Raw genomic sequence first — 144,179 nt, forward strand, 5'->3', positions numbered from 1 at the left:
ACAGCCACAGCAATGCCAGATCCAAGCCGAGTCTCTGACCTACACCACAGCTCACAGCAACTCCAAATCCTTAACCCACCAAGCAAGGCCAGGGATCGAACTCACAACCTCATGGCTCCTAGTCGGATTCGTTAACCACTGAGCTACAACAGGAACTCTAATATCTCATATTTTTAATTTAGATTCTTCTCACTGAGTGATTGAAGATACTACTACTCCCTTGTTAAAGCTTACTATTCCTTGTCCATACCTTTTGAATAATGTCTTCCTTGTGCTTATAACATTGTAAATATTTTCTTGTTAATTCTTCACAGCATCTTTGGAAATAGGAAGGGAAGAGAGAAGACAAGGGATTAGTCTAAGATTATATTTGCTAGAAAATCTTAACCCAGTTTTTTTCTATTATTTGATATTGCCTCACCAGTAGACTTGAAGAAAATCTAAAAATAAAACAATTTTTTCCATCAACAATTAAATTTTCCTACTGCAAAAACCTAGCAATATGGAAGCACAGTTCTGCAGTGTACTTCTTGTGTGATGATCTGTGGCCAAACACTGTGGAATGCATCCCAAGCACGGAGTAACAATCTCAAAAGAATTTTGAAACCAGGGTTGGCTTGAATGTTGTACAATGACACCCAGGATCTTGGCCTACTTCCCAGATTTTCCCTTTTTGGTTTTCTAGCAAGTTTGGTCATGCCTGGGAATTTGCTGAATATGGTACTTTGATCAGCGACTTCCTGAATGTTACACTGGGATCAATGGCATTTGTCTACCCAAGGGGTTTTGGACCATAATTTTTAGATAAACCACTGTTGTAAATAAGTTCTCTACTGAACAACAGTGTTCTCAGGAAGCCCTGGCACAAGGGTCCAAACAGGAAGGGCAGTATGTGCATTGATTATGGAAGGCAAAGGTCTTGTGAGAGAATGTTCTACTGTGGAGAGCAGTGGCACACTGGCGTTCCAGCTGGAGGATCGTCAAGTTTTAAATGAGTATCTCATGTATTTAAAAAGCTATCTTTAATACCACTCTTGACAAATGATCACTCGCTAAAGGTCAGCCAAGACGTGATAAACAGTTGCTCATCTGCAGTAACCTGGGCACTTCCTACTATCACCCTAGTTCAGTTAACATGGAGAGGAGGGAGTTCCCCTTGTGGCTCAGTGGTTAGTGAACCCAACTAGCATGCATGAGGACGCAGGTTTGATCCCTGGCCTTGCTCAGTGGGTTAAGGATCTGGTGTTGCCCTGAGCTGTGGTGTAGGTCGCAGACATAGCTCGGATCCCTTGTTGCTATGGCTGTGGCATAGGCTGGTGGCTACAGTTCCAATTGGACCCCTAGCCTGGGAACCTCCATGTGCTGAGAGTATGGCCCTAAAAGACAAAACAACTGAAAAAAAAAAAAAGGAGAAAGTGCCTACATTAGTTACTGAATTACTTGGGATACAGGTATGTGTCGACATATATCTGAATATATTTTTGGATTACATTTCCAAAATAAGCACTGTTTTTATCATTTGGTTTTAGTCAGCACTTTTCACCTTCAGTGTCATGTGTAATTAAGGCCTGACTTACGTAAAACATTTTTTAAATGTATAGCAGTAAGACACACATACCTAGGTAATGTCTGAGGCTTTTTGCCACAACGTAAATGAGAACATTCTTTAGCTCCTCCCTCTGCAACAAAAAGACTACTGTGTTCTAAGCCAGAATGTGATGTAGGAATCTGAATAGCGTACAGTGTACTGAATGCTCAGCCTGTTTAGTGACATACCAAAAAGTAGGACAAAGGCTAAAAGCAAAAATGAGGGGCAAATTTTAAGCAATGAAGTTAAAGGCATATGGATGATGAAATGTCTAATTATCAAAACAGAGACCAGGTTGTAAAATCCAGCTAATAAAAGTATAAAGATGAGTTGTGAATGGGATATTTGTTTGATTTAGTGATCTCGCTGGTTTGTGGAGGCTTAAGAGTGTTTCCAAAATTATGAGATGAGACCTCTCTGAACAGAGAATGGTGATGGTGAGATGGTGTCATATGTCACTTTTTATTCCCACTATAATGGCAGCTCCTTACACATAAATATTAACCATTTAGAAAGTAATGAAAGGTGAGGCAAAATGGGCAGCAAAAGTAACTTGTTACAGTAAATCAGGGAAATGGCATTAAAGATTTAGGAAAGCATTTTCAAGTCTAAGAAAAGGGCATGAATTTCATGATTCTTATTAATAGAGAATGTTATTCTAGAATATATATATATTATTCTAGAGAACTGTCTGACAGATTTCAAGGTCTGAATTCTGCAAAAGCCTTCACACCATTAAAATTTTTCCAGGATGATTATAACAGGTTACAATATAGGATATTTTCAGTCTTCCTAAGCCTAGGGAATGTGAATTAAACATTCCCAGGATTATTTTTTTCCTGGCTGATAATACTTAGGTGCTGTATGTACTAAAAGGAATATAGGTAAGGTCATGTTTGTTGGGCAACTGGTCAAGGCATCAGCTGTTCTGCTCCTAACCCTGAAGGAGGCAAAGCAGGATGTGATCACCTTGGTTTATGCTTCTTGTGAAACATGCTCATTTCTATCTTGCTGGCAAGTACAGTGGGTTTTTTGGGGACTTTTTTAGGGCTGCACCTGTGGCATAGGGAGGTTCCCAGACAGGGGTCCAATCAGAGCTATAGCTGCCGGTCTACACCTCAGCCATAGCAACACCAGATCCAAGCTGCATCTGCGACCTACACCACAGCCCACGGCAAGGCCGGATCCTTTTTTTTTTTTTTTTTTTTTGTCTTTTTGCTATTTCTTTGGGCCGCTCCCGCGGCATATGGAGGTTCCCAGGCTAGGGGTCTAATCGGAGCTGTAGCCACTGGCCTATGCCAGAGCCACAGCAACGCAGGATCCGAGCTGTGTCTGCAACCTACACCATAGCTCACGGCAACGCTGGATCGTTAACCCACTGAGCAAGGCCAGGGATTGAACCTGTGTCCTCATGGATACTAGTCAGATTCGTTTCCCCTGAGCCATGATGGGAACTCCAGCACAGTGATTATTTTTACCAGCAGCTGAGAGAACAAGCAGGGGAGTAAGCTAGAATTTTGACTGAGTACAACTCTTGGGCTTTTACCTACAGATAGTGATGTGAAGTCTGGTCCTGACGCCCATGGAGAATGTGTCCCATGTGTTGCACTGGGAGAAGTACCACAGCACAGGCTCAAACATCCCCATGCAGCAGCAGCAGCTCCATCATCATCTTGTAGCTGTGTGACCAGGGTCTGGTTACCTAAATCTATGTCTTGGTTTCCTTGTTGAAAAATAAGGCCTGACAACAGTGTTTACTTCAGGAGGGCACTGTAAACCCTAAACGAGGGAATACACTTAAAGCACCTAGAACAGCGCCAGGAAGAGAGCAAACTGGTAAATGTCAACAATAATTTTAATAAAAGCTACATGATTGAGGATTTAATAAATTTGGTAAGCTAGTAAGCGTCCCTCCCTTACGCATAAATCTTCTTCAGTTGAGAGGGCATAACAATGAGCAGAGAACCTTTGAGATGGGTGGTGGTGGCAAATATTTAAACCACAGATCTAGTTGAGAAAAATTCCAAGGCTTTGATGTGTCAGCCTGGAGTGTTCTCCGGCTTGGGCTTACAATGGGGAGCCAGGGAGACAACCCCAAACACGATGCCCCAGTTGTGCCCACGGGTTAGGTCACTTTTAACTGTCACTTCCTGGGAGCAGTCCTTCCCCTCCCCCGTGCTTCGGTGTCCCTTCCCGACACAGGTCATCTTTGTCACAGCACATGGTCATTGCACCATCAGAGGCTACAATTTGGTGTAAGGACTGACACAGAACTCTGTGCATTTACATACAGGTACACACTGGTAATCCTTACCCTCCAAAAAAGTTGTGGTCCCAAAGTTGACAGTTATTTATATGAAACTCGGAATACATTCCCTTCATTATAAACAAAACACAACAGAACACACATCACTCACAGCATCACTCACAAAAGCAATTGACCAATTACCATTTCCCATAAACCCTATCTTTTTCTCCTCTGCTTGTTTTCAAGTTTCAGTTTCAGAGAGGGCAAATCATAAATTATTATCTGGAATAGAGAGAAAATAGCCTGCAGCTGGAAGGAACTGGGAAACCACAGGGAATTTTCTTTTCCTAATCATGAATGAGTGATTACTAAATTCAAAATAAGAAGTTCAGCAAATGGGGAAAATAGTAGAACACATCCTAGGGTGAGGGGACACCAGGTGCAAAGGTAGAGAGAGGTAGAACATGCATTATCACAGTTAGGGAAGAGCACATGGCAAGAAGGAACTAATTTTTGGTCTCTGTAGGAAACACCACTGAGTTTTGGGGAGTAATGAATATCTGGTTAGACATTTTTGTTCAGCATAGGCAAATATAACAGTCAGTCTGTTGCACAGTACACCCAAGTTGTTTTCAAGTTCACTCTGACTTATACTTCCCATTCCTCTGCCACATCCTAGGAGATATTAATTTTGCTCTTGTTGGTTATAGAAAAAGATAAGATCCCTTCTGTCTGAGCCTCTTGATTCCAAGTAGGGTTTGTCTTCTCCCAAATCAGCAATCCCCATGAATACTGGTCACATAATTTCCCCTAGAATGTATACTTCATGAAGGTAAGGATTTTTATATTTTTAAAGTCATGGTTGTTCCTAGCACACAGTGCCAGTCTAGATATAATTCAAAGAATTTAAGCCCTTACAAGGCATGCTACCTACCTTTAAAAAGCCTGGAAACAAGTGAAAAAGTGACAGGTAATCAAAACCCAAATCAAGGCAAAATGAAACCAGTGTAACTATTGCAGCGTTTTTTAAAATTTTGTGGCTGCTCCCATGGCCCATGGAAGTTCCCGGGCCAGGGACTGAATCTGAGCTGCAGCTGTGGTGTAAGTCACAGCAATGCCAGATCCTTTAACCCACTGCACCAGGCCAGGAATCTAACCTGTACCTCTGCAGTGACCTGAGCAACTGCAGTCGGATTCTTAACCCACTGTGCCACAGTGGGAACTCTGAAGTGTATATTGTTAATGGGGGTGCTATGGACTTAATGTCTCCCCTAAATTCTTATGTTGAGACCTAATCCCCAATGAGATCATGTTGAGAGATGGGGCCTTTGGGAGGTGATTAAGTTGAGGATGGAACCCCCATGAATGGGATTAGTGCCCTTACAAAAGATTACAGAGCCATCCCTTGTCCCTTCCATCACGTGAGGTTGTAGTGAGAAGATGGCAGTCAATGAGGAAGTGGCCTTTCGCCAGACACTGAATCTGCCAGGACCATGGTCATGGATTTCCCAGCCTCCAGAGTTGAGAGAATTTACATTGTTTATAAGCCACCCCATTTATGATATTCTTGCTACAGCAGCCCAAATAGACTATGACTGAGGCTCACGAGCAGTTATTAATTTCAACAAGTGGATTGAGGAAATCTTCAAAGGACATTGTCCTCAAAGAATTTCCACTAGGGATGTGGAGGTTATTTTTGGTTAGATGATTATTAATTTGAACTCTTCTGGATCCAAGAGACAGAAACCCAACTCAAAATAGCTTAAGCAAATAAAAGGAAAGTATAATTGGGAAAGCTGGGGATGGCATTCACTTTGGTTCTCCAGGAACTCTTGGCCCCGCTCATGTGTGTATGCTCCCCTTCCTTCATGTGTGTGTGTTTATGCTTCCTTCTCTCCTGCAGCAGATGGACCTTATCCATGTTGCAGGAAGAAGGGGTGGAGTTTGACTACAGGTGGCTCCAGGCTCACATCACACCATGTGCTACCAGATGGTACCTAAAAGCCACAGAAGGCTATCTGCACCTACAGGCCAGCAATTAGATCATATGGGAGAACTCTTCTCAGTCTAGTTTGGGTCATGTGCCTGTTTTTGGGTTAATCACTGTGGCTCACGAGTGAGAAATATCATCTGGTCTGAGCCATGTACCCATCACCTTGCCATCATACAGACAGTACTGTGATTGAGCTGTTTTGATAATAGGAATTCATGCAAAACAGAAAATAATTGTAACCAAGGGTGGGAAAGGTAGTGAGAAGACTCATAAAGTTAGCCACTTAGAACCAACACAGAATTCATAAGGAGATAAGGAGGAGAAATAGGATGCTGGGTAGACAAAAACAGGTAACCACAGCACTCTGCTGTGAGAGAAATGCTGAGGATGGGTAGTGAAGAGAAGGCAAGAGAGTCAGGTTGGGCTAGGTGGTAGGGAGCCTCTAGTGATAAGGGCTTCCACTGAGGAAATGTTGTGATTAGACCCATGGCACCCTATTACCACCCCCCCACGCCCGCTTTCTCAGAAAATGAAATGGCTAAGCTGTCAGACTATCACGACCAGCACCAAATCTCTTTCCTTCCCTATGTTTGCCTCTTCTTTCTCCAGTTCATAGTGTCCCATATCTCCATTCTATATGTAGTCCCTACATCCTGGCCATTTATTTTCCACTAAAGTCAGTACCACTTGCGTACAAGACTTTTGTCCAGCACTGAAATTCCTGGATTCCTGCTTTTCAGACTGTCTGGCACTGACCAAAGGGTAAGGGCCTGGGAAGTTAAGTGGAAACATAGTAGCAGTTGGCTCCAATTTGCATGGGTTCTTGGAGTTACTTTTCTATCAGTTATCACATATTCAGATTAGCCTGAAAGCTTGAGATTTATGGTAATCTTTGGAACCCTGGATTGAGCAGTTGTGAATGGGCTATAATCTACAAGGTCAGAATGGGCCAATCTTTTCTTATATATGTACTTTATTCTCTCATATTTGAGGGAGCCAGTGTGCCACAGCAGCCACCAATCCTCCTAGTAGGAGGTGCTATGGTGACCATTGCTCATGAATAAATGGGGTCCAATCAGAGCTGTAGCCACCGGCCTACACCACAGCCACAGCAACACCAGATCCAATCCATGTCTGCAACCTACACCACAGCTTACAGCAACACCGGATTCTTAACTCACTGAGCGAGGCCAGGGATTGAACCCACAACCTTGTGGTTCCTAGTTAGATTCATTTCCGCTGTGCCACAATGGGAACTCCAATAGACTTTAATACTTTAACTCTTCATGAACTTTTTGGATAACTATAAATAAAGATTAGGAAGACTATGTTCTCAGGAATGTTTAGAACAGCCTACTCTTTGAAGCTGTTTACTACAAGACACAATTACTTGTGGTTGGTGAACAAGATAATAGATTGATTTAGCTGGAAAAACAGGGTAATCCAGGAGAGAACTACATTTACCTCACGTCCTTGAAATTATTCAATGTGCATGCACCAGTTACAAATAAAAAATAAAAATCGGACAATTCTAAAATGAAAGTGATGTATTTTTTTGCCATCCAAACTGATCTCTGCAGAGATAAAACAGGAATAATGCTTCAGTAAAACTGAACATTATGAGAAAACTAACCTGCCTTGACTACTAAAAATGAGAGGAAACAAAGGAAAGGAAGAAAAAGGCTACCTTCTGAGTTGTTTCTGCAGTCACTGACAGCACTAATACTGTCACAGGAAGGGTGAACATAAGAAGTCACAGAAGCTGAAAGAAAGCAACAATGTAAGGGTCTCAAGAGAGTCCAAGTGTTGGCTGCCTCTGAGCAATGTACCTACGAGCAAAAGCAAAACTCCCACTCTTTCTGGCAGAGTTTGGATTTACAATGACAGCCTTAACCCCCCAAATGGTTATACTTTTCTATCACAGAACTCAAAGGGAATCAAATATTTTCAGGGATCAAGCAGAGACAGGAGTGAGTGTGGGCGCAGTCGAGGGAAGGTATGAATGACGCTCACAGATGTTTGATGTCCTTCAGAAGAAAGCATTAAAGGTGAAGTATTAACATACTTGTTTTTCATCTTACTCCAACAGAAGACCAGATGTAATCTCCCTAAGGAAGAGCTTCCCAACACATCCTGACAACTGTAGGGTGGGAAGGAAGCAAGTTGAACCCTGTTACACACAAATGAAAAACCATAAGGTAATAGACAATAGTAAGCACACTTTCACCCCTATTCAAACACAAGTTCAGGCTAACTATTGCCAAGAGGCTATTTTTAGGGAAAACACGCAAGCACCAGTAAAAACTCTCCTCTTACTCTCCATAAGGTATGGTACTTAAATTTTAAAATCTCTGTTAACCTGTGTTGGAACACTTTTAGAAGGGCCCTACTTGTCAGGAACTGATAAAAGGTCAACATATAAACAGTATGGAAATGATACAAATAAAGTCATTTATAAAACAGAAATAGACTCACAGAAGGAGAAAACAAACTTATGGTTACTAAAGGGGAAAGGGAGGGGGGGTTGGGATAAATTAGGAGTTTGAGATTAATATATACACACTACTATATATAAAACAGATAAACAGAAAGGACCTACTGTATAGCACATGGAACTATACTCTCAGTATCTTGTAATAACCTGTAACAGAAAAGAATCTGAAAAATATATAATGTACATACAACTGAATCACTCTGCTGTACACCTGAACCTAACACAACATTGCGAATCAACTATGCTTCAACTAAAAAAAGTTTAAAAAAGGAACAAAAGGAGTATTAAACATTATTTAGCACTGCAACTTGTTTCCCCATCAAGTTTGTTTGTCCCCAGAATGGAAAACTAATACAGTGTTTCCCAGGATATTTTGTTTTTTTATTTACTTTTTTCATTCTTTTTCCTGGGTGTATTTTGGATCTGAGACAAGAAAGAAAGTCTACCCTGAGCAGGTAGGGCCTAGGTAGAGCCTGGGAACAGGGAGGCCAACTGAGAAACTCGAGCCTAGAGTCATTCTTTAAGAGCTTGCAGCTCAGTAAAGCATCAGGTTATGCTAGAGGGCTGGAGGAGGGGAAGGGGAAGGCACAATGGGGTGCACTACACACACACACACACACACTGGGAGAGAGGGAGTTTCTGTCTTGTTAGGAGCTCCCTCTGTATTATGGGAAGGAAACAGGCAGTGTGCTGTAAGACAAAACTGGGAATTGGGAGACCTAAGTTCTAATTCTGACTCTGCCATTGGGGTGATGTGATCTTACATAGTGGGAGCAGTGACTTGTCAAACAAAGGGATAAACTTTTATAAAATACAGGAATTGAGTGTGAAAGCATTTCTCTAGGTATGTTCATTTGAACAGAGTCTGGTTAATAAGTTTGGAAAAACTCCCTTCCTGCACCCCCAGAGCACCATATAGATTCACATTGCACTTAGTGCATCAAAGGCTATCGAAGTCAAGCTGTAAAGGAATATTCTAAATGGGCATTTCCCAAACTTGTTTCTGAAATGACATCTATTAACATCTGCAAAACATGCTTTGGCAAGGATGACCTCTCATACCTTCCAGCTTTAGAAATCAACTCTCATTAATGACATTTTTCCTTAGAGACTCCCATCAGCTGCCCTCCTCCGCTGCTGTGTATTCAGCCTTTCAATAAGTCCTTGGGCTGAACCTAACATGCCGCCCTTTGACCTTTCTGCTATTTAAATGCTCATAAGCAACTAAAACAGGGTTAGTTGGACTAGATGACTTCTAAAATCTGTACAAACCCTGACATTTTAGAATCCTTTGAAAATGATTGCAAACATCCAAGGAAAACCAAAAACAGGATGTATATAACCCAGGCTGTTATCATGCTGGCACTAATGTTTACTAAATGAGACTCTGAGATGAAATTTTATATCCTGCCATTCTATACACTGATCCAAGCTCAGTACTATAAACATTTCCTTGGCAACTTCCTTTCTCCTCGACTAAAGCAAAAGCAGACAGCATGGGCTGTAGTGGCTTCCTAGACCCATCCTAGAGGTAAACAGTTACGAGTTCGGTGGGGGTGCTTCCTGCTAAATATACTGTAGGTACAGCAAAAGTTTTTCTATGTAGGTCGATTATCATGAACGCTAAGAAACTATATGTATTGGCTATGCCTAACTATAAAAATACTTAATGCACATGTTTCAGATTCAACCAGAGTACCATCCGATTCCTGGCAGAGGCTTGAGGCATGGAGACGACAGCAGGATCTGGATAAGGGACACTTGAGAATAACCTCAGAAGTCAACCTCCCAACACTCAGACCGCCTGGTCAATTTCTAGTTCTTTCTCCAATGATTGACTCCTACATCCTCCTTTTAGCTCTGCCTTGACCCTTCTTTAATTCATGTTTCTTCTTCAGCCTCATTTCCACGCTAACAAAAGATGATTCAAAACCAACTGTAAGACACACACCCAATTCATCTTCTGAATTGTCCAAATACCTTATTCATTATAGTTGAGAAGACAGAAATATTAACCAACCTAATTAATCAGGAAGCAATTCAACTATTTTTCCTCTACTGTAGGCCTTTCAGTGAACTCTCCAGGTTTGGTCTGACTCTACTTTAAGGGGCCCAAGCGCCATCACTGGAATGAGTGGTGGAATTGGCTATGACACTCAGCTGATGGCTTCTTCTCTGTCTACTCTTTGGGGGCAGGCAAAGCCAGGATCTGGTATGTTAAAATACCTTATAGACCAGAATGCTTCAGCCCCAGTGAGGAAACAAAAGGGAGAGGACGAGAATGAGAATGTTTACATGTCACAGTCTGAGGGCTTCTACAGGACATGATCAGTGTGAGAATATCCAAAGGCTACAGATGCTGCTCAGTAGAATTAAAACATAAGATCCCTAAGGCCTGCTTCAATATAGTTATTGGGAAAGAAAGTACATTTTGTAATTATGTTCTAATATACCATAATTACTGATGAAAAAAAAGTTATGAACAAAACATTCTCCTTATTCTAAGTTTAAATAACTCTTAGGAACCTAACTGGATTAAAACTGAACAATCTGACCAGTACTCAGAAGAATCATCATAGCATGTACACAAAATAGAGAATAAAATTTTAATGGTATCAAAAACAGAACTTTTGGCCAATTTAGTACTTGCCGGAATAAACTTGCAAAATGTTACTCAGTAACTGACTTAGCTTCTAAATCAAGCTAGAATTACATACTCTGTATATTACTTGAGTATATACAAGTACATTCCATGGTAACATGCAGAGACATGGAAAGAAGAAGAGTACTGTAAAGTCAAAATTGCCATCTCTGTTGATGGAATAATGAATTGAAGGCAAAACACCTGTCCAATAATACAGAGTATCTCATTTTGAAAAAGTGGTTTCTTTTTTGGTTTTTTTTTTTGTCTTTTTGCCATTTCTTGGGCCGCTCCCGCGGCATATGGAGGTTCCCAGGTTAGGGGTCGAATCGGAGCTGTAGACGCCAGCCTATGCCAGAGCCACAGCAATGCAGGATCCGAGCCGTGTCTGCGACCTACACCACAGCTCACGGCGACACGGGATCGTTAACCCACTGAGCAAGGGCAGGGACGGAACCCGCAACCTCATGGTTCCTAGTCGGATTCGTTAACCACTGCGCCACGACAGGAACTCCTGAAAAAGTGGTTTTGAATGTTTTTCTTTTCAAGAATTCAAATAACTTTCATGTGGTTAAATTTGATTTTTTTCCCCTCAATATGAAAAAAGGGAAGCACATATATCCTAATAGCTATGGGAACTTACTTTTCTTCTTCAATATCAAATTAAAAAGATTTGATTTTGCTCTTCTCAGGTAAAAAGGGCTGTCTAGTGGTTAAGTATGAATCCCTTAAAGCTCTTAGGCATTTGAGTGTCATACCACCCACAACAACATAGGCTCAAAAACCTTTAACGATACAGTCACGAGACATGAGTTTAATTCTCCTGAGAACTAAATAGACCTACAAAATAAACAGGGTATAAGAATGACCTGAGTTTACAGGAATCTCTAAATTCGAAAGACATTGCTTCAGCTTTGCTAAGATCGCATCAAAAGCCTTTTATAGCAAAAGTTTCTTAGTGAGTCACATATTTGGGCATGAAGTCTTGGGATCTTTTCAAGCACTAAAAAGTGTTTTATGTTTTGCAAATCTAATGAAAGGCCAAAAAAGATAGAGGACTGACAGTGCTGAGTAAAACCTACAAGCCAAAGATTCTGCTATCTTATAAAGAAAGGAGGTGAGATGTGTGACTGACCAACTTTGCTCCCAGTTTGACTGTGATTCCTGGAAAGCTAAGATAAGCAAAGACAGCACCTTAAGTGGAACCTAGTGGATGACACTCAGAAGGGAGGGTTGGCTGTGGCAGAGAGGCTACTGATCTCCTTCTTCTAAGTAACTCCTCCTCTGTGTGTGAGAACCGAAGAATGTACATGACTAGGAGGGTAAAGTACTGGCTTCACAGTCTTTTCTTCAAATTATGAATGGCAACTTCTGTTATTATTGTTTGCGAAATAAGAGGTCACACATGAATTATTAGCCAATGAACAGCACATAAAAGAATATGGTCAGTCTTCAAAGTGAATTCTTCCGATTTGCTCTGTAATATAATCCAAGGCACTTTAAATATTTTGTTGCCTTAGTGTATTAACATGTAACATGAAAATAATACTCATTTACTTACCTCAGGGAGCTACTACATAGATTATTGACTCTCAAAGCACTTTGAGCTCCTCAGATGAAAAGCACTGTGGAAAAAATTACAGCTGAGGAAACTTCTCCAATGCCCTGAACTATTGTGCCTATGTCTCAATTATGATTCCTTTACACTTTAAAAATAAACTTTGTTAGTGACACTCCATCCCCTTTTTGTATGTTGTTTGGCACACAGATATTTATTTATACATTTAAATAGTTGTTATACTCCCCACTCCAAAGAACTTTACTAATTTTCCAGTAAAGTTAATTAATGTACCCATGATGGAATACTGTGTTAGGTTTAGAAAACTTTGGCTTTCTCTGAGGTAATGTGACATAATAAAAAGTTCATTTTTTCCAAAATAACTGAACTACCATTACTTGTGTGAAACTATAAGTTTTTAATGAAAAAAATACTGAAAGTATGCCACAGTGTCTATATATTCATCTGAAGAGTACAAAGATGGAGTTCTGAGAAAAAACGGTCTTAACACTATAGAAAATAAATGTGGTTCTTATATTGTTCAAAGGAAATATTTAAAAAATGTAATGTTTCACACAATGACATAAAGCAATTAGTTAGAGGTAATAAATTAGAAATACAGTAGCTCAAATGTTTTTTAGCATTAGTTCTTTGAAACAAGTTAAACTCAAAACATTTTAAATCTGTTATATTCATGTTTCAAAGGAACTGTGGAAATGGAAGCTTTCATAGAAATCTAAAACAATGATACCACGTTGTGATCTTTATACAGAATACCCTGAACCTTAAGCATTTGAGATTTATAACACATTTTGGTTAGTAAATTAGATTCAACCCATTACTATGCCTTTATATTTGGAAGAAGTTAGGTTGTGATTAGAACCCTGCAGTCTACCCAAACCTTCCTCACTTCCAGGTCTTGTTTGATTCTGTAGGGGGTTCTGTCAGACTCATAATTAAAATGATGAAAACTAAATAACTTTTTTCGGACTGAACATACGTTTTGTTTTTAAATAATATAAAGTGCTTTTAAATTAAAATCTTCTTGCCCTAAACAAAACTGAGACATATTTAAACTTGAAACTTTCATATCTTGACATACATATTTTAACAGAAAAAAATCAGTTTGGGGCCACTAATGTCCTTTAGGAGTTCAGATTGGATCTAAATTGGGTTTTGCATTATTGTCATGCTTGTCATGTTTATACATGAAGGTTAAAAGAAAGAGGGCAACATCCAAGGACGACCAATAGGCAGTATGCGACGTGACAGCTGACCAATAGCGACTCTCCACAAGGCCTTCTCTGAGTTCAAAATCAATTCTGTGATCCAATTCCCCTAAAAAGAGAAGTCAAACACATGTATAAGTATTATAATAAGACTGGTTCTATAGACTTGCTAGAATTGAGAATAAAAATTTACCTAATAGAAGTGATTCTCCTAATTATTACTATCACCATTTTAAAGTGACTTTCTACTCTAATATTATAGAAAAAAACACCCAAGAGCCTCAGTAGCTCAGGATTCTATTTGGTGAGTCCTTTCCTTTGTATGCATTCTATATAGAATACTAAAGTGGGAAAAACAAAATCTCACTTGGTGTCATAGAGTGTATTTGGAGTAAAGAAACTGGGCTCAAATCCAGGCTCTCCCATTTAATCTTTGTGCCTAATCTGTAAAATAAAGAGAACAGCCTTCTCGCAGAATTATGGGCCAGGCTTATAAGGCCTGTAGGAGTGCAACAGGACACTCAAAGGCTGCTCCACTGGCGAGGCCCTTTATAGTTAGGATATGTTGGAAGATAACATTGATTACAGTCCTAGACTGTTTTCTTCCTTACTTGGCTGAGCTCCTCAAGGGTGGCCACAAGGCACCCTCATCTGCATCCAGTCAGCAGGGCCTAACCTGCACCTAGGTGTCCAGGAAAGGAGGAACTTTAAACTGGGAGGAGCAATGGCAGTCTTGAGAGGAAGGATTTCATTCCCTAACAGTGTTGGCCTCAAACACTTCAACGAATTCAATCAGGATTTTTCTAAAACAAAATGTCCTTGCAATACCTGTTAGAGAAAAATCACCTTAACAAATCAAGGCTCTAAGAAGATTGTGGTCGGTTCAGCTAATAAATCCTTAAAGATAAAACACTTAGAAAAATGGTAATTTGATCTTCAGGAACTCCTTTAAAACTGTCAATGAGCCATACAGTACTTTGAAGGGTCTGTCTTAAAAACAAAAAGCGAACCACTAAAAGTGGTTCAGACACTCAAAGTCTGTTCTTTAGAGTGCCAGCAGATATGAAAAGTAAAAGCTAGCAAAAATTGAGGATAGAGAAAAAAGTTAGGTTTTGTTTTACACTAGGAATTTGGTAATCACATATAGGAAATCACATCACTTTAGAGACTGATTTCATATAAACATTTAGCTATTACTTATTTTAAGGTTTGTGACAATATCATGCAGTAATTTAAAAATGCATTTACAGTTGTTATTTTTCTACTCAATTGTGCTTTCCTGACAAAGACTGTCCACGGATCTATCTATACATTTTCAGATAAGGTTTACACTTAAAAACAGCATAAATACCTAATTAGGATATAAAACACTTGTAAAATATATTGACATAGGCTTTTTACAAAGTTTTTTTTTAAACTGCTACTTTTCTCATTTCAATTATGATAAGCTAATCCACACTAAGACAGAAATAGTTGAATTCCATGTGTAGAACTGTGGGATAATAGTGTCATGTGCTGTGTGTATTAAATTTGTAAGTACTGGAGTTCCGGTAGTGGCGCAGTGGTTAACGAATCCGACTAGGAACCATGAGGTTGCGGGTTCGGTCCCTGGCCTTGCTCAGTGGGTTAAAGGATCCGGCGTTGCTGTGAGCTGTGGTGTAGGTTGCAGACGCGGCTCGGATCCCGCATTGCTGTGGCTCTGGTGTAGGCCAGCGGCTACAGCTCCGATCAGACCCCTAGCCTGAGAACCTCCAAATGCCACGGGAGCAGCCCTAGAAAAGGCAAAAAGACAAAAAAAAAAAAAAAAAAATTGTAAGTACCTTCTGGCACAAGAGACAAGAAGATGGAAAGAGGAAACTGGAATTCTTAAGCATGATGAAGAGGAGTCAAGGTGAAGTTATTTATAAAGAAAAAAAGAGAAGTAAGAGGAAAAGCGGAAGAGATGGAAAACATACTCATTAATATTGGTGAGGATCACACCAAGGTATAATTTCTATGAACTCACTTCTAAATGACACTGTAAATGTCTTCCTGGTCCAACAGTCTTAGGTTAAATTATTGTTTTAAAGTCAAAGAAAGGGAGATTTTCCCTGTTGTAAATAGTGGTCTTTGCCTCTACTTTGATTTTATGTCCCTGGAATTAATTCTTAATATTCTATTACTGTGCCGCACTGCCTTTTCATATACTATAAATAAACTCAACTGATAAACTTACTGCTCCATTACATTATATGCCCTTGTAATTCTTACCACTTATAGATCTTTAATAAATGTCACTAACTAGATTAGCCCTTCCTATCCCTTTTTATTTATCTGTAGGTTGTCCCTATCAAAATGGGAAGTAGGTGGCCAACTTATACCTGATGAACCTATTTTAGCCTCTCATTTTCCTTAAAAGGCAGGCAGTCTGGCTGCCATTACAGATGACCTCACATTTCTGTTGATTTTGCAGGCAGATGGACAGAGCAGGTAGGCCTGTATCTTCTCCCTTTATACAGATCACAGAATTCCTAAGGAGTGAAGCTGCTATATGGCAGTACCATTCTATATGTGCTGTTAGATGGGTTCTTGGCCAAAGCAGGCCCAAATCTTTATGGAGTTGCCTTTGACCTACTTTCTCGAACCGGTGGCACCAAACAGGTTAGCAGTTTTTTTCCTAGTTTCTTTCACTGAGTTAGGTCAAGGAGAAAGAAGAACATAAAATTGACACTTTATCCTTTCTCTCCTGAGTGCTTACGTGCTGAAATTCCTCTATCTACAAAAACAAACAAACGAAAACCAATGAGATTCCAGAACAGTTGGAGAGAAGTAAAAATGAAAAAAAGACTGTTGACTTTTAACAACTGTCAGCAGTTTGCTTACAGTTTTACAACACAGATTATTTTCTTTTGGGGGAACTCATGCACATGGGCAATTTCATTCCCTATTCCCCGAGGTGAATGTCTGCAACATACACAGTCTGAAGGTAGAGTGTCCTCAGCACTGTGTTTTAAGCAGAGAATTCTTTTGTGCACAGGGCCTATCAATATGGATATGGTGTTAAAAAGTAACATATATAAAGGGAAAGTAAGCTTTTTAGTATAATGTGTACTAACTGGATAGGAAGTACACATTTCTCTATTTAATGGAAGTGTCAACCTTCCTAGAGAGAAATTTTCAAAAACTTAATGAATCTTAAAATTATCTTATTTGTAAATAATAACTATAGTCATAATTGTATGCTTTGGCCCTCCAAGTAGATACCAAGAAAAATACTTAAAAGTACTGGCAAAGGAAACTGGGTTTCCCAAGGACTCGTGAAAGATTCATTTATAATAAGAAAGATTATGCTCAGAGTTCTTATTGATAAATTATGTTTTCTTCTTCTTCTTCTTTTTTTTTTTTTGCTTTTTAGGGCCACACCTGCGACATATGGAAGTTCCCAGGCTAGGGGTCGAACCCGGGCTACTGCCGCTGGCCTACACCATAGCCACAGCCATGCAGGATCTGAGCCACGTCTGTGACCTACACCATAGCTCATGGCAATGCCAGATCCTTAACCCACTGAGCAAGGCCAGAGATCGAACCCCCATCCTCATGGATCCTAGTTGGGTTTGTTAACCGCTGAGCCACGAAGGGAACTCCTATCTTCTTATTTTTGTGGTGCTTCAGAGCGACTATACATTTCAGGTGGTTAGGTGTTTGACCTCCAAGGAATATTTACATTTTCTGATTTATCACAGCTGCAAACATACTGAAGAATATTTTCTAACCATCTTATTGAAAAAAATAAGACTCCATAATGAGTTTTATATTCAGTTCTCATTTCTGCCTCCCAAATTTCCCATCATTAATCTACCCTGAGAGACATTCAGATACCTAATATTTGACAACATATGGACTATCTGGGTAAATACAGGCTCTGGATAAATGCTGAATATAAAGAAATCCCCGGAGATGGCCAATTTGTGGACCCTCCACAATCTGGTTTGAGAAACTTTCCCAATCATATTTAGAACTACTCCCTTTCACTCATTCTTGGTTCTTCTCAAGAAAACTAACTTCTGGTTCTCTCTATACCCTGTGCTTCCCACCTCTGTGTTTTTGCTTACGTTGTTTCTTCTCTTTGAATTGTCTTTTCATCTCTGCTTGTCCAAATTTTACTTCTACAAATCCTTTTGATTTATCCAGGTGAAAGTATTGTCTCATTCCTTAGAAATGATAGCAGCCTTTACCTGTACCTCTGTTATGAGGCTCATCACATTCTGCCATATTATCATCATTATTTTTGTAGTTATCTACTTTCCTTACTAGAATATATGCCCCCTAGAAAATACTTAATTTCCACACCAGAATTTAGGATCTTCATGGGCAGTAATGAAGTCTGTTTCATCTTGGTATCTTTTCTAGTTGACTACCTACTGGGCTTACGGTAAACATTTAATGAACAATTGCTGAATGAATAAAAACAGGAGAAAAAAAGAGAAGCCATATACATATTACCATCTGAATCAGTGTGGTGAAGTTATGATTAGAGGTCTAATTGCTTAGGTAGTTGGGATGGTTTTAAGATAGTGGATGTAAGAATTATTTGAATGCGGGACAAATATACAAGTAGATTATTTTCCTTCCTCCTACTAAATATGCAAAAAGCACAAATCAATGATTTCTTTATGGAAGCGACCATTATAAGTGTCAGGACCTGAGGGAGCACTGATATAAGATCATTTTGGGGGGGGATTTCACTGAGATAGATCAACACAAACTGGTGTTATGGAGCCAAAAAATCAAAGCAGCTTGTTATGTTAAAATACTGTTTTGGAATCTTTACCAAGTAAGAGTTTTTTTTTTTTTTTTTTTTAAATAGAAAAAATAGAAAATTAGCACAATAACATGAAAATCAGCATTTATAAATACTGAAATTATAAAATTAGGACTGGTTAAAAATCCAAGGAAAAAGTTATTTTATATATATATATGTATATTTTTGTTGTTGTTGTTGTTAAAAGACAGAATCCAGGAGTTCCTTTCATGGCTCAGCAGAAATGAATCTGACTAGTATCCATAAGGATGCAGGTTCAATCTCTGGCCTTGCTCAGTAGGTTGAGGATCTGGCGTTGCCGTGAGCTGCGGTGTAGGTCACAGACGTGGCTTGGATCCTGCGTTGCTGTGGCTGTGGTGTAGGCTGGCAGGTATAGCTCCAATTCAACTCCTACCCTGGGAACGTCCATGTGCTGTGGGTGTGGGCCTGAAAAGACAAAAAAAAAAAAAAAAAAAAAAAAAAGACAAAATCCAATATTAAAAAAAGTAGAGAAAGGAGTTGTAGATAAAGGAATGAGAAGTTAATAGTAAAATAGTTTAAAACTGCTGAGATTAATCATTACTGATACATTTTGAATCTCCTGAAAATTAAGAGACTGAGAATATCTCTTGCATCCAATATTATTAATTTTTTCAAAGAAAACATACACCTCTAAAGAACATTAAATATCTGTGTTGAAACCAGGTATCAGCTATGGCATACCAAAAGCCCTAGGGGTAATGTTACTGATATCTGAAATAACTAGGAATGATTAAATTCTTTATGCTATGAAATCCTTCTGTATCTAAGTATATTACATGAAAAGAACAGTGGGCCTTTTTGAAGGCTTTAGGACAGCTGAGAAGAAAGAAAATGTCCTAATGCTTTTCTCCCCTCTCTAAAAGGGTGCTTCTTTGTAGAAGCATAGAGGACTATCAGATACTTTAGCACATTAAGTATCTAATCTATACTTGCTCTTCAGAACCACTAACATTTAAGATCAGAAAATACAGGAAGAGAACACACACAAAAAACGGCTGTCATGGCAACATTCAAGCTGATATCACAGAAGAACTGATCCAATTTTTCAATGAGCAGAAGAAATCTAAATAGATAATTTTGAAGTGTTCTGAATGCTATTCCTGACATATACCATACCGAGGGTATTATCTTTATTCTGCATTACATTTTCCGGAAAAAGAAGTTGTGGGAGATTAAAGAACGATTCCTGAAGTCTGAAATCTGTGAAAAAAAAAACACAAGATGCTGTAAAGTGTTGGCTGATGGTTACAACTGGCCTTCAATGATGCAGTGGCCAAAAGTTAGAACAATACTCCCAAATAAACTGATTAAACCTAGCATGCATAAAGAAGTACAAACTTTGGTTATTGTGAAGAGCTCTTTTATGGAAAATGTAAACATAACTAACTTTGAAATACAATGTTGCAAACTGTTAACACCCAGGTATCCCCCCAATTTATAGTTCATTCAAGTTTTAACCTAGAGGGTAAGACAATGCTAAAAGAAACAGATACTATGTTATAAAAAATGGGGGTGGGGGGAGGGGAGGGAGGAGGTGGCATAAGAAAGCAAACAGTAAAACCACTGGAAATAAGCCTATACTTTTCAAAAGAAACAAAGCATAACTAGGTAAGATGCTTCAACTTGATGTCAATAAGGTGGTTTCAACTGCCAACACTAACTCTTCAAAGAAACCCTGACTGATCATGAATTCAGTCTGTGTCTATTTTACCACCCTCAAAAAGCAAGAGAATCAAAGTTGGTAGCTTCAGAATAAAGGTTTTCAAGAAGAACTGAGGCAGTCAATGTGAGCAGAAAGAAAGGAAGCCAGAATCACCTAATCACAGTGACCAAATTCCACAAAGATTTAAGGAAGAAAGGTTTTATGATCTGCAAGATAGAGCCAAAATAGCAGTTATGATTTAAGAAATTTGTCTAAATCAGGATTACATATTAAAGTATACTATTGAAGCAAGTCCAAGAATTAGGCAAATCTTGGGGATTTGATTTAAAAGGCATAACTTTACTCTAGTAGAAGTTCAATTTTAAAAGTTGAATCTTTAAAATCTGTATCTAAAGATGAATATATATAACTAAGAATCATGTTTAGCTCATAGTTGAGTCTATAGTTGGCGAGGAATTAACTATTAGGACAAAGAATTCATAAGCAAGAATAACAGAAAATGTATTTTGTTAAGATATCAAACTATAATGATACAATACAGCTAAGTATCTCTACTCACTTGTCCTAGAAGAAATAGGTTTCTCCTTTATTATTTTGAAATTTCTGTGTTAAATAGTAAAAAACCCCAAAACAGTTTTCTTCCCTCAGATTTTATAGACCTCTCTCTGTAAGTCTTCATTACCCTTTCTCTGGGGCTCAAATTCTACCCTGCTCTTCTTGTTCGCTAGTTAACTCCAATGTGTTAAGCATCACTGTGGTACATTAACATTCTAAGGAACTGTTTACCTGCCATCTTATAAAATTCTCTGAAGTTACTTTTCCTCAGAAGTTTATAGAGTTTTCTTTTGACATCTGCATGTTACAACAGAATTCTGTATTTTCAAAATCTCATTTCTGATATTAAGTGGAAGTCAGAATTTAAGTCAGTATAGCAACTCTTATAAGGCAGTGTTTACAATTATAAAATTTTCAGTACTCAAAGTCTGAGGTAGATAGGGTTATGTTTCAAAAAATGTTATTGGCCCAAAGAGGAATATCTGACTCAGAAATGTTAGGATAATTCATCCTGGATTGGGTCTGACTGTGGAGAAAGATCTAGCCTCCAGGACTGTCACACCTGAACTACCTTTTTAAGTAAGTTAAATGACAATAATGAATGAATGACAATAAATGCTGGTTGTTTTAAAATTTAGAGTAGCAGATACAGCAAGAAAACAAGGCTCTAAGTATCTGAAATGAAATGTTTAAACATTTTTAGAGAAAGAAAATAAAGTTTTCTTCTTGTTATAGTTTAGGATTTAGCTAGTTTCAGAATTTACATTTTCTTACATAAGTCAATAGAAAACTAGGACTTGTCTTATTAGTTATATTTTACTGGACACTTAAAATATGGTTTAAATTTAGATCCTCAGAAGTAAATATATATAATAAGTGCATCAGTGTCTCATAACTATTCAAGATTTTAGACCATATAAATCCACTGGAAAAGGTTAAACAAAGCTCCATTCTAATGCTAAATCCAGTATAATGACCATTCATCCACTCATATCCTGAGTATCTACTTAGACAAGGTAGCTGGGATAGGACTGGAGGCCACACAGTAAGTAGATCGAATACAATGAAAGCTTTAAAGGTTCTAAAATTAGGTTGGATGAAGAAGACTGTGGAATTAGCACCAGGATGGCTTTGGCATAGCAGTTTAAAAAAAGTATCAAGAATAGATATAGCATATGTTTGAAGCAATTACATGAATTGTTTTTGTTTTTAGGGTTGCACAAGTGGCATGTGGAAGTTCCCAGGCTAGGAGTCTAACTAGAGCTGCAACTGCCGGCCTACACCACAGCCACAGCAACTCGGGATCCAAGCTGCATGTGAGTGAGGCCAGGGATTAAATCTGCATCCTCATATATACTAGCTGGATTCATTTCCACTGTGTTCCACTGTGCCACAGTGGGAACTCCCAAAGCAATTACATGATTTTTTTTAAAAAAAAAAAACTACTTTACAAAAATCAGGAGGTGCTTACCACAAGAAGACCTGTTTTATGCTTGATGGGTAGGTAAGACACAAGGCCCTGGTTATTAATATTCTTAATTCACCAATGCAGAGAGTAAAACTGCATTTACCTGGGGATTATTATTCTTACAAATTTAAGTAGAGGAAAGGCACTTTTTCTTTAAGAGCTAAGGCATGCTTTCTTTAGATTACAGAGTCGATTGCTAGTATTAACATCGTAATCCTCTCTGTTCTCCTCAAGTTTTAAAAAGACAGAGTATAAACTTGGAAAGAACAATATGAACTAACATGCAGAGTCAAGAAAGCCAGAGCTACTATGTGGAAGGGTCTGCACTGCCACGGTGGTCGTAGGAGGTGAGGTGACCGGTTTCTTCTCGTCTTCTACAGCGTCTCTTGTCTCCGATGGCTGTGATGTAGATGAACGTCCAAATCTTGAGAACAACATTCCTCCAAGTCCCTTTCCGATGCTTGCAGCCCCTGCATTTTATGATACAGGGCAATCATTCTGCTGAATTACACCACATACCAAGTTAAAGAGCACCACCCATAATTACAGTCAGTTGGCAGAGGAATCAAGTCCTAGTCATGTTTTTCCAGGGTGGGAACATAAGAAAACTACAATTTATATTGTAGGTTTCTAAATAAAGATGGTGCTGAATAGAATAAGAGTTGTAAAAACTCCAGGAATACAGCTTACAAAGGAAGAGATTCTGTTTTATTTAGGATTGTTATTTGTTTGTTTTGACTGTCTCCATTGGATGCAGAAGTTCCAGGGCCAGGGACTGAACCTGAGCCACAGCAGCAACCCAAGTCACAGCAGTGACAATGCTGGATCCTCAATCTGCAGTGCCATCAGGGTACTCTGCTATTGGTTGTTTTTTTTTTTTTAAGTATTTCATAAGATTAAAAATGTTAATAAAAGAACCATGCCATCACATGGGCATATGTTTACTATTGATATGATTTCTACTAAAGTTTAGTGCGTATGCTGTAAAAAGCTATGAATAAAAAAAAGCTATGAATAAACAATCTGATGAAGTCAAACATCAATGAGTCTAGCAGATAAAGCTTATTTATAGTGCCATCTTGTGGCATTTTATATTAAGGCAACTCATAATCAAAAGCAACGGAAAAGGGCAAATTAAAATGGCACATAATTGAGCTCCACTGCTACACCAAATGTGGCTGGTACTGGAGATAGTTCAAAGAAGAATTAAATATCCTTGCTGCCCTGAGAAAGAACACATTTTGAGAGACACTTAGGACACGGATCAGAGAACTAGTTGTCAGGAGCACCCTTAGTTCTCAAGTACTCCCTCACTTCACAGATAAGGAAGCAGAGCATTAAAAACGATGTGACTTCCCAAGATCTCACAGTAAGTGATGGGGTCAAGATTAAAACGAGGGAAATGACTCCCAGAACGTTTGTGCATCCAGTTATCTCATATCTTTAACTACAGGATCTAATCTAATTAGAGAACTTTAGGACTTTTGCCCTCAAATATGAACAGTGAGACAGTAATTAACTCTAAACATGAGGATTAACTGTTGGATATTTTGTAATATACAGAGTATTTCCAACTACCTAAAATTTAATGCCTATAAAAAAGTGCTTAAATTAATTGATAAGAAATAATTGAAGAGAAATTACCTAATATACTTGCTTTGCCTATATTTGTTATAGATTCCCCATAGTGTCGGCGGGCCAAGACTGGTGAGGTCACAGGGCTTGGTACTGTTGAAATACCTTCATTTTCTGAAACTGAGGTAGGTTCTTTTGCTGGGTGAAGAAAGCTTGGCTTCATACACTCATAAGGTAGAGGATTGGAAGTATTATACCAGTGGATCTGGACAGGTGAAATGTTGCTGTAGTGTTTCAGTATTAACGGTTCTAATCTATAAGCCTTAATTAAAAAAAAAAATCAAAGAAACACAACATTAAGGCACAATGTTTGGATTTTAGTAAACGGTTTATTTTTATTCTACTGCATGCTCAGTAGACCTTAGGAAATATTTATTATCACCATGCTCTAAGCAACTGAACTAACTGGCCACCCCTTTTAGGGAATATTTAAAAACCTGATTTTCCTAACATGTATCCCCATTTTTTTCACTGTTAATAATACATAGTTTGTCTAATTATATATCCTTAATGATGCCACAAAAAATAGTGTTAGCCTTGGCTAATTGTGCCCATTAATTAGTTTTTCAAAGAAACAGATTCATTTTTATCATGTTCTGATATCACCTAATATTTAGATTCATGTTAGTCTCACAAACAAATTAAAGCAGTAAACAGTAAACTGAAGCATAGCAAATAAGACCAATTTTTAATATCTAAGCTCCTAGTAAACTGTATTTTCAAATAGAAATTAACACAGAACACATAATTTAGATGATGACACAAGACCATTTGTCTAAAGTGAAGGAGGCGCACTATAGCAGAAAATGCAATGGACTTGGCTTCAGAATTCCCCAGTTCACATTCACTTATTAACTAGATGACACTTACCAAGTCACAAGGTCTCAGAGCCTCAGTTTTCTAAGCTGTAGTAAGGAGATAATACGTGCAACTACTTCACAAAGACGTTAAGAAGAATAGGTATCTTTGGAAAAGCTGCCTAGCACAGTTCTGACATAAAGTATTAAAAAAAATCACAGAAAAACTAAAAAAATGAATAATAAAAAATAATTTATAATGAGTTTGGAAGTCTCCTATACAACACAGCTGACCCTTGAACAACAAAGGTTGAACTGTGTGGATCCACTTATACATGGATTTTGTACACGATCTTCAGCTGGTTGACCTTGTGGTTGGAGCCATGGATACAGAGGGACTGTAAAATAACGCCAATTTTTGACTGAGTATAGGGTTGGCACCTCAACCCCCAAGTTCTTCATGGGGCAACTGTACAACAAAGTTTAAGATTATACAGAGTACATACTGAAAGCTCAGAGTTTTCCAACAAACACAAGTTCACTTCCAAGTTATAAGAGAGCAAAACGAATGGTTTTTTTCTTTTGTCTTTATAGGGCTGCATGCACAGCCTATGGAAGTTTCCAAGCTAGGAGTCAAATGGGAGATGTAGCTGCCAGCCTATGCCACAGCCATGGCAACGCTGGATCCTAGCCACATCTGCAACCTACACCACAGCTAATGGCAATGCCAGATCCTCAACCCAACTAGCGAGGCTAGGGACTGAACCCACATCCTCATGGATACTAGTTGGGATCATTCCTGCTGAGTCACTTTGGGAGCTCCTAAAAAGAATGTATATAATGAAATGGTCAATGTCTAGTTGGATATTTTGCACATTATGTTTAACTTAATTCTAAAAACCTTATGAGGTAAAATATTGTCATCTGTATCTTATAGATAAAAAATAATTTCAGAAGTGACTTGGCCTAGATTGTGCAATCTGTATTTGAATCTAATACTAGAGTTCATTTCAATGAAATTTATTTATTAAATATAGCAGGTTTTGATGCTTTAATGTATGGGTGCTTTTCTAAAATTCTTGTGTTTAGTCAATGTCATATTTATTTGGCACTAGCTAAAGATCTTTTAAAGGACAATTATATAAGGCTGTTTTTCAGAGAATAAATGCTATTTGAAATACCTTGTCTTATCTTTATGTTTTATCTAGCCTTGTCCCCAAAAGGACTAAGGAAGCATTTTTTCATTTAAAAATGCTTACCTGGCATTAAACTGTTTACCTAGATATGAGATCCTTAGAGTGTTTACATTAAAAAACATATTTACAGTAAAAACGGAAAATGTAAAAATCCAAGATGTTATAATTTCATCAGGCTAAAATAAACTCTTCTACTTTTTCATGTTAACATAATATTTAAGTATTTTCATTTCTAAAAGGATCTAACAAACATAGTTTATTTTGTAGCATGCTTTGAAGAAAAAAGTATCTGAAGCAGGATTTTTAAAATTTATGGTTGCTGCTTTACTGGTATTTCAACTGATTAAAAATCTGAAAGTCCAGAATACTCCTGTCCCTTGGAATAACTGTACAGAGATAATACTTATACATTATGCTTTTATCCTACAAATACACATAACCAGAACATCTTTAGGGTATTTTATTTGCTAAGCCCTAAATTAACTAAAACACAAATATTTAAAAAATATGAGCTTATGCAAATATAAGAGATAAAGGCATACCTCAGAAATATTGCACGTTTGGTTCCATATCAGTGCAATAAAGTGAATTATACAAACTTTTTGGTTTCCTAGTGTATACCAAAGTTATGTTTACACTACACTTTAGTCTATTAAATGTGCCACAACATCACGTCTAAAAAAACAATATATATATACCTCAATTAAAAAATAAGGCTATTGGAAAAATGGCAACAACAGACTTAATGCGGGGTTGCCACAAAACTTCAGTTTGTAAAAAAAAAAAAAATGCAGTATTTGTGATGCACAATAAAGTGAGGTATGTATTTAAACAAATACTTTCTCATAATTTCAGCAGTATCTTTCAAGATTCCTTATAGATCCTCTTAGAAACAATTTAATATTGAGAGACAAATGTCCATATATGCAACTCACCACTGGATCTGTTGGATGAAAAATGTTTAGTAATCGGTTACAAATCTCTCTGGGCAAAATATGGTCTTGACTTCCAGTGTTTCCTGGGCGGATGCCGCGCAGCGCCAAAAAAACTGCCAGTGGGGATCCCATACAGAAGAAATTCTCAACCTAACATGATAAAGTCAACCTTAATTTTGAAAATGGTAAAACGTTTTTGAAAGAATTTGGACATGACATGAAACATAGTTAAATACAAATAATAAAATTCTCTCCAAATAGATACCTTTTTTTTTTGCTTTTTCTAGGACCATACCTGCGGCATATGGAGGATCCCAGGCTAGGGGTCTAATAGGAGCTACAGCTGTTGGCCACAGCCACGCCAGATCCAAGCCACACCTGCAATCTACATCACAGCTCACAGCAATGCTGGACCCTTAACCCACTGAGCGAGGCCAGGGATTGAACCCACGTCCTCATGGTTCCTAATCGGATTCATTTCCCCAGCACCACAAAGGGAACTCCCCAAATAAATAACTTTTAAAATAAGCTTTGTCTCATCTACATTACTTGTTAAGTATATAACACCATTAATTATTCTAAACAATCTACCCAGGAGAACTTCATTGTTTTTAAATCTAATAGAAAACGAATAACAAGAAAAAAGAGAAGGGGGATTTATTAAACTACCATTTGTGTAAAGTAATAATATATACGTGCTCTAAAATATATAAAGACCGATAAAGGAGAGCTTCTACACTCAAGAGTTTATAATCCTATGGAGGAGGCAGAACAAAATAAGTGCATAATAGAGGGAAAGTGTGCTATAGGAATGTAGAAAAAGGAATGATCATCCCAACTTTGAGGGCTTTGCAAAGGAGGAAGCACTTGCCCTGGCCATAAAAGATGCAAAGGATTACCAAAGTTGGGGTTGGGATACACTGAGGCTGGAAAGAAAGACAGTCCATACTGATAGAACCATGTCAGTATTCTTTCTCACAGAGGAAAGAATCTGGCTTAACTGAGATAACAGAAATAATCTGGTATGGTTGAAAACTGGGTGTGGTGAAAATGTAACTTGGAGTGAGAATGTACAGAATTAAACCTGATTGTTTGACTATGACAGACTTACTTTATTTTATAGGTTGCAAAAGAGAATAGAATTTGACCCATGTTTTAGGAGTAAATCTAGTAGTAACTTGTGGATGAATTGGAAAATTAAGAGGCTAGTGACTTGAAGACAAGTTACAAAACTATTGAAAGAGTTTAGGCAAAAGCTAATCTGAACCCAGGAGGACAAACTGCTTCATTTAGAAATGGAAATTTGAGAAATTCCGGTGGAAGTGAATGAATGCAGATGGGGATTCTGAAGGAGCCAGAGACAGTTCATAAAATTTGGGTACAGCTGACTGGGAAGACAGTGGTTGCATTAATTATAATAGGAAACTCTGAGTAAATCATGTTTTTATTCATAATTAGTTTGAGGTATCTGTAACATACTTGACAGGTAACTGAGAATTGAGGACAAGAGATATAGAATGGATATGTTATCACCATCATAGAAGTGATGTGTGAAACTGAAAGAATGAGTAAGATTGCTTAGGAAGTACACATAATAAAAAGGCTTTAGAAGAACTATGAAGAATGTCTGCTTTTGATTAGCAGGTAAAGGACGTAAAACTACAAAAGAGAGGGTGAATGGAAAACCTCTCTCAAAAGTTCTATATCTTTTTTTTTTGGTCTTTTTTTCCTATTTCCTTGGGCTGCTCCCACGGCATATGGAGGTTCCCAGGCTAGGGGTCTAATTGGAGCTGTAGCTGCCAGCCTACGCCAGAGCCACAGCAACGCAGGATCCGAGTCGTGTCTGCAACCTACACCATAGCTCATGGCAACGCCGGATCGTTAACCCACTGTGCAAGGGCAGGGACCGAACCCACAACCTCATGGTTCCTAGTCGGATTCGTTAACCATTGCGCCACGACGGGAACTCCCAAAAAGTTCCGTATCTTGATGCAAGACATCCCAAGTTCATCCCTCCATCTCATCCCCAACACTAAGTCACTCCAACAGATTTTAACATTCCACTTCATCACCTCTCATCTGGATTATACTGTAACAGTGTTTCTGCCTCCGATTTTATATACCTTTTATCTCTTCCTCATACCTCTGGATTATTCTTTTTTTCCAAATGAAGAAAATATATAGCAATGAATGTATATTTTGAAATGGTACCTTTATGTTAAAGAAGGTTAGAAAAAGTTTTTGTTTTTGTTTTTTATTTTTTTTAAATTTATTTATTTTTTTGCTATTTCTTGGGCCGCTCCCGTGGCATATGGAGGTTCCCAGGCTAGGGGTCTAATCGGAGCCATAGCCACGGGCCTACGCCAGAGCCACAGCAACACGGGATCCGAGCCGCGTCTGCAACCTACACCACAGCTCATGGCAACGCCGGATCGTTAACCCACTGAGCAAGGGCAGGGACCGAACCCGCAACCTCATGGTTCCTAGTCGGTTTCGTTAACCACTGCGCCGCCACGGGAACTCCTCGTTTTTGTTTATTTTTAAAGGACTGGGTAACTTTAAGATGTTTGATGGCTGAAGAAATTTAACTTATGTTAAGAAAAATTAATAGTGACAGGATGAAAATACCAATCTCATTAATCTCATTTCCTCTTCTATAAAGTGAGAAAAGAATAAAAGGTAAAGATACTTCTCTGTTGGCACAGTGAGTTAAGGATCTGGCATTGTCACTGCTGTGACTCATGTTCAATTCCTGGCCTAGGAACTTCCACATGCTGTGGGTGTAGCCAAAAGAAAAAGAAAAAAAAAAAAAAAAAAAAAAAGAAATAAAAGAAAAAAGAAAGAGGGCTGCCAGATGTGGTTTGGAAGGTCCCTTGTGGTCCCCCTTAACCCCTGAAGTTAAGGATCCAGTGTTGCTGCAGCTGTAGCCTGGGCTGCAACTGTGGCATGGGTTGAAGCCCTTGACAAGGTACTTCCACATGCTGTGGGTGTGGCCAAAAAATAAGACAAAGATATAAAAACAGTTGAGGTAGAAGAGAGAGCTATATAAATCCTGTTTCCTCTCTCTCTCTCTCTCACACACACACACACACACACTAGCAAAATGCTTTTCAGAATTTGCCACCCTCAACTCTTTTTGGCATATTGTTTAAAGCTGGTTAATTCCTGAGATATGGAAAAGAAGGGCTCCGGAAATGGAATTGTATGAAGTACAAAGTTTGCTGCTGCCTCTTCAGTCTGCAATTCCTCCACAAATAACCTACATGTGTGCTTCATGTCCAGTGATGGATCCTCTTTTAGAGCCTGTTGGTGATCACTTGGTATGTATCTGTTTTCCAGGTCACATGCAGTGTGTGGTTGTGTTGCACCCTGCCATTCCCCCATCCATGGAAAATAAAAAATAAAAAGAAATGGAGTTCCTGTTGTGGCTCAGTGGGTTAGGACCCCAACTAGTATCCATGAGGATGCAGGTTTAATCCCTGGCATTGCTTAGTGGGTTGAGCATCTGGCAGTGCCACAAGTTGTGTACATTGCAGATGCGGCTCAGATCCTGAGTTGCTGTGGTTGTGGTGTTGGTCGGAAGCTGCAGCTCCTATTTGACCCCTAGCCTGGGAAGCTTCATACACTGCAGGTGTGGCCCTAAAAAGAAAAAAATAAAATAAATAAAATAAATAAATAAAAAGAAAGAACTGCCAAAGTATGACAGAAGTGCATTTATGCATTGGTCATGTACTTGCTAAGTGTTTGTTAAACTGTTAAATCCATGGATTAAACAACTTTTCTTTCTCTGTTTGTGACTGGTTTGGAGTTTGATAGACAAACACACAAAGGAATTATTCTGTCTCAGATAAAAGTGATAATTGCTTTAGTGTTATCAATATCCATCAAGGGTGAAAGACAGTGGTAGATATTTAGCTTAAACTGCTTGTCCAGAGATGAATAAACAGGAGATGTTACATGATTTGGCTAATGTTACATAACAAGCTCAGGATCAGAACTAAATTTTCCCACTCTCTAATCCAATGTTTGATTGTTTTTTTCCTTTTTAAAAGTTCAATGGTCACGTGTGATAGATCCAACACTATTATTTTGAAAGTAAACCCATCTGCAAGTTAATAGGCACAGAAAGACTTTTCTTTTTAGAACTCTCAAGTCCTAAATGTTAACCTGTCAATTTATCACATATTCCTTTTAAAATGTCATATTTCTATATTTTTCTCTATAAGTGATTAAATAATTAAAAATTCATATCACTAGACTACATGACTATGCATTAGAAGGATATGCAATTATAGCACATAAATTCTAACAATGTGATACTGAATTTTGAGGTTCTAATATACTTACTGGGTCATACGCAAATCTTTAGTACAAAATCCAGGACATGAAATGAAAAGTTTATTCTTCCTACCAGATCAATTCTATATATTTAACACTGATTATATACAATGATGGTGGTAGAGAGGGAACTCAAATTTCAGGTGGGGATGATTCCAAAGTCCATGCTCTTCGGGCTTTTAAATGTATCATAACTTTACCATGTGGCTTTTAAATGTCTAAGTTAAAAAAAAAACTTCATAAATGATAGAGATAGACTCAATAAGAAAATTCATACTGTTTGAAAAAAAAAATCTGCATCATTCTATCACTTAACCTGTATGTTAAGTTCCCAAGAAGACATAATATAGTACACTAGACATGGGTACACACCTAACTGGAAATGAGTATTAGGAAACTCGTGTCACATTCCATTTACTACCGCAAAGAAACTGTTACTCAGCTACAGGCCGTGTCCTTTCCAATAGTCAGGTCAATGTCTAGGTCTCTCTGCCACTTTTTATTCTTCTAAACCATTGCTTTTGACAGCTCTATTCTGATGCTCAAAACCCATGAAAAGCTTTCCACTGTCTCTATCAAATATAAGTTCTTTTTCTTCTAGCTATTTCTGCTCTTCACAGCCTCCATGCCCTGTGTCCTGCATATTCTAGCCAAACTGGATTGCTCACCTTGCTCCAAGCTATTTGTGTGCACCCTGTCTTGTGCTTTTGTCATACAAATCTTATTGACTGAAATACCAGCTTTCCATTTTTGGCATAGTCACTGATGTAATTTCACTTCTTTTTCTTTTTTTTTTTTTTGCATTTGTAAAAAAAAATTCCTGAATACATTATTTTTTTTCCTATTGTACAGCATGGTGACCCCATTACACATACATATATATATTTTTTTCTCACATTATCATGCTCCATCATAAGTGACTAGACATAGTTCCCACATTTTTCTTATCATATACAACTAGTTGGTTACTAAGGTCTGTTAATTGTAAATACTGAGTATTTCTCAGAACTGTCTCTATTTTTCTTTTTCACAATTCCAGATTTTTGGTGTTTCTTGGATATACTATGAAGTTATATCCCTCCATGCCTTTGTTTAGGGTGTTTCTTTTACACAGAAAAGCATTTCTCCTTTCCTGTGCTTGTAAATATCCAATTTACTGATATTAAGTACAAACGTCATTCATTTGTAAACCTTTACATGTAAAATTAAACCTTCTTCCTGTGCATACATCATTCTGTGTACTACTAACAGCCCTAGTAACACTGTGTTATCTATTCCAAGGGCTAAGAAACTGTCTTGTCTATTCCTTTCTTAGTAGTACCTAGAAACTAGCAGTGTAGCAGTATTCAACACATTGTAAGTGTTCAAAAATATATTCATTTGAAAGAATAACTAGGAATTCATTTGAACCCTAACAACATGCTTCAAATGATGTTTGAAAGAAAAAACTGAGATAAACAATAGAAATCTCATCTGTCTTTCATTACCTTAAATTTTAAGGCAGGTGTTTGTGTCACAGATGATGCCTTCAATCCATGTAGCCGTTCTTCTATTTCTCTCAGCCTAGAAAGGAGTATGAGATTATGAAAACATTCATATTTATAATTTCATAAGCATTAGATGCTAATTTACTACAGCATTAAGAAGAAAATGAAGACCCATTCCTCAATCCCTCAAATAAATCCTCATTGACAGTACTTAAAAGTATCTGCTTTAGTTCAGAAAGTCTATAAAAGTTTACAAAATAACTGGTAAAAGTGCCCCATTCTTCCAATTCATGCCATTAATAGCTTCTTTTTGAGGAACTTTCAGTAAAATATGAGGCACATACAAATATATGTATATATTTTTATCTTTTAAAAAACCCACACTAAATGTTCATACTATATACACTATTCTATGTTTTTCTTTTTTCTACACTAAGAGTAGAAATAATGCATTTTAGTGACCTTTTCACTTCATTGCCTCCTAATGTACTTCAGTCTTTATAACAATTGTATAATTGTCCATCATACAGATAAACTACAGTTTATTTAACCTTTCTCTGCTGAAAACATTTGGGTTATTTAAATTTTATTCCATTACAATGCTATATATCTACTGATATTTAATAAACAATGGAACTAAGTTTAAATAAAAGGTGTAGTTCCTTTTCTAAGCCTGTTTAAAAAATTTTTTTTTTTACTAGATTTCATATCTAAAATTTGGCTCTGAGGCTTGCTAACATAACATTTTCTTTCAAGACTATCAATTACTTAGATACCATAAAACTTACGTATCTATTCTATGGTACTTAGAGTCTAAATAAAATTCTTAGACAACTTCCATAAGACTAAATAAATTCAATGCTTTCAGTAAAAATTTAGGTCAACTAAACCAGCTGTTTTTATATAATGCTAAGTATCAAAACATAGTGACTTTTCACTGTTTTATCGGAATCAATCAGATTAAGAGAACAAATATAGAACAAATAACCAGAGATGATGAAAGGAATGTAGCAAAGAATCAAAGACAGGAATGCTACAAGTGATCAGATAATTATAACATCTGTGGAAAATATATTTGCCAAGAAAAAAAAGGGCTTTAAATTATTTTCATAATGATAAGAGAGGTAAAGTTCCAATTCTAAGGTTAGTAAAACTACAAAGGATTACAAACTGGTAAACATTTTTAATAAGGATTCTACATAGTGACTCAGCTTGGAATAATTTTTAGATTTCTCTCCTAATAAACTGAAGAAAAGACAGAAGGAAGAGGAAGAAAATAATATCTTATGCTATAGGAAAACACAAGTGATTAGCATGAAAATTAACACTTTCTAGCTTGATTAGCCATCTTATCCAATAATGTTTGTATTCTAAACAAAGTATTTTTTTCTTTATTATGAAAATCTTAAATTTTCTCCTGAGAAGTCCAGTGATTCCATGAGGACATTTTTAAATTCCTTTAAGAGACTAGGATATTTTACCGTCGTTTGGTTACATAGAGTTCATCAAGAAGATGGCGCTCCTCATAGCTCATCCATCGTTCATCAGGCAACTCTTCTTCCTTCTGCAACAACTGTTCATACAAGCGAACTGGATTCCAGCCAGTCATTATGTCATAAGTGATTACGCATCCCAAGGAATGTGACACTATTGAGACTTTACCCCCTTTTTCTTCAAAGTCTGGATTCCGAGAACAGAAAAGGGAATATAATCGATTCAGCTCTTGCTGAAGGCCTTTAACTAGCTGTTTGAAATAAGAAAACATCCAATTAATCATTGACTAATATGAACTTTATTTCTAAACTCAAATACTTAAAAAACAAAACACATTACTGGCCAAATACACCTATGTTATTAAAATTAACTCAGGTGCTTCAGAAACTTGCAGGAAATGAAGTAAAGGTATACATGATATCATAATCCATATCGACAATAAAGAATAAAGGCAGATTTTATCCGCACAGATCCTTTCATAGTCCTTAAACCAATTATTTAAGTCAGTACTTCCAAAAAGTTCCAGGAAGATATTCTAGTAAGATTTACAAAGAGCCTCTGGAAATTTCTTCTCTGTGGCAACATACTCATGTGCAATTCTAAATTCTTCCATCTTATAGTTCTTAAGCCACAATAAATTTCAGGAAAACAATATTTGAGTTTATGGTAACAGGGTTACTAACATACTGCATATGCTATATACCTTACCCATTTAGATAAGAGTAACATAATGAAAGGGCATGGTATGACTGAAGAAAAAGCTAATGCTAATCTACTTAATATTCCAAAATTCCCATTAAGTCGGTAATAAAGATATGAGGAAAGAGTTGTTTTATATGGCTGGTAAACTGGACTTTTTTTAAGGATTAGAGGTTAATGTGGGAAGTATCTTAGCCATTTTTCTTTGTAAAGCTGCTTTCTTTAAAATTTAGCTTTAACAGGAGTTCCCACTGTGGTACAGTGGAAACTAATCCTACTACTATCCATAAGGATTCATACTATCCATAAGGATGAGGGTTCGATCCCTGGCTTCGTTCAGTGGGTCTGGAATCCAGGCTGTGGTATAGGTCACAGACACGGCTCAGATCCCAGTGTTGCTGTGGCTGTGGCAGAGGCTGGCAGCTGCAGCTCTGATTCGATCCCTAACCTAGGAACTTCCATATGCCGTAAGTGTGGCCCTAAAAAGAAAAGCAAACATAACAAAAAAAAGCTTTAAAAAATTAATACTGAATTATTCCATAAAGTGAGAGGAATAAGGTTCTTCTGCTACTCAAATTCATACAGGGACCTGACCTGAATTTAAAGGCAGTTCTGTCCTCTTCCTACCATTGCTTACTACTATTTGATTATAAACTTCCTGCCTGATATTCCTCATTTCAGTACTTCTTAATATGCTGGCTGTTACTGCTACCCTACAAACATTAATTTTGTGTTGCTTCTATTTTCAATCTTGTTTTTGTCTCAAGAGACAACCAGCTTCCATCAGGTTTCACTGATTCAATTCAACAGATACAAAGTGAAAATGATTTACATTCATGCTTGGCAGGGTTGGCAGTGATATGAAGGCCTGGTGCTCCCTCTCATTGCTACCATTTCAGAGCTCTACAATGCAAAACCGAGGTCCAGTTAAGGTTAGTGAAACCATGCTTAGTATAATGGTTCTCCAACTTTCAGTGTGCATTAGAATCACTTGGAGGGCTTGTCAAATACAGATTGCTAGGCTCCATCCCAGAGTTTCGGATTCAGTAGTTCTGAGGACCACATTTTAGCAGCAAATACATGTAAAAACCTTAAGACATGGATTGTAGATAATTCTAGTCAACAGAATCAAAGAAGTAGGCAGTGTGATATGAAATTACACAATCGGTTCAAATGGAGCTACAATGTAATGCTTTGAACCTGGCTTTGATAAGAGTATGAACCAACCCTTAACATTTTGTAATTTTCCTGATTTACAATCTATATAAAGGGAAGTATAGAAAAAGCTAATGTTTCAATAAAATAAAATTTGAAAAGCAACATGTGGCTGAAGAGTATAATTAGTTCCCTGTCCTTCTCCCTGCTTCAGCAAATTCTAATGAGGAAAAGTAATTTATAATGAGTTTTACTCATATACGTCAATTAAACAATTCTGAGGAGTTCCCTGGTAGCCTAGTAGTTAAGGATCTGGCATTGTCACTACGTGTTTCTTTTTTGTTTGTTTGTCTGTTTTTGTCTTTTTTGTCATTTCTTGGGCTGCTCCTGCGGCATATGGAGGTTCCCAGGCTAGGGGTCGAATCGGAGCTGTAGCTGCCTGCCTATGCCAGAGCTACAGCAACACAGGATCCGAGCCACGTCTGCAACCTACACCACAGCTCACGGCAACGCCAGAACCTTAACCCACTGAGCAAGGCCAGGGATCGAACCCGCAACCTCATGGTTCCTAGTCGGATTCGTTAACCACTAAGCCACGATGGGAACTCTGTCACTATGTGTTTGATCCCTGTCCTGGGAACCTCTGCATGCTACAAGCTCCATCAAAAAACAAACAAAAAAGTTTAAAAAACCCTACAATTTTCAAATAACAATGGCAAGTTAGGCCAATTCTCTTTATAGTTCATTTTAAAAAGCCACTGAAAAGAGAGTTTAGATGTACAAAATAGGTATAGTTCTCTTTGGATTTTTCATGTTACTTTATTTAGGGTTGGAGAAAGAGCCAAAGGCTCTCTGATGATGTGCTGACAGTCTGGAATTAGTTTCTTTTAAAAAAACTGGTCCTCAGAAAACATGACCTGAGAAATACTGATCAATCAATAAATGAAACTTTGTCCTTAGTATGGGTTTTTAGTGATTACTTGCAAATCACTAATTAGAGTCCTCCCATGAGCATCTCAGAATCCTGAGTGAAAAAGAGGCTTCAGAGATGATTCAAACTAAACTGTTGTGAAGATAAACATCCCCCTTCAGTAACATCCCTGACAGCACTCAGCTTCTACCCAACTGAGTATCTAGTCACTTCTAATGTGGTCACCTCTATTTAAAAAAATTTTTCCCAGTTTTACTGAAATATAATTGACATACAACATTGTATGAGTTTAAGGTATACAATGTAATGATTTGATACAGGTACATATTGTGAAATGATTACAATAAGTTTTTTTAACATCCATCACCTTATATTATTTACAATGTTTTCCCTTGTGACTTATTTTATTTTTTTTTAGGGCTGCATATGTGGCATACGGAAGTTCCTGGGCTAGGGGTCAATTTGGAGTTGCAGCTGCCGGCCAATACCATAGCCACAGCAACACGGGATCTGAGCTGCATTTGTAACCTACACCTGAGCTTGCAGCAAGGCTGGTTCCTTAACCTACTGAGAGAGGCCAGGGATCAAACCTGCATCCTCATGGAGACTGTTGGGTTCTTAGCTTACTGAGCCACAATGGGAACTCTCACTTTCATATTTTTAAGGCAGCTTTAGTTATTATACAGTTCTTCACTAGACATCAAGCATGTTCCTTGTAATATTTTCAATTCACAGATCCTTATTTTACTTTCTAGAATTAACAAATTAAGTCCATTCTGTTTTTTTTTTTTTTTAAATGGTAGTTCTTAAAATAGATTAAGACAGATATATACTTAACCACAACTTAAAAATCTAAGGACAAAGAATTGTACAGGAAACCATTTATCTTTTTTTTTTTTTTAAAGGGCTGTACCCGCGGCATATGGAAGATCCCAGGCTAGGGGTTGAATTGGCGCTACAGCTGCCAGTCTATACCACAGCCACAGCAATGCAAAATCTGAGCTGCGTCTGCAACCTACACCATGGCTCACTGCAACACTGTATCCTTAACCCACTGAGCAAGGGCAGGGATCGAACCCGCATCTTCATGGATCCTAGTTGGGTTTGTTAACTTCTGAGCCACGAAAGGAACTCCCCATATAGCTTATCTTTGATTTTCATGACAATCTTTATCAAATAGGTATTTTATGTCCATTTTACAAGTGAGGAAACTGAGAAAGTGAGAAATTTGATTTAAGCAAGTTAAATGGCAGGTTTTGAATGTGCATTTGACTCCAAAGGCTAGGAGGAAGGGGAAAAAGGCTCTTGTTTATGCCTATCACATAGATTTAATAAGGTTTATTCACTAGGCCTGACCTAATCCTACAGAACCCCTTGCTTATCAATACTTCTCTTAAAAAATATAGTGTTTAAAAATAATTCAGTCTAGAACATTGCCTAACACCAACCTTGTGCTAAATGGACTTTGATTTGCAAAATCAGATTTGCTTTTTAAAGAATAACAATTTCTGCCCTTCTCACCTAAGTTTTTCTTTTGTTCATCACAATGCCTTAGGCAATTTTTTCTCACACTTCTCTAATGGTATCACTTGGGGAACTGTTAAAAAACACAAATTCACAGGCTCTGTCTCAGACCCTAAGTCAGGATTTCCAGAGAAGGGATCTGGGAAAGTTTTAGTTTCCTTAACTTTTTACTTGGAAAACATTTTGAATTTATAAAATGCTGCAAAATAAAAATTGTACAAAGATCCTTCATATAGGCTTTATCCAAGATTCATTTAATGTTAGCATTTTCTCCTATCTGCTTTATCATTTATTCTATTACACACACATAATTTTTAAATGAACTCCTTAAGGATAGATTACATACATCATGGTCCTTTACTCTTAAATACTTCAGTGTATATTTCCTAAGACCAGGAATATTCTCTTCCACAATCATAGTGTAGTTATCAATTTCATAATTTACTTTGACATAATATTTCATCTAATCTAATCTACCACCCACATTTTAATTCCATCAATTGATCTAATATGTCCTTTGTCACATTTCCCCTGATCCAGTATAGGATACAGTCTAAGATGAGATGTTATAATTAGCTATCATGTCTCTTTAGTCTCCTTTATTATTTTTCTTTTTTTTTTTCTTTCTTTTTAGTGCCACACCTGTGACATATGGAAGTTCCCGGGGTTGGGGGTTGAATCGGAGCTGCAACTGCAGCCTACACCACAGCCATAGTAACACCAGATCCAAGATGTGTCTGTGACCTATACCACAGCTCCTTTAAACCACCGAGCGAGGCTAGGGGTCAAACCCACATCTTCATGGATACTAGTTGGATTCTTAAGCTGCTGAGCCACAATAGGAACTCCTGGAACATTTTTCAGTTACTGTCTTTTATTATGTTAACATTTTAAAAGAATATAGTCTCATTCCCACTTTTTTCTTTATTACAACTTCTTCATTTTATGTTTGTCTGTTATTTCCTCATAATTGGAACACTACAAAAATAATGCTGTGTCCTTCTCCAGGTGTCCCTCAGGAATACTTGATAAAAGTGTTGCTTGATTTCTCCACTGTAAACCTTTCCTTATTTTTAAACTAATAAGTAGTCTGAGAGGATACATTATAGACCATGCAAATGTTCTGTTCCTTGACAAAAAAAAAAAAAAAAAAAATCTGCCCTCATTTTAGCATACACTGATGCTTCTTGCCCAGTCCTCTTCCACCTGATCTTACCATGAAAGCTATAAAACGAGACTTTCCCAACTTCAGCATCCCTTCCACATTTACTGGTATGCCCTTGGCACACTCTACGGTAGACAAAGACCTCCCTTCTCTTCAGTTTGTTTATCTATTTAATAACTGCTATGGACTTAAATTTTTCAATGATTTAGAATTCCTCAGTACATTATCCTTGTTATAATTCTATAAATGTACTACTAAAAATTACTTACAATAAATAATAATCATTACTTAATTATTTTAATACTCAAATAGTTCCAGATTTGGCCAGTGGGATCTGGTTCTTTGATTTGACTTTTTTTTTTTTTTTTTTTTTTTGGTCTTTTGTCTTTTTAGGGCTGCACCAGTGGTATATGGAGGTTCCCAGGCTAGGGGTCAAATCAGAGCTGCAGTTGCCGGCCTACGCCACAGCCACAGCAATGCTAGATCCAAGCCACATCTGTGACCTACACCACAGCTCATGGCACGCTGGATCCCCAACCCACTGAGCAAGGCCCGGGATCGAACCCACGTCCTCATGGATGCCAGTTGGGTTCGATAACCATTGAGTCATGACGGGAACTCCTAATTTGATTTCTGTGTTGCTGTGTCTTGTCACATCATTGAGTACTTTTCTACTTTTTGTCAAAACAAGTTCTTACAAGTTTGACTTGTACCTGTCCTACCTCAGCCCTGGAATCAGCCATTTTTTCCAAGGAACTCTAGATTTCTTAGGGGGGAATAAGAGTATTAGAGGCAAAGATCTGGGTGTGTTCATTAGATTGGCATGTCTTTGCTTGCTGGCACTTTCAGTGGACAGAGATAGGAAATACATGCATTTATCTATTAATGTATGCTTTTATATATATATATATATGTTATCTATATATACATCCACTTATTTTTAAAATCATAAATTCATATTAATATCCTCAATTCCAATCCCCCCCTGCCTCCCGCGGCTGTATTTTAGCCTATATTTTTAATGATCAGCAAAAATGACTGTTCTAATCAGGGATGTTTGGGAAACACTGCTGAAGACTGCTAGTGAATCTCAGACAGAAGTTCTCACTGCTTTTCCAAGAAATTCAATTGGATCAAAAAAACCAACTAATTTAGAATATTGGGTGTTCTTTTCAATTTCATTTATCTTAGCTATCAGCTTCCTTTTCCTATTGATTATCTGCTTTATTCAGTTCCATTCTGAGGATATTATCATTGAAGATATAAGAGGAAAAAAAGCTCTCTCTTCTCAGTCATCATTTGCCAGTAGTCAGAACTTTGACTCTGACACTTTGCCCCCCTCTAATTTTTCTGGATGTTAATGCCAACTTAAAAACACTTATTACTTTTAGAGGATATGACTCAGCACATTTTAGCCTTGAACATTCAGGACACCTTCTTAGTTGTACTATCAACCATATGTGTGTGTTATATGTAGATGGGATGTGTGTGTATAGTAATAGGATCTAAGCCATTCTCTTTCCTTTTTTCCCCTCACTGGTTTGCTTGCAATACTAAATTTCAATATCATAACCTTTAGGGCATATATAACAATGCCCACTGTATACTATAAAAGAGTATGAACAGTTATTAGTATTTTACTTCACCAACTAGGCCTTCCTTGTTGGTTAGAATTAAGTCCAGAATAGCAGTTCTTGTAGCTTCTGGCATATGACAATGAGGGGATACAGAAACAGGAATGAGTAAAAAAAACCTAAAGGGACGGTAGTTAGAAAAGAAAGAAATTTCTATAGCAACTAAACATACATATTTCTGTAGATATATAAAAGGTATCCTAGATGAAGTTAGGGAGTGATTTTGAATGAACAAAATCAGAAATGGATCGGCTTGAAGCGGCACAGAGCAGCAGAGCCACTCTACTTGGTAATTATTCTTTGCATTAGTCTCTTCATCCTTCAAATGAAGATACTAAATCATATCTACTTTATAGGGTAGGAATTAAACAAGTTAATAATGCATGTTGAGTAATTAAAACGGTTATTCCCTTGAAACAGAATTCTTTTTCTCTTACCAGTAAAGTGACAAATTGCATTGGAAGAGATTCTCCCATCCCTTTCAAATAAACTTTCACCCCTCACTCATCTTTAGGGTTATCTTTGTGATGCATCAGCAACATTACCATTTAAGAACTATACAAATCCACTACAGAAATGACACAATAAAAGCAAGTCTATTGTATACAAAACATCTAAATGACATTTCTAAATGCCTTAAATTCTTTGTAAGGACTATACTCATAGATAATAATATTATTAACATTAACAATTAACATTAATCAGATTTATGAAAACTGATCTTTTTCAAAATGTTATTTTCTAATCAATCTCTCACTTCTAAGATAATCCACTTTATTAAGGGTCCTAATACTCAGTTTAAGACTATTAAACCTATGTATGTTGTGAGCCACAAGGGAAGCCCAAGACTATTAAATGCATTATGCAATATAGGCTATTTATAGATTCAAGGATTCCTATAACTTCTCATTTGTTTGTAAAAATAAATAAATAAAATGTTAAAATCCAGGACAGAACACTTTTAAAAATACCCAATAGCAAAAAGATAATCATGATACTTACTTCATCTCTATAAAGTGGGCTTGTATAATACATTATGTCCATTGCACTGCTGTTTAACATGTCCCTTAAACCTCGTACTTTGTCTGGAGTAATGGAATCAACAGTGTCTACAAATTAAAAAAAAAATTTTTTTTAATTTACAGGAGATCTGTTTTAGAGAAAAAATAAATTTTGAAAAAAACATTACATTCCCTGAAATAAGAGTGCTTTAAGTTAATATTTACACATTCAAGACTAGTTTTGAATCTAATGAACCTTACCCTCCTCTTTAAATTTTAAAATAATGATGAAGAGTATTTACCTACTGCAAAAATCACTGTGCTCATTGGTGCTGAAAGGTTAACAACATTTCCTTTAAATCAGAAACAAAATTAAGGACATCTACTTTTATTTTTAAAATTAAAAAAATTCATTGAGGTATAATTGATATACAATATATAAGTTTCAGGTGTACAACATAGTAATTCACAATTTTTAAAGCTTATATTCCATTAATAGTTACTAAAAATATTGGCTATAGCCCTTGTGTTGTACAATATATTCTTGTAGTTTTTTTTTTTCCTAATTTTACCTTTTTTTTTTTTTTTTTTTTTTGTCTTTTATCTTTTTAGCGCCGCACTCGTGGCACATGGAGGCTAGGGGTCAAATTGGAGCTGAGGCCACCAGCCTATGCCATAACCATAGCAACGCCAGATCCAAGCCATGCCTGTGACCTATACCACAACTCACCGCAAGGCGGCCGATCCCCAACCCACTGAGCAAGGACAGGGATTGAACCCGAAACCTCATGGTTCCTAGTCAGATTCGTTTCCACTGTGCCACGATGGGAACTCCTAGTTTATTTATTTTATATGTAGTAGTTTGTACCCCTCAATCCTCTATCCCTACTTGCCCCTCCCTTCTGGAAATCACTAGTTTGTTCCCTGTGAGTCTGTTTCTTTTTTTGTTATATTCACTATTTTTAAGATTTGACATATAAGTGATATCATACAGTATTTGTCTTTCTCTGTTTTATTTCACTTAGCATAATGTCTTTCAAGTCCATCCATGTTGCAAGTGGCAAAATTTCATTCTCTTTTACGGCTGAGTAGTATTGTATATGCATACACACATGACATCTTTATGCATTTATCTGTTGATGGACACTTAGGTTGCTTCCATACCTTCGCTATTGTAAACAATGCAGCTATCAACACTGGGGCTGTATGTAACTTTTCAAGTTAGTGTTTTTGTCTTTTTTTGGATATACACTCAGGAGTGGAATTACTAGATCATATAGTAGCTCTGTATTTAGTTTTTTGAGAAATGTCCATACTGTTTTCCACAATGGCTGTACCAATTTACATTCCCAACCAATAGTGTATGAGGGTTCTCTTTTTTCCACATCTTCTCCAACATTTATGTGTTCTTATTGATGACAGGCATTCTGACAGCCATTGTGAAGTTAGATCTCATTATGGTTATAATTTGCATTTCTCTAATGATTAACGATGTTGAACATCTTCTCATGTGCCTGTTGGCCATTTGAATATCTATGTTTATTCAGGTCTTCTGCCCACTTTTTTAATTGGGTTGTTTTTCTTGATGCTGAATTACATGAGCTGTTGGATATTAACCCCTTATTGGTAATATCATTTGCAAATATTTTCTCCCATTCCATAGGTTGTCCTTTTGTTTTGTTTAAGGATTCTTTTGCTGTGCAAAAGCTTTTAAGCTTGACTAGCTCCCAAGAGCTTGTTTTTGGTTTTTTTTTCTTTTGCTTTAGGAGACAGAGCCAAAAAAAATTAAGATTTATTTCAAAGAGTGTTCCATCTATGTTTTCTTCAATGAGTTTAGTGGTTTTACACTTAGATCTTTAATCTATTTTGAGTTTATTTACTCATTTATTTTTTTAAGGCTACACATAGGGCATATGAAAGTTCCCAGGCCAGGGGTCAAATAGGAGCTGCAGCTGCCAGCCTATGCCTCATCCATAGCAATGCCAGATCCAAGCTGCCATCTCCAACTTACACTTAAGTTCATGGCAACACCAGACCCTTAACCCACTGAACAGGGCCAGGGATCGAACCCACGTCCTCATGGATACTAGTCAGGTCTGTTACTGCTGAGCCACAATGGGAACTCCATTTTGAGTTTATTTTTGTATATGGTGTTAGAGAAGCTCTTGACTTCATTCTTTAACATGCAGCTCTCCAGTTTTCCCAGAACTACTTATTGAAGAGACTGCCTCTTTTCTATTGGATATTCTTGTCTCCTTTGTCATAGAGTAGTTAACCATAGTGCATGCATTTTTATTTGGGCTCTCTATTCTGTTCCATTGTTCTGTATGTTGGTTTGGTGCCAGTACCATACTGGTTTTCTTTCTTTCTTTTTTTTTTTTTTTAGGGGTGCACCTGCAGCATATGGAAGTTCTCAGGCTAGGGGTCGAATCAGAGCACTGCTGGCCTACATCACAGCCACAGCAACTCGGGCTCCCAGCTGCATCTGTGGCCTATGCTGCAGCTTATGGCAATGCCAGATCCCCCACCCACTGAGTGAGACCAAGGACTGACCCCCCATCACCATGGATACTAGTTGGATTCATTTCTGCCACGCCACAACAGGAATTCCTCATACTATTTTGATTACTGCTGCTTTGTGGTATAGTTTGAAGTCAGGAAGCAGGATTCCTCTGACTGTTATTTCTCAAGATGGTTTTGGCTATTCAGGGTCTCTTGTGTTTCCTTATACATTTTAAAATTATTTGTTCAAATTGTGAAAGATGCCCCTGGTATTTTGATATAGATTGCACTAAAGCTGTAGATTGCCTTGGGGATTATGGTCTTTTTAGCAATATTAATTCTTCCAATCCTTGAACACGGTGTATCTATCTGTTGGTGTTGTCTTCAATTACTTTCATCAGTGTCTTATAGTTTTCCGAGTACATCTTTTACCTTCCTTAGGTAGATTTATTTCTAGGTATTTTACTCTTTTTGATGTGATGGTAAATGGAATTGTTTTCTTAATTTTTCTTTTATGACTGTTGTGTATAGAAATGAAACAGATTTTTTGAATATTTTTTTGTATCCTGCAACTTTCCCAAATTCATTGATGAGCTGTAGTAGTTTTATGGTGGAGTCTTTAGGATTTTCTATGTATAGTATCATGTCATGTGCAAACAGTGATTTTTTAACTTCTTCCTTTCCAATGTAGATTCATTTCTTTTTCTTATCTGATTGCTGGAGCTAGGGCTTCCAGTACCATGTTGAATAAAAGTGGTAAGAATGAGCATCCTTAACTTGCTTGTGATCTTTGAGAAAATGCTTTCAGTTTTTCACCACTGAGTATGATGTTAGCTGTGAGCTTATTACATATAGCCTATGTATACTGAGGTATGTTCCCTCTCTGCCCACTTTCTGGAGAGTTTTTATCTAAGGAAGTCTACTATTTTAACAAATATTCTAGTTGAAATCTCAGCCAGTGCAATAAGAAAAAAAGAAATAATAGTTTTAAGAAATGGAAAAGTTCTGTTTCCATTTGCAGGTCGCATGATTGTCTACACAAACTATACAAAAGGATCTACATAAAAATTACTCTCAGTTTTAATGCACGTATAGTTTTGCATAACTACCACCATGATCAGGATACAAGACTGTTCTATCACCCTAAAAAACACACATGCTGCCCTTATGATTTTTAATTCCCCCACTTCCAAATTGTGGCAACCACTGATCTGTTCCTGTCCTTGTAGTTTTGTCTTTTCCAGTATATCATATAAGTGGAAGAACATATAATTTATATATAACCTTTGAGATTGGCTTCTGTGATGTTGTGATATAAGAAGAAATACATATTTCGTCTTTGCCATTGGTTCTGGCACAAGGTCCTAAAAACCCTTTTAAGCTCCTGATAGGGGTGAAAGGAATGTCTTTTATAATTCATAATGTGCCTCTGTCAATCATACCTGAGTTTATGTTAATAAGGTAACTCTTAGAGAATGGGGGTTAGTTGGCAGAGGAATCAATTTTGAACTTTCTGTCCCATCCTCAACCTCTGGGAAAGGGAGAAGAGCTAGAGGTTAAGGTCAATTACCAATGACCAATGATTTAATCAATTATGCCTACATGATGGAATCTCCATAAAACCCCTAAACTACTGGGTCTGAAGAGCTTCCAAACTGTCGAACAAATGGAGGTACTGGAACAGCGGTACTTGGAGGGGACATAAAATCTTTGCACCCTTTCTGCTTGACCTGGCCTATGTAGCTCTTCATCTGGCTGTTCATCTGTAACCTTTGTAATATACTTTAAATTAGTAAATGTAACTTAAACCAGTAAATGTTAGAACAGTTGGTCCTTGAACAACATGGGTCTGAACTCCACAGATCCACTGATTTGCAGTTTCTTTTCAATAAATACATACTATAGTACTAGGCCATCTTCAGTTGGCTGAATATGCAAATGTGTAACTGAGAATACTGGGTCAGACTATAAAGTTATACTTGGATTTCTGACTGGCAGGGCAGTGTCAGCCCCCCAATGCTTGCACTGTTCAAAAGCCAACTGTAAATGCTTCCCTTAGAGTTCGCATTGTGGATCAGTGGGTTAAAGACCCAATGTTGTCTCTGTGAGGATGCAGGTTTCATCTCTGGCCTCACTCGGTAAAAGATCTGGTGTTGCTGCAAGCTGCGGTTCAGGTCACAGATACGGCTTGGATCTGGTGTTGCTGTGGCTGTGGCATAGGCTCCAATTTGATCCCTAATCTGGGAACTTCCGTGTGACCATAAAAAAAAAAAAAAAAATGTGTATATGTTTCCCTAACTTCTGTGAGTTGTCCTAGTATAATTACTGAACATCAAGATGGGGTCATGGGACTCCCCTCCCCATTTATAGCTAGTCAGTCACAACTGCAGGGGATGATTTGGAACTTGTGATTGGCATCTAAAGTGGGGGACAGCCTTGCAGAACTGAGACCTTAGTTGGTCTATAGTATGTCTGGACAGTTGGTGTTAGAACAAGTGAAATTGTAGGACACTCTGATGATGTCTACCAAGAACTAAGGGATTGGTTGGTATGGAGAAAATCTCTATCACATTTGGTGTTAGAAGTGCTAAGAAGAGAGAGAAACAGTGATGTTCTTCCTTTAGCTTCTTTCACTCAGCATAATGCCTTCAAAATTCTATCACAGTAGTTTAAACCTAACAGAATATTAGACTTGGGTTTTCTTAAATGTTAATTCGTCCATATTATCTACATTGCTGAGCAGCCTAAAAAATTTATCTGGGTGAGTGGGAAGGAAGAGTTCAAAAGATAGTTGTTATTACATCTGAACTTTACATATGAGCTGTTGCTGCTGAGAAGTGTTCTCTGATCACTAGCATTTTTTTGGTTACATTCATCACAACTTTTGATGTCATTTTGGTTTATAACCTATAACTGGTGTTCCCATCCAACTGTGAGGCAGAATCATAGTCTAGGAAGAAACCTTGGAAATCATCTAGAGAAGCAGTTCAGATGAACAAGGGCTCTGGCATCATGTCGCCCTAGATTCTGCCTGGCATTCTTAGTTAAATTCGCATTTTACTGAGTTTCAGCTTCCCTTACCAGCGAAATAGAGAAAATAAAGTAGGTACTAAATAGATTTGTGAAAAAATTAAATGAGATACTCCATGTAAGGTGAACTGCAGAGTGCCAAGCACATACTAAAGGCTCCACCAACGGCAGCTGTTACCCTGTCCAGTCTAACCCATATTTCAGATTATGTAAATGTTCAACCTAAAAATTCTATTTTAATGGTTTTAATATTCAAAGGACAAAACTTTGTGTAAAAAAAGATGCATATATTATATGATTTCTCTATGCTAGATTATAATTCACCAGCCTAAAGAATGTAGGAACAATAATAAAACAAAAAACATGATTTTTATCTTCCAAATGTAAGGAAAAGAAATTATTAGGAAGAAATTGTAAGCTCATATGAAACAGTGGACAGCAAATGTTTTAAATGTACTGACAAGTCATTTTTCTGTCAAAAACTTTAGAAAACATTTGGTTTCCTTCATATGTTCTCTCCTAAATCTACAAAGGGCAGGCGTGAAAACTGCTATCTGTGAAATCTATATGGTGGTCCCAAATGATATACTGATATAATTATTTTAAAAAAAAATCAATGACTTTCATTTTCTTAAATAATCTAGAACAAAGAGTACACCTCAAGACAAATAAAAACACTTCATTCCCAATAAGCAATACTTTGTTGCCACTGACTAAACCATTTAATTTTTAAACATAATATACCTCCATCCAGAGTAAGCTTTGACCGCCACTCAACAGGCAGAAATTCAACATGTGTTGCATGGTTGGAAAAATGTCTTTCTTCTATTTTTCTTGCTGCCTCTCTCATCCTATAAAAACAGAAACAAAACTTTTTCAGAGTAACTTCACATGTATATTTATGTCATATAAAATGTCTTTAATCATAATACTTCCATTTGCTTATAACATATTATATTTCAGTTACTGCTACACTATGCAATAGTTTACAATAATAGGACACCTTCATTTCAAAGCTATTTTCCTAAATTTGCCATTTATAATTTCAAATATTCCGAGCTTCCATAATTTTTTTTCAGAGCCTCACCTGGCGGCATATGGAGGTTCCCAGGCTTGGGGTTGAATCAGAGCTGCAGCTGCCAGCCTGTGCCCCAGCCACAGCAACACCAGATCTGAGCTGCATCTGTGACGTACACCACAGCTCATGGCAACACTGGATCCTTAACCCATTGAATGAGGCCAGGGATCAAACCCACATCCTCATGGATACTACTTGGGTTCGTAACCCTGAGCCACAATGGGAACTCCCAAGCTTCCATATTATATTTGAAATAATTATATACATAAGTCTTCACTAGAGAGAATACTATAATAAAATATCCCAGCTCCAAATACTAGCATGTCATGGCCTATCTTACTCCATCTATTCTTCCACTTGTTCTCCCAAAATACAGACTTTAAAATTTTATTTTAAAAATTAAGGTACAATAAAGCTGACTTTTTTCTTTTTTGGTGTCAGCTGTATAGATTCATGGTTAGCACCACCACAATCAAGACACAGAAAAGTTTTATCATCCAAAAAACCCTCCCTCATGCTATCCCCTTATGGTAGCACCCTGCCCCCAAGCAAATCTCAGATACCACAGCAGATCATCTATTAATAGTTTAATTCACATTTCTAAAATATAAGGAAAACATAACTTATTCAATACTACCACACCAAAAAATGGTTAATTTCATCAAATATGTTTAGCAGTCCCATTTTCCCAGTTAGACTATAAATGCCATTTTATGATAACATAAAAAAATTTTTTGGAGTTCCCATCGTGGCACAGTGGTTAATGAATCCGACTAGGAACCATGAGGTTGCGGGTTCAATCCCTGGCCTTGCTCAGTGGGTTAAGGATCTGGCATTGCTGTGAGCTGTGGTGTAGGTCGCAGACGCGGCTCGGATCCCTCAGTGCTGTGGCTATGGTGTAGGCTGGCGGCCACAGCTCCGATTTGACCCCCAGCCTTGGAAACTCCATATGCCAAGGGAGTGGCCCAAGAAATGGCAAAAAGACAAAAAAAAAAAATTTTTTTTTCACACTTTTAAATTGAATTCCAAATACCATCCATGCATTGCAACTAGCAGATATATCACTTAAGTGTCTTTTAATCCACAGATTCCTTTCTTTTTTGGCTTTGTAATTCTTTTTGTGTCCTGTAGAGTTTCTCTGAGTCTGATTTTTAATGACTGCATCCCCATGGTGTTTGCATTTTTTTTTTGTTTTTTTTTTTTAGGGCCGCACCCATGGCATATGGAGATTCCCAGCCCACCCACTGAGCTACAGCTGCAGGCCTACACCACAGCCACAGCAATGCAGGATCTGAGCTGCGTCTGCAACCTATACCATAGCTCATGGCAATGCCGGATCTTAACCCATTGAGCAAGGGCAGGGGTTGAACCCACATCCTCATGGATACTAGTTGGATTCGTTTCTGCTTAGCCATGGCGAGAACTCCCCCATGGTGTTATTTAACAAGTTCTTTCTTTCCTATTTGGTAGTGAGATCAAGAGGTCTGATCAGATCCAAGTTCCACTGTTTTGGCAAGACTACTATTCCATAGGTATATATACCTGGTTTTCTTTCTTTTTGGTGATTCTAGTAGTTGTTATGATCATTGCTTAGCTCTATTAATTTACTATGGTTGCAAAACAGTGCTTTTTAAAAATCCCATCACTCCTGATATTTCTGGAAAGAGAAATTTCCTCATATCAAATACTGGCTGCCTTGTGACACAATCAAATAGTATCTGTATGAACTGAGAAAAGGCAGGATAAATGGTTAATTCTTCTAATTTCTTATTAACAATTTTCAAAATACTGAGTTGCTAGAGTTTTTATATTTTTTGATGTCATTACTAACAGATTTATATTTATTTGAAGATGGGATTAGAATGGAGGAATAGAAGGACTGGAGCTCAAATTCTCTCCTAAAAACAACAAAATTCACAACTAAAGACTGAGCATTCTTCACCCAAATGGACCGGAAACCTTAAAAAAGTTATCCTCCTCCAGAAGAAAAAGAGGAGGACACATCAAAAGGAAGGAGGGGTGATTTCACAATATAAACAACCCCATACCTCCTGGGTGGGAAGCTCCACAGACTGGAAACTAACTGGTTCACAGAGACTAACCTATAGGAGTGAGAGCGCTGAGCTCCACATCAAACCCTCATGTGCAGGGATCTGGCACTGGGAGAAAGAGCCCCTGGAGCGTCTGGCATTGAAGGCCAGTGGGGCCTGTACACAGGAGCTCTACAGGACTGGGGGAAATGGAGACCCCATTCTTAAAAGGCGCACATGAACTTTCACGTGCACTGGATCCCAGGGCAGAGTGAGGTCTCTACAGGAACCTGGGTCAAACCTGACTGCAGTTCTTGGAGGACATCCTGGGGAAACTGGGGTGAATGTGGCTTGTTGTGAGGGAAGGATATTGAAGGCAAAGCTCTTGGGAACATTCAGCAGCTGCCTTTCTCTGGAGGTGGCCATTTTGGGAAAATCTGCCCTGCCCATCAGTCAGCCTGAGAAGCCCCAGGGCAAACAACAACCCAGGTGGGATCACAGCCCCGCCCCTCAGTAAACAGGCTACCTAAAGACCCCTCAGGCACACAGCTGCCTCTAATCCCATCCAGAGACTAAGCCCCACCCACCAGAGGGACTGTGAATCAGCTCCACCTACCAGGGGGGCGGGCAGGCATCAGCCCCTCCCATCAGGAAGCCTACAGCTAGCCCCCCATACCGACTTCAGCCACAGGGGGGCAGACACCAGAAGTAAGAGAGGCTACAACTCTATTATCTATAAAAAGGTCACCACATCAAAAACCTATAAAAATGCAAAGCCAGAGAACTATAACTCAGATGAGGGAGAAAGGAAAACCCCCAGAAAATCAGCTAAGCAGTGAGGAGATTCTCAGCCTCCAGGAAAAAGACTTTAGATTGCGGATGCTGAAGATGATGCAAGACATTGGAAATAAACTGGAGGCAAAGATGGATAACTTACAGGAAACACTGACCAAAGAGGTACAAGATATAAAACTTAAACAAGAAGAGACGCAAAATACAATAACTGAAATAAAAAATTCACTAGAAGCAGCCAACAGCAGAATACAGGAGGCAGAAGAACAAATAAGCGAGGTGGAGGACAGATTAGTGGAAATTACAGATGCAGAACAGAAAAGAGAAAAAAGATTGAAAACAAATGCAGAGAGTCTCAGAGAACTCTGGGACAACGCTAAACACACCAACATCTGTATTACAGGGGTACCAGAAGGAGAAGAGAGAGAGAAGGGGACAGAAAAAATATTCCAAGAGATAATAGCCGAAAACTTCCCTAACACAGGAAAGGAACCACTCACTCAAATCCAGGAAGCACAACAAGTACCATATAAAATAAACCTAAGAAGGAATAAACCAAGACACATATTAATTAAACTGACCACAATTAAAGACGAAGAGAAAATCTTGAAAGCAGCTAGGGAAAAGAAACAAATAACATACAAGGGAACCCCGATAAGGTTATTGGTAGATTTTTCAGCAGAAACTCTATAGGCCAGAAGGGAGTGGCATGATATACTTAATGTGATGAAAGGAGAAAACCTCCAACCAAGATTACTTTACCCAGCAAGGCTCTCATTCAGATTTGAAGGAGAAATCAAAACCTTCACAGATAAGCAAAAACTGAGAGAATTCAGCAACACTAAACCAGCCTTACAACAGAAAAGAAGAAGAGAAGGAAAGAAAAAAGAGCAACAAAAACAAATCCAAAGCAATTAATAAACATATTTGAAGTATTCTAACCCACTGTAATTAAAATCCTCACTGCTACCCAAACCGTTTTCTTTTTTGGTTAGAAAGTCTCTTCAAGTTGACTTCTGCGTCTTTTTGACACAACCTCAATAGTTGTTTTTTTTTTAAACAATTCAGTGGTTTTTGGCATATCCCTGAGGTGTACCACCGTCGCCACTTATCTAAGTTCAGAGCATTTTCATCACTCCCATTAGAAACATCATACCCGCAGCAGTCACTTCCCATACTTCCTCCCCCAGGCCCTTGAATCATAAATCTATTTTTTTGGCTCTATGATTTTGCCTATTTTGGATATTTCAGATAAGTGGAAGGAATCTATAATACAGAAGTTTAAATTCTGACCAGATAAGGAATGTATTATTAAAGAACTCACATGGCTGTATTTTTGATGATTCTTCCTTGGTCCATTTTCTGCCCAATGCCATGCACAACAAATACAATATGGGTAGTCTGAGATGGCTTGTCATCTAATGTGGCTTCTTCTACATAACCTCTATGAAGTCTGGTCCCACTACTTGATGCTGTAGGAAAATTATGATTTTAGGTTTATTATTTATTACAGAAATAGCATTTTCACAATATATTGAAAAACTAAATAAAACAAATATTAAGAAAGAATTTCACTGGTTGGGGGGATAAAATTTATAAGATGATATATATATATTGATCAGCTCTGATATAAAGTGCTAAGCTGGACATGACAGCAAAGCCAGAAACCATAGGTCAAAAGAAAGGAAAAAAGGATGAGCTGAACATATAAAAATTAAAAACTCCTCTATTTATAAAAATATCATGAAGCAAAGATAAAAGATGAATGGTGAACTGGGAAAATTTCTGGAAAATATGATGCCCAGTAAGTTAATTGCCTATATAAAAAGGGCTTACTAATCAGTGAAATGACAATCATCCAAATAGCAAAATGGGCTCAAGATGTGATAAGGTTAACTCATAAAACAAATACAACTGATGAATGAACATATAAAAAAAATTCATGTACACATATTATGAGAGAGTAAAAAAAAATACCAGACTTAGCAAAAATTTTTAAAAGTAATTATTTTTTGAAGTTCCCATTGTGGCTCAGCAGTAACAAACCCAACTAGTATCCATGAAGATGTGGGTTTGATCCCTAGTCTCACTCATGGGTTAAGGATCCGGTGTTGCCACGAGCTGTGGTGTAGGTTGCGGATGTAGCTTGGATCCCGTGTTGCTGTGGCTGTGGCACGAGTGGCAGCTGCAGCTCTGATTCAACCCCGAGCCTGGGAACTCCCACATGCCACAGGCGTAGGCCTAAGAGAAAAAAAAAAAAGACAAAAAAATTTTAAAAATTAAAAAATTGTTTTGAGGGAGTTCCTGTTGTGGCACAGTGGAAACGAATCCAACTAGGAACCATGAGCTTGCAGGTCTGATCCCTGGCCTCTCTCAGTGGGTTAAGGAGCCACATTGCCTTGAGCTGTGGTGTAGGATGCAGACGTGGCTTAGATCTGGCATTGCTGTGGCTGTGGCAAAGGCTGGCAGATTTAGACTGGGAACCTCCATATGGCTAAATGTAGCAATGTGACAAAAAGACAAAAAAAAAAAAAAATTGTCTTGATAATGTTCTTACATCTTCTCCAGGTACTAGTCCATCTTTTCTTTCAGTCAGACTTCTTTAATGAGCTATTTTCGCTGCCTCCATTTCTTCACCTTCTACTAAAACTTCAACTCTTGCCAATCTGGCTCTGCCCTAACAATCCAGCTAAGTCATCAATGTTCTACATTTCACTAAATCCAATGAAAAATTTCCAGTCTTCATCTTCCCTGACACTATATTTCAACTGCCATGTTTTATTTCACATCACTGCCTCAGGTTTGACTCCTTTTGTGTTTTTAGAAGTCAAAAAAGTATGTGTTAATCTTGTCAGATCATTCTAAACATATAATTTTTCATTAATGAATACATGTCAACTCAGTCATCTTAAAGTTTCACAGGGTTAGTAACCATCACTAAACTTATCACATATTTAAAATATCTTAAAAATAAAATTTGAATAGTCTGTTTTGAATATAAAAGTCAGAGTCCCAGAATTTTGACAAACTCCAGTAACATTTAACAATTACCTTTAGAAAATCCCAGTTTTTGAGTAACTGTTCTTGCAATTTTAGATGTTGTTGCATCACTATAGAGATATACTTCATCCACACTGTGCCAGTCCACATGGTTTCGACTCAACTTGAAGCTATGAATAGCTGTTGCGAAAAGGAAAAACTAATTTGAAGATTCCCCAAACTTCATTTGTGTGAAAACTGTAATATGCAGATTTTAAAAAATTATATTTGAACATAGTTCAATAAAAAACTATTTCACTGAAACATATTGATTTGAAACAAGTAACGGATAGGGACTTTATTTCATAAATGATTAAACATGCTACAGGAAAAGGCAACTAGTTGGAACAACATGGCATAAACTGGCTTAACTACCATAATTTTAACCTTTATAGTAAAGATGTTTTTATATTTAACGAAACTACTTTGCCAGGTCATGTGACCACTCCTTAGGTCTAAGGGGATATACACCTTCATGAAAGTCCTCAATACCTTTGACATAGGAACTTAAGTTTCATTTCTTTTGTGGATTTTAATTTTTGATCTGTGAAAATTTCACTCAGCACAAGACAAAATGGACTCAGATGAAAAAAATTTACCTTTAAACTGGGAAGAGAATAATCTAATTTATTAGAATACAAGGTATTTTTGGAATGGCTATTAAAGCCAATTACTACTGGATATTGCTTACCATAATGGAACTCCAAGGTTGAAAGATGTTTTAATAAGAAATTAAGGAAATTTTTTCCTACCAAGGTATTCAAGTCAGTATGGTTACTGCATTTCTTTAACGGAAGTATGCTTGGTGAAAATGAACTCTTAAAAAAAAGAAGTTAAACCTATATACTCCAGAAATATATAAACTCTGTAAGGCAGATACCATACCTTGACCAGTTTGTATCACTAGCACCAGAGTCCTACCACAGTCCTGACACATATCACAAATTAAGTAATTTTTGTGGAAGCAGCAGATTAAGAAAATTGTCAAAGCATGTCCATCAATTCATAATTGAATAGTTCTTCTATTCTGAAGGACTTAAACGTTTCCTCTCTCTGATATAGAGGTAAGAAAAATTCACATACCTTCAGAAAACCAGGCCTAATTTATTTTCTTAAAATCCTCTTTAAGCAAAATGTTATCTCCTATTATATATCAAGACACAAAGGTACAAGCGCTTAAGTGATCTGCCACAAAGCTAGTTAGCGGCAGAGTTCAACTCCTCTGATTTGAAGATGGGTTGAAAATAACTTTAAGCTAAATATGAAAGGATAGAGTCCTGGTCAAGATCTAAGATCATAAAGACCTTTTTGTGAAAAGCTATTCCCTACTAGAATACATAGAAAAACAGATCCTTTCCAGGAAAATGTATTTCTTAGTTATGTTACAAATGCTACTTCAAAAATGTATGAAAAACCAATTTACATCTTACTTACCTGCCAGGACACTTTACTAACATTGAACACAAGACTAACACTGAGTATTAAGACCAACATTGAACTCAATTAACATAACAAACACGAGTAATATCTTCAGTTGCAAACAAAACACAAAAGCAAGGTACAAACTCATCTTTCTAAATAAAATAACTTCATAAATTAAAAAAATACTTTGCAAGAGTTTAACAATTATTTACTTTTCTAATTTTATGTCTAATCCAAGTCAGTATTTTAAGCCTTATAATCTAATGTTTTGAAACTGCATCTTTGTTCAAATAGCTGTGAGCAACATATGCTTAAAACACTAAAACTGTAAGACCAAGATATTAAAAGAATAGTATTAAGCTGACAAAACTGTGTTCCCTAAATCATTCACACACTGTCTTAAAGTAAAGCCTCTTAATATAGGTGAATATCCTATTATTGGACTACACACATTGTTTATAAATGTTTATACACAATTACTTACAATTAAGTAACACTAAGAAAAATAACAGAATGGATACATTTCTAAAAACCTACTAATTTCTATGCTCTAAATACAACTGAATGCTCTAAATACAAGTGAATGCTACAAGCCAGGAATATAACTACATGGAGAAATAAAACTACAATTACTGTACCTTGGGAACGCTTTCGTTTAAGACCTGCTGCATCTGTACTCTCCTTATATCCTCTCCATTTGAACAGAGAAGGGAGGGAGAAGGGAGGGAGGTGGTAGACAACTAAGAAAGCAAAAACACTGAGCTTCAAAGTAAATTTTAAATGAGGTTTGCCATTTCTGCCTTTTTGTGGTATTAACTTTAAAAAATGAGCTGTATTTGACAAACATTATTCAAAATTCTTAATAAAATTTCTAATTAAAAATAAAGCAAAATACTAGTTTAATAATGTTTATCAAATATATGCTTTACTTTTACTGAAAGTAAAAGGGCAAATTATGTCTAAATTTATCAGTTAAAGACAACTATGTGATCACCATTTTTAATGTCTTTGCAAAGAATAAAAAAAATAGAACATGGCATTTTTGTATGTGTAAAAGATTTATAAATCCCATCTTTATGAAACTAAAGTTATTCACGTTCACCAAATTTGTGACTATGACACAGCGAACATCTGATGTGCAAACTGAAAATGCAATAAATAACATCTTAAATATCTAATGCAGTTTTCCTGACAAGATACCACAGTATACATTCTACTAGATGCTCTTCCTTACAGAGGTATAAAAGAGCCTTTTGGCAGAAATAAAATATTCTTTTCATAACTCTGTGCAAGTTGTTAAAATACTTTTAAAGATGAAAAATTTGCAAAGAAATTAAATTGAAAGTTCTACTTTGAACTGATTTATTTATTCATGTTATTTTATTATTATTATTTTATTTTTTTAGGCCACACTCGTGGCATATGGAGGTCAGGCTAGGGGTCAAATCAGAGTTGTGGTTGCTGGACTACATCACAGCCACAGTAGATCCGAGCCGCTTCTGCAACCTACACACAGCTCACGGCAGTGCTGGATCCTAAACCCTCTGAGCAAGGCCAGGGATCGAACCTGCATCCTCATGCATGCTAGTCAGATTCATTTTTGCTGAGCCACGATGGGACTCTGACATTTTATTATTTTAATGAAAGATTAGTGGTAGAATGACAATAAAAAGTCATTAGTGGAAAATGTATGCTGTGACATCTTGTAAGCATAAAACAGACAACAAAGTAAAGCCAGACACAGACTTGCTATTTGGCAGATTGGTAGCTAACCTTAAAACATTTCCCCTGTCAAATACTGTTACATTTTAAATATGCAATTATCTAAAAATCCACTTAAAATTGAATCTTACAAATCAGTTTAGCATTTCAGTTAATAAATCACAGAATCTTTTTGATTTAGTTCAAATTTATGTTCTAACACATTTGATTTTCATCCTCACTTCTATATTAATGTGACATTTAAAGGTATTTAACCTACAAAAATACCTAATTCCCATTGTATAGTACTAGAAATTAAAAAAGCTGTTGTATATACAGATATAGTTTTAAAAAATATGTGTGATTGAGAAATGCTTACAAAACACTTAATAACTTTAATTATATGTAATTAAGATGACTATAAAAAAGTACAGATAAGAATTAAAAGCTAGTTTGTAACATTAGGATTATAAAAATATTTCACTGCCATAGTAGAAAATGACAACTGAAGCAATTTTCTTCACTGAACATGTTTCTTCTTTCATGTGCCTTCTTGTCAGTTATTGAGAAGTAGACATACCACTTGTAGGAAACATTTTTAAACAAACAAAAAAATGAATTACTAGGAAAACACGAACATATCCAAGTAAATCAAATTTGGCATGATTTGAGACTTTACTACTCAAACCTAGATTTTATCAATCTACTAGTAAAACTAGTATGAAACAATTCCATATTTACTAAAAAAAGAACTAGGAGGAAATATGAAAACCACTTGATCACATTTTAAAATTACATAAACACTTTCTAAAAGGTTGTCAAGATACAAAAATCAAAGGCTTTTTTTTCAGTTACAGGAATAGTATAATTTAAGGATTAACAAAAAGACAAACACCCCAATATACTAAAATCAGAGAATCTTATTTAAAACATTTTCACAAAATTAAATAGACATGTTTCTTTACCTTCTCAAATTTAATTCTTATTTTCACTTGAAAATCATCTGCTTTGTTACAATTATCCTGCAGCACAGTTTACTTTTTTTAACCCAAATCAAAGAGTAAGTACTGTCATTAGTATAGTATAAAGCGTTTACTATCATTCTAACAAGGCTCACTAAAGTAAGTTTTAGTTAAGAATTCTTGAATAGTGTTAGCAAAAGTATGCACAAATTCAAAATACCACTGAAAATGCTAACTTGTTAAATGCTAATATTCCATAAAATTTTTCACTTATGTATTAAAGTCAATAAATTTCCTTAGTATAATTTATTAGAGAAATGTTCATTATATAATTCTGAAAGCATTTGATAACAGATTATCAAAAAAGGCAGCTGCTGATGATAAGCTAATCCCTAGACTAGAACAACTCTGTAACTATTCCCTTTCTAAAAAGCTGGTTATCCAGATTGGAAAACCTCAGCTTTAGAAGTACGCTTGTAAATCTTAAACCTGAGAAAATGAGAAAACCCCTGTCAATCTTCTTAGATCTCAAAGGAATTAAATACATTTATGACAATTAAAAACAGCTAGAAGGTAAGAATCCAAAAAGAGAGGAGAAGAAAAAAATGTTTAGAAAGATTAAATATTCCTTTCTTCTTCCCATGTCTGCACCTTTTTTGACTTCTGAAATTTTATATTCAATCTGGGATATCCTTACCAGGCAATAGTGATAGGATGTACTTTACATGTCAAATTGTTAAATGCTGTAAATCCTTAGAGATCCACCAACATCTATTGCTGTCATAGTACCCCAAATTAGCTTGAATGGTAAAAAGTCCTTTTTTAACTTTCATCTTATCTGTGATTTTATAACCGAGTGTGACTCTTGTAGACAGCATACAATTGGATCTTGCAATCCAAACAAATCTGTCAACCTGTCTTTTAACTGGAGTGTTACTTCACTTATATTTACTATAGTTTTTGATATGGGTGAATTTAGGTCTATCATTTCCCATGTATTCTCTTTGTTTTATCTGTGTTTCTTATCTCTCCTTTCACTGTTTCTTTTGCATTATTTTTTTTACTATTTTAATTCCTCTACTGGCCTTGAGAAAAAAAATAAAACACCTTTCTACTGTGGAGTAATTTTCCACCTACAGAAAAGTTGCAAAAATAGCACAAAGAGTTATGATATATATGCTTCACCCAGCTTCTCCTATTGTTAGCATAACTATATAGCATAATTGTCAAAACTAAGAAATTACATTGGTACAATACTGTCAACTAACATATTGACTTTATTCTCCAGTTTTTCTACTCATGTCTTTTCTGTTCTAGGATCCAATCCATGTAGCATTTTGTTGTCCTGTTTGTTTCCTCTAGTCTATGACAAATTCCTCAACCTTTTCTTGTCTTTCATGACCTTAACACTTAAATTTTTTTTTCAGCTTTACTGAGGTACAATTGCCAAATAAAATTATAAGATATTTAAAGTATAATTGTGGTGATTTAATATACATTGTGAAAGGATTCCTCCCATCTAGTTAATTATGACCTTGACACTTCTGAAGAACATCTGTGAGTTATTTTGTAGAATGTCCCTCAATTTGAGTTTGTCTGATGTTTTCTCATAATTGGATTGAGGTTATGCAAGTTTTGACCAGAGGGAGGTGCAGGACTAACCCATTAAGTTCAACCATTTTCTACTGATTACTGCTTAGATAAATTATGAGTGAGACATTACTTTAGTACTAAGTTTAAGTATTTAAAAAATTACTTATTTGAAGGCCTGATTTTATTTGTATGATTCATCCCAGTGAACTTCTAGGCTTTCAGTTGCCACACTGCTTAGATAAATATTTCCTAGCCTAAGAGATGGAGTGGGAAGAGAATCATTTTTTATTTTAACTCTCAGAGAAAACGTAATCTAAGTCACAACCAACTATTATATTTTGGGGGGTTATCTTTCTTTGTATGGGTTATCTACCTTTCTATGTAAAAAAAAGTTATGCTAAACTTTGATCTATCCTTTTAATTCAATGATTACTGATGATTAGGAGGAAAACTAATAAGGAGGAAAATAATAAACACACTCAGCGTATTTGTGGCAACAGCTACATCAACCAAGACACAGTTAAGGTCAGAAGGAAAAGGAATTAGTATCTTATTTTAATGTCCTTAAGGCAAGAACTGCTCAGTTTCTTAGGAACTTTCCAGAGCACTTCAAAAGAATTCCTGAATATGGCATTTTAAAATGTTTTAAATTATTAAATGGGATTTTTCCAGAAAGCTTCATTTGAGTAACTCCATTGCAGTGTGATTGCCAACTCTATTTTATATCCTTTTTCAGAATGTATAGAAGGCAGTGTCTACTGTGCTACCTTGTACTTATTCTTCATTAACTTCTCCTCCATAGGCTTTGTCACCCCTAACAGATTTAAAATTTCTTGAGGTTCAAAACCCCATCCATTTCTTTCACACAAGTGCCTCGCACAGTACTATCTGCACAAGGAAGCACTCAAAATCAAGCCATATGGGGGCTCCCACCATGGCGCAGTGTAAAAGAATCCAACTAGGAACCATGAGGTTGCTGGTTTGATCCCCGGCCTTGCTCAGTGGGTTAATGATCTGTTGCCATGAGCTGTGGTGTAGGCTGCAGACGCAGCTGGGATCTGGTGTTGCAGTGCCTGTGGTGTAGGCTGCAGACGCAGCTGGGATCTGGTGTTGCTGTGCCTGTGGTGTAGGCTGGCAGCTGTAGTTCCAATTAGACCCCTTGCCTGGGAACCTCCACATGCCGCAGGTGCAGCCCTAAAAAAAAAGCTAAATCTAGCAATATGAAGAGTCAAGGCTTTTCCTATGTACATGAGAAAATTTAGGTGGAAAAGCTATTTTCCCCCTTAAATTAATAAAATATAAAATTTCAGAAGCTTGGAGGTAAGAAGCAAAATAATCAAGATATTATATATATTATATATATATTATATATACATATATATAATATATATATATATTTTCCTTTTCGCTTTTTAGGGCCGCGACTATGGCACATGGAAGTTCCTGGGCTGGGGGTCAAACTGGAGCTGAAGCTTTAGGCCTACACCACAGCCATGGCAATGTGGGATACCAGTCACATCTGCAACCTATACCACAGCTAGTAGCAGTGCTGGAATTTAACCCACTGAGCGAGGCCAAGTGATTGAACCCACATCCTCATGGATATGGGCAGGGCTCATTTTTGCTGAGCCGCAACAGGAACTCCTGAGATTATATTTTTTTAAATCTTTGTACCTTAAATTTGAGTTATTTTTTCAACAATGGTAGCTTTTTGGACAGCAAATGTTCTTTCCTTAAGATCAGTGAGAATTTTCAAATGTACTACAATATTTCCTGTAATCATCAAAGTCAAAGTCACATTTTAACACATAAATTTAAGTTTTACATGATACTGAATTACAAATAAAATGGAAATTCATGACAACACTATATATACTGAATTGAACTTAGAATCTTTGTTGGTAACAAAACATGATGCGTCACAGTACAATTAAAAAAACCAATTTTTCTTCTAATGAACTTCAAAAAAATCATTTTGAAAGACTACAATACAAAAGTGTTTTAACAGTTTAACTATTTTGTTATTACTGATTAGAATTCTACCATTCAACGTGTATCTTTAAAGCTAGCAAAAATATTACTATATCCTAGATTGATACTCTAGAACTAACACAGACTCAAAGATATACTGAAAAATCTACTCACACAAATGAACCATGTTCTTTTATGAGACTTATTTAAATGATTGGCTTATGAAATTAGGGCACTTTGAGAAAAACTGAAGTATGCTCCTCCATTTAACATTTCAGATTCCAAGTAGATGGGATCTAGAGGTGAAACAGGGCTGATGACTAACTTCCACAAGACAAATTAGTACAGTAAGTGAAAACGAAATGTTTTGAACATAGTGAGAAAGGGGGATAAATCTACCTATATTTTTGTTTTTAATACTCATCCTTTTCCTCCTCCAAGCTCTTGGGTTGTTTCCATGCACAACTACTAAAAAATTGGGGTGAATAAATTGGGTTTGTTAAGGTGAATTGCCATTTTTGAGGCAAGACTTGAGAATTAATAGGAATGAAAAAAATCCAAAATTCAGCCTTCTTTAATAGCAATGAAATTATGAAAAAAGTTCAGCCTCTTCAATACCATAAAGCAGGCTTTTGTGATTATTTTGATAGTGGTGATAAGAGTTTACAATACTTTAGTCACCAATAAAAAATCAGATACACACAAAATTTGCTATTTATGTTTTACCCAAAGAATTCTCTGTATAGGAATCAGTAGGAATGTAGATACAGCTCTGCTTTGTAGATACTGAACTGCTCTTTATATGTTAATATGTAAGAACCTTGAGATTGAACTTTATAGTGAAATAAAAACACAGTTGACTCTATATATTAGACAAATGAGATATTTAAAATTCCTAGAGTATGATATCTGGAACATATTAGACAACTATCATTATATATATTTCTTAGATTTATTTACCAATTTATTCAGAAGCCACCATTTTCCTCAGTTATGCAGATTTTAAAGACACAAAAGATATTTTAACTTGGTTTAATAAACTATAAAATTTCCCTGCTTGTGAGGCATGTTTGTGTGTGTATGTGTGTGAGCATGTGTGCTCTCAGAGACAGATAAGAGAGAGTAAAGAATAAGAGAGAGAAAAGGCTAGGAATGTTACTAACAGTAAAAAAAAGAAAACAATTTAAAGCTTATTGCTTTTCATCAATTATATTATACAAACAACTGCTTCCAACTATATAATTCATTTTTTCCAAGTTGCACTTGGTGAATTACTCGATCAAGGAGTAACTTTAGATGTTACTCTAAAACATTTCAATGCTTTAGAGATGTTTTATAAGGGGAAGGAGAAAAATTACTCAATTCATAGTTTAATTCACTAGATTGAGTAGCACTTGCCCAAAACTTCCCAAATAAAGGCAAGCATGGGTGAAGGAATACTTACAGGAAAAAATAAAAATAAAAATAAAGCTACAAATTCTAATCTATCTGTACTGTTATACTCACCAGAATAGTTGATCCCACTTTCTGCAGTAAATGGAACAGTAGAAGTATTTTTAACTTTACCACACCTTTTGAATTTTACTCAAGATCAGACACATAATGAAATACTGCAATCTTAGCTAGTTTATCAATATTTTAAACTATTGCAAACATATCCAAATGTTGAATAAGGAAATATAAATAGACAACTTCAAATTAAAAGTTGATACGGTTATCAATATGGAGATAGCTAAAAGGGCCTTATACAAAGGAAAGTATTTTCAAACTTCAGAAAAAGGAGTAACATTAAAATAAACTGTTCTTTTGATATAATGACAAGTGGCTTTTTTTCTAAGTTCAGTTTTCCTTGATCACTAAAAAGCTACTAAAAAGGACTAATTCAGAGAGCACGTTACAACAATTTGTACATTTATAATAAATGTTAGTGTCATGCCAGCGAACATACATGTCAAATAAAATAATTGAAATAGTTCAGAAATTCATAGCAGTTTTCAATTCTAAAATAACTAATTTTGAAATAATCAGAAATTTTATAAGTTATAACACTTCTGAATTTAAAACTTAGGGACTACTCTAAACTTTATCAACAAACTTGTTGGTTTACAAAACACATTAAATGTATTCATTGGTCTTACCATTTTTTCCATCTATAGGTTTTGACACATCTATATCAAAACTTTCTTGCATCTGCTGACCTCGAAAACAGCTAAGATGTTCTTGCTCAATTAAATTACTTTCTTCTTCTTCTAGAGGCTGCCAAGTACCATCAATAAACCACTGTCCACGCATTACTGGTATTTTATCGGACTCTGAGAAGAGAAATCACAGAATTATACATTTTAGGATCCACTCTCCCAGGAAGTGACATAATAATAACTACAATTTTGTATTTTGCCATGTGGCAAAAACAGAATTTTGTGACCCAATAGAACCACCTGAAGTTTTAAATTGCAGATTTCAAGTCACAGTATGTAATTTTTCTTTACAGTATATAATTTTACTTGCATTAACTATTACATGTAAAAGTTACTTTGGCATTAGAAAGGGAGAGGAGTAGTTGTCTATATAACTGTGGCCCTAAATAACCAAACTTAGCAGGCTTAAGGAGCTGACAAACTTCATTCAAGATTCTGGTTGTAGTTCCAATGTCTTACAAAATACTGAGATAAATTTCCAAAATGTGTATTGTATTAATGTAGTATACTTTTTAGGGCTGCCTTGGAGGTCAAGGGCTCCCAGTGAGTACACAGGAATAAGTGAAATCTTGAATTACAGTACATTCTTCATCCATTTTAGAAAATATTAAAAAAAAAAAAAAACCCTGAAAAATCTTTGATTAAACACTGTCCCATAACCCTAAAACTTTTTTTTTTTGGTCTTTTTTAGGGCCGCTTCCCGTGGCACATGGAGGTTCCCAGGCTAGGGGTCTAATCGGAGCTGTAGCCACCGGCCTATGCCAGAGCCACAGCAACGTGGGATCTGAGCCGCGTCTGCGACCTACACCACAGCTTCATGGCAATGCTGGATCCTCAACCCACTGAGCAAGACCAGGGATCGAACCTGCAACCCCATGGTTCCCAGTCAGACTCGTTAACCACTGCGCCACGATGGGAACTCGCCATAATCCTAAAACTCCTAATAGCTAATTATTTATTTAAAATAAACCACAACTGTCAGCTGTTATCTTAAATCCTTTAAAATAAAAATAAAGCAGAAATAAAATGGAAACAATAAAACTCTAAAAATAAAAAACAAAAAAAAACCCTATTTATGTAGAGAGTTGTTGGTTTAACCAAATTCTTATAGAGAGATCATTTCAAGTGGATTCAAAACACAGTAGTTTGTATATGTATATTAGGATATATCCTAAGGACAAAAAGAACTGCAAATATCTTAAGCCTTTTACAGTGGCTACACTATTATGATTGTTTTTTGTTTTTGTTTTTTGTTTTTTTGGCCATGCCTGCAGCATGTAGAAGTTCCTGGGCCGGGGAATGAACTCTCACCACAACAGTGGCCTAAGCCACAGCAGTGACAATGCTGGATCTTTAACCCACTGAGCCACTAGGGAACTTCTTTTCTTTTTTGGTGTAATTGTTAATAATTGTAACAATATTGGTATTGTTAATTTGAAAATGTAGATTAAGATGAATATATCTATTTTGCTAATATCATTCAGAAACCAAGATTTTTAGCACAAGAAGAGATACAACTATAAAAATCAAAGAAATAATGACTATTTTAAATTTCAATTAGCAATGTCAGCATGAACTAATGATGTATTTTCTCCTAATGAGGTCCTGCTGTATAGCACCAACACCATAAATCAACTATATTTTAAAAATACATTATTAAAAATTAAGAACATTAATATTAAGGCCATTTATCAAAGAAGGACCTTATGTACCCATGTATACAGTTGGAGAATTTTACCTGGCTAAGGTTAAGTGCATTTTGTAACAAAAAATAATACTAAGAGTATAAAAAAAAAATGTCCTAAGTTTGGAGATTCTGTGGTGCAGTGGGTTAAGAATCCAGCACTACCGCACCTGTGGCATAGGATGCAGCTGCAGCTCAGATGTGATCATTGGCCCGGGAACTTCCATATGCCATAATAATGGCTATTTTTAAAAAAAGCAAACAAACACACTAAGCATTATATACTGAAAAGGCCTAGAACTAAAGACCAGTCCCATATAAGTGAACACTCCTGGTATAAAGACTGTGATCTCTAAATATCATTTCCCAATAAAAGAAACCAAGAGCCCTTAAAGAAATTGCCAATTCCAGATTTGAAACAGGAAATTTATTAAATGATCCTGAAATATCTTGTACTAGACTTGTATTCTTATGTATTCCAAACTCCTATTACGTGTTTCTATTTCTTCTTGAACTATCCTTTATTCTACTACAGCATTTGTTCTATAGTCAGGTGTTGCTGTATTATTTGGTGCATATATACTAAAAAATATAAATTCATTGAGAGTTATGGCTTTTAACACTGTAAATCATACTCTGTGTGTTTAATTATTAGTAGTAGTATTTTGGCTTGGATGCTACTTTATCAAGATCACAACCCCTGCTTTCTTATTGTTTCCTTTTACCTGTGATGTTTCTGCATATCTATTTATTTTTAACCTTTTCACTGTATGTGTGTATGTATGTATGTGTTTATTTTTAGGGCCACATCCACAGCACATGTAAGTTCCCAGGCTACAGGTCAAATTGGAGCTGTAACTGCCAGCCTTTGCCACAGCCACAGCAATGTCCAGATCTGATCCACGTCTGCTACCTACACCGCAGCTCATGGAAATGCCAGATCCCTAACCCACTGAGTGAGGTCAGGGATTGAACCTGCATTCCCACGGACACTATGTCAGGTTCTTAACCCACTGAGACACAAGGGGAACTCCCCTTACGGCTTTTGGGCAAAATGTGTGGAGAGATTTAGATTTGGACAGCTGCCACTATCCTTGATGTGCTAATGCTCATCTTCTTTAATCTTAACAGTAATCTTGAAAGATAGCTATGATTTCCCCAGTTTTACAAATGAGTAAAATGAATCCTAATGAAGCTAAATCATTTAGGATCATTTCCCCAGGGACACAAAGTTAAGTATTTTGAGAACCAAGATTCCAACCAAAGTTTGACTCAAAAGTTCACTCAAATTCTACTGCTCAATGCAACCTATATTCTCAAATAGTAAATGTCCCTTTTTAGCTCTTTCCCCAAGAAATACTGGCTATTCAGTTATTCAGTTGATAATTTTAAAATAAATACATTGGTAAATTTTATATTGCCAGGTTATTATGAGACTTACAAACCAAAGCCAACCCTGCCTCCCCATAAAAACCATGGAAGTAAAAAGTAGAGTTAAAAAAATGAAAACAAGTTTATAGCACATCCCTACACTCCCAAAACTTTTCCTCTTTTGAGCCTAATAAATCTAAGCATGTCTTCTTTGGATACATGTTTTGGGAGCTTTACACCTAAGCTTTAAACTCTAGCAGTATACAGTCAAGTACTACATCTTCCTGGTTCAGGCCTCTAGCTTGAACTCTAGACCCCAACATTCAATTGCCAACTGAACATCTCCAAGCAGATAGATCAATAGTTAACAGAATCACAGATAGCCATGGAACACACCAGGTTCCTAGAAGAAACAGAATACAAATCTATTATTCCATCTGTAGTCCCTATAATGACGAATGGTGTTTAGACAGTATTCAGTTGCTCATCCGAGAGAAATCTGAGAGTCATCCAAGATGTCTTCTCCTTATCTGTGCCTTACAACTATAACTGGAAACACAGTAGGTACTATTTATTCCATCTCCTAAATCACCTTCACATTCGCCCTTTACTCATCAGGGTTTAGGGTGGTGGTGCTAGGGCCATCTAGGCCAGGGATGCTGCTAAACACCCTACAGTGCACAGAACAGCTCCCTCAACCCCCATCACCCCACCCAGCAACAATGAATTATTTGGCCCAAAATGTCAACGGTGCTGAGGTTGAAAAACTCAATACCTTTTAAAATCTAAGAACATGGGAGTTCCCCTTGTGCTCAGCAGAAATGAATATGACTAGTATCCATGAGGACACAGGTTTGATCCCTGGCCTTGCTCAGTGGGTTAAAGATTTGGTGTTGCCACGAGCAGTGGTGTAAGTCACAGATGTGGTTCGGATCTGGTGTCGCTGTGGGTGTGGTGTAGGCCAGCAGCTGTAGCTCCAATTCAACCGTAGCCTGAGAATCTCGTATATACCACAGGGTGCGGCCCTAAAAGACAAACAAACAAAAACACCAAAAAAACCCCACAAAAACAAACAAACCAACCCCTAAAAATGCTTTATAGAAACAAAACAGAACACAAACCTGTTACTCTATCTATAATCCCTAACATAGAAACTGTTGCAAAAATGTCTTAAGATACAGTACAAAAATGTTTATTTCAGTATTTTACAACAAAAACCATAAACAAATAAAACGACTTTTATTTCTACCAAAAGATAACTGGATATATAAATTATGCCTGGTACACAACTGGTGTTAAAAATATTTACTAAATAAAATGAAGTAAGAGTAAATGAGTACTTAGTTCCATAGTGAAATAATGTTCAAAAGACACAGAATAAACATAGAATAAAAATGAAAAAAAGTAAGAGTTCTCCTGCAGTACAGGAGGTTAAGGATCTGGTATTGTTGCTGCAGTGGCCTGGGTTGTTGCTGTGGTGCAGGGTCAATCCCTGGCCCAGGAACTTTCATGTGCCACGAGTGTGGCAGGAAAAAAAAAAAAGAAAGAGAAGAAAAAAAAGTAAATCACAATGCCATAATACTCTACATGTAAGTATATTTGCGCATATGCATATATATGTTTAAATAGTATAATTCTGTTTTATAAAAATATTGGTATATGTACTGACAATAAGTAGAGAAAAATACACTAAGCTATCATTAACAGATACCTCTGAGAGGTGGAAATATAAGGAACTGTGCGCTTCTACATTATAAAAGTGTACAGTGTTTGGTATGCTTATACATGTTTTAGTTTTTTATTCGGTGTGATTAATCTTATGTGTCAACTTCACTGGACTACAGGGTACTCAGATATCTGGTCAACATTCTGGGTGTTTCTGGATGAGATTAACATTTAAATCATAGACTGAGTAAAGGAGACTGCTCTCCATAGTGTGGGTGTGACTCATCAAATCAGTTGAAGGCTTGAATAGAACAGAAGGCTGACTCTCCTTCAAGTAAGAAGGAATTCAGTCTGATAGCCTTCAAACTGAAATAGTAAGCTCTTCTTGCCTTGTGGTGTTTGAATAGTGATACTGGCTCTCTCTCGCTGGTTCTAACAGTGGCCTCTAGCTTTTAGACTTGAAGTGGGACATCTTCTCTGCAGATTTTGGACTTGCCACCCTCCATAATTATTTGAGCCAATTCCTTATAATCTCCCCCTATTCCTTACAGCAGAATACCAGTTTATTCAGGGCAGTAATATGCTCAGTTAAGAAGACTATTTCTAGTCTCCTTGGGCAGCTAGGTTTGGGTATTTGACTGAATCTGGGTAACAGGATATAACAGAAATTACTGGTGGATATAGCAGAAATTACTGTTTGCCCTCCCCCCTTTTTTCCCTGCCCCTCATGTCTTGAGCTCCTGAAGCTCTCTTAAATCAAATCACTTACAAAGAATAGAAGGCTGAATAACGGAAGGGGTCACTGTCCCTGATTAGAGTAGAGCTGCCACAGAGCCCTGAACTCTAGACATCCATACTTCTTTTAGGTACAGAGAAATATATGCTTTTGTGTTTAAAGCCACGGTTATTTTGACTTTTAAAAATTACATGCAACAGAATCTCATGATGATAGGAACTTGCACTGATATATATTTAAAATGTCACTTCACTTTGCAGTTACAGAATGGAAAGATCTAGATACATCTGTTACATAAGAGACTATGCAAACAGGGATCAGAGATAAATTTTTCACAAGGCGAATGGATGGAAATTAATATGCTAAAGCTAGATTAACAAAATATTATTTTTTTACCTGTAATAACACTCATTGAGAGTCAATTTAAACAATGTAAAGACTAGTACTTTTCTTCCAGACAGGGTGGCAATGATAAGTCATTATTTCAATCATAAAATTCTCAGGTAAATCATGATAAAAGGTAGGCTTTTACTGAAATCAAAAGAAAAACATGCGTTCTTCTCAACTAGAAAACAAGTGCAAGTGTATACATGTATGTAATCTCATGTTGTACACCTTACTCTCGCACATGTTAAATGTCAATAATACCTCAATAAAGTTGGAAAAAAGAAAACAATTGCAAAGTCCATTTTCCACTATGAATACTTCCTTCATTTAACCAAAGCCTAAGTGGATCTCTTATGCGGATAGGAGAATTTTGGCAATAAAGATTTTTATGTATGAAAAAAACTACACTGGAGTTCCTGTTGTGGCATGGTGGGTGAAGAATCTGACTGCAGGAGTTCCTGTTGTGCCTCAGAGGTTAACAAACCAGACTAGTATCCATGAGGATGCAGGTTCAATCCCTGGCCTTGCTCAGCGGGTTAAGGATCCAGTGATGCGGTGAGCTGTGGTGCAGGTCGCAGATGTGGCTTGGATCCTGCGTTGCTGTGGCTGTGGTGTAGGCCGCAGCCACATCTCCCATTCAGCCCCTAGCCTGTGAACCTCCATGTGTCACGAGTGTGGCCCTAAAAAAAAGCACACAAAAAAGAATCTGACTGCAGTGTACTGGGTCGCTGGAGAGGCATGAATTTGATCTCTGTCCTCCCACAATGGGTTAAAGGATCTGGCGTTACTGCAGCTGAGGCTCTTATACAGTCCTTGGCCTGGGAACTTCTATAAGCCATGGATGTGGCCATTAAAAAAAAAAAAAAAAAAAGCTACACCTACACCAGGAGGCAGAGGAAACAATTATAAGATTTCTAAAGAATATTTTCAAGAACTATTTCAACCCATACTGTACTTTGCAATGTATGGTATGCTTGCCCCCTTTCCTCTAAGCTTAGCTCTGCCCTTACAGCTTTACCTGCTGAGAGTCCAAAGTATGCTGATAATTCACTGCTCTAGAAACTTAAAGAGCAAATCTGACCACACAGGACTGAAAGAGGAAGGAAGTCACAGAGTAAGGGAAAATAGGAATGTGGAGTACTGGTATTCAGATCAAGAAGAAATAAGTAAGGATTGGATATAAGAAAAGAAGAAAAAAGTAAAGGGGAAGGAGAAATGAAAGACAAGTAGGACAGAAAAGAGGTGGAAGATTAAGAAAAATAGTTTGTCATTTATTCTTAAGGTTTGTTGTAAACTTACTATCAAGTACTACACTACAAAGCCACAGTCATCAAAACCGTATGGTACTGGCACAAAGACAGATATACAGATCAGTGGAACAGGATAAAAAGCCCAGAATTAAACCCACACACCTACAGTCAACTAATCTATGACAAAGCAGGCAAGAATATACAATGGAGAAAAGACAGCCTGTTCAATAAAGTGGTGCTGGGAAAACTGGACAGCCACATGGAAAAGAATGAAATTAGAACATTTCCCAACACCATACACAAAAATAAACTCAGAACGGATTAAAGACATAGATATAAGACCAGATACTATAAAACTCTTAGAGGAAAACACAGGCCAAACACTGACATAAACGACAGCAACATCTTCTCAGATCCACCTCTTAGAGTAATGACAATCAAAAAAAAAAAAAAAAATGGGGCTTAATTAAAAGTTTCTGCACAGTAAAGGAAGCCCTAAACAAAACGAAAAGACAACTCACAGAATGGGAGAAAATATTTGCAAATGAATCGACTGACAAGGGATTAATCTCCAAAATTTATAAACACCTCCTACAGCTCAATACCAAAAAAACAAACAACCCTATCAAAAAATGGGCAGAAGATCTAAACAGTTCTCCAAAGAAGACATGCGGATGGCCAAAAAACACATGAAAAGATGTTCAACATCACTCATTATTAGAGAAATGCAAATCAAAACCACTATGAGGTACCACCTTACACCAGCCAGAATGGCCCATCATCAAAAAGTCTACAAACAATAAGTGCTGGAGAGGCTGTGGAGAAAAAGGAACCCTAGTACACTGTTGGGGGGATTGTAAATTGGTGCAACCACTGTGGAAAACATTATAGGAGATTCCTCAGAAAATTAAAAATACAACTACCATTTGATCCAGTAATCCCACTCCTGGGCATCTATCTAGAGAAAACCATGACTCGAAAAGACACATGTACTCCAGTGTTCACTGCAGCACTATTTGCAATAGCCAAGACATGGAAACAACCTATTGACAGAGGAGTGGATGAAGAAGATGTGGTACTTATACACAATGCAATATTACTCAGGTATTAAAAGGAAAGAAATAACAGCATTTTCAGCAACATGGATGGACCTGGAAAATAACATGCTAAGTCAGTCAAACAATGAGACATCAACATCAAATGCTTTAACTTACATGTGGAATCTAAAAAAAGGACCCAATGAACTTCTTTGCAGAACAGATACTGACTCACGGACTTTGAAAAACTTATGGTTTCCAAATGAGACAGGTTGGGGGGGTGGGAGGATGCACTGAGGGTCTGGAATGGAATTGCTGTAAAATTTGGTTCTGATTATTGTTGTACACCTATAAATGTAATAAAATTTATTAATTAAAAAAATAAAACTTACTATCTAGTACTATATACTCTGAATACATTTCTCATAAAATTAATGCTTTAAGTGGTGGCTAGGGTCCTAGATTAGCCCCACAGAGGCCCACTTAAGTCATTATGTGGCTAATAATATTGATGAACTATTTCTACCAAACCATCCTTCATAATGGAAGAGGAAGGTGTTTCTCTCCGTTTCCAGTGCACTCAACTTGATTCTTGCAGGGTGTGAGTTTTAAGTTTTAGCAGTGCCCAGGTAATGCTTCAGTAGTTACCTACTGAGGATAAACTGTCCTCAACCAAAGCCTGCTCTGACCACTCTAATAAAGCTCAAAAGAAAGCCTTGATAGGATCAAAGTCATCTGAAGTGATAAGTGCATACCAGAACAAAGCCTAACAATATCAGAAGAATCCCATAAAATCCAGTACACAAATATGAAATTTATAAGGTCTGGCATCCAAAAACAAACAAACAACCTTCCTCTACCCCCAGGTATTCAAAGCAGCAGGAAAATTCAACCCTTAACCAAGGAGAAAAGTCAAACAATAGCAACAAGATTCAATAACAGCACAGATGGCAAAGTTATCAAAGATGTTAAAATGGCCACACACTGCCTCAATTCAAGAAGACAGACGAAAAAAACATGATGAAGAAGGAAATGGAAGATACAAAATATACCTAAATTAAACTTATAGACATGGAAAATAAAACATCAGAAATTAAAGTATACCAAATGAGGTCAACAGTAGATTAAACACTGAAAAAGAAATATATCAGTGAACTTGAAGTTTGTAATACAGCAATACAACATATTCAAGAACATAACAACAAAAACATTAACCTTAAGAAATCCAAAATGAAACAGACAAAAACCTGAAAAAAAATGTATAGTGCAGGATAATCAAGCAGACTAACATACATATGGTGGGAATCCCTGAAAAGGGATAAAGAGAAAAAAAATTCAGAGAATAGACAAACAATTTACAAATTTAATGAAAACTATAAACCATCAGTTTCTAGAATCAAAAGAATCCTAGGCAAAAGGAATATGAAGAAAATCACACCAAAACACACAGTAATCAAATTTCAGAAAATCACCAACAAAGTGGAGGATGGTGGAGTTGGGGGTAGTTGCCAGGAAAGAAAAAAAAAAAAAAAAAAGACGACATCTAGAAGAAGATAAAAGTAGCAGCAAAGTTCTCCTCAAATACTATACAAGTGAAAGATAATGGAGTGACACTTTTAAAGTTCTGAAGGAAAAAAAAATGTCATCCTAGGATTCTATATCCAGCAAAACTATCTTTCAAAAAATGAGGGAGAAATTAAGACTTTTTCTTAGGTAGAAGTGAAGAATACCAGCAGATCTGTATTATGAGAAACATTCAAGAAAGTTCTTTGAGAAGAACTAGACAAAAATTTGAATCTATATAAAGGAATAAAAAGGAATAGAAATGATAAATGTTGTTAATTATAACACTTTTTTCACTCAAAGACACCTCTTTAAATTGCTTAAAGCAAAATATTTTGTTGTTTATAACACATGTAGAAATAATATGCATAAAACAACAGCAAAATTTTACTTACTATGAGGAAGTAAATTGTAGTATACTAATAAGATTCTTGCAATTTTACATTAAATGACAAACATTTTTTTTGAAGTCAGATTGTGACAAGTTAAAGATGTCTACTGAAAACCCTAGAGCAACCACATATACAAAAAGGTGTAAGTGAATTTCAGCCTTTGCTTAGCATGTAGAAAGCTGACAGACTTTTGCTCCAACCTTTAAAACAAAAATCACACATTTAATTTGCATATTATAAGTCTTCTTATATCCTTCAGAAACCTAAGGACACAGGGCAACTAACTTATATAATGTTTAAGGAAAAATAAGGATAACAAGATGTGAGCACTTCTTACTGAGGGTAGACACCAGATGCCATACAAACTAGTGAAATGATTAAAGCTAAAATGTTTAACCAATTGCAAAAAGTCAAAGTTTCTCTATGGTGAGAACACAGAACCCCTGGAAGATAGAATGGGAAACTGTATGTAAGGAGACATAAAGGGAAACTGCACCCCCTCTGCATGTTCTTCTCCAAAGATTTCATCAGAAGTTGTTAGGAAAGACTGGCATAGGGTGAGAAGCCTGAAGAAGTATCATTTCACGGTGCAAGCTTAGTGGAGGGGGACAGCAGCAGCCACAGGAAAGGTATGAAGCCTTGTCTGGATCCTTACTATCTCACTATAGAACAAAAGCCTTAAGCTACTGCTAGAAAGGGGAGCAAATGATATTGTGTTTAGGGCACAGATGAAGACTCTTATCAGTCTGGTAAAGGTAATAGGAAACAAACAAAAACCCCCCAAACTACCCTACTCTTGCTTTAGGGGCAGGATGTTGTCCTGGGTCTGGATCCTACAGCTGGAGTAAGGGTAACACCACAGACAAGGTCCCACTCTTAAGATTTAGAGATACAGTGCCGAAAAATGAAGATGAATCAGAACAACAGAGAATGTCCCTTCTCCACTCCCATCATTATCACCAATACAGTAAACATTTAATCTACTTCTGGTGGAGGATAAAAGCATGGAGATAAACTCTTTGAAACACAAGTCTGTGGCACAATGATTGTAGTACTGTAGTAATAAAACCCAAGCCCAGCTCAACCACCAAACAGACTGATCAACCTCCCATACTAAAGACCTAGCAAAAGACAAAATTTTTTCTGGGCATAAATATTCTACTATCCTCTATTAGATGTCCAGCTTTTAACAAACAATTGAGACATACAAAAAAGAGGAAGAAATAAAGCATACCATTAACAGACCAAAAAATCAACAGAACTAGAAAAGAGATGTCCCAGATGTTGGTAATGTTAGAGAATTTAGAAATGTCTATGATTAATATGTTAAAGACTCTAGTGGAAATGGGGGGCAACATGTATGATCAGATGGATAATTTCAGCAAAGATACAAACTACAAGAATCAAAAATGCTAGAAATTAAAAACACAGTGAGAGATAAAGAATACTTTTTGGAGTTCCCGTTGTGGCTCAGTGGTTAACAAACCTGACTAGGAACCATAAGGTTGCAGGTTTGATCCCTGCCCTCGCTCAGTGGGTTAAGGATCTGGCGTTGCCATGAGCTGTGGTGCAGGCTGCAGACACAGCTTAGATCCTGTGTTGCTATGGCTCTGGTGTAGGTTGGCAGTTATAGCTCCGATTAGGCCCCTAGCCTGGGAACCTCCATATGCTGCAAGTGCAGCCTTAGAAAATGGTAAAAAGACAAAAACAAACAAACAAAAAGAATACTTTTGATGGGTTCATCAGGAGACTCAACATAGCTGAAGAAAGAAATCAGTGAACCTGAAGATAAATCTAAATACTACCCAAACTGAAACATACCCCCCCTCACCCCACCCAACAGTTGTGGGAAAATTCAAAAACAATAAAGAGCATCTAAGAGCTGTGAAGCAGTATCAAATGATCTGATATATGTGTAATTAGGATCCAAATAGCTCAGAAAACATCAACCAGAATAAAAATGAAAAATGCATCCCCAAAGCTAATAATGAAGATTAAAAGAATCCTAACTCAATCCAAAAGAAGGCAGGAAAAGAGAGAAAAAGGAACAAAGAGTAAGTGGGACAAATAGAAAACAACTAGGAAGACGGTCAACTTACACTCAAACTTGGCATTAATCACTTTAAATAGAAATGGTTTAAAACAGTAAATAAAAGGGAGGGATTGTCAGAATGGATTATTATTATGCTATTTAGGGCCACACCTACAGTATATGGAAGTTCCTAGGTTAGGAGTCAAATCAGAGCTACAGCTGCCGGCCTACACCACAGCCACAGCAACACCAGATCCAAGCCGCATCTGCAGCTTATGCCACAGCTCACAGGCAATGCTGGATCCTTAACCCACTGAGTAAGGCCAGGGATCGAACCCACATCCTCGTGAATACTAGTCAGGTTTGCAACTTGCTGGGCCACAATGGGAACTTCTTAGAATGGATTTTTAAAAGCAACATCTACTAGATATACTAAGACAAAAGTTTAAAAGCAAAAAGTTACGAAGAGATATGACATTCAAATACTAATTACAAGAATGTTGGAAGAGAATAAGTATTAAAGTAGACTTTACTACAAAAAATTAAGCCAGAGGTAAAGGGTCACATTTCAAAATCATAAAGGCATTATTTCTTCAAAATAATATAACAATCTGGGAGTTCCTATTGTGGCGCAGTTGAAATGAATCCAACTATTATCCATGAGTGATCCCTGGCCTTGTTCAGTGGGTTGGGGATCTGGTGTTGCCATGAGTTGTGGTGTATGTCGCAGGTGCAGCTCGGATCCCTCATTGCTGTGGCTGTGGTGTAGGCGGGTGGCTGTAGCTCTGATTTGACCCCTAGCCTGGGAAATTCCATATGCCATGGGTGTGGCCCTAAAAAGCAAAAAAAAAAAAAAAAAAAAAAAAAAAGAATATAACAATCCTAAATATGTATGCACCTAGTAACAGAGCTTGAAAATATATGAAAAAAGAGTTTCCAAGACTGTGGAGTAGGAAGACCCAGAGCTCACCTCCTCTCAAGGGCACACAAATTACAACTATTGACAGAGAAACTACTGATGAGAAGGACCAGAAGCTACTAGAAAAGACCTTCTAAAACTAGAGATATAAAAATGGGACCACAATGAGATTGCTAGGAAGGGTGGACTTGTGATATAGTCAAGATTCAAACTGCAGGTGGGCAACCCACAAATGAGAGAATAATTACAAGTGCAGAGATTCTCCCTGAGAATTCAGGGATCTGAACCTCACGTTGGGCTTCTTAGCCCAATAATCCATGCTAAGAAGATAAGCCCACAGAGTATTTGGCTTTTAAGAGTAGGAGGGCTAGCCTTACTTTCAGGAGTACCAGAAGGCTACAGGAAATAGAGACCTCACTCTTAAACGTCGCACACAAAATCTTTCACACACTGGGACCCAGGGGGCCTCTGGGCTCCATGGTCAGCTATTTATGAGCTAGTCTCCCTAGTCAGCAGCCAGCAACCTCTGCACAAGGCAAGTGTTGGCAACCAACTGGACCAGGGACCAGCCATGCATACCAGACCACACACAGTAGTCAGCCCACCATAAAAGGGCTCACACAGCCCGCATAAGGGGTGCCTTCAGGACATACTGCTCTGGTGAACATACTATGCACTCCTAGGATGCACAGGACATCACCTACAAAAGGCCACTTCTCCAAAGTCAGGAAAAGCACCCAACCTACCAGATACATAGAAATAAAAAAGGAAATAGGCAAAGTATGTGACATAGGATCATGTTCCAAATGAGAGAACAAAATAAAACCCGAGAAGAACAACTAAGTGAAGCAGAGATAGGCAATCTACCCAAGAAAGAATTCAAGGTAATGACTGCAATAATGTTCAAGGAACTCAGGAAAGAATGGATGAACAAAATAAGAAGTTAGAAATTTTAAACAGTTAGACAATGTAAAGAAGAGCCAAACAGATGAATAATACAGTAACTAAAATGAAAAATACACTAGAAGGAATCAGCAATAGATTAAGTAATACAGAGGAACAGATCAGTGACCCGGAAGACAGTAGTGGAAATCACTGAAGCTAAAAAGGAAAACAAAACAAAACAAAAAACAGTTTAAGAGACCTGTGGGACAACATCAAGGGCACTAACATTCTTGTCATAAAGGTATCAGAAAGAGGAGGAGAGAGAAAGGGGCAGAAACATATCTGAAGACATAATAGCTGAAACTTCCCTAGCCTGGGAAAGGAAAACAGATCCAAAACCAAGAAGCACAGGAAATCCCAAATAGGATCAACCCAAAAAAGACCACATCAAGACTTTGTAATTAAAATGCCAGAAATTTAAGATAAAGAAAATATTCAAAGCAGCAAGAGAAAAGCAACAAGTTATGTACAAGGGAACTCTCATAAGGATATCAGCTGAAACTCTCCAGCAGAACCTTTGCGGGCCAGAAGGGTGTGGCACAATATATCTAAAGTTATAAAAGGAAAAAGCTTAACAACAAAGACTACTCTACCAAGAAAGGCTTTCATTCAGACTTGGAGCAATCAAAAGTATAAAAGACAAGTAAAAGCTAAAAGAGTTCACCACCAAACAACCTTTATAAGAAATGTTACAGGGATCTCTCTAAGCAAAAAAGAAAAGGCCACAACTAAAAACATGAAAATTACAAAAAGAAAAAGGAGGTTTCCATTGTGGCTCAGTGTAAACGAATCTGACTACCATCCCTAAGGAAGCAGGTCCGCTCCCTGGCTTTGCTCAGTGGGTTAAGGATCTGGCATTGCTGTGGCTGTGGAGTAGGTCAGCAGCTACAGCTCCAATACAACCCCTAGCCTGGGAACCTCCATATGCCACTGGTGTGGCCCTAAAAAGACAAAAAACAAAAAACAAAACAAACAATAGGAAAAAGCTCATCTGTAAAGGCAAATATACAATAAAATTGGTAAATCAATCACATTCAAAGTTGATAAGAAGATTGAAAGACAAAATGTAGCAAAATCATCTATACCCACACAATAAGTAGTTAAAGTATACACAAAGAGATGTAAAATATGATGTCAAAAACAGTAATTGTGAAGCAGGGGAGTAAAAATGCAGGGTTGTTAAAATGTATTTCAAACTAACAGATCAGCAACTTGGAAATTCTCTTGTGGTGCATCAGATTAAAGTTCTGATGTTGTCACTGCAGTGGCTTAGGTTGCTGCTGTGGCACAGGTTTGAAATGAACTCTGGTCTGGGAACTTCCAATGCACACTAAAGATAGTCATCAAACCATAGGAGAACAAAAGAAAGATAAAAAAGAACTATGAAAACAGCCCCCAAATAACTAACAAAATGGCAATGAGTACATGATTATTAATAATTATTTTAAATGTAAATGGACAAAATGCTCTAAACAAAAGACACAGAGTGGCTGAATGGATAAAAACAAAGATCCATATATTTGCTACCTATAAGAAATCTGCTTCAGATCTAAAGACACACTGACTGAAAGTGAGGGAATGAAAAAAGGTATTCCATGCAAATAGAAATAAAAAGAAAGCTGGAATAGCAATACTTATATCAGACAAAATAGACTTTAAAACAAAGACTGCTATGAAACAAAGGAGGACATTACATAATGATCAAGGGATTAACCCAACAAGAATATATAACAATTATAAATATATATGTACCCAACATGGGAGCACCTAAATACAGAAATTAAGTGTTAACAGGCATAAAGGGAGAAATTGACAGTAACACAGTAATAGGGGACTTTAACATCACATTTACATCAATGCACAAATCATCCAAACAGAAAATCAATAAGGAAACACTGGACTTAAATGACCCATTAGTTCAGATGGACTTCATAGACATATACAAAAAGCATCTGAAAGCAACAGAATACACATTCTTTTCAAGGGCACATAAAACAGGATAGATAACATGGTAAGCCACAAAACAAGTCTTGGTAAATTTAAGAAAACTGAAATTATATCAAGCATTTTTTTTTTTTTTGGCTATGCTCATGACATACAGAAGTTCTAGGGCCAGGGATCACACCTGTTTCACAGCAGCAACCCAAGCTGCTTCACTGACAATGTTGGATCCTTAACTTGCTGAGCCACCAGTGTATCCTCTCAAACATCTTTTCTGACCACAATGCTATGAAACTAGAAAGCAGCTACAAGAAAAAAAATGCAAAACCCCCCCAAAATTTGGAGTCCAACAATATGCTACTAAGCAGCCAATGGATCACTGAAAAATATCAAACAAGAAATAAAATTAAAAAAAAAAGTGGAGACAAATGAAAATGAAAACAATGATCCAAAATCTATGGGATGCAGCAGAAACAGTTTTAATAGGGAAGTTTACAGTGATACAAGGCTATCTCAGGAAGCAAAAAATCTCACAGCCTAACCTTACACCCAAAGGAACTAGAAAAAGAACAAACAAAACCCAAATAGTACTGTTTTGATTTTAGTATATGTGTTGCTGAAGCAAGCACCCAAAGTTAGTAGAAATCATATAAAGATCAGAGCAGAAATATATGAATAAAGGCTAAAAAGAAAACAAAAGATAACAGAAACATCAGAACAACAGAAAAAAAAAAATCAATGAAATTAAGAGATGGTTCTTTGAAAAGATAAAACTGATAAACCTTTAGCTAGGCACATCAAGAATAAAATTGAGAATCAGAAAAAAATCAGTAAAATCAGAAATGAAAAAGGAGAAGTTAGCACCAACACTCTAGAAACACAAAGGTCATAAGAGATTACTGTGAACAACTATACTCCAATAAAATGGACAATCAACAAGAGATAGACAAATCCTTAGGATTGTACAATATCCAAAGACTAAATTAGGAAGAAATAGAAAAAAATAAAAGAGACCAATTACCAGTAAAGAAACTGAATCAGTAACAGTAATTAAAAAAGAAAACAACCTCCCAACAAACAAATCAGGCCTAGATGACTTCATAGGTGAATGCTACCAAACATTTAAAGAAGAGTTAACATATGTTCTTCACAAACTATTCCTAAAAACTGCAGAGCAAGGGATGCTTCCAAATTCATTCTATGAGGCCACCTTCACCCTGACACCAAAATCAAAGATATCACACAAAAAATAAAATTACAAGCCAGCATCACTAATGAACACAGATTCAAAAATTCTCAACAAAATATTAGCAAACTGAACCCAACAATTCATGATCAAGTGGAATTTTCCAAGGAATATAAGGATGATTCAATACCCTTCAACCAATGTGATACACCACATTAACACACACTGAAGAATAAAAACCATATGATCATCTCAACAGCTGCAGAAAAAGATTTTAAAATCAACATTCATTTACAATAAAAACGCTTCAGAAAGTGGGGTACAGAGGAAATACACCTTAATATAATTAAGGCTATATATGACAAGCCCATAGCTAACATCATACTCAATGGTAAAAAACAAAGTATTTCCTCTAAGATCAGGAACAAGACAAGGATTCCCACTCACTACTTTTAATATAGAATTGGAAGCTCTAGCCCCAGCAATCAGACATAAAAAAGAAATAAAAGGAATCAAAATTGGAAAGAAAGTAGTAAAACTGTCACTGTTTGCAAATAACATGACACTATACATGGAAAATCTGGAGCCCACCAGAAAACTACTAGGACTTATCAGTTTGGTAAAGTTACAGGATACAAAATAATATTCAAAAATCTATCACATTTCCATACACTAAAAACAAACGGTCAAAAAAGAGAAATTAAGGAAACAATTCCATTTACCATCACACCAAAAAGAGTAAAATATCTTAGAATATACTACCTAAGGATGTGAAAGGCCTATACTCAGAAAACTATAAGACACTGATGAAAGAAACTGAAGACAACACCAACAGATGACAAGATATACTGTGTTCATGAATTAGAAGATTAATATTGTTAAAATGATGATACTATCCAAGGCAATCTATAGATTCAATGCAACCCCTATCAAAATGCCAAGGGCATTTTTCACAGGATTAGAGCAAATAATTTTAAAATGTGCATGGAAACATAAAAGAATGTGAATAGCCAAAACAATCTTGAGAGAAACAACAGAGCTGAAGGAATCACTCTTTTAACGTCACTAATCATCAGAGAAATACAAATCAAAATCACAATGAGGTATCATCTTAAACCTGTCAGAATGGTGATCATCAAAAAGGCAACAAGTGATAAATTTTATTGAGAATGTGAGGAAAGGAAACTTTGTATGCTGTTGGTGGGAATGTAAACTGATGCAGCCACTGTGGAAAACAGTATAGAAGTTCCTAGAAAACTAAAAATAGAACTATTACATGATCCAGCAATTTCACTTCTGGGTATATAGCAGAAGGAAGCAAAAACGCTAATTTGAAAAGTATATGCACTCTGGGAGTTCCCTGGTGGCTCAGCAGGTTAATGATCTGGCACTGTCACGGCTGTGGCTCAGGTTTGATCCCTGGCCACAGGAACTTCCTCATGCTGTGGGTTCGGGGGGGAAAAAGAAGTACATGCACTCCAATGTTCATAGTAGTATTATTTACAAAGCCAAGATATTAAAGCAACCTAACGTCCATCAACATATGAATGGCTAAAGAAGATGTGGTGTGCATACACACACACTGGAATGCTACTCAGCCATAAAAAAGAATGAAATCTTGCCATGTGCAACAACATGAATGGATTTGGAGGGCATTATACTTATTGAATTAAGTCAAAGATAAATACTGCATTATCACTTATATGTGGCATCTAAAAAATCAAACGAATGAATATAACAAAACAGAAATAGATTTCCAGATATAGAGAGCAAACTAGTGTTAACAGTGGAAGAGAGAAGGGGTGGGGGCAAGATGGGGACAGGGGATTAATAGGTACAAACTATTACACATAAAACAAATTAGCTACAAGGATATATTGCACAGCACGGGGAATATTTATTCCATTATTTCACAGTAACTATTTTTTTAAGCTACAAAGTGAAGTGGCTTGATGTGGGATATCAGTTCTCAGGCCAGGGATTGAACCCAGGCCTCAGCAGTGAGAGTGCTGAGTCCTTACCATTAGACCACCAGGGAACTCCATTTTAGAGTAACTTTAAATGGAATAAAATCTACAGAAACATTAAATCACTATGTTGTACAGCTGAAACTAACTTAATATTGTAAAATTGACTGTACCTCAACAACAAAAAAATTTTTTTAAACCCACAAAAGACATGAAACAAAAGCCAATGGAACTGGAGTTCCTGTTGTGGCTCATTGGGTTAAGAACCCAACATTGTCTTCATGAGGATGTAGGTTTGATTCTTGGGTTAAGAATCTGGTGTTGCTGCAAGCTGTGGCACAGGTCGCAGATGCAGCTCAGATCCAGTTTTGCCATAGCTGTGGTAAAGGCCTGTAGCTGCAGCTCCAATTCAACCCCTAGCCCAGGAACTTCCATATGCTGCAGATGCTACAGGTGTGGCCATAAAAAGAAAACAAACAAACAAACAAAAAAACCCCAGAAAACCCCAAAAATCATTCAATCAATCCACAATGATAGTTGGGGATTTCATCCTCCATCTCAATATTTGACAGAATCAGTAGATAGAAAAATCAATAAGGATATAGAAATTTTAAACTGGAAGGACAGCAGAAATAAGAAGTATAAGGAAAAGAAAAATAGAGAAGAAATAAAATATAAAACAAGGGTTGAAGGCTAGTTCCTTCAGAACTCTTTTAAATGCAACTCTGGATTGGCTGAACTGGTAATTCTCTGAGTGTATATGAAGACAACTCAAGATGAGACAACTCTGAGCCATTCAGACTGGAGGAATTAGTGAACTGACAGTGTCATCAATGTGAGGTCTATAACCTCCTACAATCAGAATTACTAGGGATACTTATTAAAGAGGTAGACTCTCAGGCCTCAGGTTCGGATCTCTTGAATTTAATTTCCAAGGATGAGATCTGAGAATCTACATTTTTAACAATCCTCCCAATGACTACTGGGTTCAATGAAATCTACAAAGTACTAGTCTAAATACCATTCCACAGCCAAGGAAATCCAATAGAGGGGATTCAGAGGCTGAAGCGTATTCTGCTGTACTCACTTCCCCTGGAAAGGTATTCAACTTCAGAGTCTACAGGAGGATTTAAGTTTCCTGCAGTGTGATACTTGTAATTGTAATTGTAATTCATTGAACTCTCAGGAGTTGATAAAGCTGGTTTAAGATGATCATTCAGATGTATATACAGAGAGAGGGGGAAGGGGAAGAAAAGAGAGGGAGTATTTGTGTATATGTATGTTTTATATGCATATATGGTCATCAAATTTAGGCTGAAGTAATTTTACTAGAGCCATAGCCTCCCATTCTCCTTTTTCAAAAATAAAACAAGTCAACCACACACTTTTTAACTTCCAGAAGACAGGCTTGGCTCCTGGTTCAAGAGCCAATATTCTAGCCTGACAAATACAAGAGCTAAAACATATTTAACGAGATACTGTGCTAGGAATTCTGCATGTGTATTTCACTGGAATCTTCATAATAACCCTGTGAAGCAGGAATTATTATTATTCCTATTTACAAAGAAGCTGGGCCACATAAAGATTATAACTTGCCCAAAGTTATGGTAAATCTAAGAGTCAAACCAAAGGAATTCAACAACAAAGATCTGTTCTCTAAGCCCACCTGGCTTTTATTGTCAATGCTGGTTAAAGAATGGCGCTATACTAAGGGTAGATTCATATTTGAAGGTAGATCTTAAACTAGGTGCCAGAAACTGGCTGCCATCCCATCACTGCTGGTTCAACAGAGGGTCAAGTAAGAGGAATTCCTCAAGGTTTTCAAGCTGAGATCTCTGCTCTAAGAGAAATTATGGAAAAAAATCCAGACTACTACTGGCTCTGCCTCAACTGAAAACTGAGCAGTCTTTTAGAAAGCTGTAAAATTCTCTATTTTATCAGAGATCCTGGTAACTGGTAGTGATAAGTTTTTGTTTGTTTGTTTTCTTTTTATACCTGTGGTATATAGAAGTTCCCAGGCAGGAGCTGAACTGGAGCTGCAGCTGCAGCCTATGCCACAGCCATGCCAACACTGGATCTGAGCTGCACCTGTGACCTACATTGCAGCATGCAGCAACACTGGATCCTTAACTTACTGAGCAAGGCCAGGAGTCGAACGTGCTTCCTTAGTGACAACATCAGGTCCTTAACCTGCTGAGCCACAATGGCAACTCCTGGTAGAGATGTTTTAAAAGAGCCTTTGGTGGAGACAGGATTAAGATGGTGGAATAGAAGGACTGGAGCTCAAATTCTCTCCTAAAAACAACAAAATTCACAACTAAAGACTGAGCATTCTTCACCCAAATGGACCGGAAACCTTAAAAAAGTTATCCTACTCCAGAAGAAAAAGAGGAGGACACATCAAAAGGAAGGAGGGGTGATTTCACAATATAAACAACCCCATACCTCCTGGGTGGGAAGCTCCACAGACTGGAAACTAACTGGTTCACAGAGACTAACCTATAGGAGTGAGAGCGCTGAGCTCCACATCAAACCCTCATGTGCAGGGATCTGGCACTGGGAGAAAGAGCCCCTGGAGCGTCTGGCATTGAAGGCCAGTGGGGCCTGTACACAGGAGCTCTACAGGACTGGGGGAAATGGAGACCCCATTCTTAAAAGGCGCACATGAACTTTCACGTGCACTGGATCCCAGGGCAGAGTGAGGTCTCTACAGGAACCTGGGTCAAACCTGACTGCAGTTCTTGGAGGACATCCTGGGGAAACTGGGGTGAATGTGGCTTGTTGTGAGGGAAGGACATTGAAGGCAAAGCTCTTGGGAACATTCAGCAGCTGCCTTTCTCTGGAGGTGGCCATTTTGGGAAAATCTGCCCTGCCCATCAGTCAGCCTGAGAAGCCCCAGGGCAAACAACAACCCAGGTGGGATCACAGCCCCGCCCCTCAGTAAACAGGCTACCTAAAGACCCCTCAGGCACACAGCTGCCTCTAATCCCATCCAGAGACTAAGCCCCACCCACCAGAGGGACTGTGAATCAGCTCCACCTACCAGGGGGGCGGGCAGGCATCAGCCCCTCCCATCAGGAAGCCTACAGCTAGCCCCCCATACCGACTTCAGCCACAGGGGGGCAGACACCAGAAGTAAGAGAGGCTACAACTCTATTATCTATAAAAAGGTCACCACATCAAAAACCTATAAAAATGCAAAGCCAGAGAACTATAACTCAGATGAGGGAGAAAGGAAAACCCCCAGAAAATCAGCTAAGCAGTGAGGAGATTCTCAGCCTCCAGGAAAAAGACTTTAGATTGCGGATGCTGAAGATGATGCAAGACATTGGAAATAAACTGGAGGCAAAGATGGATAACTTACAGGAAACACTGACCAAAGAGGTACAAGATATAAAACTTAAACAAGAAGAGACGCAAAATACAATAACTGAAATAAAAAATTCACTAGAAGCAGCCAACAGCAGAATACAGGAGGCAGAAGAACAAATAAGCGAGGTGGAGGACAGATTAGTGGAAATTACAGATGCAGAACAGAAAAGAGAAAAAAGATTGAAAACAAATGCAGAGAGTCTCAGAGAACTCTGGGACAACGCTAAACACACCAACATCTGTATTACAGGGGTGCCAGAAGGAGAAGAGAGAGAGAGAAGGGGACAGAAAAAATATTCCAAGAGATAATAGCCGAAAACTTCCCTAACACGGGAAAGGAACCACTCACTCAAATCCAGGAAGCACAACAAGTACCATATAAAATAAACCCAAGAAGGAATAAACCAAGACACATATTAATTAAACTGACCAAAATTAAAGACAAAGAGAAAAATCTTGAAAGCAGCTAGGGAAAAGAAACAAATAACATACAAGGGAACCCCGATAAGGTTATCGGCAGATTTTTCAGCAGAAACTCTATAGGCCAGAAGGGAGGGGCATGATATACTTAATGTGATGAAAGGAGAAAACCTCCAACCAAGATTACTTTACCCAGCAAGGCTCTCATTCAGATTTGAAGGAGAAATCAAAACCTTCACAGATAAGCAAAAACTGAGAGAATTCAGCAACACTAAACCAGCCTTACAACAAATACTAAAGGATCTTCTCTAGGCAGAAAAGAAGACAGCAACAGGAAACAAAAATGCCACAAATGACAAGGCTCACCAGTAAAGGTATATATACAGTAAAGATATGAAATCATCCATGCACAATTATACCACAAAAGTCAGAAATCATGAGAAGAGGTGGGTACAAACACAAGACACTGGGGTTGAACTTGCAATTAGGAGAACAACAACTTAAAACAACCTCATATACATATAGACTCTTATATCAAAACTTCAGAATAACTGCAAACCAAAAATCTACATTTCTTCTCTGGAGAAGAAATATATCTCACAGTAAATAAGTGCATAATCCACCATGAAGGAGGTCATTTGACATCATTCTTGGAATGCTGAAGTCTTCTCACATGTGATTCTGATTTCCTCTCCATCAAAGAATTTAGGATAATTATAATTAAATAATGCAACTGTACAATTAAATAATATAGTTCTACAATTGTATTATTAATAACCATTTCTCTCCATGGTACAATGTAAGGTCTATAATGTCTTGCTTATCACATCACCTAAAATGTTGTAATGCCTATATTGAAGAATCAATAAGATGCAACAATTGTGAGGATATATTTATACAGTTACACTGTTTTTTAACCAATTCATGCATTTCATATTTTGCTTATTTTCAGAGGGTATATTATTTTTGTTATTCTTACCAGTTACTCTTTTTATTATGCTATATAAAATATTTAAGGGTATATAAGGCTTTCTTCTTTATAAATTTAAGTTGCATAATGTAACAATTTTAATATAAAGCTAATTTTTAAAGAAAAATTGAAATGTAATAGATAATACTAAATAGTAAGGATGAAAGCCATACAAAATGGGATAAAGTATAGAATAAATTTCCTTTTTGTCTCAGCATATTTTCCATTCCACTTCACCAGAGGGAGTCACTTAATCTGTTTAAGATCCATGATATAATAATCTGTGTAATGCAATTGTGTTTAAATGTATGTATTTTATTCTGCAAAAAATAAAAAGAAAATTTCAGAATAAAAAAAAGTAAATAAGTAAAAGAGCCTTTGGGGTAGAATCAGCACCCCCTGAATCTGGTGACAGGATCTGCACACCAAAGAAAGTAGATGCTTAAGAATTTAGAATTCTTTTATGAGAGAGAATTCCTCCTTTCCCACAGGCAGTAACTTTGTAGAGAATGGCTGGTACACTCCTCTGGGGTCCAAGCCAGGAAAACTCAAGAGAGTACAGTTCTTTCCGGGGCCTGAAAGACTAGGCAAAAATCAGTCACAACTCCTCATATGACAAGGCAACAGTTACAGGGATTCTAGGGTTGTACCTGAGAGTCAATTATCAAAATAACAGGCCAAGAAATTGGTATGTTAGGAAAGAGACAAACTGAAACAAGAGAGCTGAAAGCCAAGATTGTCAAGTGAGTTGTAAATTTGAAAAACCAGAAGAGGCAGGAAAATAAAATAAGAACAGCTAATTGTTAAATAGAACTAACTATTCATCATGGAATGATTCAAGATCTTTAAATATTTTAACTTACTACAACAGTCTTAGAAACTAGGTGCTACTATTCACATTTTAAAGAAGAAAACATAGAACCTGAGTTGCCCAAAGTGACACAGAGAGTATAAGGAAGAGCTGGGATTTGGACCCACTTTGCCTCCGTATTTTTTTTTTTTTTTTTTTTTTTTTTTAAGGGCCACACCTGTAGCATGTGGAAGTTCCCAGGCTAGGGGTCAAATCTGAGCTGCAGCTGCCAGCCTTCACCACAGCCACAGCAACACAGGATCTGAGCCACATTTGAGGCCTATACCACAACTCGTGGCAATGCCAAATCCTTAACTCACTGAGTGAGGCTAGGGATCAAATCTGCATCTTTATGGATACTCAACCGGAATGTCTTAACCTGCTGAGACATGAACTTCACCTGTGGTTATTTATATTCGTAAACTTATATAACGCTGCCTCTCTAGAAAAACCAGTAAGAACTGAAATGGAGGTGGCAGAAAAGAAACTGATAAGCTGAGATAGGGTTAAGAGTTGATCTGGAAACAAATGTTATGAATGAGGTCCACCCTTTAATGTTGTGACCCACCACACACTTTAATGGGTTCTAGACCTGTCCATAAAAGACAGAACCCTGGCAGGCAATCAGAATTCTAAACAGTTCAAAACAATATTCTATGACTAGGGACATTCACTATATATGAGAGGCAATTACTCTTCTCCTCCACCACAAATGTGTAATAAATAATGCACTTTTGCACAAAATAAGAGGCTAAAGAGTAAGTAGGTTAAAGAACAAACTGCATATATCCAGAAAGATATTCTAAAATATAACGTCCTAATTTTTTTTCTAGTGAAAGGCAAAGAGCAGAACCATTGGTAGAGGTGCTAATCTTAAATAAGAAGAGTAAGAGCAGTCAGCTATACAAAGAAAATGTTGAGCAAGGGCAAGAATCTCTTCGTAAACATTACAGACACATACACTTGTCTCATTTAAAGCCAGCCATATATAAAGGTTAATTTCAGCAGTGGAGAGTCAGCATGGAAGGAGTGCCACTGAATATGCCTGAGTAGCCATACTGTGCTTTCCTCAGGCTGAGTGGTCCTTGACAATCTCTTTCAAGCAGACTCTTTCCAATTTCTGTGAAATCACAGCAAAGATTTTGTTTTCCAAAGCATAAACTCAGGGGTACTTAACATTAAAATATATACCATCTGTTAAAATGCAAGTTTTCCTGATGATCTAGGTGGGTGAATTGGGTAGAAACAGGCCTACCTAGAAGCAATTCTATAGAATGAGAAGAAAAATCATGTATTCAGTTCAATAAAATATGAACTGAAAGTTGATCATTTGTAGTAAGTTGTAAAATACAAAGTGGGATTGCATTTAACTATGGACATATCAAGGCTCAGACGTAATTCCAAATCTGCTTCCTGTGTATCACCTAAGTTAGTGAACAGTACCTTCAATGGAATATAATTTAGTCTTATGTTTTAGCATAGTTCATCCAGTTCTTTGTCCCTTATCATGTGTCCCAAGTACTATTCTCCATCAACATTCAGAATGATGGTTCACTGAGAAGCAGTCAAATGGAGAATTAGTAATATTGAAGAATCTTCCCATAGTTAAAATTATACTCTAGCAAGTAAAAGATTCATTCTCAACTGTTTGAAAAAGCCACCCATTCAGACAGAATTTATATCCCTCAAAGATTCCACATGTGTGAGGTCTTGGGGAACAGAAATACCAGTAACATGTGGTTTTGAAAGGTTAGCCTTGCCCTCAGTCAGTCAAGAGAGTTTATTTGAATATGCTAGTACAATCATTATAAGGATTATCTAGATATAGCTATTAGATAAGATAATTAACAAGATATTAGAAGAAATATTAATGAGCATATAGTTCATTCTTATTGTATGCTAATCTGGCAAAATTAGAAAGCAGTATGTAAAAACAGAATTACTTTTATACCATCATATCAATATTTCTACCATTTTTTCTTAGTTCTCTGACACAGGTGATTTCTACTGTTCACCACTTTGAATTTCACTTGTCTGCTTAATCCAGGAATATCATAAAGTATCTGTATTATGCCTTTCATCCCATTAATCCATTCTTTTAACAATGATTCAACATCTATAGGCACAATTTCCCTTTACCAAGGCAAACTCAAAAGAGTAGAATTGTAGGTTATATATAATAGCTATAAAAATGTTTTTCCTAAGAGTTCCCATTGTGGCTCAGCAGGTTATGAAACCCAACTAATATCCATGAGGATGCAGTTCGACACCTGGCCTCGCTCAGTGGGTTAAGGATTTGGTGTTGCCTTTAGCTGTGGTATAGGTCGCAGATGAGGCTCAGATCTGGAGTTGCTGTGGGCATAGGTCTACAGCTGCAGCTCTGATCCGACCCCTAGCTTGAGAACTTTCATATGCCTCAGGTGTGGTCCTAAAAAGAAAAAGAAAAAAAAAAGTTCTTCCTTGTTTTACTTTTTAACTGAGCTTTTAGGAATGCATTGTGACCAAAAACAAGAGACTGTATCTGTATGTTTTATCAGTGCTGAAGTTCTCCTTGATAACGTGCACAGTTTTAATTTCATTACACTCATGAGAAGATAAAGATTCCCCAGCAATCAGGAATACTAGGACTATCTTGCCATCTCTTCTGCCAGTAATCTTCATCTTAGGCTTCCTGTGAACACATTCCTCATTTTCTTCTCTCCTTTTTAATCCCCTATCTTCACTCAGGGACCATAATTCTCACAGGATTCCACGATCAGCACAGTATATCCAGTTTTTCCTTTTTTCTCTACAGAAAAGGATCAACCCTAGGGTTTCAGACATCAAAGATGTTAGCAAAGCAGCAATTATAGGGTGTGATATGGAGATAAAAGACCCACAAATAAAATTTGGATGAAGGAAGAGTACAAAAAGTCTTTCACAGCAAAACAGTAAAGGAAGAAAGAAGAGGGTGGTGACAAACAGAGTAAAGGAAAACATACTAATCACTCAACATTTATATAACATAGCTTGCACAACATGCATTATTACATTTGAGCCATCCACAAAGTGGATCAATAACTGACATTAGGAGTTTCCACAGTGGCTTAGTGGAAACAAATCTGACTAGCATCCTTGAGGACGCAGGTTTGATCCCTGGTCTTGATCAGTGGGTTAAGGATCCAGCATTGCTGTAAGCTGTGATGTAGCTTGGATCTGGTGTTGCTGTGGGGTAGACTGGCAGATACAACTCCGATTCAACCCCTAGCCTGAGAACCTCCATATGCCGTGGGTACGGCCCTAAAAAGACCAAAAACACCAAAACAAACCCCTGATATTAGATCAGTTTTTAAACTAATGGTACAATGCAAAGAGAAAGAAAAGTCCTGAATGCTGTGGTCAGGTAGTGCCAAATCCTGCTCTCCATTCAAGTCACTAACTAGTCATTCATACCTTTGTGCTATTTCAGTAGGTCACTGAAAAATGCAGTTTAAAGCAGGCTTGATCTGGAATGTAGTTCTCAAAAGATGCCAGGATTCTAAAACCTGAGTCAGAAATTCAGTGCAGCCCAAGGCTGCTTTCCAGGCTGGGCTAGTGGGAGATAATCCAGTTAAAAAGAGTAAGAGAAACAAGCCTCTAACAATTTTTTAGAGTCGGGTATCCTTATTCCCTATAGTTCTGTTTTACTGGAGGCAAAAACTGATCAAGAAAGTATGCCTTCTAGCAGTTGGACTTTATTACTTTTCCATGATGCTGTGCCTCATGAAGGATTATTAATCATTAAGGTTATTAAGCTTTGAATGAAAAAGACATGAGTAAGTTACAGCTATGTCAAGCTAATAAACATCATATAATTTGGGTACTTGCAGAAAAAGCCCTAATTTTTCTATCTTTTTATTGGGAATATTACTTTCTCTTCAATATGTCATGAAGACTGATTCATTTCTGAAGTGTTTGAAACTGCAAATGGTTTAGAATTATCATAATGTAAGCACCATTATAAGTACCCAAAAAGGGGAAAAGGCAGGGATGGTGGACACTGGCTTGTAATTAATGACTTCTTCTGCAAACTACACATTCCTATAAATATGTGGTCACTTAACTTCATTTAGTCAATGACTGGAAACTACATACTCCCTAGTGCACACATTACTACCGTCGGAATTGTTAAGAAACTATTCTAAGCTTATCAAGTATCTCTACAATGTTCCAAATGCCTTCCCACAGCTATCACTAAATACCCTGACTACTTTCTTGCTATTATTCTGGACAAACATTTCACATGTGAAGAGGTACAGGCACCTAACAGCAAACACTGGATACTCAACAATTTTGCACTGATAAGTCTTACTAACTGTCATGTGAGTTTTTACAAGGCATATTGTTTTCTGGGACCCACAGATACAGTTAATACCTAGTGCTTGTGCAAGCCATTGTTCTATGCATGTTATATATAATAATTCTCAAAGCATACCTATGAGGTGACTACAAGCAGTTTAATTAAAACACAGGGAGCAAGGGAGTTCACTTAGCCATTACTCAGCAGTGATCAGTTTTTATCTAAAACATCCACATGCAGTCAGAAAAATATCTAAACAGACAGTAAAACAAAAATAAATTTCTTGTAATTAATGCTTTTTCAAATGCAGTAGTATTGGCTTCCTCTATATGGAAGACAAAAACTGTTCCCCTTCTGATTCATGTACCCCAAATTGGTTCAAATTTTACCTGCTAGTAAGAGTTCAAAAGGAAGAGTCAATACAACTTTAACACCTTTCTTTTAGACTAGGCAAAGCTTACTTGTTGGCTTCAATTAGTTCATAAAAGTCTAAATGGCTACTGGAATCCTACTGACATTCTATGTAGGAACCTGTGGGATTTTTTTTTTAAAAAAACCCTTCATTGCTAATATTCAGAAAGTTTCCAGAAAGTTTAGAAAAAAGAATAGTAAAATGGGAGGAAAAGTCAAAAGCCGCAAAGTTTGTTAAGAGTCCTTCCATTTGAAGGAGGGCTAAAGAGACCATATTGGGTACCTCCTGAGACAAGCTGAAAACTTACATAATACACAGAGAACTCAAGAACCAATTAGACCAATTACATGAGATTTTGTAAGAAGTGGTAAATTATGGACAAAAAGTGCTATTATATTTTCACTCTAGCTCATATGACGGCTTGGGAGACCCACAGGATTGTATCTTGCAGAAAACTACATAGAAAATGATAAAATGGAGTCAAAATAGGTGTTGCTGTTACGCTACTTCACAAAAATTAACTTACAAGCTATAACTGGTCTATTGGTAATCTGCTTTAGGAAAGAAACTCTGACTAAAGACTAAGTCCACCTTTCCTTTCAAGTTAACATTTGTAGGCTCTTACTACTTCTCATTTGATTTATGACACTAGCATTCAATGATAGTCAACTGTCCAATTCAACCTCTGTGTTGTCACTAATCATCTAAACAACAGAGATTATTTGTTTGTTTCCCTGATACAGGATAAAGCACTTAGCACTTCGTAGTCACCCTGTTCCTTTTCTAGCTACTCTACCAAATGCACCATCCACAGGCAGATGCTCCCTTCACCATCTCCCGGCCCTGATCAAACACCTCTAGCTCTATAGTGGCCAAATCTCAAACGTCACCTGCACCCTGTAGGTGCAGCCCTAATTTCCTCAAAATGCCATGCAGTCTCATGCTTCTATGTCCTTGTATGTGTTAACTCATCTGGCTGGAATGCCTTCCCTCCATCTCCCCATTTCTTCTGCCTGATTAAATTCATCCTTTAGGACCCAGTCTCAAATTATCTGGAAAGCTTTCCTGACATCCTCATCCTTAAGCGGGTCAGATATTCTTTGGACACTGCACTGGATTCCCTAACTAGACTATAAACTGATTTACCACTTTCTGGCTGAGTGACCTTGGACAAGTTCATTAACTCGTTAAGCTCGTTTCTTTATATATAGTACATTAGCATTCATTTGATATCACTACAAAATAATGGGAAAAATCACTTTATAGATAGTAAAGCACAACATAAGCATTAACAATTTTATCGTAAACCAAAAGAATGCACAGTGTTCTACATGAATATACTTCAGCTGATCTAAGGGTAAGATTCATCTCTTGGCTTCCAGTCCCTTCTCCAAGGATGCCCTACATTTTATCCAACTTTCTGACTTCACTAAGTTCTCAGGCTTCTATTCTGAAAGGGAAAAAAAAATTATTGTGTCTAGGTCATCTGAAGAAAAGACTAAATGGGAAGCTCCTGAAGGGTAAAGAACGTCCTTTCCTACTGCCGTCACAAGAGTACTGTGTTACGCACAAATACCAGTAAAAGTCAAAGAGACGAATGAATGAGTGAATACAAGCATATCTTCTCCTTAGCTTATACTCAAACGGAGTGATATGACAGATTCCATATGAATCTGGCCATGTGAAAATGGTAACAAATGCCTTCAATGTCATCTTAGAGTATAGAAAGAAATTCAATTTCCTGCTATGCTTATTTTATTTGGTGATTTGATCCATATCGTGGTTGCTATCTTAGTGGCTCATGCTTAATATATGAAGGTTTTAAAATTATTAGAATCACTTACACAATTCAATATCTGTTTTTTGGACTATTTCCTGACTAGGCCCGATGAGACTATAAATACAAAGATAAAGGTGATGGGCTTTATGACCTTTATCATCCTAAGATGCTAAACATATAGAAAGGTCACTAAGTCATCAATACATATAATTAATATAAGGTAGAATGTTATAAGATGTATGGAAGACCTAAGGTTAGTGTCAGTCAATGAAGACATTTGGGCTAGGGCACTGGGCCCATAAAAATTATAACTATGTATTATTTTATAATACTGGGGCCAATAGCTTCTATCACTATAGAATATCTATTAGGTATTCCAGATATAACATTTGCCACATGCAATGGCAGATATTTCTGACAGCTTTCCTCCATAATCTAATTACAAATCTAATTGTGTTTTGCCTAATAACTAAGGACTTACGTTAATAAGTATTATCAAACAAGCGTACCAAGCACAGTTCCAAGCCCCTTAGGTATATCACCTTCATCACCACAACAACCCTATGAAGTAGATACAATTTCCCCCATTTTACAGATGAGAAAACCATGGCATAAGCCTTGTAACTTTCAAGGTTAAGAGGCAAAATGGAAACACATAAACAAGGACCTAAGGAAAAAACCAAGTATTTCATTCAGCAGGACCTGCTGCTTGCCAAAATTGCTTCCAGCAGTGCTTTCCACCACTCCCGAACGCACCCAGTGAGAACAATTATCTCCTTTCCTGCCAGGGATTAATTTTCTTTACTCCAAGTCTATAACTGAACTGTTGATTCTCTTGCAGGTTCTCTCAAACATTCCCAAGCCAGAGGACGGGCTGTTATTTAAATTATAGGCAATTCAGGGTAAATGAGACCGAATCAGATCCCCGGGTGGACAAAGCTCAGGTAGGATCACGAAATTAAACCTGTGGGGCTGGCCATCAGTTCCTGGATCACCTCCAGGGGATGGCAACGGCACCCGGCTTACTCAGGAGGCGCTAGCCCCCGCAGTATACTCTCCTCCTGACCCAAAGCGTCTGGGGTTTTGCCATCTGCTCGTTTTACCCTTCACCTGCCGGCACCGCCTGCACGGTCTTCATCCTGCCTTGACCAAACGCCAGGCCTCACGCGCCTCTCTCCCCATGATCAAGTTGCAAATCCACCCGCGTGCGTGTTGGGCCCTGCAGAGGCAGCCCGTCCCGCACCCTCCCCCGGCCGGCTACTCACGGTTCCAGTACACCGGGTAGCATTCTCCTTGGTTCACATCCACCTCGTAGAGGCCGCCCCGCACACACACCCGCTCGATGTTCACCAGCTCCTCCATCTCGCGCCCGTGCCCGGTAATGCGCGGACAGAAGCCGCAGACGCGGTCCCCCTCGTGGTCCTCCAGGGAGCCGGAGGCCTGGCCAGTAGCGGAGGGTGGGCCGACCGCATGATCGCCCTCCGGGTCTTGGGCCTGGGCCCGGGCATCCGCGGCCTGCAGCAGGGTCCGGAAGGCGAGCTCGATGCGGAGCGAGTCGTAGCCGATGAAGGGTTTCCAAGTCTTCTTGTCTTCCTTGTAGAACCAGCGCACCTCCTCCGGGCCCAGCTCCGTCACTACCTCGTATCGGTGCCGGGCGGCGGCGCCGCCGGGCCGGATACGCTTCCTCTCCCCGGGGCCCCCTCCGGCCGCCCCGCCGCCCCCCGAGTTCGACGGGACCAGAGGCGGCTGCTGCGGCGGGTGAAGTGACGAGGAGCTGCCGCCGCCACCGCTCTCGCCCTCACTGTAGTAGCGCAGCGAGGAGCCCGACTCGGCGGAGCTGAAGTCATAGTTCTCGTCACTGAGGCAGGGATCCAGCGCCAGGTGGTGGTTGTGGTCCTCTGCGCCCGGCGCCAAATGCAGCCCTGGCTCCCCGCGCAGCAGGGCCAGGGGCACTTCATCGTCGCCCGGGTCCCCAGCAGTCAGGTGGTCGAAGCAGCGGACGCTGCTGCCGAACGCCGGCTCCGCATCCGAGCCCAGCTCCCAGGAGGCGCCGCCGCCGCCCCGGCCGTTATGCTCGGGGCTGAGCTGAGAGCCGCGGCCCGGGTAATTCATGCTCTGGAGACGCCGCCGCCGGCCGGGCCGGGCGCGGAGCCGTGACCCCCAGAGCTTTCGCCACACATTCAACGCCGCCTCCCTCTCCACCGGGAGTTTTCAATCTTTCAAATCCCGACCGGGGCTGCGGCGGCACCCGCGGCGGCTCCGCCCCCCCGAGCCCCGCAGCCGCGGTAGCCGCGTCCCGCCGCCAGTCTCATAGTCACGCAGCCCGACGTAGGTGGTGCTTGGCCTCAGGCCCCGCCCCTCCCGCCGCGCGCGCCGTCCCGGAAGCCCTTTCTCCGCCCACTCTGCGCCGGAGCCGCGCCTCTTGCCTCTCCTGCGCGGGGTTGGGGTCATCTCGGGATTCCTCAATTCCTGTCGCCTACTCTCCTTTCTCCTTCCCCTGCACTGCCGCTTCGCCCCGCCCTTCTAGGGTCGGAACCCAGGTGTGGAGAAGCTTTACCCGACTCATCCTTGCAATCTGGATCCTGAGCCGTAAAGGCTTATTCTCCACATCGGGAGAGAGCCCCCGGAAATTGGATTCATCTGACACTTTTTATGACTTTAGGCCCGCCTGCGGCCTCACCTGGACTTTATCAATCACCTGGTTTATGGTCCCTACAGCATCGTGGGTCCACGCAGGGCATTCCACTCCACGCCTACGGATTCCTCACTTTGGCGTCACGACTCCCACTCAAATCCAAGTCAAAACCGCCCTTCATATACCACCTCATATTACTGCTTGTCTTCCCATATGTATTTCCTGTTTTCTAAACCTTATTTTAAGGTCCTTGTTGGAGGCCAAGTCTGTATGTTTCAACCTCCCACAAGGTGGGTGCACAATCAATGTTGATTATAAGGATGGCAAACCCGGTCAGCTGTTGATAATTAGATTGAAAGCTAAAAAATAACCAGGTTTTAGACTGTTTTGATAACTAACTGCAGGCAGGTCACTTAAATCTTAATCTTTTTGGTTTCCTCATCTGTAAGATCTCTGAACTCTTCCAGCAATAGAATTCTGTGACTGGCAAGATTACTTTTTGTTCTTTATGCATCTCTGATTCTGTAGCACTTTCTGGGATCAGGTTGAATGCTGAGGCTCCCGTGTGGTTCTTTTATATTATGCAAAAGTTTTATTTTATAAACGCATTACTCTATGTTGAGTATCCTGAGAAAAACAATCTCTAATCTCAGTGTTATCAATTCAAGATCAGACAATATTCTCCTTGAAGATTAGGATTTCAACGTATGAATTTTGAGGAAACACAAACATTCAGACTATTGCAGAGAGTGTCTTCTTTGGTCACAGACTAAATGGAATAATAGCCTGTCCTGAAGCGGGAAACAGTCATTGAACCCATATAAGATGTCTACTGAGTTTCAGGCACTATGCTAGACCCTACAGTGAAGCAGTCAACAATCTAGAGGTATCTCTAAATAAACCCAGAAAGCCAACTTTTTAGTTCTTCTGAGGAATATAATTGTAATGCCAGAATGACCACAGGAGTCATTCTTTCCCTAAATACAGATCAATAGTGCAAGCCAAGTTGCAATCTAAATGTAGCTGGACAAGTATAAATAACATAGGACTACTTAATGAATAAAGTCATTCATCCTTCTGTTTATTCATTCAACAAATATTTATTGTCTAGTCATGTTTTGCTGGTGGTTTTTGTGTTTGAAATGATGCTTATGATGCAGAATTATCAAATGCACTTAAAGATTTGTAAGAGGTCTGCCCACAAAACTGTACTTACCAAAAATTCATAAAAATTTTCTATATTCCTTCTGGAAATAAAGGTCAATGGTATTGAAGGTATATATTCAAATGAAAGAAAACAAATCATTACAGTATCGATGCATACTCTATGGAGACAGCCACAAAATCCTAATCAGCTTGTTTGTATCAGAAAGAGAAGATTTGGCTATCTCCCTGCCCTTTCATTATAGAAGATGAGTTGGATTATAACCAGAGGCTGCTATGAGGTCCACATCATGTATCCATTATAAATGCGTTTGATGACCTTTGTGCTCCAGGATTCTTTTTTTTTTTTTGTCTTCTTGCCTCTTCTAGGGCCGCTCCTGCGGCATATGGAGGTTCCCAGGCTAGGGGTCTAATCAGAGCTACAGCTGCCGGCCTACGCCAGAGCCACAGCAACACCAGATCTGAGCCGTGTCTGCGACCTACACCACAGCTCATAGCAATGCTGGATCCTTAACCCACTGAGCGAGGGCAGGGATCGAACCCATGACCTCATCATTCCTAGTTAGATTCGTTTCCGCTGTGCCACGACGGGTATCCCCAGGATTCTTTTCTATCTCAGCCCTAAGCTAAACTGAAAGTACATATTTATTTATTCACAAAATATATAGTATATAACTTATATGGGCCCTCAGCACAAAGTATTTGGTAAGCATATTAGGCTGAGAAAGACTTAAAAGTGGCATCTTATCTGTGTGTAGTTTACTCTGTTTTTCATATAACGAGTGAACAAAGAGAGAAGAAAGCTCTATTTCAATAGGGATTTCCATTGGAGCAACTCTGGGTAATCTGCTGAGTTTTAAAAGGACTGAATGGCAGAATCATTTCACTGATTTTGCAACTGCTGCTTAAGAGAGTGTTTATCATTACACCATAAGCCAGGATTTCAAATGTGAGGTTTCAGTTTGGACAGTATATGATTCTAAACTCACAAGCCCACAAACCTCTTTCATAGCTTTCCCATTGGCTTTTTGAACCACACTAAACAGCCATTAAGATAAAATCATTAATAAGTTAAATGGGATGGTAGGGAAGCAAAGTTCTTCAACAATGTAATCATCTTCAAGATTAGACTATCTGTATTTTATTTTATTTTATTTTTTTTATTTTTTTATTTTATTTTATTTTATTTTATTTTATTTTATTTTATTTGCATGTGGAAGTTTCCAGGCCAGGGATTAAAAAACCTGTATTTTAAATGTAAGAAATGAGTAACAATGGCTTTGCATTTACACTCATTATTTCTTCTTACATCAGAACTTCAGATTTAAACTAATTCTTTTTTGGGGGTAACATTTCTTACCCTTTATTTTTAAAATTTTTTTATTTTGATTGATTTACAATGTTCTGTCAATTTCTGCTGTAGAGCAAAGTGACCCAGTCATACATATGTATATATACATTCTTTTTCTCATATTATCCTCCATCATGTTCCATCACAAGTGATTAGATATCTAGTTTCCTGTGCTATGCAGCATAAACTAATTCTTAATCATCAGTGAGGTGGTACAAACAGTCCTTCATTCGATTATTCACATTACGATGCTTCTCAAGTTAGAAGTGAAAAACCTTGATCACTCACATAACTGTTTTTCAAGGCTAGAAACTACAACCCATAGGTACTTTTGAGATAATTTTAATGAAGATATAGCTGGACAGTGTGTTAATCTCTTAAGGGCTGCCATGACAGATTTCCACAAACTGTGTGGCTTAAAAATGATAGAAATTGATTTTTTCATAGTTTTAAATGCTAGAAGTCAAGATCAAGGTAATTTCCTTCTGGAGGCTCTGACGGAGAACCTGACCCATGTCCTAGCTTGGGTCAGGCAGTCCTGGTTTCTAGAGGTATCACTTCAATCTCTCCCTCTGTCATCATGTGGTCTTCGTCCTTGTTGGTCTGTGTCTCCATGTGTCCTTTCCTCTTCTTATTAGGACACTAATTATGGGACTTAGGCCCCACTCTAACCTGGTATGACCTACTCTTTTTTTTTTTTTTTTTGTCTTTTTTTTTGCTATTTCTTGGGCCGCTCCCTTGGCATATGGAGGTTCCCAGGCTAGGGGTCTAATCGGAGCTGTAGCCACCGGCCTACGCCAGAGCCACAGCAACGCAGGATCCGAGCCGCGTCTGCAACCTACACCACAGCTCACGGCAATGCTGGATCGTTAACCCACTGAGCAAGGGCAGGGATCGAACCCGCAACCTCATGGTTCCTAGTCGGATTCGTTAACCACTGCGCCACGACGGGAACTCCTGACCTACTCTTAAGTAATTACATCTAAAAAGATTCTGTTTCCAAAAAGGTTGCAGTCTAATGTTCCAGGTGAACAAGAATTCAACCCACTATAGACGGTGAATGTGAATATGCGAGCACAAATGTTTTAAACAACTTCATTGAACATACATATAATAATGACTAGATTAATTTCTACTTGGAGAACTCTTGTATATTTAAATGGCAAATGTACAATCATAAATACAGATGTAGGTGTTCAACATTCCAAATACAGAAAATGATGTGGTACAACGGAAATTTTGTATGTTTACATTCATTATAAAACAAAAATGATATTTACAGAGGTAGCTCAGGAAAGGGTGGCTTTTGACTCATTCAGCCATTTCCAGTCTCTATTCATCCACTTATCTGTTCATTTTCTCACCCACTCAAAAGGAATTTAGGGGTGATTTCTGGAAATGTTTTCAAAATAATGAATGTATGTGAAAAAATTGTAGAAAAGGGAAAAATGAGTTTAGAAAAAAAGAAGTCAGAGAGTAATATATACTAGATAAAGTCTCATGTATTTGTAAAGTAGAGATGAACCACAGTTTGGCTGTAAGCCTTCTAGTAGATTAGGTATGATCCATGGTCTTTATAAAATAAAATGGTTATTGATATTTTTCTTTATATGTAAATAATAAAGCATTATTTTGCAAAGGGAATTACTCATTTCATCTTTAAAATTTTATTTATTTATTTATTATTATTTATTTATTTTTTATTTTCCCACTGTACAGCAAGGGGATCAAGTTATCCTTACATGTATACATTACAATTACATTTTTTTTCCCACCCTTTGTTCTGTTGCAACATGAGTATTCATCTTTAAAATTTTAGATGATAAGTATATCATGGTTATACCATACCATGGACATTCCTTTCTGAAATTTCTCAGACAGTTCACAGATTTTCTACATGAGATTCTTTTGGTGGGGAGGCAATGGGAGAAAAAGTAACTTTCCTAAACTCTTAGGAACAGAGACATGGTATTATCTCTGCTTTGAAAACAAAGCAACACCAGCAAACAAAAAAAACCCAACCTATGGTAGGAAATATTTTGACATTGAAATTAAAATAGCAGAATGATTATATAATCTATTGTACATCTATGACTATGGAACATTATGCAAAGAGCTAATTAAAAAGAATGTACTGGTGCAGAAGGATCTCCGATTCATATCCCTAAGTGAAAATAACAAGTTACAGAAAAATGACCTGTGGTTTGATTGCATTTTTACATTAAAAACACAAACAAGTGCACAGTCTACATGTGCATATAGACACGTTTGTATATATTCACCTACATATGTATAAATAATTGGTAAAAGTTTGAAAGGATAAGCCTCAAACTATCCATATAGTTATTTCAGGATGGTGGAAAGGAAATGAAGTTGTGCCTTAGGGTCTATAGTTATGGAATTTTATATGATAATCATACATTTGTATGTTAATTTGTATAATTAAAATAACTTTTGAAACAAGTAAAATAAAGTGGAAAATAAGATTATTTAGTATTGACCACTCCAATCTTCATTAGAAGTTTCTCTTTTCCAACCAGGCTTCTCCTTGTGTAAACATGTCAGTCTAGTTGGTAACATATTTGAATACAATCACTACCTGCAAGCACAACAGAAATCACACATAGGTTACAGACAGACAAGGTTCAGGTCTTAGTCCTGTCAAAGACTAACTTTGTGAGCTTTGAGCCTGAGATTCATCCTCAGTTATCATGCCTCACTTTGATGTGATGAAGATTATTTTAAACAAAGGAAATAATGTGTATAAAAGCATTTGTGGAACTTCCCATTGTTGTCACCTGCCATACTGGTAGCAAATATGCTACGCAACAGAAGACCTTCGCATAATTCAAAAGGTTTCCTTTTTTTCAGCCTTCCCATTTCTTTTTGCTTATCTCTGTAAGACTTACCAAGTAGAATCAGTGGTATTAAGTCTCTAAAGTGTCTTTTATTTACATTTTAACTAGCCTCGAGATTACCTAACCTTGTTCTTAGAACTCTTGGCCAATCCACTCAAGGGTCAGGAGAGGGCTCAAAACCTCTGTCCTCCATATCTGCAACCACAGATATCCTTTCCTCTGGAGCTGTTCATAAGCCCTTTGTGGCTCCTCTACTTCAGAGTAACTCCTTGGAGAAGCCATAAACCTGAATTTTAGGACACATGGAGTTCTTGTTGCAACTCTGCTCTCTCCTCTACTTAATCCTGCTAGCCTTATTATTTTTTATTTTTATTTTTTGGTGGCTGCATGCAGCAGCTTGATGTGTGATCTCAGCTTGATGTGGCATCAAACCTGGGCCACAGCAGTGAAAGCACTGAGTCCTGACTACTAGACCACCAGGGAACCCCCACTGCTGGCTGCCTTAATGCCAGGGACACAGCCTGTGGGGTTAAAAACTAAAATTTAACACAACTTCTATGTGCTTTGATATTTCTTTCGAGAGTTCTAGGGACCTGCGAGATTGTTTGGTACCTATAGATTTCTGATCTCCTTCAAGGATCACAAAAACTATAGAACCCCTTTAGAGCTAAATTAATTTTAAGGTAAGCAAAACTTTTTTGGAGTTTTTTGATTTGAAGACTTAGTGGCTTGAATCAGAGGTAAAAACACAGAATTCATCATTCTAATTCTTCGGGTAAAATGCAAATAGAATTTTATTTTCAGTAGCATGTTTTGGCTTCTGTAAATAACAATTAGGCAATATTTTCCTACTTGTAAAATGAAGGACCTCTCTCTCTCTCAAGGGGCATCAGTTATTAGACCAACTCAAAGAACAAATATGTGTGGAATATCTATTAATTATGAGCCAAACACTGTGTTGTGGACAAAACTTGTATTCTAGTGGGAAAGATGGACAATTAAATATGCAATTGCAAACTGCAAAGCTTTTCAGCCTTCAGACTCTGGAAGCATGCCCTGGCAGCACTTAGAGGAATGCCCAATCCATGTGGGAGAGCAAAGATGGGACATTCAGTCAGAAAAGGAGATGCCTAAACCAGAACCTGGAATATGAAGAAAAGGTAGCTAAAAAGGGGAGAGGATGTGGGTGGCAGGAGACTATTCCAGGCAGAAAGAACCAAGGAACCAGGTACATATTGACCCAGAGTCAGGAAAGGATTGGAAGAACTGGGAGATACAAAGTGGGGCCAGAGAAATGAGCAAATGCAGACTGTTAGAAAAGCCAAACAATACAAAACCATAATCATCTAGCTACTGCCAATGTCTGATGTGATTCGAATAAAATGAAAAGTTATTTTACATGAGCTTCTTTGAGATCATTACATCACATTGTATTTAAATAGTGGGCTTAAATCCCTAGCAATGATCAGAGATATGTCCTTCCTTAAATCCATCCAGCTGTAAGCATTTTGATAATTCCTGCATCACTTGTCACAGGGTCTTGCACATAAATGACACTCAGTCTGTATTACTGCTTAACCAGGACTCTTCGGAGTATTTGTTTCATTCCATGATCCATACCGATATTATCACCTTTCTCGTATGGTCTCACCAGGGGCTCATCTTCTGTATGTCTTTGTTCAATTTGGGTGGGAAGAGCATTGCAAAACTCAACCTGTTTTAAAATATTTCCTCAGTAGCCTGCCATGGTGGGTTCCTCTTTCCTACCTGGTCTGACATAAACTCATACTTTGAAACACTTTCTTGAGTTCCATCGTAAAGGTAGGAGCATCATTCTCCTATAGGCATCCTTAAAATGTATGCAAGGCTTTTCACGAAGTATAAATAAGGTTCTATTATTTTTAATGCCTAAATTATAACTTGAGCCCCCACTGACTTGATTACTAGTCAAACATTGCTAGTCAATACTTCCTCTTGTCCCTAAAAGGATGGTTTACCTCTGCTCACAATCTGTTCTGGCTACTACAGCAATCATCCTTGGCCACCATGTTCGATTTCTACTGCTCTGGCAACACTATGTCTACCCACCTGCCCTTCCTGGCCTCCAAGCATCTTGAAGGAGACTTGCTTTTGTCTTGCTAATGGTGCCGTCCCCTTCTGATATTGGTAGTGGCTTTGCCAAATTGCTGTCTTCTGACTCTCCCCAAGCCTACACCTTCCAGGAGCCAGAGCAACCGCTAGGCTGAATTAGTTGGGGAGAGGGGAGAGAGACCTATTCTCAGCTCTGAGCCACACGATTCACCTGGAACTTAGAGACCCTGCCAAGAGTCACAAAGCTTCCCCCTCAAACTCTCCCTTCAATTTCCAGTCCCCAGGACCAACTCTCAGCTCCCCTCTTCTTCCTGTCTATCCCCTTCCAACTATAAAAGGTAAAGATAAGGCTTGGAGTCAACTAGCACAGAACAGTACATGGTCAGATCAGAACATCTAGTGTCTGTGGGCAAGTTAACACATCAAAAATGTCAAGCACCTTAACAGTTTTTCCTGGGAACAAAGGACTAGTCTCTTCCAAAGGCAAAGAAAGAAGTCTTTGCTTCTGGGTAAAAAAGTAATTTTTTTTCTGGCCCTGCCCATGGTACACAGTAGTTCTCAGACCAGGGATTGAGCCTGTGCCACAGCAGTGACTTGAGCCACAGAAACTGTAACTCTTAAATGACAACTTTTTGGGGAGTTCCCATTGTGGCTCACTGGGTTAAGAACCTGACTGGTATCCCTGAGGATGTGGGTACACTCCTTGGCCCTGGTCAGTGGATTAAGGATCCGGTGTCGCCCTGAGCTTCAGTGTAGGTTGCAGGTGCAGCTGGGATCTGGCTGTGCTGTGGCTGTGCATAGGCCTGCAACTGCAGCTCCAGTTCGCACCCTTAGCCTGGGAAATTCCATATGCTGCAGGTGCAGCCCTAAAAATAAAATAAAATAAAATAAAATAAAATAAAATAAAATAAAATAAAATAAAATAAAATAAAATAAAATAAAATAAAATAAAATAAAATAAAATAAAATAAAATAAAATAAAATAAAATAAAATAAAATAAAATAAAATAAATAAAATAAAATAAAAATAAAATGACAACTTTCTCACTTATACTCACTGTATAGGAAAAGCCTCAACTTTCCCCCTTTCTTCCTGTGTAGGGGAAACCCCAGGTCTCCCCCACTGCACTTCTCCCCTGTGTCTCCTTTATCTTCACATAGAACACTTCACTTCTGGTCACCAAATGTGCAGAGGTTTTTCCCCCATACCAAGTAGTTTAATGACAACAGCTAGGCGCCCTACCATTTAACTCAATTCTGACATTATCCACCTGAAAAGAATTAAGGTTAAGGGCTTAGCTTCCCCTCTCACCACACTTTAGATGCCAATTGCAAGTAGTAGGCCCCCAAGTCACCCACGATTTTTGTCTGATTTGGCTACAAATCAGAGATTCCCACGACCCCACCTCAGTTTCCATTAATTTGCTAGAGTGACTCACAGAACTCAGGGAAACACTGACATTTACCAGTTTATCAGAAGATAAGATAAAGGCTACAGATGAACAGCCAGATGAAGAGATAACATAGGGCCAGGGAGGTGGGAAGGGACCTGGAAGTTCCGTGCCCTCTCTGGGCCCACACTCTCCAGGCAGCTCCATGTGGTCACCAAGCAGGAAGCTCTCTGAACCTCATGCTTTTGGAATTTTATGGAAGCTTCGTGAAGTAGGCATGATTGATCATTGTTTATTTATTTATTTTGGCTATGCATATGGCATGTAGAAGTTCCTGGGCCAGGGATCAAACCCATGCCATAGCACTGAGTATTGGCTCAAGCCACAGCAGTGGTAACACCAGATTCTTAATCACTTGACCACCAGGGAACTCTATTTTCATTTGTCTCCCTTCTCAAGAGAATAGGAAGTGGGGCTAAAAATTCTAAGCTTCTAATCAGGGCTTGGTTTTTCCAGTAACAAGCCCTCATCCAGAAGTCATCCAGGAGCTGACCCAGAGTAGTCCCACTAGAACAAAAGATGCTTCTGGAGTTCCCTGTGGCCCAGCGGGTTAAGGATCCAGCCTTGTCACTGCTGTGGCTTTGGGTCAATGCTGTTGTGCAGGTTTGACCCATATGCCTGTGAAATTCTGCATGCCATGGGTGTGGCCAAAAAAACCCAAACCAAACAAAATAGAAGATATTCCTAACATCTAGGAAATTACAAGGATTTCTGGAGCTCTGTTTCAGAAACTGGGGACAGAGACCAGTATATATTTTCGATTATCTCGCTTTCATCTAGGTTTGAAAAATCTTGAGGCCTAGGCCCAGCTAGGATATTCTGAGCACAAAGGAAGCTCTGCCATCCAGAAGGGAAAAGATAGATTTTTTCTATGAATCCAATAGAGCTATAAAGACAGCTTTTTTCCATGAACCCAACAATAGTTTACCAGATTGGTAAAGGCACAAAGGGTTAGAACTCTTATAACCAATCAATGTCACTGAGAAGAGCTGGAACCAGCTCCATATGAATGCTGGGTAGTTCCATATGCATCTGGTAGAAAAACAGGAAGGTCAGAGGGTGAGAGGGAAAGCTTCCAAGATGTTGCAGACTTGAATTGTATGGAAGACAAATTCTGGCTTTGTCAATTAAGTGATAAATATTTTGACTTTCTAAATTCACACATAAGTTAATATCATCAACAAACTGAAAAAGTTGTCATAAGAATGACTGATGTGAGATTACAAATCTTAATAAAAAGTTCCTATTCCTAGATTGAAAAAATAAATAAGGCCTTGTCAAAAAACTGGGCAGAAGTTATGAACAGAATACTAGCTAAAGAGGAAATGAAAGTTTCAAAATGGTTAAAGAAATTGGGTAAAAGGTTTATTTGGCACATGAAGAAAAACAAAATAAAAGGATAATAGCATGCCACTTTGTGCCAAGCCAACTTTGTGCTAGATCACAGGGGCCCCTAAGTACCATGCTTGTGAAGCTTCAATGTATTCTGTAATACAGACTTTTTTTTTTTTAAAGCGGAAGAGTAACATCACCTCAGCTCCCTCCTTTTTAAAATGAAGATTAATTAATCAGTGGGGGTATAGGAAGGATTAAAAAAGATAAGATTGCCTACCATAATTGTAAAGATGAGGGAAGAGTTCCAGAAATGATCTGTGCAGGCATGTTGTTGGAAATCTGTCTTTGGAAAAAACCCATGAGAAGGACTGAATTATGCACTGACTTCTTCCATCCATTATCCTGCCTCTCAGTAGACCTTGCTGCTTGATAAGTGATGCTAATGTAGCATGAGACTCTGTATAAGTGGATATCACATAAGAACAGCCTAGGACTCATTTTTCAAATTGAACATTTTTCAAATTTAATTGTCTTTCTGCAAAAATTAGGAGGCATCAGCATCAAGAATTAGGGGATTTCTATTTTCAGAGAGTATTATTTTTTTCTTCTCAATATCCATCCCGTAGGAGGAACAATTTCAATTTTCTCAGCCTCTTTAAAATGGCTATGCCATCCATTTTTAATGGTCCTGCTTCATTGCAAAGATAGCTTATCTTAATAAGCCTTCCTTAAGTTTGGCTTCACACCAAGAACAAAGAGTTTTCTGATATATATACATAGGCTGTGCCCTTGGCATGCAGAAGTTCCTGGGCCAGGGGTTGAACCTGTGCCACAGCAGTGACCTAAGCCATTGCAGTGATAATGCTGGATCCTATCCTACTGAGCCATGAGGGAACTCCTTCTGACACATATTTTTAAAAATATAGCAATATTTCCACAAATGAACATAAATATTGTTTCCTTCTTTCAAAGAAATAACTGAGCAGCAATTCTGTTTGAGTGGCAGTAACATTGAACAAAATCTCATTTTTCCTGCCCCGATCTTTTCTGTTTACTTCCTATGTGTTAACCACGTTCCCTACAGCTCAGCTTACCACACAGTGATGGCTTACCCTTTGCCAAACCCTGGCCTGCTGTCATTCCATCCATCAGCTGTACTCAAGTGAATATAGTGCCAGTTAACATTTTCTTTAAATTACTATCACATGGAAATGCTTTTCAGAACTTTTCTAGGCGGAGTTCTGTGTATGGAAAAACCATATTGAGGCTGTAATAATTTTCTCTTTCTTCTTGTGGATGGATACAGTAGGCCTTATAAATTCCAGCAGTTCTTACCAGTATCTTTCACAGAAATGGAAGGAGAAAAAGTTGGCAGTATTGACAGGGATCAGGGAAAGCCTGTGTGTTTCAAGATGTGGAGTGAATAACAGCATGTGGGAACGAAGGAGTGGAATAAGGATGGGACAGGAACCTAGGAAATTGGGATTCTAGACTTAGGTCTGCCACTGACGAGACATGTGACCTCTGGCAACCCTTTTAGCCTCAGGGGATCAGACTTTTCTCATTTGCAATATGAGGAAATTGAGCTAAGGTTTCCAGCTATAATCCTCTATGCTTATTTTTCCAACTCCTAAATTTGGTGTCTATGACTACATAAGATTTTTGGTCTTTTTGCCAAATGGGGGCATCTGGCATGCCGTTATTAGTACCAACCAATATGTAAGCAATTAAACTGATAGGTCATGTTAACCCAGAGGGAACTAAAGCTATGGCAATAGTGGGAGTGTCCTGGGGGGTTGGGGAGATATTGGATGTGGCTATGTGATTGTTTTTAGGATCTTATGTATTCTTTCTCTTCTCTCATTTTTTCATTCTTATCTTATTCTTGTGTTTTACAGTGTTTTTTATTCCTCTTCAACTCAGACCCTTTTCTTTCCTTCCCAGCGTTCAGGCTTCCTTGCAAAGGAATTTTCAGAATTCGGAGTCTGGAAGAAATGTCTTGCTAAATGAAATATAACCCTGGCCAGGTTTATGCATCAGTTCACACTGGGCAAAGCCGCTGGAGTGAGAGTGTGGGTGGCACTTTCCCTGCAGGACTTCCTGGCACTGGGGTCCTGCAGAGAGGATCCTTGTACATGTCATCCAAGTACAAGTGCCATGTAATTCACATGGCATGAGGCACAGGCTCTCAATTTGATTCTGTCCATGTCTACCTTGTGCTCTATCTTTTTGTTTTTTAAAAAATGCTTTTCTATTTGGTTAAATGCAACTTGTTCTACTAACCAGTAGAGAGGCTACAACATTTCAGGCTACAGATGTAGTTATGCAAGAAACATACTGTCTTTTTTCTCTTTTCTGCCAGGAGATTGAAATTAACTTAAGGTCTGAGTTCCAGGGTGCTCACCTGTGCCAAACTGTCAGACTGGAGGTGTGGAGTCGGGAGCATGTGTTCTATGTTGTCATCATTTGCCAAGATGGTCAGCTTTCCTGTCTGATCTTTGATGGTTGGTCAGTGAGTGGGTCACTCTTGTGTTTCCTTTGTGCCAACCTCAAGGCCCTCTCTCAGTTGTATGTTGGGCACTGGTCAGCTTGGTGCCACAGTGGCACCAGGAAAGGTCTGTGAAGATGTCCCGGGTCCTCTGGGCAAGGGGAAACATTATGCAGCCATTTCTATTCTCCCACATTTGTCCAAATGGGCAGAGATGAAGGACCTGGCAGGCTTCCTAGGCTCTGCCCTGAGACATGGGTGTAGAAGGACCTAGCTCTGTGGCCCAGGGAAGGGCCTGGGGGTACTAGGCACTACAGGTGGAGGAGTAGAGGGAGGGGTAAAGGGGCGGGAGTAAGGGTAGAACTTTAGGTTAATGTCACAAAATATTATCCTACCTCACCAACATTAATGAGCCTATTTTTAATCCTTGATTTGGGGCACAACATTAATAAACCTATGAACTATTTTGAGTTTTTCATCCTAAATAGGAGGCTAAGGTAGGACGTTTTTTTCAAAAGTCCAACGCTGTTCATAGTAACAGTGAATCTGCAAAGACTTGATGCTGCCTGGTGCTTCTATTTTCCTTTTCTTCTCTTTTTTCTTTTAGTGCTTTCTCTTCTCTGAGTTGCTTCTGCTATCCTGATTTCTTCTGTCTTAGGCAGGGGTGGGGGTAAGGGGGTGGGGGTGGGGGTGAAAGGAAGCGAGGGGAGGAGGATGAGCTCTTTCATTCATGCGAAAAGTCCCTATCCTACAGGAGTATTTAAATTTTAAAGAGGGCAGTAGTGACAGGTCAATGTTTAACACCAAGGAATGGATCATTTTAAGTGGAATTTAAGATAATTGTAGGTGAGATATTTTTACCTTTTTTTTTTCCACTGCAGGAGTGGCCATTCCGAGGTTCAGGAATGGGTACACTTTCTCCCCTTCCCTGGAAGCTGGGACAAATTAGGTAAGGGAGGAAAGTCAGATAAAGGAACAGCCTTTTGAGACAGAATGAGCTGATGTGATGGAGTATCTTCAAGGCTGGAGGGTGGGGGCAGAACTGCTGAATGGCTATTGGAAGGAGCCAATCAGAGACAGGCATGGAACCTGGCTGGTACACTGGAACACTGGGACATGCTGAGAAGCATGGGTGGGGCTGAGGGTTTCCAGGCAAAGTCTAAAATTCAGAACAGGAAGAGCATTTGCTTTATGTGGTGCTTGGTATTTGCCGCGGGCTTAATGGTACAGAGCCAGATTGGCTAGCAGTAATGACAACAGGACAAGGGAAGTGGTCCTCTGGAGTGTTCTTGGAAAGTCTCTGCTGTGCAAGTGTGCTGTTTCTTGCTTTTTGAAATACAGTCAGAATTTATTTTCAAGAGCTGGTATGTGGCATATTCCTTAAGTAGCAAGCAAAGTTCTTAACAGAATGGCTTTCGGATGTATGTTGTTACCTATAGTCTCAGCGCAGAAGTTGTAAAAAGTCAGTCTGTTTGGGCTCATTGCAAAATAACCATAGACTGTTATAAATGACAGAGTCCAAGTCCAAGATCAAGGTGCTGGCGGATTCAGTGTCTGATAAGGGTCTGCTTCCTGGTTCATAGACAGCGGTGTTTTTGCTGTGTCCTCTCACGGTAGAAGTGGGGAGAGAGCTCTCTTGGGCCTCTGTTATAAGAGCACTAAACTCATCATGAGGGCTCCACTTTCATGACCAAATCATCCACCAAAGGCATCACCTCTTAATACCATCCCCACTGGGGGTTAGGAGCTCAACGTATGAATTTTAAGGGGACAGAAACATTCACTCCATAACATAGTCTTACTTCTAAGATCTTCCAACATAGAAGATCCTTTCATTCCACTTTTATCCTAGAAAAGTGGGTCAGGGTCAGTATTTAAGGAGTCACCTAGAATATTCTCAGGCTCCCTCTGTCCTGCCTGACCTGGCCACACCTGGTTCACTATCTCCTTACAAGACTTAGCTTGTCCCAGTGCATTGCTATCTGTTTAGTCAACCCTCAGTTGATTGGCTAGCTATGGTTCTATACTTTGGCACCATTCTCCTGCCCCCCCCCCCCCCACCTTAATGATTGCACCTGTGGCACATGGAAGTTCCTGGGCCATGGTTTGACCTATGCTGTGGCTGTGGCAATGTTTGGATCCTTTCAACCCACTGCATCAGGCCGGGGATCAAACCCGCACCTCCACAGCAACCCGAGCCTCTGCAGTCAGATTCTTAACCCACCGGGCCATAGTGGGAACTTCTCTCCTTCATTCTTGATCATGGGTCTTTGCTCTTGGCTGGATTCTGGATGCATGAGCCAAGGCCTAGGTCCTCCCTTTGGTATGCCATTGCTCAGATATAACAACTGTGATAAAATTTATTAGGGTGATGGGGGTCAGGATTGTGAGTAGAACTCAAATAATGAATTGAAGCTGTAATTTAATTTCCCCTACTTGTCTTCATTTATTGAAAAAGATACTATTTTGGGATACTCATTGTAATTCTTTTTTTTTTTTTTTTTTTTTTAATGGGCTGCACGTGCAGAATATGGAAGTTCCCCAAGCTAGGGGTTGAATTGGAGCTGTAGCTAGCAGCCTACACCACAGCCATGGCAGGGCAGGATCCTTAACCCACTGAGAAAGGCCAGGGATTTGAACCCACATCCTCATAGTTACTAGTCTGGTTCATTACTGCTGAGCTACTATGGGAACTCCCGTAATCCTATAAAAACTTTTTTCAATTACTTATTTGTAGTCCTTTCATCACTGATGGTTAGTTAATTGAAATAAAACAGATCATTTTCTTTTCTTCCATTTTTCTACATGACAAGCCAGCAGAGCATACCTTTAGAATCAAACACTACTTAAGAATTATAGCAAAAGGGATTATTGGTTGGAGGCTGACAAAGCTTGCTTGAGAGACTCCCCCGAGGTGAAGTGAGAGTTAAGATGCATCAACTTCAGACCAAGGAGGAAAAGGATGCACTGAAACAAATACATTATTCTTAGCTTTAGATTTTGGAAAAATGAGAGGCACAGACCAGCCAGCCAAACACTTAAGAATCCCCGATGGTGTGGTCCTCTCAGAGAAATATTTCAGGACAGAGTTAGTTGGAAAGTTTCACAAACATGGTCCAGTTTTGCAGAGAGCAGCCTTGCCTTACCCAGGCTTACTCAGAGAGCATCAGATCCATAAGCACAGCAGCCAGAGCCTGAACTTGGACCTAGACAGGCCTGAGCTGAAATCCTGAGGCCTCCATTTACCACCTGTGAGATGACCAAAGCTCCCTCAGCTTTGGTCTCCTTCAGCCAGAAAACAGGGATAGTAATACTCATTTGAGATGTGATTGTAGTGATTAAAGGCAATACATATGAACCTCTTAGTTGGAGTTCTTTGGTGGCCTAGTGATTAAGGACTCAGCATTGTCACTACTGTGGCTTAGGATACTGCTGTGGCATGGGTTCAATCTCTGTCCAGAACTTTGCCTGCCACAGGTGTGGCTAAAAAAAAAATTCTTGGTCAATAAATGATAGCTTTTATTTCAGTGAGGGGAGGTCAAATTCTAGTAGCTTGTAAGGCTTGTTTTCTTGTTATAACAGATTAAATGCATACATTCCTGGATTCGAAGTCATAGCTTAGGATGGTCTGTGACTGCCAGCATGTTCCACTGAAGCCTTTCCTGGACTGCCCTTATTTTTGCCAAGTAGTGATGCAGGCTGATGGAAACTGTCACTTGTCACATTTTCAGAAACCAGGCATCTCACTTATCTCTCTGTTCCCCTCCAAGAAGGCTGTCAGAGAAGGCAGATCAAAAGTTCAAACAAGGGACTGCTGCTTTGATATCAGCCCTTTGCCAGACACTCAGAGCTAGCTGGAGAAGCCCAGGTGTTTTCACAGTAGTAGATACTTTCTTTCTTGGGCTGCTCCCTTGGCATATGGAGGTTCCCAGGCTAGGGGTCCAATCAGAGCTGTAGCTGCCAGCCTACACCACAGCCACAGCAATGTGGGATCCGAGCCATGTCTGCAACCTACACCACAGCTCATGGCAACGCCAGGTCCTTAACCCACTGAGCAAGGGCAGGGATCGAACCCGCAACCTCATGGTTCCTAGTTGGATTCGTTAACCACTGTGCCATGATGGGAACTCCAGTAGATACTTTCATATATTAGTTTTAAGCATAGATGTTTGTATGATAATTATAACCCTTCAAGTATGGTTATGGCCAGAATTAATCATAGTTCTAATCTGCATTGCTGCAGTGTAAACAAATAGGGGGCCTGGGAAAATGTTCTAGACTTTTCAAATTTATCTCAGTAGGATTTGTGGAACTTTTCTGGGTGTGATTGCTAACACAGATTCTCACTTCTGTACCACATGGGTTCTCATTTCCTCATTTAATTACCAACTTATATCAAAATAAGAGTTTACCTCCCACTAGTGACCATCAAGGCGGCAGAGATTTCACAAGGTCAGGCCTGGAGAGAGGAATGAAATTTGTTTTCACTCTGGATCTTCCACTGTCTTTCAGTCAATCATGTATAAAGAGTTTGTTCATTCAGTGCCTCCACTGCCTCAATCAAGTGACTTAAAAGATCAGAATCACTGTCACCATAGACATTATCATCACAAAGTAGTATTTATCATAAATTCACCATTGCACGATGCCAAGGCAAGACAGATAGGTAAAATAATTGCCCATGAGTCAAGATTGCTTGGGGTTCCCTTTGAGGCCTAGCGGTTAACCAACCTGACTCATATCCATGAGGATGTGGGTTCGATCCCTGGCCTTGCTCAGTGGGTTAAGGACCCGGCATTGCCTTGAGCTGAGGTGTACATCGCAGATGCAACTTGGATTCCCAGTAGCTGTGGCTGTGGCGTAGGCTGGCAGCTATAGCTATGATTCTACCCCTAGCCTGGGAACTTCCAAATGCCGTGGCCCTAAAAAAAAAAAAAAAAATTGCTTGACATGCAGACCCCAGTGTAAATACTCAAATAGGACCTTGTTAATTTGCAACCAAAATAAACTATATAGCTAACAGGGCAGGAGAGTTGGTAATCTTCTAAGTTATTTAATTACAAAATATATTTCTTGGAGTTCCCGTCATGGCTCAGTGGTAACAAACCCAACTAGTATCAGTGAAGACATGGGTTCGATCCCTGGCCTCGCTCAGTGGGTTAAGGATCTGGCATTGCCGTAAGCTGTGGTGTAGGTTGCAGACATGGCTCAGATCCTGAGCTGCTGTGGCTGTGGTGTGTAGACTGCTAGCTACAGCTCCGAATAGACCCCTAACCTGAAAACTTTCATATGCCACAGATGCGGCCCTAGGAAAAAAAAAGGCAAAAAGATACATATATTTGTCTATCTTTTTACCTTAAAGGTCTTCAAAAAAAGGAAAGTGGGAGGTAGTGTACTATAGTAGTTTCTACTTTTTTAAAAAAATAAATCAGTTAAATTTCAAAAGGAGAATTGGCAGAACTAATATAAGCTTGCCAACTTTTTTGCAAATTTGTCTTGTAGGGAAATGAAAAAAGAAATTGACTGTAAACTAATGCTATCATTTCATGAAGAAAAACATTTGAATACCAAAATAAAAGGGTGGATATAATTTCAGAATAAAGAATTGTCTTTCAAAGTGAGTAATAGTGAATAACAATTATTGAACATGTTATATGCAAGGTACTGTTCAAAGCCCTTTGAATAGACTATTTTATTCATACAACCCTGTGAGATGGATACTATTATTATTCCTGTTTTATAGATGAGGACACTGAGGTACAAAGAAGCAATGTGTCTAAAATAACACAGTAAGGGTAGAGTTTAGATTCATTTATCCAGAGTCCATGGTTTTAAAAACTATGTGATAAGTCTTTTTTATGATATTGCAAACATTTAATTTTGCTAAAAAAATTGTTATATGACTTATTTTTCTAATTTTGTATTAATAAGTGAAAACCTGGTTATAGACTTGTACTAGTCTGCAAATCAGGCTGTCTCTCAAAGAAGGGGCCAAGGGGTGGATGGTGAGAGTAGGGGACCAGAGTAGTCTTGGGTCTGAGCTTCATGAGGGCCTCAAAATTAGACTTTGATGCTCTTTTCAGATATTGTTTTACCTATAGATACAAAGAGATACCAAGCCACTTAAAGACAACCAAAAGCAGTCATTCACTAAACTTTTTACATACCTCCTATAGTGCACCATGAACTGACTCTTTTCAAAGTAAAGGTTGCAATTATTTTGTGAAAAACACCATCCTACTGGTATTGAAACTCTATTTTGAGGGAGACAGCACTTATTTCCTATTCCTCATGTTTCCACACAGGGGTGGATGATCCATTTCCTTGCCAGGAGGAATAGGCATGTCAGGACTGCTTTTTTTCTTTTGCCTCCCAACTCTCTCCTCCCTCAGGAAGATGGGATAACTTACCTGACTGGTGACTTGGCTTGGCTCTGTGCCCTTTTGGTTTGTCTTTCTGAGCCAGTCTGTCTCTGGGATACCCACATCTTCTGCTCTTCCCTGTGGTTCGTCCGCTGAGGCAGCTCTGCAATTAAGACGGGGTCTGCTATTCCAGAATTGGGGTCAATTCATTTTGGGAAGGGTTTTATAAACCCCTTTGGCTTCATAGCTGAAGTCACTTTATCCAATCAGCTTTAACTGTTATAGTTAACCGATATTTATTTTCCTGTCTCTTGTGTTTTATTTCTCATTTGATTACAGATTTTATTTTATTTTTTGCTTTTTAGGAGCACACCTGTGGCACATGGAAGGTCCCTGGCTAGGGGTCGAATTGGAGCTGCAGCTGCAGACCTACACTGCAGTCACAGCAGCTTGGGATCCAAGCTGCATCTGCGACCTACACTACAGCTCACGGCAAAGCCTGATCCTTAACCCACTGAGCGAGGCCAGGGATCAAACCCACATCCTCATGGATACCAGTCAGATTTGTTTCTCTGTGCCACAAGGGGAACTTATGGTTACAGATTTTAGAAAGGAAGAAAAGAGCTCCTAAACTGCTTACTATTATACAATTGTAAGATAGAGTTTGGAAGGGACCTTAAGGGCTCATCTGGAACCACATCTAACACAAAAATAATCTCCACAAAATAATCATCTTTCACATTTTTCATGACCAGCACTGGCTTGATATTGTGATTGGCACCTAATCATGAGCCTCATGATCTCATTTAATACCTACAGCAATCCTGTGAGATGGGTACTACTGATGTTACTATTTTACTAATCAGAAACTTGGAGCTTGGAGAGGTTAAATAATATGCCAAAGTTAGAGAATGATTTGGCCGCAGAGTCCCATTGAAGGGTGAGCCAGATAGATTCCTGCCCAGATCTGCACAGAGAAGACAGAACTTGAATAATGAACCAAAGAAACAACAGGTAACAGCTACGATGACTGTGGTGCCAGATGCAAGAACACATGAGCTCTTGTCTGAGGGTCAAGGAAAACCTTCTTCCCTGACAAAATGACATTGAATCATGAGACTCAACACTGAGTAGGAGTTAGCAAGGCAAAGGGAGGATTGGATGGGAGTCAGCATGAGGGGTGGGCAGTTGTCCAGCAAGAGGGTACAACAGCTGGGAGGGTCTGACATGAGAAGAAGCATGGAGCTGAACGAAGGCTGCTACAAAGGTGAGGGAGGAGGAGGCACAGATGAGGTGCGACAGCCAGGTTGGGGTCCTGGTAGATGATTTGTAAGCCATGCTAAGGATTTTGGATCTTATCTCAGAAACAATGTGGAGGCACTAAGGGATGTACATAAAGGGAGTGATAATTGTGCCCATTTCTCTTTGTAGCAGCAACCTGTATTTCTAAGCCTCAGATTCTGACTCCATCAAAGAGAAAACCCCTATTAGGTGCTAACCTCTCTTCAATATCTTATGGCTTTTTTCTTTTTTTCTTTTTAGGGCCTCACCTGTGGCATATGGAATTTCCTAGGCTAGAGGTGGAATCAGAGCTGCAGCTGCTGGCCTACACCACAGTCACGGCAACACTGGATCCGAGCTGCATCTGCGATCCACAACAGCTTGTGGCAAGGCTGGATCCTTAACCCACTCAGTGAGGCCAGGGATTGAAACTGCATCCTCATGGATACTAGTTGGGTTTGTTAACCACTGAGCCACAGGGGGAACTCCCACGTTATGGGTTTGGTGAACAACTCATCTCCCTTCTTATTAAGGGGAAGCATGAGTGAAATCTGTTCAATAGTTCTCAACTTTGGTTCTGCCTTCTGATGACCTGAAAATTTTTTAAACATTCTGATGTGAAGCAGCACTCAAGACCAATGAATCAAATCTGAATTAATTGGGAGCCGAGCATCTGTCTTTTTCAGACATAGCAGCTTCTGCAATTCAATTTTAACAAACATCCATTGAACCCTACTGACCCTAAATCCAGGCACTGTGTGAGATGCCAGGCATGCAAAGGTGAGGAAGTGTGAACAGCATGTAGCATCTGTGAACTATTGCAAAGCTGTAGCTGATGCAGTTGCTACAAAAGCAAGCATGGTTGAGGTACCCCCAGCGATCAGAAGACAATTAAAAAAAATCCTTGCAGCCAAAGTCAATGAAAATAATACATCATGTGGTTGCATATCCATTTTCTTTTTAGGGCCAGACATGCAGCATATGGAAGTTCCCAGGCAAGAGGTTGAATCAGAGCTACATCTGGTGGCCTCCACCACAGCCACAGCAATGCCAGATTCAAGCCACATCTGCAAGCTACACCACAGCTCATGGCAATGCCCAATCCTTAATCCACTGACCAAAGCCAGGGATCGAACCCACATCCTCATGGATACTAGCTGGGTTCTTAACCTGCTGAGCCACAATGGGAACTCTTAACAAACGTTGTTTTGATTATGATTAAATGACTCTGTCCAAGCTAGAAGGGATATTTTTTTTTCTTAACAAAGTGAAGGGGGCTTGGGAGAGAGGACATTCCAGTATGAAATTAAGCCAAGTGTTGAGGCCAAAAAAATTGGGATAGTTTTAAAAGAGTATAGAATCATGTCTCATTTTTAAAGCTCTGGGGGGTAGCCTGCATTTATAAGGGTCTCGGGAGCTTGAAATTCTAAGGTATCCACCAAAATAAGATAGGAAGGCATTTAAAAAAATAAATATCCAAGTTTTTATTGAAGTGCTTTAAGTTTCTCTTATGTGGCTCCACTTTGAGATAAAATGAGAAAAAAAAAAGATATAAATTTTGTAGCCTTAGCAAATCTTAGAAAAGGGAGGTGAGAAAATCCAGAAGACCCTCCAGAATGGCCCTGAGAGCTTTTTTAGAACATGCCTCTTGCTCTTTGCATGGGGTGATCTGGAGTACAGGAGCTAGGTGCGGGGCTCTGGGTTCAGATGCATTGAAGAAACCTTCCAGAGGATTCTAAGTCAGAGACAACTTATCACGTCCAATCACTCACTCTGTTTTACAGATGAAGAGACTAAGACCAGAGATCTGAAGTGAGCTACTCAAAGTCTTACAGTTAGTTAATGGCAGAACTTAATATTGTGCTTTCTATTATATCACATAGATTTCCATTTTTCAGCTAAGGTTACCATAACCTTGATTCCACTGACATAGTTCTATAAATAATTTAAAAAATTTTTTTCTAGGAGTTCCCCTTGTGGCTCAGCAGGTTATGAACCTGGCTCGTATCCATGAGGATGTGGGTTTGATCCCTGCCCTTGTTCAGTGGATTAAGAATCCAGCGTTGCTGTGGGCTATGGCGTAGTTCACAGACATGGCTCAGATTCCGTGTTGCTGTGGCTGTGGTGTATGCCCACAGCTCTGATTCACCACCTAGCCTGGGAACTTCCACATGCTGCAGGTGCAGCCCTAAAAAACAGCAGTTCAGATCATAAATAAGAATCATTTATATAAAAAATTGTGGTGCCTTGGTGCAGTCTCTCAGGATCTGGAATTAAAAGGAAACTGAAAGATCATTCACTTGGTTTAAAAAAATGGAACTATATCACAACACATTCTCTTTTGTTCTACTCTGACTTTTGAAAAGGAATATTCTTAGCGTAGTTAAAATTTAAGAAACATAGCATTGTGTTTGAGAGAACATTTACATTTTTCTTTATAATATCATAATTTGGGTGTAGATATCTTTTCCCCCCACCTGCTCATAAAAATTTAAGATACTTTTGGTGAAATAAGTCAGAAAAAGAAAGCAAATTCCATATGATCTTGCTTATATGTAGAATCCGAAGAAACAAAAAGCAACCAACTCATAGATATAGAGGACAGATTGACAGTTTCTGGAGGTAGGGAGTAGGGGAAGGTGATATGGGTGAAGGGGGCCAAAGGTACAAACTTCTAGTTATAAAATACTTAGGTCCTGAGAATGTAACTACAGCATGTTGACTATAGTTAATAATACTGTACCGTATATTTGAAAGTTGCTGATAGAGTAAATCTTAAAAGTTCTCAACACAAGAAAAAAGCTTATAACTATGTGTCATGATGCATGGTTAACTAGACTGACTGCAGTGATCATTTTGCAATATGTACTTATATTGAATCATTATGTTGTATACCTGAAACTACAGTTTTATATATATGTCAGTTATATTCGAATTTAAGTTTTTTTTTTTTTTTTTTTTTTTTTTTTTTTTTTTTGTCTTTTTAGGGCCACACATGTAGCATATGGAGGTTCCCAGGCTAGGGGTCAAATGGGAGCTACAGCTGCCTGCCTACACCACAGCCACAGCAATACCAGATCCGAGCTGTGTCTGTGAACACCGGATCCTTAACCACTGAGGGAGGCCAAGGATCCAATTCGCGTCCTCATGGATAATAGTTGGGTTCGTTAACCACTGAGTCATGATGGGAGCTCCTTAATTTAAAAGTTTAAATACTTTTCCTTCTGCCTCAATTGTATGATCAGAAACTAACCAAACTAAATACATATTGAGTGGAAAGTAATACCATAGTTTGGATTTCACACACATTCTTACTTATATCTGTTTTGAAATATTCAAGAGATTGGTATGCATAATGCTATTTATTCTAAGACTAAATATAAATGCAAGTCCCAGTGGAACTGCAAATATATTTGTTCCAACAGCTCTAAATTATAAGGTGAGCAATGTGTTTTTTGTGCTTTTCTTCTCTGCTCTTTCTAAACTTGCAAATTGCCCAGCTAGCTTAACCCCTGAGTAAGCTGAAAATGAGCAGTGTGGGTGGCTGTGTGGGTGTGAGAGATGGAAGGAGAAGAGACAAGCTTAGAGAAAGGAGTTCCACTGAACTACTGGGGTAACCACTTACCTCACCTTCATTTTCAGGTTCCCATTGGGTAAGTAGCCCTTTAACTTTCTTTGGTTCTATGTAGCACTCTTTATTTAAATGATGTTACAACACTAACGTTAGATTAATCTCTCATGGTACCATTAAAAACCACTAAATACCAAGTGACAAAGGGCCAAATTCCAGAAGCTCAAAACTTTAAGAAAACAAACCCTCATCATGAAATTACCTACTATTCCTTCCTCAAAATGTGACAACTTCTAGATGCTAACAGAATTCTGCTCATGCCCTCCTAATGCCACAGGCCATCTTCTACTTTGTACCCTTAATTCTACAGTGCACTATAAATGCGTTGTGGCCAGTGCATTTAGGCATCTGCATCTCCCATAGCCCTTAATCTGGTACCTCGTGCATAGTTGGCACTCATCAAGGAGTATCAGAAAACTACATCTCTAAAATTAAACTGAAGGGAGGGAAGTCATTACTTGATAAAGGATGTGGCATAAAATATTCACGAAAGGCTTGAACATATCATATCAGTTTCATTAGGGAACTATTCTCATATTTCATAGCAATCAGGCAGAGGCTTCAGCAGGGAACAGGTTTCTTTCAATTGGTATGTCATGTCATGGAACTTGGAAAGGAGATACATTTAATGGTTCAGAAAGCTCTTGAGAGTATCTCCCTCTCTCTCTCTAGGAAAGCTAAAAATAGGAAAGAGGAAGACCACAGTGAAAACCATTTGAAGGCTCTGCAATGTTTGTTACAACAAAAGCCCCATCTGGACCACCTGACTCCAATTTTCTACTCCTTGAGAATTTCTTCCTTGGTGGTTCTCAGTTTGTTTCTGAACCAACAACTAACAGTTCATGTTGCTTGGAAACCAGCTAGAAATGTAAAATTTCTGACCCTCCTGGGACCTACTGAATCAGAGACTCTGGGGTGGAGCCCAGCAATCTGTTTTTTAATAAGCTCTCCAGGGGATTCTGCTACAGCCTGAAGTTTGAGAACTAGTGTTCCACCCAGACCCTCCCAGACCCCTGTTTGGAGGCCCAGGTCACCTGTGAAATATCATTTGAATCCTGGGCTCTTGAACAGTGCAGAGAGTGGACATCTGTGGGGAGAGAAGGGGAATGAGGCATAATCTTTTTTTTTTTTTTTTTTTTTTTTTTTTGTCTTTTTAAGATAAAAATACTGCAAAGGTCTCTCCATGAAAATAACACTTAAATTGTCAGTTCTAAAAATTTTTTTGTTTTGTTTTGTCTTTTTGCCTTTTCTGGGGCCGCTCCCGCAGCATATGGAGGTTCCCAGGCTAGGGGTCCAATCGGAGCTGTAGTCACAGGCCTACACCAGAGCCACAGCAACACAGGATCCGAGCCACGTCTGCAACCTACACCACAGCTCATGGCAAGGCCAGATCCTTAACCCACTGAGCAAGGCCAGAGATCGAACCCGCAACCTCATGGTTCCCAGTCGGATTTGTTAACCACTGCGCCACAATGGGAACTCCCTGAGTTGTCAATTCTAATCTTAACAGGGATTTGCTAATTCAGCTGAAAGATGAAAATAGTGCTTATTTGGACACTGTAATTGATCTGGGTGCACTGGGCTGAGTCAGCCCGGATTGACATTTATCTTCTGTAATGGTGAGGAAGAAGGGTTTAGTAAGAGATTCAATAGCATATGAACTATTTTAGGAAATATGTTTAATTTACATAACAAAAATATCATTGGAGCTGCAAGAAGCCTTCAGAAAGGATTGTTTTTCTGATCTCATTCTACAGAGGTCTCACTGTGACAGAGTCAGGACCATACATGAAGTTGTTACCATTCATAAAGAGAGTTGTTCTAGGGATTCTATTATACAGTCTACAGTTCTAGGAATGCCTTACCGCACACAACATTTCTCTTAAAGGGAACGAATGGTAGGTAGGTCTAAATTCTGGGTAAACCAAAGACTAAGGTGATAGCCTGCTCTCAAGGAATTCAGTCTGATGGTTCACAGCCATCTTAATAAGCAGCATCTGGAAGGCTCTCAAGTTATAGTTGACTTAATTATACTCATTTATCATTTTATCAAAAGATTCCAGAAAATTCTTAAAAAAACCCCTATTAATTAGAATTATTTTGACTGCAAGAAATAGGCTCTATCTGCGACAGCTCAAGCAAGAAGGGGGCATTGATTACAGTGGGACCAAAGAAAGAACTGGACAGGCAGGACTCAAGGGGGTAGCAGCCAGGGTCTGGAGCACTGTAAGGAGGCTAGAAAGTCCTCTTCTTGGGTTTCTTTTTTGTCGGCTTCTCTACTAGTCAGTCTCATTCTTCTTTCATGAACAGAATGGTATTTTTCTGCTTCATGGATACCTGGAAGAAAAAAAAGCGGCAGATAGTCATGAGTTTTATATGTTAACATGTAGAATTGCCCACTGAAATACTTGATATTTTTCTTTATATTTTCCATGACTCAGACCTTAACTGGCATCATGGGACCTTTAACTGAGGAATAGTCTATTCTTCTTTATGACACTTTGCCCACTAACTTAATAGGGAAGGATTTATTATGCAAATGAAATTGCCAGCTTGCATACTTTCCCAGTGGTCTCTTCCTTGAAATCTCTTCCTTGAGACTCTGAAACCAAGCAGGAGCTGGTGGGGCTCTTGAGCACAAAAGCCTTTCTGTGTCCCCCATTTCTATCTTATAAGAAATAGGCTTCATTCAGCCTCTTTGACCTTCCCTGAGTTCCAAAGGACAGGTTCAAACAGTTGCTAATCATGAAAGGGAGGGGATGCAGAGACGAGGGAAGAAGAGTCAAGAAATAATAGTGCAAACTTGGGGCAGGGTCCTGGTTCCTCCTCAAGGAATATACATAGCAGTATCTTTGAGTTCTTCTGCAGAACTAAAACCCCCAACAAATGAAAGCCAGATAGAAGGAAAACCACCAGAACTTGTTCCGGAGCCACTACTTTGATCCTTATCTGTGGCCCTATTTTCCATGACCAAAACTGTAAAGCCACCCCCAATTCCCTCCCAAAGGAGGGCACAGTCTTTAGGGCATTAGCCTGTTGTGGCCTCCTTTGCCTGGCAAAGCAATAAAAGCTACTCATTTCTCCTTTGCCCAAAACTCTGTCTCTAAGTTTCTATTCAGCACTGGTGGACAGAGGCCATGTTTCAGCAACAAATTCTCTATTTATAATGAAGTCATAACTAATTTGAACATTGAGTTACAGGTATCCTTGAACCTAAATCAAGCTGAAATTGAAGATATCAAAGAGTACCAGCAAAAAATTATATGGATAGAGGCAGGATTATTAAGATTGAACCCATCAAAGTTCAGATGGACTTTTCTAAACCTCTGTCCAAACTGGCACAATGGCCTTGTAGGGAGGAAAACTTTTCTTCCCCTCCAAGTTCTTTGGCTCCTCTAATAATTAAATTGGCATAAGACAGAGTAATAGGAAGAAAACAAATTTAATTACATATGTACAGGGGCGCCATTAAAATATGAGATCCACAGGCAGTCAGGGAATTGAAGCTTACATGCCATCCCGAGCTAAGGAGAAGGCATTGGGGGCTGGGGCTTCAAAGGGGAGAAAATGATTTCTTCAAAGGGAAGAAGGGAAGAATAAATGTTTGGTAAATTGATATTTGCTGTGCCCTGCAGAGATAGTGGACACAGAGAGGAATTTGATGCCTGGGCCCTGCAGCGCTTCCTCTGCAGCTTACCACATCTAGCTCATATTCTTTGTAATTATTTTTGGTGATTGTTCTCTTCTTGGACCAGATCCTCTATCTACATATTTTTTAGGCAGGTGAGGGGAATGTAAAAAGCTCTTCTTGAGTCTCTTGGGCCTTGATTGTTTTTAGCTCAAAATAAGCCACATGCCAAAATGGCGTGTTTTGGAGTGACCAGCCCTGAACCCCATCACCCTCTAAAACCAGAAGCTAAAGGAAGTCTAAAACAAAAAGTTGAGAGTCTAACAGAGCAAGGACTCATTACACTTTGTTCTTGTCCTTGTACCATTCCTATCTTCTTAGCAGGAAAACCCAATGGGCAGGAATGTAAATTCATTCACGTACTGGGGGCCATAAATAAAGTAGTTATTCCACTTGTTATTCTGATACTGAATGATGTGCTGCAGAACTATTCAGTTCTGATGCTTGCTATTCAGAATTAGCATCAGACTCTGCAGGTTAAAGGGAGTGGGGTCCATAACAACTTCTCTACCTCAGACTCCAGCTGCAAGTGAGGGCCTCAGGCCCACCTGTGCTTTTAACCACCTGGGCTACAAATCCAGGGTGTTCCCATGACTCTCTTCACATTTGATAATTCACTCAGATGACTCACTGAACTCAGGAAAGTGTTATACTTAGAATTACAGTTTTATTATAAAAGATACACATCAGGACTAGCCAAGTAAAAAGACATAGAGGGTGAGGGCTGGGAGGATCCCGAAAGCAGAGCTTCCATGCCGTCTCCCAATGGAATCAGGGTGCCTGACCCTGCCAGCACATTAATGTGGTCGCCAACCAGGAAGCTAAAGTTTTTATTGGGGTTTCATTACAGAGGCATGATTGATTGAATCATTGGACATGATTGAACTCAATCTCTAGTCCTCTTCTCCCTTGAGGTCAGGCTGGCTCAAATCCACAACCAACTAATCACATGACTGGTCTTTCTGGTGACCAGTTCCCATTCTGGCTCACCTTATCTCTTTGCATAAACTCAGGTGTATCCAAGGGGCTTAGAAATAATAAAGAAATGCCCATCACTCAGGAAACCACAAGGCTTTAGAGTCTCCCAGGAACTAGTGGTAAAGGCCAGTGAAATTCTTCATTACATGGAAGGCCAGCCCTCGTCCTTTGGTCATCATTCTTTTTATATGCCTAGTATTTGGAGCGGCCATTGTGGGGTAGGGATAAGAGGATTTAACTCAATCTCTTTATACATTTGATTATCACAATCAGTGTTACATTCAGTATTACAATCTTACTAACAATGCCAGTGTGCAGTATGGTAGATGTAACCTGAAACTAAAGTCAGAAGATACTGGCATATGATTACAGTCCCATTTAGTCATTAACAGTTAGTTCAGTCCATCATCAGATCACATGACAAAAATGTCTTCCAGGGTGAAGTCACTCAGGTCTGCAGGCTTCCGTTTGATCTTGCAAGGCTCCAATAGCAGAAATGATCTCAACAACACATGGCTTCACCTTGTCAGACATCTGGTATGGTTGAATTATGAGACAAGATTGTTTCTTGCTCTGAGCCTCTTTTGTTTTCTTTTTTTTGTTTTTTTTGTTTTTTGCCTTTTCTAGGGCTGCTCCCGTGGCATGTGGAGGTTCCCAGGCCAGGGGTCTAATCGGAGCTATAGCCACCGGCCTACACCAGAGCCACAGCAACACAGGATCCGAGCCGTGTCTGCAACCTACACCACAGTGCACAGCAACGCCGGATCCTTAACCCACTGAGCAAAGCCAGGGATCGAACCCACAACCTCATGGTTCCTAGTCAGATTCGTTAACCACTGCGCCACAACGGGAACTCCTGAGCCTCTTCTGAAGTGTTGATGTAGCATTGTATTTTCCTATTGCTGCACAACCCATTTTTTCATTGTTTTACCCTTAGCTAAGATTCCTCCTTCTATTTACACACGAACTTTTCCAACTCTGGATGAGATGTTAAGTTCGGCCACTATGCTGTTCTACATTTAGTCAGCAATATCAGTCTAGCAAGTGGTCCCTCATCTACATCTACTCATAGAGGCTATGGTTATGTAAAAGGATTTCAACATAAAAAGGAACCCCATGGGAGGGGGAGGGAGTGGGAGGGATCGGGAGCTTGGGCTTATCAGACACAACTTAGAATAGATTTACAAGGAGATCCTGCTGAATAGCATTGAGAACTATGTCTAGATACTCATGTTGCAACAGAAGAAAGGGTGGGGGAAAAACTGTAATTGTAATGTATACATGTAAGGATAACTTGACCCCCTTGCTGTACAGTGGGAAAATAAAAAAAAAAAAAAAAAAAAAAAAAGGAACCCCAGGTTATGAAAGGGAGAATCCATGCATATACATTCAGAAGAAAGGGACTTAACAACTGAGAGACTGATCTTCCTAAAAGTCTGATTTGCAGAAACTGAGACTTAAGTTCTGACCAATGAACACCCACCAAGAATCTCTCCCTGTCCTCAGGCCAGTGTACTTGCTGCTTGGATTTTGGCTGGACTCCCTCATCTTTGTACTCCTGGCCCACAAATACAGGCTGCTCCAAACCCTCAACAGGCTTGCCTGTAGGTTGCTGTAGCATGCGTTTCCAAAACTGCATGTCCTCTGCTGTTGCTGAATAAACTCATTTCTTGCTCATTCGAGCTTGCCCTAGTTTACCTTTTTGTTTAAGTTGATAGTAACTTAGGTATAGAACAAGTGAGCTTCTTCTGCCACTGGGCAATACAGCAGCATTCAAAGGCCAGTTATATTTTTTTACACAACGCCATAGTAGCCAACTCAGACTCATTTTTGGTACCTCAGGGGCTGTAGGTTTTATAGTTGTAGATCTGTGTTCTGCTTAAGTGTCCCTTTAGATCAAAACTGTCAGTTCTTGTTTGCCTTCTCCTGGGAAAATCAATAATATATCTGAACTGTTGGGCCTGGGGGCTGACCAAGGTATTCTCCAAGTTTCATAAGTCTGGGATTCCTGAATGACCACCTGTGGACATTTTGGTTGTGTTTCAAAGATGAAGGAATGTCTGACACTAATCCTGCAATTAATTTACTGTTTAGCTCACAGAGATGTAAGATTTCCCCCCAAAATTTATATATATATATATATATATATTTATTTGGTGATGTCCACGGCATGCAGAAGTTCTTAGGCCAGGGATCAAACCCAAGCTACAGCAGTGACAATGCTGAATCCTTAAACTTTAGGCTACTGGGGGACTCTAAAAGTTACAGTTTTATTATTTGCTAAGGTATGGTTTATCCAGCAGTAAGTCCCTTAACTTTTTTTTTTTTTTTTTTTTTTTTTTAATGGCTGTACCTGTAGCATATGGAAGTTCCCAGCCCAGGTGTCAAATTCGATCTGCAGCAGCGGCCTATGCCATAGCCACAGCAACAGCAACAGTGGATCAATGGATGGAGATGCATTTGTGACCTGTGCCACAACTCATAGCAACACTGGATCCTTAACCCACTGATCAAGGCCTAATGCTCACAGAGAAAAAGTTGGGTCCTTAACCCCCCAAGCCACAATGGGAACTCCCAATCCCTTACTTTTGACAGACTGCAGACTGTTAAAAAATTTCCTGGAGTAGTATGAAGAGGTGCTTAAGAAGATTCCTGATCTCAATGGCTACTAAAATTTCCTTGCCATCATATGATTTAACTAAGTCATGGGTAAGCAAACCATTTCCCTGTGAACTTTAACATCAATAGAGCTGGCTTTGCTTCATTATAAATCTTTCTACATATTTTTTTACTTAAAAGGTCTTGAACTTCACCTTCTTAACATTCATTGAATACCAATAACTTACTACAGTCCCTTGACTCCATGGCCAAACCTGCTGGCCTTGTCTAAGATCAATAGCTGCAGCAATTAAACTAGTGGAGGTTTCTGTGGACTTGGTTGCAGTGTCTCCTTTAAACCTAATGGTCCCTCATGCTATAATCTGCCTTGCACACCGAAAACATGCAACACTCTTTAGCAAGAAGTGTCCCCCCCGCTTTTTTTTTTTAGTGACTTCACCTGCAGCATATGGAAGTTCCTGGGCCAGGGATTTAGTCTAAGCCACACCTACACTGCAGGTGTGGCAATGCTTGATTTTTTAATTTACTGTGCCATGTTGGGGATTGAACCCATGCCTCTGCAGCTACCTGAGCCTCTGCAATCAGGTTCTTAACACATGGCACTGTGGTGGGAACTCCTAAGTAGGGCTACTTCTTGAGAAATCCTATTATGTTCTCCTAATCATCATTGTAGTTTTAAAAATTCTGTTATTCTACCATTATCTGAAGAAGAAACTCACAAATGTTCATACCTTAAAACTTAAAAACATGGGGTGCACTATCACAGGTGTCACTTCACCTCCAAAGTATGACATCAGGGCAATGGAAACTCTGAAGGGTTTGAGATGTCTGCATGCGCATCCTATAAGCAAATGAAACTAGATGAAGCACAAAGGAAGAAATAAGGGTCGAGAGATGAGATTAAGATGGCAGAATAGAAGGACTGGAGTTCAACTTCTCTCCTAAAAACAACAAAATCACAACCAAATGCTGAGCAATCTTCAATCAAATGGACTGGAAACTTTCAAAAAGATATCCTACTCCAGAAGACAAAGAGGAGGCCACATCAAGAGGTAGGAGAGGTGATTACATGATATAAGCAACCCCACACCTCCCGGGTGGGAAGCCCAACGGACTGGAGAGTAACTGTATCACAGAGACTCACCTATAGGAGTGAAAGTTCTGAGCCCCACGTAAAGCCCCCACGCCTGGGGATCTGGCATTGGGAGAAAGAGCCCCTGGAGCATCTGGCATTGAAGGCCAGTGGAGCTTGTGCACAGGAGCTCCACAGGACTGGAGGAAATGGAGACCCCATTCTTAAAAGGCACACACAGACTTTCATGTACACTGGGTCCCAGGGCAAAGCAAAGTCTCCAGAGGAATCTGGGTCAGACCTGACTGCAGTTCTCGGAGGATCTCCTGGGAAAAAAGGGGGTGACTGCAGCTTATTGTGGGGGAAGGACATTGGAAGCAGAGCTCTTGGGAATATTCATCAGCATGCGTTTCTCTGGAGGTGGCCATTTTGGGAAAATCTGGCTCCACCCAGCAGCACTGAGAAGCCTCAGGGCACACAACAATCCAGGTGGGATCACAGCCCCACCCCTCAGTAAACAGGCTGCCTAAAGACCCCCTCAGGCACACAGCTGCCTCTAATCCCATCCAGAGACAAAACACCACACACCAGAGGGATAGGAATCAGCTCCACCTGCTGGTGGGGGCACCAGTCCCTCCCATCAGGAAGCCTTCAGCAAGCCCCTTACTAACTTCAGCCACAAGGGGGGCAGACATCAGAAGTAAGAGAGGCTACAACTCTATTATCTATAAAAAGGTCACCACACCAAAACCCCATAAAAATGAAAAGACAGAGAATTATAACTCAGATAAGGGAGAAAGAAAAAAACCCAGAAAAACAGCTAAGTGATCAGGAGAGTCTGAGCCTTCAGGAAAAAGACTTTAGACTGTTGATGCTGACGATGATGCAAGACATTGGAAATAAACTGGAAGCAAAGATGGATAATTTACAGGAAACACTGAGCAAAGAGATGCAAGATATAAAACATAAACAAGAAGAAATGCAAAATACAATAACTAAAATAAAAAATCCATTAGAAGCAGCCAACAGCAGAATACAGGAGGCAGAAGAACAAATAAGCGAGGTGGAGGACAGATTAGTGGAAATTACAGATGCAGAACAGAAAAGAGAAAAAAGATTGAAAACAAATGCAGAGAGTCTCAGAGAACTCTGGGACAACGCTAAACACACCAACATCTGTATTATAGGGGTACCAGAAGGAGAAGAGAGAGAGAAGGGGACAGAAAAAATATTCCAAGAGATATTAGCTGAAAACTTCCCTAACACAGGAAAGGAACCACTCACTCAAATCCAGGAAGCACAACAAGTACCATATAAAATAAACCCAAGAAGGAACACCCGGAGACACATATTAATTAAACTGACCAAAATTAAAGACAAAGAGAAAATCTTGAAAGCAGCTAGGGAAAAGAAACAATTAACATACAAGGGAACCCCAATAAGGTTATCGGCAGATTTTTCAGCAGAAACTCTATAGGCCAGAAGGGAGTGGCATGATGAAAGGAAAAAACCTCCAACCAAGATTACTTTACCCAGCAAGACTCTCATTCAGATTTGAAGGAGAAATCAAAAGCTTTATAGATAAGCAAAAGCTAAGAGAATTCAGCAATACTAAACCAGCTTTACAGCAAATACTAAAGGAACTTCTCTAGGCAGAAAAGAAAAGTCCGCAATCAGAGTCAAAAATGCCACAAATGACAAGCCTCACCAGTAAAGGTATATAGTATACAGTAATGATATGAAATCATCCATGTACAATTATGCCACCAAAATTAGAAAGCATGAGCAGAGGAGGGTACAAATGCAGGATGATGGAGATGCACTTGCAATTAAGAAAACGTTAAACAATCTTATATATATATACATATATATACTCATATCAAAACTTCAGAGTAACTGCAAACCAAAAATCTACAGTTGATACACACACAAATAAGAAAAAATAAAGTATGACCTCTTGCCAGAGGCAAAAATTTATACAGGTGGCAGGACTCACTGTACCCATTGGGGCTTGTCAATTGGCTGAGGCTGAGAGAGTTAACACATACTTGAGAGTAGATATGATTTTGGATAAATCCATGGTTTTGGGATGCTTTGGATACAACGCATGTTTTTAACTTTAGTGGGAAAGCCCTTTAAATATGGTCAGCAGCTTAAAGAACTTTTGAGGGATCCAATGCTCCTTTAGGAGGTAGCTATAGTAAAGGTAGAAGATCATGCAAAAGAGGAAAACATGGAAGCTAAAGGAAATGCTCAGACTGATCATTATGCCTTGCAGCCAGCATTTGCTAATATCTTAGCACTTAGGAAACTCTGAGACCAAGTTTTTGCATAGGTTCAAAAAAACCTATTTTGGAATCACAGTTAGCATCAGAGTCAGACAAGGGAGTCTCCCAGAGTCTTACTGGGAGAAATTTAGATGCAAATCACACAAGAATAAGTCTCTGACACTCAGCTTCTTGACAACAATAGAAGTTTTCAAATGGGACTTCGCAAAAAATTTACATGAAATTTTCCACCAGAGTAAGGATAAATTGGGTGCTGTACTTCATCCACATGGGTGTCAAACTCCTGAGGGTGTTTCTGGTACATGTCTCATTTGTCACCAGCATAATCTTTTTTTGTGTATGAGTGTGTCTTTTTGCCATTTCTTGGGCTGCTCCCACGGCATATGGAGGTTCCCAGGCTAGGGGTCTAATCGGAGCTGTAGCTACCAGCCTACACCAGAGCCACAGCAACACTGGATCTGAGCCGTGTCTGCAACCTACACCACAGCTCACAGCAACGCTGGATCGTTAACCCACTGAGCAAGGCCAGGGATCGAACCCTCAACCTCATGGTTCCTAGTCAGATTCGTTAACCACTGTGCCACAATGGGAACTCCCATAAATAAATTTTAAAATTTATGTCTAATAGCTTTTATTTCTTATAGTTTCTGTCTCTTTGAAACCTCAAAAATGTTCCACTAGAGCTTTTAAGATATTAATCATAATTATTTTAAATGCCTTGTCTGTAAACTCTAATATCTATGTCATTGCTGTGTCTGTTCTGTTGATTACTTTGTCTCTAGACAGTGAGTTGGTTTTATCTGCTTCATAATTTTTTGTTGAAAGATGTACTTCTTGTGCAAAATAGTAGAAATTATAGTTAATCATATTTAGGCTGGGACATAGGCACACTTTTTCTAGGTTGTTTGCACAGGGTACGGAGTCAATGTAGTTAGGATTTGAGTTGAGTTTGGGTTTCGTTGTTCCTTTGTGGTTTACCTTCAATGCACTACAAACTTCAGCTTCCTTTAGCATGACCTTGTGCTTAGAGGAGGGGCTTAGTATTAATGGATTTCTCTTTAATGTTTCAGCTCTGCTCTCAGCTATTAGTCTTCCCTGTGTGCCAGTGCCACAGAGGTGATCTCTCTCCATAGTCCTCCTCTCTCCCCAAGGGTTAGAGTACTGTTGCTTATTACTTGGTGCCTAGCAGCCTGGTGGTAGAGGACAGAGGGGATTCTCTATTTTCTGGACCAGTCTCAGTGTTAGACAGGTCCTGTGTACCTAGGTCTTTGTAGGCAGATTTTTCTATTCTGCTCAATGTCCTTTGGCAGTCAACTTCTGCCTTGTATCTTGGTGGATATTATATAGGTAAGAGTTTCTGCTCTTCTGTCAGTCCTAGGAGATCTTTAGTGGCCTGCACTCAGGACAGTTTCTTGCTCCACTCTCAGCAGTAGAGGTTTTTATTTTATTTTATTTATTTATTTATTTATTTATTTTTTAAACTTTTCCCCAGCTGCAGTGGGCACCACCTGTGTGCTAGATACAACAGGATTCCTCCAGCTTTCCCAGGTCTTAAGTCTCTTGATCCATAGGGGAATAGGGACTGGATAGGGTTTGCACATTTTTCATAGTGTTGGCCACTTCACTTCATGCATGTATCAATGAAGAAGGCTTTATCCAATTTCCTGACCTGCTTTGATCAATCTTGTCAGCAGATCCTGTGTAGGTTCATGGAGAAGATCCTGTGAGTATATGTGAACACTGTTTGTATCTGTTGCTCCTAGGGTTTTATCTTTTCATGGTAGTCCATAATCTAACTTTAGTGCTCATTATAAATATCATCTGGATTTTTTTCTCCTGGCATCTGTGGAACCTAGTGTCTTTGTTATCAAATACTCTGCCTTGTGTGAGTCAGTGCTCATGTCCAATCTCTCCTTGGAAGGGTATGTGTTTTTTTTGGATTTCAGGGTTTTAGGCTGTATTATGCCTTCAGGTCTTGAATGGGTTTAATAAATATTATTATTTGTCATTTTCTTATTGTTAGAATGGGAATGAAACTCCAGCTTTCTACATCCTAGACAGAAGCAAAATCTTATTTCCTGATAATTGTTTGCTTATTCTCAGGGTGGGATAAAATCTTTTCTTTATCAGAAATCTGTGGTTCCAATGATAGCAAACAAATTTCTTTGACTTCGTTTCTGTCCCGAGAAATTCCAAAACATGTCTCTAATCCCAGTCCCTTTCCTGAGACTATTATTTAAGAGCTTTACAAAACCTTGCAACTTAAACAGAAACTTCTCTGTCCATATTACTTACTATCTTCAGGAATGGTAGAAAACACATTCAAAATGCTTGCCTTTAATGTGAGATCAGTTTTTCTTCAGGATTTCATGGACTCTCTTTTCATGGAGTAGTAATAGGCCAGCCCATGCATCTAGAAATACTGCTTCCAGTTCTAGAATCTAAGTCTATCCTATCTCTAATAGACAAGACCAAGCAGATCTGCATGGAATTCATGCTGTATATTCAGTCTTATCAGCAACTATGAGCAGCCTTTCCTAAACATGTAAATATTACTTTTATGACCTAAAACCTAAAGATCTGGTTTTTGAAATAAATATAAGAGCAAGATAGCCCTTGAACCCTAATGGACAGGACTCTATTAGCATGGTAGTGAGCATGCTAGTTACCTAATAGGGGATTCATGCCTCTTAGTTAAAGAGGCATAAACCATCCTTGAATCACTGGCATGAAGTCACTGCAGAAAACCTCAAGCTAAAAATTCTTAAGAACCCTCCAGGAGCAGATGGTCTTTGGAAGAAGACAGCATTCACTCAAGACTTCATGAAATGGACTGCATGAGACTATGTGAGGTGTAGATAGCGTCTACCTAAGATCCACTGAACAGGACTATATACTGTCATGTTTTAATCTCTATATTCGTTTGTTCTTTATTTTTCTCTTTTGCTGGTTTTAGACTAACTTTATCTATGTTACCTTTAATGCCTCCACTCAATACTGTTTTTTGCATTCTCAATTGCTCTTTGATATGAGCTCAATATCTGGCTACTTTTAGTAGTGAATGGCCTGATGCATTCAACAAGTTTGCCTATTGGGTTTGCACACATTTTCCTTTGGGGGCTGTCTATCTATATTTGGTACTGGTTCTTTGCAAAGAATTTTTGATTGTCTGGTGACTAGACTCTACTGTTAGGTGATTTTTTAGATTGTAACACTGCCACAAATCTAAAACACTCATGGCTTATCTAGAAAAGTTTCCTGTCGCTGCCAAAATAATACTCAGGTACCTTTCATGGAAGTTAGCTTTGTAACTGAACTTTCACAGAAATACAGCTTAGAAGAGAATTAGGAAAGAGGTGTATTTTTGGAGGCTTCCTTACTTTCACAGGTCTTACAAGGAATGCTACTTCCACCTTGCTAGTGATTTTTTTTTTTTTTTTTGGCTGCACCTGTTGCATGCGGAATTTCCCAGGCTAGTGATCAAACCCGCACCACAGCAGTGACCTAAGCTGCTGCAGTGACAATACCAGATCCTTAACCCACAGCACCAAAAGGGAACTCCAGCTAATGATCTTACTACTACAAATTTCATTGCCTGGCCTTGGATCATTCTTGACTCATGGGGCCAAAATATTATAACATTATGTGACAACACTTTAGGGATATCTTGGCTAAAAAACAGATCATAGGGGACCCCTTATGACTGGTATTAGATTAGTATGGAAAGGACTACTAGTTACTACTTGCAAACTATATATCTTGTTATCTTGGTAAGGCTGATGCCTGCTCTGAGATAGTTCTTGATGTCACACAGAGCCCATTTTGGCTTATTGGTTTCCTTCTCAGAACAAGATGTTGTTCAACAGATAATGTAAATCAAGAAAGAGAAAACCTGGGCTTTGATTGGAGAATTGAAACTCCAACTGCCCAAGGGGAATTCTGGACAGCTCTCTTCTCTCTTTCAGCCCCTTCCTTCATATTTTATAAGAAGTCCAGAAAGTAGCAGACTGCTGTGGCACTGAGAGTTACACAATTCTACCAAGGCTATAGATCTCATCTCAGAGGATGATGAAATTGGACAGGCACTGGTTCAGAATAGAGCATTTTAGAAGTAATATTGTCCTCTTTTTTTTTGGTCTTTCTAGGGCCATACCTGTGGTATGTGGAGGTTCCCAGGATGGGGGTCAAATTGGAGCTGTAGCAGCTTGCCTACACCAAAGCCACATAGGATCTGAGCCACATCTGCAACCTATCCCACAGCTCATGGCAACACCGATCCTTAACCCACTGAGTAAGGCCAGGGATCGAACCTGCATCCTCATGGATGCTAGTCAGATTTGTCTCCTCCGAGCCAAGATGGGAACTCCCTAATATTGGCCTCTTGAGGGGTGTCTTGTGCTGGGTTTGGAAAAGAATGTTGTATTTATATTCCTGCAGACCTCTTTGGGATCTTTAATGTTGTTAAAAAGCTCTAGGGAGCAAAGGTATTATAAAATCAGGTAATGTGTCTAATATTCAATACCTGGTTCTATGGACTCTTTAGATTGGGAATGAGGTCTTTTCTCTTGGTTTAATTTGGGCACTTTTGGCTCCTGGCTGAAAAGTAGACTATAAACTCTGATCATAAATCCTTCTCTTAGTATTTGTTTGTGCTGTGGTATTCAGGTGAGTGGTATTCTGAGTTACTGTGTAGTCACTAACCCCTCAAATGATCCAACAAATGATCATTCAGAGAAAGAATAGAAAAGCTTTACACTTAAGGAGGTTGAAAGGACACATTAAGAAACATGATGCAGTCATGACAACTCAAAGAGTAGTGATCATCTGGATTGATCATGTTTCCAGAGGTTAAGGGATCACCTGTCAGCTAAGGCTTTAGAATGACCACAAGAGATAATGATGAGAAATGGAACTATCTATGTACAAACAGTATGCCTTCTATATTAATACAATTTTACTATTTAATTGTCTTTATCGGAATTCCTGTCACAGCACAGCAGAAACGAACCTGACTAGGAACCATGAAGTTGCAGATTCGATCCCTGGTCTTGCTCAGTGGGTTAAGGATCTGGTGTTGCCATGAGCTATGGTGTAGGTCACAGATGAAGCTTGGATCTGATATTGCTGTGGCTGAAGTGTAGGCCAGCAGCTGTAGCTCCGATTGGACCCCTAGCCTGGGAACCTCCATATACCGTGGATGTGGTCCTAAAAAGCAAAAAATTTAAAAAAAATTGTCTTTATCAATATGACTTTATTATTTCAGGAAACTCTTAAGCAGGAAGATAAAAATTGCAAATATATGTATTTTCCATTTTGAGAACTTCCTTAAAAACCCATTTAAATAAACATCAAACTGTTTAATATGTAATATCAAATGATGATTTATCCTCTAAGACTCTTTAAAACCCTTACCTTGCTCTATACCCCAATCGTAAACTATTATATCACAATCCTTCCACAATATTATTATTACTTTTTAATTATTTTTATTTTTTCCATTATAGCTGGTTTACAGTGTTCTGTCAATTTTCTACTATACAGCAAGGTGACCCAGTCACACATAACCATATACATTCCTTTTTCTCACTCCTTCCCCAATGCTAGTTAAACTATCCCATTATTTGAAGATTTGTCTTACACCAAACCCCAAGCCTCATACATATCCCAACTTTGCCTTTTCACTTCAAGATACAACAAGACTCTGTCAATGTTGTGCTTTCCTTTTACCACAGTAAGCCATAAACTCATCTTTGACTTATGAACAGATTATTTTGTCTGTGTTTTGAGGAAGTCAGCATTTGATAATATTAAGCAGCAGGTATAGCAGACTTGCCATTCTGAAGACATGCTGGCTGTGTCCCTGGAGCAGGCTCCTGGAAACTCTGGCTTTGCCTGGCAATAATCCTTCAGTTGTTGGGTTGTAGAGGAGGTAAGGAAGGCTTCTAGGGTGGAGGAGAGTGGGGGGGGCCAAGTCTAGTGGGTGGAGGAGACTGCTTAGGGCAGCAACTGTTCACCAATTAAATTAGAAATTTTTCAGTATTTTAAGAATTGGTTAAAACATTGTACTGCCTATATTGGTAGGTACAAATTAAATTTTAGTCCTTGGTGAACTGATCATGGTAGACCAGGTGGAAAAAAGATGACTCATGGAAGCCTGTGTGGATAGGTGACTATTCCTATTCCAGGGAATAGATGTCCTTGTCTGTGGAAGATGTCCTTGCCAAGCTGTAAGGTCCCCCAGAACTTAAAAATAACCCTTATCAGAGTTAAAAACAAACAAACAAACAAAAACAACCAGAAAGAAGGGACATCAAATTGGGACATCAAATTGGTTAAGATTAAGTTGTTGCTATTTTATTGAATGGGAATTCAATGCAGACATTATGTCTTAGCTCTAAAGAAATAAAGTTAACTTTTTTGGGTACACTTCAATTTTTGAATGGAGATTCAAAAGTGCTAGGTATAGATCTTTACACAAATGGGATCACTTCTTCTTTTGTACAGTAATGTGTTTATGATATAACTATTTTCATTCTTTGATATGGTAGTACAGTATTTTGCTGTATGCATACTCTGTGACTGATATAATCACTCCCATGATGGGCATTTGTATAGCTATAGTTGTATTGTCATGATAAATACCGCTGCACAAAACATCATTTTACGTACATCAGAGGAAAAATTCCCACAGGTAGAATTTGCATCAGATATTATGTAAGTATCTCTCAAAAAATTTGCCCCAATTTATATTTGCATGAAAATGAGTTTTCTCTTATTATCACCACTAGGTATTGTAAATTTTGATGCATTTGCCAATCTGATAGGTGGAAAACACTATTCTTTTTGTTTTTTGCTTTTTAGGACCACACCGACGGCATATGTAGGTTACCAGGCTGGGGGTCTGATCGGAGTTACAGTTGCTGGCCTTTGCCACAGGTGCAGCAACGCAAGGTCCGAAGCCACATCTGTGACCTGCACCCTAGCTCACAGCAACACCGGATCCTTAACTCACTGAGCGAGGCCAGGGATTGAACCCAAGTCCATGGATACCAGTCAGGTTCATTAACCACTGAGCCACAAAGAGAACTCCCATACTTTCATATTTTTATTAACTTTGTGTGTATATATGCTGCTTGCTCATATACTTTGCTTACCTTTAAAATTTCTGTTGTTCATTTTGACGATATTTGAGCTCTTTGTCTACCAAGGTATTTATTCTCTATTTTGTGTGTTACAGTGTTTTTTCACACTTTTTTTTTTTTACTTGATTTATGGTAGTTTTGTTTTGTGGAAATTTAATATTTATATTTAGTCAGATTGCTAACTTTTTTTCTTTATTTTTCTAAATTCAATGTCATACTTAGAAAGTCTTTTCTACTCCAAGAATATTATTTTTTTAAATGTCAATCATGTTCTGTTATTTTTGTGGTCCCTTTTTAATGTTTGAATCATTGGTATATCTGAAGGTCATTTTATGTAATACAGCTTTGTTTTTCAAATGGCTTTCATTTTCTACTTGTTCAATATTGAATATACTGGGATTGATTGCTTACTTGCTTGGAATCGTTAATGATATTTTCCCAAGGCTTTATTAATGAGAGTGCTTAAAATTCCATCTTAGGGGTAGTCTTTAGCAATTCATTCTTCATAGTATTTTCCCACAATTGCTGGATGCCAGCAATGAGAAAAAAGTTCTATTGAAACTAGAACAGACTAAAATTGCCTTCTCATAGTAGGGGAGTGGCAAGGTTCACAACAGTAAAGATGGCTCTTTGTTTTAAAAAAATATCTTGGCTGACTTTTTGGATGAGAAAGGTGAAGCCCCTCTCTCTCCATTCACCTCACTCCAGGGGCAAGTTCCGGAAGCTGTGGGCGACTTACTTTGCATGAGAAAAGTAAAAGGAAATTGAAGGTCAGAGGCTGGCAGCTGGGAGAATCAGGGGCTGGGAAAAGGATCTGGGGAGAGAAATGGGAGTAGAGGGCAATAAACCAGAGCCTGAGGGAGAATATGGCCAGCAAGAAATGGCCCATCAGGGAGAATGGGTAGTGGCTTTTTAGATCAGCATAGTTAATGTTGCATTTTAAATTGTTGCTTGCATTTCATTATGCAATGATTTCCTCCTGTTACCCTTCAACTCCTACAAAAACCTGTTATAGATCAGTTTGTATTAGTGGTGCCCTGTGGGGAGTGAAGAAAGTGGGGGTGGTACTTCCCCCCAGGGCAGAGAGAGAAAGATGGCAGCAGTTGCCAGGATATAGGTGAATACAGGCTTCAGAATGAACTCATCAGAACAACCTACCCCTTCTCCGACTTCCCTGCTCCCAGCTCACACACAGAACGTAAGTTCAATGAGGGCAGGACAGCTGTCTGTGTTTTTCTTGCCTTATCCTTAGTGCCTAGAATAGAACTTGACACATAATAGTCACTCAATACAAAGTTAGAATGAATAAAAATCCCACCAGAGATTCTGGATTGCCTACAGTATTTAGAAGTGGGGAGGGGGTGTTTGGCCAATGCCTTTGGATGTTAAAGAAAAGGTGAACCCAAAAGGCTTGAGACTTGGGATTCTGGCTTCTATTTATCAGCCCCCAATCCTGTCTGCTTTAGCTCTGGTTGCTCATGTGAGATGGCCTTAACATGTAGGGACATATGTTTACACTCTATGGATAAGGAATTTGTGATGCTGCAGTGATGGAGAGGTCTTTAACACCTTCTTTAATTTTTTCCTAAAGGGAATCTCAGCTGAAAATGGATCTTCCACTGCATATTACCATAACACTTTCTATATAACTCAATTAAATCAATTCCTCAGGAGTGTTATTCTTCCAGTGAGGTGGCTTGAGGGGCTTGAAGCCAGCCTTTTAGCCAGGAGTGTATTCTTCCTTAGGAAGTCAGTTAAATTTCAGAAGCAAGAAGACACAGGAAGGGAGGGCCTTAGTTTGGAGTCCTGGTGTGACCATGGTGAAGAGGTGCCACTCTCAATAAGGAATGGCCTTTGTGAGTCCAGAGAGACTTCAATGAAGAATGCTTTCAGAATTTTAGATGTTTTCATCTTAACTGAGATTTGGGTGATCCTCAGTATTAGTGAAGCTGTGACTGTTCTGCACAGTGTGGAATGCATCTGTGGAAGTATTCTACTAAGGTGGGGAATGTGGTAGTTTGGGGCTTGGAATGGGGCTACCATTGCCAGATGGCTAAAATATTTGAGGACAATTATCTGGCCTCACAGAGGAGAGAGCAGGTGACCTAGAGACTTGGCTGATGACTCTGTGAACACATAAGTCTCTACAGTCCTCTTAGCTTCAGTTTCCTCAAGCATAAAATAGAAGGAAAAATACCTACCCCACTGAGCTTTGGTGAGATTTAGAGATAGTGTATCTATGGATATCTAGCTGAATGCTAGATACACAGGAAACACTGAATAAATAGTAGCTATTATATCTTTAAATGTTTTAGAAATAACTATCCAGTTGGCGATTCAGAAAAGTCCAAATAAAGGGCATGTGGAAGGCCAGATTATTAATATTAATATAGATACAAAGTACATGATTGGCACATCGTTCTCCAATATAGGAAGCTAGGCAAGAGGGCATACATTCGTGCATTCACCAGAGTGAACATATGGCATAGAATGAATGGCATGTCTCTATTTTTCAATTGTATGAAAGTTGTTTTAGAAGAATTTATATTCTTAGCAGAGCCTCATGAAGTATAGGTAATAATAATGAATAATTAAGATGATGATAATTAGCATTTGGGGGCATTTAACTTGGTGCCTGGCTCTGAGCTGAGTGCTTTTCTCTCCTAGCACTTTTTTTTTTTTTCTTCCCCATCCACTGGCTCTGAGAGATCCAGACTTCCAGTTCTGGTCCTGGAGGGAGTAAATGAACTGAAGCAAGGAACTATGTTTATCCTGCTAAATTCATTCTAATTAGGTTTGGCCAGTTGGTGCAGGCAGTTGCAATCTTTTTGTGGTCTGTTCAGTCATCTACTATTATTGCTCCTTCCCATCTTCAAGTTGCCTGAAAATTTGATCACTAGGCCACAAATGCCCTCATTCAAGCTGCCAATAAAAGCATGAACTAGTTAGGGATAAGGATAAATCTCTACCAAATGCTTTTGGAAACTTCTCTCTGGGCTGACTTTGACTCATACTTCAGTATTCTTTGGGTTCGGCTCTACCTATGCCTTAAAGTGCTCCACGTTTATCCATCTTGTCCACAAAGGTAACATGATTGCTGAAATGCAGACTTAAAATATCTCGAGCAGGTCTGTGAGTCCTACCACACCAATAATCTTAGGTTAAAAAAAGAATTGGCTGTGAATGTTCTTGAACTCAGAGTAATTCCTAGTGGTCACAACTTCTTTAAGTGCTTAATATCTTTCAAATAATTTATTCTAGAATTTTCCCTAGAATCAATGGTGGGCTTACCTGCTACCCACTTTGGTTTTATAAAATTCATATTCTGTCCTTTGTCGAAAATCAGGAATGAAAAAAGGTATTCTTCAGATTCTTTCATTTTTTTGTGGGATGCCATTGATGCTCTTTAAAAAGTTTCAGAAAAAAAAAAAAAGAAAACTGGAAATCAGATTTCAAGATTTTGAACTAATTAGAATGGAAAAATGTCAGATCTGAGGTTTCATTATGTTTTTCTTTAATGTGTTCAAAGCACCTTTCTGTTTGAGTTCAGCCTCAAGAAAAATAATTTCAGTCCATTAGGAAATTTATGGGTGGATAGATTTTTTGTTTGTTTCTGGTACATCTCTTTTCTGTCAGGTGGTTATTTATAACAGCACAATTTATTAAACTTGTTACATTTCTAACTCATTCTAATATACAAGTCATGTTGTTTCAAATGTGTCTTTGATGATTACAATTTTCTGGATATTTAAGGTTATCAGAAAAGGAACATCATAGGAGTTGAACCTAATAAAGTGTTTCAAATATGAGTTTTTCAAAGCTTTTCCATTCTAATCTTTTATCCTTAAAGAACAAGAGGCTTGCAAGATGCCCAATGCTCTGCACTCAACTTTGGTTTGCCTAAATGCATAATTTTTTTTTTTCTGTATGCACCCACAGCTTGTGGATTGAACATGTGCCACAGCAGCAATGACTTGATC

The 144,179-nt window shown here is 38.5% G+C and overlaps 1 protein-coding gene across 4 annotated transcripts; it reads right to left on the minus strand.

The window, feature by feature from the left end:
• Positions 1–12,920: 12,920 nt before the first annotated feature.
• DDHD1 (DDHD domain containing 1) lies at positions 12,921–97,986 on the minus strand. 4 transcript variants are annotated; one of them, XM_005659960.4, is made up of 14 exons: positions 97,031–97,986; positions 64,509–64,682; positions 56,782–56,883; positions 54,734–54,862; positions 53,007–53,154; positions 48,527–48,633; positions 42,252–42,358; positions 34,129–34,391; positions 32,648–32,723; positions 26,823–26,972; positions 23,904–24,156; positions 22,541–22,729; positions 19,690–19,773; positions 12,921–13,860 (listed from the first exon to the last, which is right to left on the minus strand). In XM_005659960.4, exons 1-14 carry the CDS (start codon positions 97,875–97,877, stop codon positions 13,676–13,678), a joined length of 2,814 nt encoding a protein of 937 aa, XP_005660017.2. In that variant the 5' UTR covers positions 97,878–97,986; the 3' UTR covers positions 12,921–13,675. The 4 variants fall into 4 exon arrangements, with proteins under 4 accessions (XP_005660017.2, XP_003121845.1, XP_084837412.1 ...); XM_003121797.5 differs by lacking the exon at positions 56,782–56,883; XM_084981286.1 differs by lacking the exon at positions 19,690–19,773.
• Positions 97,987–144,179: the final 46,193 nt, after the last annotated feature.

Source organism: Sus scrofa, chromosome 1 (assembly GCF_054392235.1).
Source record: "Sus scrofa isolate SSC_HxYL_T2T_F1_AM1 chromosome 1, Sscrofa_HxYL_maternal_Yorkshire_Landrace_v2.0, whole genome shotgun sequence".
Taxonomy (NCBI): Eukaryota; Metazoa; Chordata; class Mammalia; order Artiodactyla; family Suidae; genus Sus; species Sus scrofa.

What these genes read in the sequence shown, in the direction of transcription:
- DDHD1 (XM_005659960.4), bottom strand. Translation starts at nt 97,877, where the DNA reads ATGAATTACCCGGGCCGCGGCTCTCAGCTCAGCCCCGAGCATAACGGC. An exon ending in AAAGCTTACTCTGGATGGAG is followed by an intron (nt 42,359 to 48,526) that starts GTATATTATGTT and finishes TTTAATTTGTAG; the next exon opens with ACACTGTTGATTCCATTACT. An exon ending in CACCTGCCTTAAAATTTAAG is followed by an intron (nt 26,973 to 32,647) that starts GTAATGAAAGAC and finishes TTATCATGTTAG; the next exon opens with GTTGAGAATTTCTTCTGTAT.